Source organism: Tenrec ecaudatus, chromosome 9, assembly GCF_050624435.1.
Source record: "Tenrec ecaudatus isolate mTenEca1 chromosome 9, mTenEca1.hap1, whole genome shotgun sequence".
Taxonomy (NCBI): Eukaryota; Metazoa; Chordata; class Mammalia; order Afrosoricida; family Tenrecidae; genus Tenrec; species Tenrec ecaudatus.
The window spans coordinates 144,432,971-144,577,149 of record NC_134538.1 but is presented as its reverse complement, the minus strand read 5'-3'; the positions used below and the strand labels follow the sequence as shown (position 1 = coordinate 144,577,149).

Here is a 144,179-nt window from a genome sequence, read left to right as displayed (position 1 = left end):
TAACCCAGAGAAAGAGAAAGATTATTCCTCTGAAGCGAAAACTAGACACATACAAGAGAAATTTAAGTCTAGATATTAAAATGAATTATAGAAGTAGAAGAGGGCAGGGACAATATTTGGAGTGAAGAGTTACAAAGAAAATTTCTTAGCAAGATTAGCAACTGATATCAAACCACTGTCATCGAGTCAATTCCAGCTCACAATAGCCCTGTAGGCAGAGTCGAACTGCCCTTTCGCGTTTCTGAGACTAAATCGTTACAGGCACTGAAACTTGCCTCTTACCCCCTGTGAGCAGCTGACCAGTTTGAATCACAGAACTGATGGTAAGTAGCTCAATATGTAATCCAATATTCCACCAGCTCTTTAACAGTGGATAGAGTGCTCTTTGATGAGTCCTGGGGGCACTGGGAATAAGCACTGCACTGTTAACCACAAGTCAGCAGTTCAAACCCAGAAACCACTCCAAAGAAACAAGATGAGGTCCTCTGCCCTCATAAAGATTTATAGTCTCACCAGGTCTCAAACAACAAAGGTGGGGTGATGGTGAGAATCACATCACTGTGAATGAGGGGGGAGTGCATGATGGAGAACCAATGCCCATCTGTAGACAGCTGGACATCCCTTCCAGAGGGGTAGTGGGGAGGAGATGAGTCACTCAAGGTTCAGTGTAGCAACAGTGAAACTAAAAACCTTCCTCTAGTTCCTGAACGCTTCCTCCCCTCCCAATTATCATGACCCCAATTCTACCTTGCGGACCTGATTATACCAGAGGATGTACAGCGGTGCAGTAGGGATCTGGAAACACAGGGAATCTAGGACAGACGAACCCCTCAACACCAGCGGTGGGAGTGGTGACACCAGGAGGGAAGGGGGTGTAGAAAGGGAGAACCGATCTCGGAGATCTATGTGTAACCTTCTCCCTAGGAGATGGGCAAGGGGGAGGCGGGTGAGGGGAGATGCCAGGGAGTGTAAGATAAGATATAATAATTATTTATAAACTATCAAGGTACCAGGGGGGAGCGGGAAGGGAGGGGGAGGGGAAAAAAAAGGAAACCGAGCTGATTCCAGGAACCCAAGTGGAAGGTGAATTATGAGAATGACAAGTGCAACGAATGTATAAGGGTGCTTTGCTCAATTGATGTATGCATAGATTGTGATAAGAGCTTTATGGGCCCCAATAAAAAGATTTAACAAAAAAACTTTTAAAAAAAAAGATTTATAGTCTCGAAATCCCTAAATAGGGTTGCAATGTGGAGGAATGGACTCAATCACAATTGATTATATATATTTGTTTGGGATACACATCCTTAGCATTGTTTTGCTGTGTTCAATTTTGCAATTGATGTTCACTTCATTTTCTCATAAGTTAATTGTTGCAAATCATTTGTGCTGGTTGTTGTTAGGTTCCTTCAAGTTAATTCCAACTCATACTGAGCCTGTGTACAGCAGGACAGCAACTATCCAGCCAGCTTCAGCCTACAGTCGTTCGTTATGTTTAAACCAGTTGCTGCAACCCCTGTATCAGTCAATCTCTTGGATGGGCTTACTTGTTCTTTTCGAGGACGGGTCCCCTGGATAGCATGGCCAACGTACTCCCATCCTCACTGCTAAAGAACATAATGGCTGTATTTCTTCCAAGACAAATTTGTTTGTCTGTTTGCTGTCTTTCATGTCAGGATTTGTTTCATTAAGATAAAGGAGAAAGGCTTAACTGTGCAGGTCTCATATTTGAGAGATGAAAATTCTCAGTGCAAAGCAAAATTTCTCTCCTACCCCAGTAGAGTTTGAAAGTGGCCATTCAATTTTCTTGTTATCAAGAATTTAAAAGTGGCCAAAGAATACATTTGTATTAATTGTTAATAAATTTTCAGAAGTAAAACAATGATGTCCAACTATAAAGACAATGTTGAATTTCTGTTATCCCTAATATTTAAAGTTATAAAGCCAATCTCCATGGGGGGTGATCGTTGATCTAGCAGTTTTGGAGATCTATTTGTACTTAGAGAAGCATTTTGAAGCTCAGTCTGCGATAATAGCTGACAATGGGCAATCATGTCATTCCACTCTAATTTTTAACAATCTGTTTTTCAGATGACTTTCCTTACATTCCACTTCATCTTTGTTGGTTAACAATGGGCGGAGAAAAGCAGACCTTTCTCAACACAGATTCTTCCATGTTTTGCACAATCTAAATTTCTAGTCACCGAAGAACTTAATAGCCTGCCTCTGGTTGCAGAGATAACCCTCAAGCTATAAATCAATGCACCCGTTTCTGTTACACTGCAGGGAAGCCAGACAGACTGGGACAATTTAACACCAAGAGAGGTGTGAATTCCCTTTATTTATCTTAATAAAGTGTTAACTTCCACTATTGAAATGCAGACAATTTTATTGGCAACCAAAAATGCTCAGCCACACTTATGGAAACTTAATTAAATCACCTTTCCTTCCTTAGTGTCTTTCATATGCCCTGCTATTTGCTATATAAACAACAGGTTCCTGAGGAGTAATGAAAATAATCTACATATATATATTTCTGAATGTAAAGAAACCTTACTATGCTGCCAAACATTTAACAATAATAACACTAAATTTGTTGTTCATGTAATAAAACTGTGAACTTTATTGCAGACTTAAATATTGGCATATATCAGTAAATGATATTGGTTGTTAAGCGTGCTGAATAAAGAGTAAGGATTTCTGAGTTCAAATTTTGTAGCTACCTTTTGCTATTTAACACTAATCCTGGGCTAGTTTGAGAACCACTCTGCGACTCTGTTGTTGTTAGGTACAGTGTTAGTCTGGGTACTTTAGAGAAACAAATCCACAGAAACACATGTATAAGAGAGAGTTTTATATAAAGGTTAAGTGCACATCAAGAAAACATCCCAGCCCAGTGCTGCCCAAGGCCGCAAATCCAACATTAACCCATATGTCCGACATCAATCCACAAAGTCCTCCTCCATCTCACAAACATACGCAAGGATGCCGACTGCAGGAGGAAACCCGAATCAGTGAACATGTAAGTATTTCAGTGTTGGCAGGGGTCTCCACACGGCTGTTACAGCACCCAGGGCTGCATCAGGGTAGTGCCATGCGGCTTCTCCTTGGGGATGTCCTGCAGGAAGTGAGCCTTGCCAGCTGAAGCAGGGAACTGGCTAAGGCAGCTGCACCCTGGTCCGACCATCAGAAAGCAAGAGACCCGAGACCTGGAAAGGTGAGGCTCACCAAGCCATTTATCCCTCTGTCCTTCAATTAACCCCACATGTGCTTATTGGCCAGGTTGGCACAATAAACTAACTACCTCAGGTGCCACCCAGTTGGCTCCCACTCCTGGTGACCCTAGGCACAGCAAGCAGCATGACTCAGTCTAGTTGTCTGTGAAATGGACGTCAACCCCCCATCTAACAGTTTATGTGATTGCGGTGGCTTATGTGCTGGTACTGCTGGAAGTTATGCCACTTCTATTTCAGATACCAGAGAGGTCACTGGGGGTGAACGGGCTTCTGCAGAACTTCCAGACTAAGAACAGACGAGGAAAGGGGGATTGATAGTCCACTTTAAAGGGGATTAGCCACTAAATGCCTTATGACTAGCAGTAGAACATTGTCTGATACGATGCCAGGTGAGCCCCTCCGTTTGGAAGACACTCCAAATAAGACTGAGGCAGAGCTGCCTTCTCCAAGTGGAGTGGATCTTAATGACATGAATGGTGCAGAGCATTCCAGATTTTCATTTGCGGATGACACATGACTCAAAAGGAGAAGAAAAAGCTGCAAACATGCATTAAAAACCAGGATGTGGGATGTATGAAATATGAATCTAGGAAAATTGGAACTTGTCAAAAATTAAATGTTACATCAGCTATTGATATGACAGGCATGCCTGAGCTAAAATGGACCGGTATTGGCCATTCTAATATGGTTTACGGTGCCAGTAATGACAAATTCAAGGGCAATGGTAACACAGCCATGGTCACAAAGAACATTAAGATCTATCTTGAAATACAGCACTGTCTATGAAAGGATAATATGTGTACACATACAAGGAAGTGCAAATAACACAACTATTATTCAAATATATGCACCAATCACTGAAGCCAGATTCTAACAACTCGATGAATTTTTATATTCATCAAACATATTAAGGTTCATTTATAATTACAAGTGATTGTAGTGTGAAAGCTGGAAAGAAGAAATAGTAGTTGAAAAGCATGGCCTTAGTGATAGGAACAGCACAAGAAATGTCATGATAAAATTTTGCAAGGCCAATGAACTCTTCACGGAAAATACCTTATACTTGTGTTTCATTGACTATGCAAAGGCGTTTCTCTGTGTGGACCATAACAAACTATGGACAACCTTGACAAGAATGGAAATCCCAAAACACTTCATTGTGCTCATATGGAAACGGCACATGGATCAAGAAGCAGCTGTGCAAGCAAACCAAAGGAAGGCTGCATGGTTTAAAATCAAGAAAGGTGTGCATCAGAGTTGTATCCTCGCATCATACTCTGTCAATTTATATTTTGAGCAAACAATTCTAAAACCTTGACTATGCCTGATCTGATGCCACCACACCGCGGCAAAACACTCAGGGTGTGCACCAAAACAGCAAAGGGAGAAGAGCAAGAAAGTCCCAAGGGAACACCAAAATTAGACTTTTGGCCCAGGGCATGGCACTCCATCAGACTCAATGGAGAACAGTCCTAAAGGTCAACAAACAGACCTTGAACTATTTACAGGCATTTCTCTCTTTTTTTGTCCCATTGGTTTGTTGTTGTCGTTTTGTTTTGTTGCTTTTTTTTCTCTGTCATGATTGGTGCATATTATTATCTCAGCAGATTTATCAAGATAAGATAGGCAGGATAAATAATCTGGAGGAGAAACAATGGGACCGAGGATTCCAGGGGGTACTTGGAAGAGGGGGAGTTTGGGGAAAGGAAGTGGGTGTTAACAAACCCAAGGACAAAGGAACAACAAATGAGCCAAAGTCGATGGCAAGGACTTGATCACTGGCAATGAAACCGAGAGGAATTATGGAATGAAGGCTGAGCATGATAGTAGGACAAGAGGAAAATAAAAAGAAATAGGGGAAAGAACTAGGAGGCAAAGGGCATTTATAGAGGTCTAATTACAGGCATGTAATTACATATGTAATACGTGTAAATACATTTATATATGATGATGGGGAAATAGATATATGTGCATATATTTATAGGTTTAGTGTTAATGTAGCAGTTGGACACTGGGCCTCCACTCAAGTATTCCCTCAATGCAAGAACACTTTTTTCTATTAAACTGGCATTCCATGATGTTCACCTTCCCCGACATGATCGCTGAAGACAAAGCAGATGTGTAAGCAAATGTGGTGAAGAAAGCTGATGGTCCCGGCTATCAAAAGGTACAGCATCTTGGGTCTTAAAGGCTTGAAGGTAAACAAGCAGTCATCTAGCTCAGAAGCAACAAAGCCCACTTGGAAGAAGCATACCTGCTTTTGTGATCACGAGGTGTCAATGGGATCAGGTATCAGGCACCCAAGAACAAAAAAAATCAGCTCCTTGTGAATGAAGGGAAGTGTGCAGTGGGGACCCAAAACCAAAACCCATCTAGGCAACTGGACATCCCCTTACAGAAGAGTCGCGTAGAAGAGATGAGCCAGTAAGGGTGCAGTATAGCAACGATGAAACACATAACTTTCCTCTAGTTCTTTAATGCTTCCTCCCCTCCCCCACCCCCCACTATCACGATTCCAATTCTACCTCACAAAACTGGCTAGACCAGAGGATGTACACTGGTACAGATCGGAACTGGAAACACAGGGAATCCCTGGAAACACAAGGAAACACTGGTACAGATCGGAACTGGAAACACAGGGATCGGAACTGGAAACACTGGAAACACAAGACAGATGAAACCCTCAGGACCAGTGGTGAGAGTGGTGATACCGGGAGGGTGGAGCGAAGGTGGGAAAAAAGAAGGAACCAATTACAAAGATCTACATATAACCTCCTCCCTTGGGGACAGACAACAGAAAAGTGGGTGAAGGGAGACATCCGACTGTGTAAGACATTACAAAATAATAATAATTTACAAATTGTCAAGCGTTCATGAGGCGAGAGCAGGGTGGGAATGAGGAGCTGGTACCAAGGGCTCAAGTAGAAAGCAAATGTTCTGAGAATGATGATGGCAACAAACGCACAAATGTGCTAGACAAAATGGATGGATGAATTGTGGTCAGAGTTGTATGAGCCCCCAATAAAGTGGTTTTTAAAAGAAAGAAAGAAACTGGACTATATGGAGGAAAATGTGGCATCAGAATTAGAGGGAGAGTCGTCAACAACGTGCATTCTGCAGATGGCACAACCTTGCTTGCTAAAAAGTGAGAAAGACTTGAGGCCTTACTGATCTATTTGAATGGATTGCACATAATGCATTAGAGGGGGAAAAACACTTTGCAATGGACTCGTTTACAAAGTCATGATAAAAGGAGAAACGATTGGACTTGTCAGGGACTTAATTCTATTTGTATCTGTGATTAATGTCCACGGAAGCAGCCATCAATAAATCCCACATATGGCAACAGGTGAATCTGCTTCAAAAGACTTCTTTAAAGTGTTTAAAAGCAATCTTGCCTCAAACAATGGCATTTTCAATCTCCTTAGAGGCATATCAAAGTAAATGGAAAATGAATAAGGAAGACCAGGAAAAAACGGATGCATTGGAATGAGGTTTGGGCAAAGAAGAAAGGGAAGAATGGGAAAAGCATACTGGCACCTGGGCAGAACCATCTCCAGATGATCCAAAACACAGCCAGGAGTGTAGTTTAAGGTGAGCACATGGGAGAGCTGCAGTGAGGTTGGGTAAAGGTGGAACAATTGAGAGAAAACATGGCAGTTCAATCTAAACACATATAAAGGTCTATGGTAGGGATTTTTAATATCCTAAGTCCTATAAAGTCCTAAAAAGGAATGAGAACTTTTTGCCTGTTACTTTTTATAAACAGACAACACTGCAGAGTTTAAACACTCGTGATGGTAACAATTGCTTCTTCTTTCTCCTTGGCATAGCCTCTGACAGATTCCTCAAGCTCCGTGCTCCAGGCCTTCTTCCTGCATCTGTCTTACTCCTTGGAGAAGTCCTCTTCTGCGTTGTCTGCACTTCCCAAACTCTCGAGCATCTCATCTTGCTCTCTCTCCTCCTTCATGATTCTCTTTTGTCTTTCACTCCCTAAACTAGAAAAGTCCCATTTTCTCTACATGCCATATTTTTACACAAATAGCACGCAACTTCTACATTTGTCAACCACTTCCTCCCCACAGGAGGTACTTTTGTAAACAACACTTTGTCAACTTTTTCACCCAGTTTGCTGTAAAAGAGAATAATAATAATAATAGCATAGAATGTTTACAAAAATACCTCCAGAATACTGGGGAGAACAGTTGGCAAACAAACTAAAAGTATGTCTATTTGCATTTTAAAATATGCTATACAGTGTGGGGGGAGCTAGATACCAAGGTCTCAAATAGAAAGTAAATATTTAGAAAATGGTCATGGCAACATATGTACAAATATGATTGACGTTTGGATTGCTATAAGAGCTGTAAGAGCCCCCAATAAAATAATCTTTAAATATATATGTGTGTGTATATGTGTATATATGTATTATACATGCATGTGTGTACGGTAGTCTATATGGATACAAGAAGACTTCTTCAAGTTCTTGGTATGTGGGTGAGGGGATAGAGGAAGGAAGTAGAACTCTCTAAGGAATTTTCCCATGAATTTTCCCATGCAAATTTTGAAGCCCTTTTATACATATCTTAACTATGCTCTCAAGTGGAACTACACATAAACTCTCTCATTCTACCCATGGATCTTCATTTCTTTTTCGCTGGCTGCCACAATTATTTTCTTAGCCCTGTCTCTTGATGTAATCATCCACAGCTTGAATTTCTGTTTCCACTCAAGTTGTTCAGAGACCAATTTCTGGTAAAGGAAGGCAGGAGCACCTAGGAGAGCAAAAAGAAAAGCTTTGAGAGAGTCACTGTCACGTGTGGTCAGAGGTAAGGTGCAGCAAAGAACCTAAGCCCTGTTGCGGCTGACGTCATTCCAATTCATGGCAACCCCATGGCTGTCAGAATCAGATTTTGCTCCTCTTCATAGCATTTTTCTTGGCTGATTCATTAGCAGATCACCGGGCCTTTCTTCTGAGGTGCCTCAATGTAAACTCAACGTAAACTCAAACCTCCAACCTTTCTATTGGCACCATCCAGAGTTGGGAGGCTAAGGGAGAAATCCAGACCATTTGTTTTTAACTGTTTGTATATGAGTAATATTATCAAGGTAAATTCTTCCTTGAGAACTCTCATGGCCATCAGGTTGATTCTAACCCATAACTACCCTCTAGGACAGAGTAGAACTCTCTCTATGGATTTCTGAGATGGAAATCCCTAGACAATCTCATCTTTCTCCTGAGGAGTGACTGGTGGTTTGGAACTACTGATCATGCAGTTAGCAGCCCCATGCGTAACACACTCAACCAACAGGAATCCTTGACAAGTCACTGTATTTGTGTGTGTGCGTGTGGTGGTTGCTGATGCTGTTGTTGTCATTTTTAGTCACCATGGAGTTGCTTCTCACTCATGGGGACCTTATGGACAACAGAAGGAAACGTGGACAGGTCCTATGCCATCTGCACAATCTTTGCTATGTTTGAGATAATTGCTGCAATCACCAAGTCATTCCATCTCACCAAGGATCTTCCTCTTTTTCTTCGAGCCTCCACTTCCCCAAACATGATATCTATATCCCTCTTGGTAGTAAGGCCTCTGATGTGATGAAGTCTTGATACCCTTGCTTCTAAGGATGGGCTTATGTACTTCTTCCAAGACAGATGTGTTCGTCCTTCTGTCAGACCATGGTCTATTCAATATTCTTCCCCAACACCAGAATGCAAATGTGTCAATCATTCTTCAGTCTACCGGCTTCATTGTTCAGATTTCACTTGTATGGGAAGTGATTGTAAACACCATGGCTTATAGCAGGTGCACCTTAGTCCTCAAAGCGACATCTTTTCTCTTTAACACTTTAGAGAAGTCTGTTGCAGCAGATTTGGCCAACGAAATACATCATTTGCTTTGTGACCGTTTCCATGGGTGTTGATTGTGGATGCAAATAAAATGGATTCTTGACAACTTCAATAGTTTCTCTCTTTATCATGATGTTCGGTGTTGATCCAGTTGTGAGGACGTTTTCATTTACATCGCCTTGCAAATCATCCTGGAAGTCCTTGGTTGTTGGATGTGGATCTATGTAAAATGATATCCTTGACAACTCCAGTATTATCTTCTATTTTTTCATGATGTTGCTCAATGTTCCAGGGGTGAGGATTTGGGGTGTCTTTAGGTTGAAGTGTCATCCATACTGGAGGCGACAAACTTTCCATTGTCCTTAGTAAACCCTTCAAGACCTCTTCACTTTCAACAAGCAAGGTTGTGTTATCTGCATTTCACAAATAAACGAGTCTTCCTCCAATCTGGATAACATATTCTTCTTCATATACTCTATTGTCTTAAATGATTTACTTAGTCTACAAATTGAGTAAACTTGGGGGTACTATATAACCCTGATGTAGACCATTGCCAATCCCAAACCACACAGTCTCTCCTTGTTCTGTTCTAATGACTGCTGCCTCTTGGTGAATATACAGGTTCCACGTGAGCACAATTAAGCTTTCTGTAATTCTCATTCTTCACAATGTTATGAATAATTTGTTATTATCTACACAGTGCAATGCCTTTACACAGTCAATAAAATACATATAATCATCCTGATATACTCTGCTTTCTGCCAAGATCCAGCTGATATTAGCCATTGTTATAACTATATATATTGCCCTTGTAAGTATTAAAATAAGGGATTATTGTGTGCATATTATTTCATTAAACATCATAGAAATATTTATCATTTATATTTAATGTCATCAAGCAAGTAACTAAGGAACACCAACCTAGTTGCTGTGGAGTCTATTCTGACCACTGGATCCTTGTGGACTGCAGAGTAGAATTGAGGAACACGAGTGCTTCGCTGCTGTGATCTTTCAGAGCAGATTTTCAGGCTCTCCCCAGGTGGATTTGAACCACTATCCTTTTTGTTTGTGTTTGTACCCGTGTACTTAGCCTTTTGTGCCACCTAGAGACTCTCTGATGAAAGAACAGGTCAATAAAAGTATACCTACAAACTTGAGAAATGGGGGTGGGTGGGGTGGTACCTATATGTGCCCACTGATCAGGCAAGTAATTAATTGACAAGCTAAATTTTATTTGTCTTTCTTTATTCATTCCTTCATTTTGCACAGAGAAGACTTGATGGCAGCCTTCGCACCCGCACAAGCATTTCCTGGAATATGTGCTAAGAAAAGAACCCAAAGTCAAACAAACATGAGCAGCCTTGCATTTGCCTTCCTGGGCTGGAGACTACAAAGGCACCTTCTCATGTTAAACTTTTAACTTCCACCACCTGATCTGCTATGATGGCCTAGGAGTCTCTCGACCAATGTTTTCCACCTGCTGAATGAAAAGCCGACCAGCAGCGCTTTGCCAGCCTTGCTTTCTCACTGCGTTCTCGTCTTCTCATTTAAGTACTTTAGAGAAAAATGTTTCCATCCTCACCTGTCCTCGTCACTTTTCTTTTGTTAATCATTTTATTAGGGGCTTGTACAACTCTTATCACAATCCATCCATTCACTGTGTCAAGCACATTTATACATTTGTTGCCATCATCATCCTCAAAACATTTGCTTTCTATTTGAGCCTTTGTTATTAGCTCCTCATTTTCCCCTCCCTCCCTGTTCCTCCTTCCCTCATGGACCCTTGAAAATTTATAAATTATTATTATTTTGTCATGTCTTACACAGCTCGATGTCTCCCTTCACCCATGTTTCTGTTGTCTATCCCCCAGGGAGGAGGTTATATGTAGATCCTTGTAATGGGTTCCCGCTTTCTACCCCACCGTCCCTCCACCTTCCATGTATCACCACTCTCACCACTGGTCCTGAGGGGATCATCAGTCTTGGATTCCCTGTGTTTCCAGTTCCTATCTGTACCAGTGTGCATCCTCTGGTCTAGCTGGATTTGTAAAGTAGAATTGGGATCATGATAGTGGGGGAAGGAAGCCTTTAAGAACTAGAGGAAAGTTATATGTTTCATCATTGCTAAACTGAACACTGACTAGCTCATATTCCCACCCACTACCCTTCTGTAAGGGGGTGTCCAGTTGCCTACAGATGGGTTTTGGGTCCCCAGTCCACACTCCCCTTCATTCACAATATATGATTTTTTTTTGTTCTTTGATGCCTGATACCTGATCCCATCAACACCTCGTGATCACACAAGCTGGTATGCTTCTTCCATGTGGGCTTTGTTGCTTCTGAGCTAGATGGCTGCTTGTTTACCTTCAAGCCTTTAAGACCCCAGATGCTATATCTTTTGATAGCTAGGCGCCATCATCTTTCTTCACCACATTTGCTTATGCACCCGCTTTGTCTTCAGAGATTGTTTGGAAAGGTGAGCATCATGGAATGACAGTTTAATAGATTAAAGTGTTCTTGAATTGAGGGAGCACTTGAGTGGAGGCCCAATGTCCATCTGCTACCTTAATACTAAATCTATACATATATGTACACAGATTTCCCCATCCTCATATATAAATACATTTACATATGTATATGCCTGTATTTAGGCCTCTAGAAATGCCCTGTGTCTCCTAACTCTTTCCTCTATTTCCTTTGACTTCCCTCTTGTTCCACTATCATACTCAGCTTTCATTTGCGTTTCAGTAATTCCTCTCAGTTACATTACCCTTGATCACACCCTACCAGGCCTCCTACACCCTCCTCATCACCGATTTGGATCACTTGTTGCTCCCTTGTTCCTGGGTTGTTAACACCACTTCCTTTCTCTCCCCTCGCCCTCCCCCACCCCCCCCCCCCCCGACTCCCATGTTCTCCTGGAACAGGAACCCTAGTCCCTGTTGTTTTCTCCTCCAAATTGTTTATCCAGCGTTTTTCACCTTTACAAAATAATGGTTGGTCACTTGTTTTTATATTAGCCACGAGGGGGCGCTGCAGGATCAGTGGTGGAATCATTTCCCCCCCTCCCCCCACCTCCGCAGGTGGCCCAGGTTCAGCCTAGGAGCTTCAGCTGTGCACTAGCGGTTTGTCCTCAGAAGGCTGCAGGCTGTGATGCAGTGGTCAGCTGCAAACTGGAAGGTGAGTGGTTTGAACCCACTCTGCAGGAGGGTGTGATAGGCGGCTTTGGTAAAGATTCTTCTCAAGCACTGCCATGGGGTGAATTTGGACTCACAGCAACCTTGTAGGACAGAGTAGATCAACCCCTGTGGGTTTCCAAGACTAACTCTTTACCAGAATAGAAAGCCTCATCTTTCTTCTGAAGTTAACTGCTGACCTTGTGGTTAACAGCCCAACACGTAACCCTACACCACCATCCTTGAATAGCCAAGGTTGTAGGAATATCCCTATAAGGGCCTAGGAGGTCTGGGGGAGTCAGGATCAATTAAAGTCCACACAACATGGGCCTGAACATTTTTTGCAGGAGAAACTGGATGAAGATCATTTTTTTAATTATTTATTTTTACGAATTTCACTGACAAATCCCGTATCACCATCTCGATAGTTCAATCACATTCATAAGCGTGGCAATCTACTTCTATAAATCAGCCTATGCAAACTCTCGATGACAATGTGGCACCCACAACCCATCCTGAGGATGGCTACACAAGGTGTCCCACTTTGTTCCTTTGTGGGTTGGATCGCCACGTCTTGGGGCTGGGTGGGGGTGGGAGTAAATGCGGTCAAGGGCTTGTAAAGCTTTTTACTGTATGATCCTGAATGCCCAAACAGAGACCACAAGAGCTATAGAATGAATGAATCCATTCTGAATATTACAATTTCTCAATGTAAAGTGCTCTTCTGTGTCTGCTAATTTCTCCCTAGGAGTGGCTGGTGGTTTTGAACCACTCATCATGCTGTCCAGTGTGTAAGTACTCTCTTTCTTCTATACCCAATTCAGGTAGCTTAACATCGTTTCTAATGTTTCATTGTGCTAACGATTATCTTTACTCCGTAGATTCATATGCCACTATTAATTGTTTTCATGAACTTTAAGTCGCCTATGAAACTTCTCTACCACAATTACGGATGATGGAATCAGGATGTTCACAAAACCTGCTGTCTTTTCTCCCTCTATCAGCCAACAGCTGATATTCATATTTTTCAATATTTTACAAACTGCTTGGTAACCACCCTATCCAGAAGTGTTAAAATTCTTATTTTTACATTTAAAAGTTTTAGAATAAACCACATCCTCTTCATTCATTTCTAGATTGGTTGGAATGCATCCTCCAGCAGTTTTTTCCTAGAATGTTTATGGGAAATACAGCTAGTTTTCAGATTATGAACATCTGATTTACAAACCAAACACACACACACACACACACATTTTATTAAAATTCAAGGTACGTGCAATGGTTTTTAATAACAAATGGACTCACAGTCCCAAATAACTTGCTACTCCATGGGGTCAAGGTGGCATCAGGAAGCCTTCCTTAATTATCCCACACCCTTGACCTTGATGTTCAGAAAAATAGTTAATATTTTTCATTGACTGGGAGCAACCACTTTGTTCTGACAAATTAGCTGATGCTATGTTGGTACATGTGATCTCTCCCAGCCTGCTCTTTTGCACTGGCTCAATGCACTTCACATTCTTTATTAATCTGCATTTAGGCCTGAGATGCCTCATCTCATCAAACATACAAATTTGACTTCCAGTTCTCATTTTCCTTGGCACTTACAATGCCAACACTGAGCACACTGGGCACAGAGCAGGACGGCTGCTGTTCTCATTCAGCCTTTATCCTTCGTCCATGTCAATGTACAGAGCACATACTTTATTCTTGTTCTACTTCTAGTTCTTTTACATCGATGGAAGGTTCCTGTACTAGTTCTGATATTTCTGTAACATCTTAGCACACTTGGGAGAATGTTAATTATATTCATTTTAAAACCATGTCCCCCTCCCTCCCCACTCTTACTATCTGGAGATTAATTTCTTGTCTGAACTGGGTTTGCTGACATTTAATAAACAATTCTCCCCATAACGTTGGTGATCCCATCTTAGTTCCCCACATTTTTGTTTGATGTTGTTAATGGTCTGACTGTGGGTAATGTTCTGGTATCCGAATGGGGCTCGGGAGATTGCGGCAGCAAAATGCTAGTGGATTGCCCCAGGGATTGCTCTCTGAAAATGTCTGGCGTTGGTGATTCAGGTACTGACCCTCATCACTCTACTCTGAGGCAAATGCAGCTGCTGCCCACGAAAGAAAAGGACTTGGTCCAGCAGTTCTGCATGCATCCACCTCATCATTAATTCCCGGGGCCTGCCCGACCCATTGTAGATGATGGCTTGGAGCATGATACATTCTTTGATACCATTCCACGTCTACCACAAACTCCTCTTCTCTGTGTCTTTTGGACTGTGGTTTAGATCAATCCTTTACTCTGCTTTCTGTGGGTAATGAAGTCTACAACATATCTGGTTAGTTCTACTTTTCTAGCACCACTTTGAATGTCTTCTTTTGTTTGTCAGTTTGTCCTGCTGTGGTGTCTTGGTGTGTTGCTGGGATCTGTACCACAGGCATTTCAAAAACTGTCAGGGACACTCAAGTAGGGGAGGTTTCAGCAAAGCTTCCAAACTATGACAGACTGGGCAGGTGGACCTGGAGATCTATGTCTATATGCCTATATCTGAAAATGGACCAGAGAGCATTTTCTGAATAGCGGTGGAGATTTTGCTTGAAAACGAGTCCCACCACTTGGGAAGGCACTGAAAATGAGACTTGGAAAGAGCCACCTGAGCAATGTAGACAGAGTCATGCTTTCACAATCTCCATGTGCTGATGTGTCACGACGGAGTATTTGAAGATAGTGCTGCGAGCATTCGTTAATAATAGGAATGTGAAATGTACAAAGTGTGAAAATTGGATAGATGAATGGAGAGAGACAATAAAGAGAATAAGCATTCCTTGGGGGAAGGTTGGGGAAGGTGAGGAGAGGATGAGGGAGAGGTGATATCAAGGAGTTCAAGAGGGAAGAAGATGTTTTGAAGCTGGGTTGGGTAGCAATCGGACAATGCCACATGATGTGATTAAGATGTGGTATGATGGTATGATGTCTGGGTTGGCTTCTAATAAAAATGGTTTGGGAAAACAATGAATCAGAATGCATAAGAGAAATAACCTAGGTATTAGTGAGGTGAAATGAAATAGCATTCGCTATGTTGAATCAAACAAACATTGCTGTTCTTGTTAGGTGCCATCAAGTCGGTCTGACTCAGTGATCCTACACACAACAGCACAAAACCCTGCCTGGGACTGCACCCTCCTCACCATCGTCCTTACGTTTGCACCCATTGCTGCAGGCACTGGGTCAGTCCATCTGTCCAGGGCCTTGCCTCTTTCTTGCATAACTAAGTAGGATGTCCTTCTCTGGGATTGGTCGCTCTTGATAACATGTCCAAGCTATGTGTCACTAAGTCTCACTATATTTGCCTCTAAGAAGCACTTGTCTGGACTTCTTCCAAGACAGATCTATTTGTTCTCTTTCCAGAGAGGAAGAAATGGAATATTTGTATCAACTTCTGCAACTGAAGTTGATCAAACATGCAATCAAGATGCAATGTAACTATAAGTGATCAAAATGCAAAAGTTGAGAATGAAGGTGGGGGAGATCCATAGCTGGAAAATATAGCCTTAATGATCGAACAGAATTTTGCAAGTAATAGATTTCATACTGACCTGCTAATCACAAGTTTAATGGTTCAAATCCACTAGTTTCTAACTGACAAATCGACTGTTCATACTTAGCCAGCAGTTCCTCTGAAGACCCAGTGATCTGTTTCATTAAAAGTACAGCCAAGGAAACACTGTGTGTCAGTTCTCCTCTGTAACACGTGAAGTTGCTATGAGTCAAAATGTTCTTGCTAGCACCGAACACCAAAGCAGACATTGACTTACTGAGGTTGTGAAATGCATGGAAATGAAGGAGACTTTTGGGGAAAAAAGACAAGTGAGTTTACGTTCAGGTTGAAAACAGGTATAATTAAGGAAGAAGATGGGTCTGTCTACTCCTGTAAGGATTTAAAGTCTTAGAAAACCAACGGGGGCTGTTTTCTCAGTCTTACAGAGGTGCTGTAAGGAGGCATCAAATGAATGGCAGGACTTGGTTCTGGGAAGGAAACTCTGTACACACAGGATGGACCACACAAGATTTAAGCAGACATTTAATTCAATATCCTCCTTCAGAACAAGGCCCAGAGCCGTGGGATAGATCGTTCATTGCTCATGTGAAAATTCAAGTTGAAGCTGAAGAAAGTAAAACAAGTCCACAAGAGCAAAAATACAGCCTGAGTTCATCCCACCGGAACTTCCGGACCATCTCATGAATACATCTGAATCATTGACACTCCTGACTGAAGACCAGATGAGTTCTGGAATGACATAAAGGATGTTTTACATGGAAAGAGCAAAAGATCACTAGAAATATAGAAAGGAAAGAAAAGATCAAAATGGATGTCAGCTAAGACTCTCAAACTGATCCATGAGCATTGATTAGCTGGGCAGGGGGCCGGTGGGGGGGGGGGGAGCAAATGGCGTAAAATGATGAAATAGAAGATTGGAACCTCTTTCCAAGGGTGACTTATAGATACAAAGTAATGAAATGAAGTGTGCAAAGTTTCATTAATTAGAAATTCAGAAGGGAATAGTAAGATTTACACTTGTCAAATTGAAACAACTCAGGGGTGGGGGGGGGTTGGAAATCCAATCCTCAAGTTGCAACATTAAAGGATTCTCGAGAGCACTCCTGGGGGGAGCACTCCCTGGAGGCATAGGATGCCACTCACAGAGCTGTTAACCACAACATCTGGACCCATCAGTTGCTGCCAGGGAGAAAGACTTGGTTGTCTGCACCTGTAAAGACTTAAAGCCTCTGCCTGTCACCAAACCACATCTTGTGGGGAGTTCTCTGCTACACAATTAAGGTGGGATGTATCCTTTAGAAGATGTAACCTTCCAGAGAGTGTGACTTAGGTCACTATCCTTGTTTTCCTTGGGGGTATGGTCTGCTGAAAGAAAAAAACCATACCTCCATCAAAGCCATTCCCTTGTGCCTCTCAGACAGAGAGAAATCCTAGGACCCTTGGGGAAAAAATAGAACATTCCAGATCTCTGTTAAAGTGACAGATACCGATCCTAAAGGCAGCAGAGACTGAGGTATGGAGCCTAGGGGATAGATTCAAGGAGCTGGGCTCAGACCAGAACCAAAGGCAAGGAATCTGTGAAAAGGAACAGAGGTTTGAAGGGAGGGAGAGACCAAGAGGCCGTGTGGCTGGGAGGCTGCGGAGAAGAAAGAGACAGAACTGCTGGCAGAGGAGAGGTGCTTCTGTGGATCAATGGCTGCGTGCTTACAGTTTTCTGATCCCGATTGTGGTCACCTGTGAACTCCCCTGACAAACCCAATAAACCCCCTTAATTGTGAATCGTGTCTGTGGGTGCAGTGTGGCCTTTGCAGTGAACTCCCCAGCCCTGCAAAGATGTGCAGTGGTGTGGGAGGAACGGCAGGTCAGAATGGGTAAAGGAGGTTGGAGGGTGAGCCCTGACTCATGGCCATAGGGAAGCCAGAGGAGCTCCCATAGGACCGAGGCCATTTCCCATATAGATTTAGGGCTGAAGAAGCTCCTCACGGCCAGCAGAGTAGGGATAAGGGATGTTCTGATTCATTTACACATCAAAACAGGATGATTCATGGTACAGGGAACTGAAGAGTGTAGGGAGATTTTTTTTTTCTTAACTATCTAGTTCAACAGGGAGACTTTTCCATTTAAATGCCATTTGAGGTGGTTTTGTGGACTTTCATCATTTAGCAGTGTCCGTGAGTTTCCCCTAGGAGGTGCAGGCAGGACGGCAAAGGCAGCGCATTCATGAACCCACACGGAAATGGGCAGCTTTGCATTCTAGCTGAAATCTCCAATGCATTTTTGTTTGTTTTTTTGTGCTTGCCTTCATATTTTAAAATGGATGATATGTTAAGGGTAACCCTAATAACCTTATATTTGGCATTATCTGAATGTATTCAAATTATGTACTTATCACTGGAATATGTTTAACTCTTCTCTCAAGGTAAATGAGGATCCACAAAGACCTCACTGTCCTCAAGTCAATGCTGACTCCTAGTGACACTCCCTTCCCATGAGTTTCCGAGACTAATTCTGAAAAGAGTAGAAATCACAGTCTTTCTTCTAAGGAGCTGGTCATGGTTTCAAACCACCAACCATTTGGATTACAGGCTGACGTGTAACCCACTCCACCACCAAGGCTCCTGCAGAGAGTTGACGGTGATCCTAGATAGGGTTTCCAAAGTTGTCAATCTTTGGGGGCAAAGAAAGCCCTATCTTTCTCTCACAAAGAGGCCAAAGGGTTTGAACTGCCACCAGAGCTCCTTAGAAACATGATCATCATTAGCTGTGATTGTGCTTAGTCATTAGCTGTGATTGTGCTTAGTCATTAGCTGTGACTCAATGGTTTACAATTTGATTTGGGGGAAAGCTGGCCATTGTGTCACCTCTAGAGATCACCACATATAAATTTCAGAGTGTTGTAAGATTTCATCTTTTGGTAAGATTTCATCTTTTTGTAAATAGTTCATGACTTGGGCTTGTATCGGCTTGGGAATTTAGTGTTATGCTAAACTGGGAAATAGAGGGCTCTATTTACCAATGGGCACCTGAGAAATCCAAGTTAGATGAGCAATCTATCACCATCCTGCGAGTGTCCTTGGTCACAGTGACATCTTGGTCACTGTTTCTACCCCAGCACTTAAAAAAAAAAGTTTGAATGAGGTTGGCTTTGCCTGAAGGCACTCCTTGTCAGGACTTATTTTGTTTTATAATTCGGGAATTCCCTAAAGCTCCAATCTCTCCCACCTTATTCTGGGAAAGCAATAGCTACAACCTTGTCTTCACAAAGGAGATCCATTTCCAGAGGATGTGTCAGGCATTTTCTCTTGGCGGCTCCAGACCCACATCCCATTGTTCCTGACTTGCCCCTGTCCAGAAGAGGCTGACTTGTATAAATCATAAGGCAGGTCCTCTGGCTATTGGTTGGCATTGGCCATGGTAGAAGACCTGAAGGAATATGTCTCCATGGGCTGCCCTCACTTGGGTGGAGTGTATTCTTACACTAAAGACCTGAGTCCTTTCAAGTCTGTATGACTCTTTTCCTGGGATCCATGCACTGTTCCATCCCTTTCCTATTGGTCCACAGACTTCCTAAATCAGATCAAAGGATGACCCTGAGCCTCACAAAGGAAAGATCAGTGCCACTTGAAGAAAACAGAACAGCTGGTGGTTAGCAGCTGAGTGCTTAACTACTGCACCACCAGGCTCACAGTAATTTTAAAACACTCATGGCCATCAAGTTGATTCTGATTCCTAGTGACCCCGGTTGCATAGATGCTGCTGACTGCAAGGTCAGTAGTTCTAGGCCACCAGCCTTTCCTAAGGAGAAAGAGGAGGCTTTCAGGCTTTCTACTCCCATAAACAATTACAGTTTCAGAAACCCACGGGGGCAGAACTCCTTGGTCATATCGGGTGAGTAGAAGTAGCTTTCATGTGGGGTTCAAATAGTGGAGCCAAGGTCAGTTTAGGGCTCATGGGCAGGAAGAACCTATATTAGTTATATTATTGCAAGTGAAAGAAGGTCTAGTGGAATCATCATAAGCAAAATTTAATTCATTTGTATAACTAAAAAAATCTAAGGGGAGATGATCAGATCAGGCCAAATGAGGAGGTCAAACACCACCATGGGGACATTTATGTGTATCTACAAATAGGTTCTAGGTCCCCCACCCATCTGCACCTTCACTGTTTCTTAGCTCTGTTGTTAATTTCATTCTCAGCCAGCTGGAGGAGGCTCCCAGCAGGTCTGAATTTAGACCTAAACAAGATATTTTTATGCCTAGCAAGCCCAATAGAAATAGAACTTCTGCCTTCCAGCCATGACAGCAAAAAAAATATCTGTAGGCTCATTAATGGGAAAAGCTTGTGTTGTGTGATTCTCCCCAAACATCAGTGTGACTGGTGCCCTAACTTTACTAACTGCCCTGGGTTATATCCAGGCATTGCCTATGATCCTATTAATGGTGGGGGCCAGAGGGACAGTAAGATTGCCAACCACAGCAACATTTACTCAATCCATCAATGAATAGCTAGCGAACGCTTACTCCGGGAGGACACTGTGTTATGTGATAGTGTTTGCTTTAATGAAGCTTACTTTCTGGTCAGGAAGGCAGACAATAGAAAGAAAAAAACTAGCAATATATGGTGGCCTTGTAACAAGTGCTTTAAATAAATACAAGAAAGAAGCAGAAGGGTTGCTTAGCAAAGGCTTGCTACCAAGATGCCTTTGCAGCAGAGAGTGAGTTAGGTGGGTATCTGAATTACCTCTGGAAGCATCTTTAGGCAGTTTCAAGAACAAATGCAGAGTTAGGACCATTTAGCAAAAAGAATGAGGGGCACGCTGGAATTTATGGAAGGGAGCAAGGAAGAGACCTGATACATTTCTTCATAAGTATGATGGGAAATGATTGAAAGATTTCCTATCTGTGTGTATTGGTGGGATGGAGATGTATTATCTGGTTATACTTTAAATGGGTTTCTCTTGTTCCTCGGAGAAGAATTAGACATTAAGATGCTCTGAATATAACTTGGGAAAGCATTTCAGAATGTTGTTGGTTTGGTCCCAGTGAGTGAGAGTTGATTTGAAGGAGACGGTGAGAAGTGCCTGGGTTGAGGGCAGGCCAGGGTCCGCAGGCAGTGAAAGTAGGACTTGCTTCCACATTGCTATGAAGTGTTAGACAAATGAAGGAAGTTTTCTAACTGCAAGCTCAGTGGCTCGAACTTACCAGCTAGCCCATGAAAGCAAGATGCCACTGTCTTCTTCCATGAAGATTTAGTCTCAGAGACCCAAAAAGAGCAGGTCTATTTGTCCTAAAGGATCATTATCAGTCAGAATCAACTAGATTACAGGAAGTTTGGTTTGCTTTTTGGTTGACTGATTGGTTGGTTTTAAGGTTAGCCTGAACAATTACATGACAGAGGCCCATTGATTGATAATGGGAGAAATCAAGGAAGAGCAAGCTGTTGGGTTCATAAAATCTCTCTTTCTCTTTTGGACCTGTTACAATTTGAGAATTGACATAAAAAAGCATGAGTTAAGGAGCATTGCTTTGAAATCATAGAGCCCTTTACTCAACAAACGTATTGAACTGGGAGGCTATTGCTTCTTGCCATAACCTCCCTCTAGGTCTACACTCCTGAAGGAGACAGTTCAGTCTAACCAAGTGGTTCTCCACCTTCCTAATGCTGTGAGCCTTTAGTACAATTCCTCATGTTGTGGTGACACCTCAACCATAAAATTATTTTTGTTGCTAATCTATTACTGTAATTTTGCTGTTATGAATTGAATGACCCCTATAAAAGACTCAGTCGCCCCCCCAAGGGGTCGTGACCCACAGGTTGAGAACCGCTGCTCTAGCACTTCCTCCAAAGAAATCTGTGTTCTTCAATTTATACTATGTTAAAATAAATGTTGGCATCCTCGAGGAACTGAAATCATGTTCCTTTCATTTATTCATTGAGATTTGGGAAAAGGCGTCGGAAGGTGCAAAAGCATGGCTGTCAGGTGGAGCAGTGACGGGTTCTCTGTGAAGTTCGCCTAAAAGCCTTTGCTACCCTCAAAGAATGAACAGGTGCAGAGCCATGATGGGGCATTATCCTTAGTACAACTTTTCTGGCCTCTTTCTCACTAATGCAGATTTCATTTTCCTTAAATATCCTCAAAATAACCCCCCATGGCCATCCTGTGTCCTCTGAGAAAATATGTTAAAGCTACCCTTTTGGAGCCCCAAATAACAGTTGCCATAACTTTCTCAGGTAAATTACTGACCCAGCACATCCTCTTGGAAGACACCGTTCTGATTGGACGTTGCTCTTTGCATCATTCTAGTGAACCCAAGACTCATCCCTGGTTACAATTCATTACAGAAAACCATTTGTATGGGCTTTAATCTTGTTTAAAAGACTGATGGAGAGCTACACTCTCTGAGTTAGCTGATCTTCCTACAGTGCTTTTGAATCAGAAAGCTTCCTGGGGCTAAGACATTCCTGGGACCAAGACATTGAAAATATTTTATCGTAGGAGATCCCAACTTCAGGAGCTATTGCATTAATGGTGATTATATACTGTCTTCGGCCAGTTTCTGGACTGTAGACACAGTTTCTTCATTTATGGAAACTTCTTCATTCCTTTGGCTCATCTCTGAGATCTTGCAAATCTTCCTTGAAACATTTGATCCATCTAAAAACTATAGTCTGGTATGGGACAGCATTCCCATAAATGTTTTGCAAAGCTTCAATGATATTTGGGAATAGGGGTCATTTGAATTTTGAGAATACTTTATAAAACCTTAAACTCAAATTCCCTCCCTTGGGCCCCCTGGCCCACCCAGTATCCTTTTTTTAAGCCACCATAAGAAGACTATGGTAAGTGTACTACTGAGAGAAACGAGGACTCGTCCACAACTCTTCACTGATTGCGGATACAGGTTTAAATGCACTTTGTTGACAAAACTCATGGATGTCTGAACTGGAACCCAAGTATCAATATTTCTTTAATTAACTCTCCTATGCCAGACATCTTAGTAGAGACATAGTTGGAATTACATGTCCGTACTTTATGGGAAATATTAATTTTTAAATGTCTAGACCTAAAGACAGAAATTTTAAAACCATCAGCATGTAACTGGGGAATGGTTCACTAATGGAATATCAAAGTAGTATTGGATGGTGGATGGACAAGAAATTAAGTACAAATCACATAGGCTACTTCCCATACCACCACCACCCTTTATTCTCCTATCTAGTGTTATATTTTAATAAGTGTGTGAAGATTGTTAATGATGTGGGGTGGCTGATGCCTATGAACTTTCTGGTGCTCTCCTGGGAGAAGGATGATTTTTAATGCTCTTAACAGAAAACTGAAAGCTTAAAATTGATTAAGCAAAAGGAAATGTGCTGTTGCATTTAACTAAATCCAGAGAGATATATAGTTTTAGGTTTAGTTGATGCAAAATGTTAGTATAGTGTTAGGCAGGGCTGTCAAATCTAGTGACATTCATATATTTACCAAAAAAAAATGTTACATCAAGAAGTAATTTTATATCAGGAAGGTGTTCCAGCCCAGTGCAACTTAAGTCTGTGGTTCTGATGCTAACCAGAGCCCTCTTCAGATTCACATAGCTGCGGGCTAATGGCACAATAAGGTGAGGTGAAGCAGGAAGCAGGGATGCCACAGGCCAGTGGAAACAGAGTCTTCTAGACTCAAGGTCACTGAGAGCATGGCAGGGTTCTGACCCTGGGTTGATGGCCCACATGGGGCCACTCCTGGAGGCAGCCACAGAATTCATGCATGGAGGAAGGGAGAAAGAGAAAAAGAAAGAGAGAGAGAGAGAGAGAGAGAGAGAGAGAGAGAGAGAGAGAGAGAGAGAGAGAGAGATTGATTCCCAGCATCTCTCGCGTATCAAGGCCACCCCCCTAAGGAAGCACCATCAGGCTGTGACCTGGTTGATAGTTTGGACTCCACCCCTACACTTTTATCTGGGTACAAGTTGACATAAAATCTAACCACCACAAGCACAAACATCAAAGCCACAATGCTTGAGGGTATATTATTGTTGTTTTAAAATCGGACATTCTGTCCCTGTAACCACTGGACTAGTTTTATCTTAAGTGGTGTTCCTTTATTTCAGGGGCTGGCTTCCAGGAATAACTGGGCTACCTGTACCTTTATCTGCTACCAGGAACCAGGGGAATTCACTTCCCACCATGTTTCCAAAGAGAGAAAATGTTCTCTCACATGTCTCCTCAGCCAGGAAATATCTCCTCATGTCTCTGTAGCCCACTGGTCACGTGCTCTTTTCTGAACCAGTAACCATGGCCCAAAGGATAGGGCTTTTCTGACAAAGTAACAAATGATTTGATATAAATGATATCTTGCAGGACTAAGAAGAAAAGAGGAATTTCTCCTTTAAGGAAAAAAAAAACATGAGAGAGGATATTGACTCAGAATTAATATTCTAGTATTTGGAGGTGTTGCTATGAATAGAATTAGTGGATTCCTTGAAAAAGGTGGAAAACTCCTGAAGCCAAAGAAATAACCAGAAAATAAAGTCATGTCTATTGAGTCTATTCTGAGTCATAGTGACCCTATATGGCAGTGGAGAGATGCTCTTTTGGGTTTGTGAAGCTGTAAATATTTACAGGGGCAGAAAGCCCCATCTTTTCCCTGAGGGGTGATGGGGGTTTAAACTGCTGACCTGTGGTTAGCAGCCTCCCAAGTCAACCAGTATGCCATCAGGATTCTTTGAAAACTTTATTGGGCCTCATACAACTCTTAGCACAATCTATACATACTTCAATTGTGTAAAGCACATTTGTACATTCATTGCCCTCAAAATTCTCAAAACATTTGCTCTCCACTTAAGGCCCTGGCATCAGCTCATTTTCCCCTTCCCTCCCCTTTCCCCCCTCCCTCATGAGCCCTTGATAATTTATAAATTACTATTTTGTCATATCTTACCCTGTCCGACATCTCCCTTCACCCACATTTCTGTTGTCCATCCCCCAGGGAAAAGGTCACATGTAGATCCTTGGAATCAGTTCCACCTTTCCAACACACCCTCCCTCTCCCCTCCCAGTATCACCACTCACACTAGTGGTCCTGAAGGGATCATTGTCCTGGATTCCCTGTGTTTCCAGTTCCTATCTGTACCAGTGTACATCCTCTGGTCTAGCCAGATTTGCAAGGTAGAATTGGGATCATGATAGTTGGGGGAAGCCGGGGGAGAAAGCATTTAGGAACTAGAGGAAAGTTGTGTTTCATCGTTGCTACATTGCACCCTAACTGGCTCATCTCCTCCCTAAGACCCTTAGGTCTCCTCTCCGCACTCCCTCCCTCATTCACTATGATAAGATTTTTTGTTCTGAGGATGCCTGATATCTGATCCCTTTGACACCTTGTGATTGCACAGGCTGGTATGCTTCTTCCATGTGGGCTTTGTAGCTTACTTTTAATGCTTAAGCATTCGTGATAACCCTAAGGGTATCCAGTCTCTATTGTCCCTCTCCTTTCAGATACTTAAGAGCCCTGGTAGTGCAATGGTTAACGGTTGGACTGTGACCCGCATGGTTGTCAGTTTGGAACCACCAGCAGCTCTGAGAGAGAAAGGCTGGGCTTTCTACTCCTGAAAACAGTGACAGTTTCAGACACCCACAGAGGGTCACTATGAATCAGTATTGACTTGATGGCAGTGATGTTTTTTTCTTCAGTTTAATAAAATCATAGATTACTAAGCAGACATACTTCTAGACTGGACCCATCTAAACTATGTTAATAAGAAAATAAGTTGGAATTGCAAGTATTTATTTGTTTATATTTATCTAGCTGTTCTATTCATATGGACATTCCAGACCCTGATGCCAAGCTCTGGGTTGAGTGTACCCTATCTTGAAGGTGTTTTTTTTTAAAAAAAAACAAATGATTATATGGTAATCATTTTTATTATGCTCTAAACATATAAAAGATATCCTGGAGCCATTTTGTTGTTTTTTGTTTTCTAAATTATTGAGGACTAGATAACAAGTAGGGACAACCCAAATGCTATTGTCTTTTTCCATTAATACAGTAGCTATAATCCTATTATCTTACAATAAATGGTCTTTAATGAGTAAGCTGTAAGAGAATGATAAGCTAACATCTAGCAATAGAAAGTCTTGTTGCTATTACACACAGCTGCAATAGAAATAAAATGCCTTCAGTTTTCATCAAGGGAATTCTATAATATCAACTATCCCATTAACCATGAAAAGGTATAAACATAATGAGTAGATGCAAATTCTATATAAACTAACAGAGGAAAGTTCTGAAAAAGTTACAAATACCTTTTAGAACTTAAAATGCATTTTGAACTCAATGCAAATGGTCCCAAATTATTCTAAATAACTATAATAGACTTAAAAACATGCAAACTCTTGTTCATTTTTCATATTATTCCAAATTATACATTACAAAGTTCCTAGAAATGTGTATATATTTTTGATCACTCACAAGAACAGAGGGAGGGGGAAAGATGAAGGAGTCAAATTTATAAATTGCCACCTTTGGGAGCTGGAATATCTTTTTTTTTTCTCAAAGCAAACAACTATGAGCACATTTATTTTTAAAGTCTAAGATTATATAGAATATGTAACCCATATGTGGGCCTTGTTGCAGGATTGTTCAGGACCTAAACTCATGATTTAAAACATGCAGATGAGAAGGCCTTCTGCTGAACTTCTGGCATAAACTTCTATGGAACTAGAAGATTAATCAACCTACCCTCCAAATCTGTTCACCTGCACAGATCATTTCCCTAACCTTCGTTCTTCTGTGCATGCCACCCCAGTTATACCCATTATCACCCTGAGCACAAAGCAAACCTCTCCTTGGTTTCTCACGCATTTCACTCAGCTTGAAGCATTTCACAAACTTCTTGTTGGGTGCTAGCAAGTCGATCGTAACTCATAACAACTCCATGTTCCACAGAGGAGAACTGCCTATGGGGTTTCCTTGGCTGTGAATTTTAGGGAAGTGGATGCCTAGCAGTTTCTCTGCAGGAGTTCCTGAGTGTTCTTAAACAGTCTACTTTTTCAATTAGCAGCTAAGGACTTAAACATTATATCCTCGGGACAAAGATATTAAAATCAAACCCACTGTCCTCAGGTCAATCACAACTTATAATGTCCCTATGTAAAGTTTTCAAGACTGTACATCCTTATGTTTTCAAGACTGTGTAAATTATTAGGGAATGACAGTCTTATCTTTCTCCCTTGGGATGGCTGGTGAGTTTGAACTATTAACCTTTTGGTTAGTAATCCAATGGCCTAACCCACCACCACGGCTCCATTGTGGGATCAATCTCACTGCCACTGAGTGGATATTGACTCATAACCTACAGGACAGGCTAGAACTGCTCCTGTGAGATTCAGAGACTGTAATTCTTTATGGGAGTAGAAAGCAGGCAGAGTGGCTGGTGCTTTCAAACTGCTTACCTTGAGTACAGACCATGTAGCCACTATGCCACCAGGGCTCAAGAAGATTGCAAGTAGGAATAGTGTAATTAATATGCAAATAATGCAAAGAAAATGGATTTGAAGAACTGGATTTTCTGCTAATTCAACTGAAAATTTCAACATAAAACTCATTGCCATTAACTCAATTCTGACTCACATCATAGGACAGAACAGACCTGCCCTTGTAGATTTCCAAGGCTGTAGTTCTGCAGGGGAGCAGAAAAGGTTCATCTTTCTCCCTTAGAATATCTGGTGGGTGCCAACTTTTGACTTTGTAGTCAGCAGCCCCACCATGCCACCAAGGCTTCTTAGGAAAAAATAGTAATCAAAGCATAATATGAAATTGTTGGACTTTCAGGAAGATGGAGACTGAGTACTGCCAGGTAACAGGAGGAGCATTATAAAGATAAGTAGACCCAGATCCATGAGGTTTTGAGGAGCTGGGGCTTTGTTTGGGATTACCACAGTGGAGGCCAGCTAGGGTTTGGCCTTAGCCCCACCACTGTCTCAGCTGGAGCTGGGATCATTTGGAGGGGGCTTAATCTCAACACAGCCACAGCGTGCCAAGTCCTCAGGGCAGGGTTTAAATCCCTTCAGCCCCACAGTCAAGGATCAAGGCTCAGCTATATTGTTACTTTTGTTTCCCTCTCTTTTCTCTGTCCCCCAACAGTCTCAGCACAGTTTGTTTGGGGTTTTTTTTTCCTTCTTATTTTTTATTTTTCTCTCTCCTTTTCTCTCACACACTTTTGGCCTCCAGACCACACCCCTTAGCCAAGGGCATTATGCCTGCCCTCCACCCAGCTGGGAGAGCTGCACACTCTGCAGTGTAACCCGAGGCTTGGAAAGCCGGCCCAACCTCAACCAGTGGATATCCCACCCACCTTCTTTGGGAGGAATTTCTGCCCACCCACCCTATGCAGTGCTTAACACGTGGCCATCTGCAGTGCTTAGCATGGAAATCCTGCCCACCATCTACGGGGGGAAATCCTGCCTGTGTAGCTGGGGGAGCTCCTACCCGTCCTCTGTGGTCCCACATGACAGAGGGATCTTCCTCCTGCCTGCCATAGTGCCTCAGAGAGCCTAAGGTAGCTCGAAAAACACTCACCAATGCTCCATACTGCTGCGGGAACCTCTGCCCAACCTCCACAGTGATCTACCTTTCCAGGGAAATTACATCCACCATTTGCTGTGCTCTACACCAAAGTGGGCAACCCACCAGCCTTCTATGGCACTCCCATTGAAGCAGGCACCCCACAACCCTCTGCGGTGCCCCAAGCTGCTGTGAGCCACACCATCACAGCTTCTTGTGAGATCACCCAATACTGCACCATCTTTGCGGGTACAAAACCATCCAACCAGTGTCCCCTGAGAGGACCATCCAACTTTCCCTCCAAATAACAGAATACTGATTGACTAGGATATGAGTGAAGCCATAAGAGGGTAAAGTAGAAGGCAAATTCTATAGGCAGTTAGAAGAAGTATTCCTACAAGTCTTCCAGAGAAAGTCAGTGTTCTTCGACTCCCAGGAAAACAGTACGTGGCTCCTTTAAAACAACACAACACAAACAGCAATCAGACCCCAAAACTTCAACAACAAAAAAACACCAGGAGAAACAAAAGGCAATGGAAGATGATGTCCCGGACCTAATGACATACATAGAAAAAGAAAACATATATTTGCCAAAGAAAGAAAATTTCAAAATGCTACTTGGAACATAGAGAAAGAAGACATTGATCCGCCACAGAAAGAAATCATGAGGGCAACTAGGGAAAAACAAGCAAGACCATATAAAGGTTCCCAAATAAGAATATGCTCAGGCCTCTCAGCACACACTATGAGGAAGAGGAGAGAGTGGAGTAATATATCCCAAAAATTGAAGGAAAATAATGCAAACCCAAGAATACTCAATCCAGTCAAATTATCTATTAAGATAGATGGAGAAGTAAGAGTCTTCCCAGACAAAGAAAAACTCAAAGAGTACATTAAAAGAAACCCAGCCCTACAAAAGGTCTTTGGCAACCCCGTATGGGCAGAAGAATAGCACTCACCCAGCACAAATAAGAGACTGCCACATAGAACAACCCCATCCAGATGGTAACAATGAGGAAACGGCCCCCAAGGTAGCATTTGCTCACGGGTGGAAAGAAGTCAAGAATGAAACACACACACACACACACACACACACACCACACCACACCACACCACACCACACTGAAAAGAAAGGAAGTAGGAAAAGACCCAACACAACAGGTATAAGATGAAATCACGGAGTCCACAGATGGAGGTAATACCCCTGAATATCAATGGACTGAACTCAGGCATTAAAAGATGTTCCTTGTCCCCACTCTTATTTAACATCATACAGGAGGGTTTAGCTAACAGCATACAGCAAAGAAAAGACATCAAAGGTATTCACCTGAGGAAGGAAGAGGTGAAACTATCGTTAGTCACAGATGATATGATTTTATATATGGAAAAGCCCCAAAGCTTCACAAAGGGAGTTCTGGAAGCAATAGAGGAATATGGCAGAGTGGCAGGATACAAGATCAACAAACAAGTCCATCCGACTGCTATACACATTGGATAAGACAAAAGAAGAGGACATCACAAAGATGGTACCATTTACAATACCCAAGCACACATTTAAATATCTAAGGATATACCTGACTAAAAGAACAAAATATTTATGGGGAAAACCACTAAAAACTATTACAAGAAACCAAGAGTGACCTCAACAAATGGAAGAATAACCCATGCTCATGGATTGGAAGACTCAATATAGTAAAGATGTCAGTTTTCCCCAAGGCAATATAAAAAGTTAATGCAATCCCAATACAATTACCTTCATCCTTCTTCAAAGAATTGGAAAAACTGATTACCAACTTCATATGGAGAGAGAAGAAGCCCAGAATTAGCAGAGAACTCCTCAAGAAGAAGGACAGACTGGGAGGGCATGCTTTACCTCAGTTTAGCACATATTATACAGCCATAGTGGTCAAAACCACCAAGGAGATACTCAGACCAATGGAAAAGAACTGAAACCCCAGAAATAAAATCATCAGCATGCAGACAACTGATCTTTGATAAGGGCCCAAAAATATCAAATGGGAAGTAGATTCCCTCTTCAACAGTGGTGCTGGAAAAAAAGGATATCTATCTGCATAAAAATGAAGGAAGACCTTACCTCACTCCATGCACAAGGATAAACTCAACGTGGATCACAGACCTCAAGGTAAAACCCCAAACTATTAGGGCCATCAGTGAGGGAATTGGGGCAAACCAGAGAACTTTGGTGTAGGGAAAACATAGGCTATCAGAAAAAGGGACGGACACAAATACAGATGAGTTACAAACTGACAAGTGAGATATACTGTAGATAAAATAACTATGTGCATAGAGAGGATTCACGAAGATAGTAATAAGAAAGCCCACAGACTGGGGATACATCTTTATCAATGACACATCAGAAAAACGTCTTATTACTAAAATCTATAATACTCGGCTAGATTCCAAAAAGAAAAAAAACCCAACTAATTGCCCACTGAGGAGATGGGCAAAGTACCTGAACAGATGTTTCACAGGGAAGAAATCTAAAAGGCCAATAAACATATGAGAAAATGTTCCCGATCATTATCTATAAGAGAAATGAAAATTAAAACAACAATAAGATTCCACACTACACCTTCAAAGATAGCCCAATTCAAAAAATCAGAAAGTAACAAGTGTTGGAAGGGCAGTGGTAAGACAGGACCTTTCATCCACTGCTGGTGAACCTTTAGGTATATATAGCCACTATGGAAATCGATTTGGTGATATCTAAAACAGATGGAAATTGAGCTACCATATGACCCAGCAATCTCTCTAATGGGCATATACCCAGAAGAGGCAAGAAACAAACCACAACCAGACATCTGTGCTCCAGTGTTCATGGTGGTACAGTTCACAATTGTAAGGAGTTGGAAACAACCCAAATTTCCATCGACAGATGAGTGGGTTAAGACACTGTGGTACATGCATGCAATGGAGAACTATGCATTCCTAAAAAGCAGTGATGAACCCATGAAGCACATTTCCACATGGGAATAACTAGAGGAAATCATGCTAAGCGAAGTAAGTCAGGCACAAAAGGACAAGTACAACATGAGTCCGTTGAGGTAAGCTGGGAAAAAATGCAAAAGGGACATAGGGAAAAAGCTACTATATACAACATTCCTGGGGTGAGGTCCAGGTAGTATGGCAGGGGAAAGACCAAATCCAGGGGTACATATGGTAGACAACTAAAAAGGAGGAGGGAAAAAGAAAAAAAAGACATGGATATTAAGGGAACAGGGCACTAACCTCCCCAAGGGGAGAGTATTGTTTATATCTCCACAGGGAAAGGGGACCGGACTTCAACCTGGTGCTCCAATACATGAATACCACATACCAGCATGAAGCAGGGAACCAATAGAGAGGTCTGCTGGGCTGATCCCAATCCCAAATAGGTTGATAGCTCCCCGCTCCCTGCAGAAGAATTTACTTCAAAGGACAGCCCTGAAGCTACAGCTCAAGTAGAGAGACATGTCTGATCAGAGTACACAGGAGCAAATAAAGGGAGGAAGAGAGAGTGGAGCACATCTTTGCCCACCAAGCTTCGAGGATGATATCCCTGCTCAAAGCAGCCAATACACAGAAAGGACCATATGGCCGGCCCCACTATGAGACACGACATCCTTCATTGACCCATAGTCCTACAGGGGGCAACACTGGAGACACAGTGCGGAAATTGCACCCAATCTGACTCCACCACACGGAGGCAAAACACTAAGGGCGTGTGACAAAAGAGCAAGGGAAGCAGAGCAAGTAACTCCCTAGGGAATACCAAAAGTAGATTTTGGGCTCAGGGCGTGGCACCCATCAGATTCCAACAGAAAATATTCCTAAAGGTCAACAAATAGACCTTGAACTATTTATAGGCTTTTCTCTTGTCATTGTTTGCTGTTGTTGTTTTGTTTTCATTTGTTACTTTGTTTTGCTCTGTCTTGTTTTGTGTGCAAATTATTATCTCTGAAGGTCTATCGAGATAAGATAGGTGGGGTAAACAACCTGGAGGAGAAAATAATAAGATGGACCATTAGGGGGGACATGGGAGAGGGGGAGTTGGGAGAAAGGAAGTGGGTGTTAACAAACCCAGGGACAAGGGAAAAACAAATTATCCAAAATCCATGGTGAGGAGGGTGTAGGAGGCCTGGTAGGGCTTGATCAAGGGCAATGTCGCTAAGAGGAATTACTGAAACCCAAATGAAGGCTGAGCATGATAGTGGGGCAAGAGGAAAGTAAAAGGAAATAGAGGAAGGCACTAGGAGGCAAAGGGGATGTATAGAGGTCTAAATACAGGCTTGTATATATGTAAACATATTTATATGATGACAGGGAAATAGATCTATGTGCATATATTTATAGGTTTAGCATTAAGGTAGCAGATGGACATTGGGTTTTACTCAAGTACTTATCTCAATGCAAGAGCACTTTGTTCTATTAAACTGGCATTCCATGATGCTCACCTTCCCGACATGATCGCTGAAGACAAAGTGGTGTATAAGCAAATATGATGATGAAAGCTGATGGTGCTCGGCTATCAAACGATATAGCGTCTGGGGTCTTAAAAGTTTGAAGATAAACACGCTGCCATCTAGCTGAGAAGTAACAAAGCTCACATGGAAGAGGCACACCAGCCTGTGTGATCACGAGGTTTCAGTGGGATCAGGTATCAGGCATCAGAGAACAAAAAATCATCTCCCTGTGAATGAGGGGGAGTGTGGAGTGGGGACCCAAAGCCCATCTGTAGGCAACTAGACATCCCCTAACAGAAGGGTCGTGGGGAGGAGACGAGTCAGTCAGGGTGCAGTATAGCAGTGATGAAATATACAACTTTACTCTAGTTCTTTAATGCCACCCCCCACTATCATGATCCCAATTCTACCTTACAAATCCAGCTAGATCAGAGGATGTACACTGGTACAGATAAGAACTTGAACACAGGTAATCCAGGACAGATAAACACCTCAGGGCCAATAATAAGAGTTGTGATACCAGGAGAGTAAGGGAAAGGTGGGGTAAATGGGGGAACCGATTACAAGGATTTACATATAACCTCCTCTCTAGGGGGTGGACAACAGAAAAGTGGGTGAAAGGAGACGTTGACCAGTGTAAGACAGGAAAAAATAATAATAATTTATAAATTATCAAGGGTTTGTGAGGAAGGGGAGGCAGGGAGGGAGGGGAAAATGAGGAGCTGATACTAAGGGCTCAAGTAGAAAGAAAATCTTTGGAGAATGATGATGGCAACAAATGTACAAATATGCTTGACACAATGGATGTACGTACATATGGATGGATGGATTGTGATGAGTTGTACAAGCCCCCAGTAAAATGACTTAACAAAGAAAAAAAAGTGTTAATGAGAGGAAAACAAAAAATCAGAAATTATTGATTCATTTTCTTGGTTTTGGTTGTTTACTTATAATAACTATGTACTAAATCCTTATATTTAATTATAAAATGTTCCCTTATCTTTTGGTGCTTGTTTATTAGTTAATAGCATACTTTAACTTGCCTTACAATTTAACACTTTTACATTGCTAGTTTTATATCAAAGTACATTGCAATATCCTTTCAAAAATTGTAACTAGAGCAGTAATTGTTAGGCTTTGAGGCGCTTTTCTAGTCTGCTTCAAGAGGCATAGAAAAAGAGTAATGGAATGTTTTGGCATTAATAAGACTACAATGCCTTACCCAGTTGATTCAATCTCTTTGTTCACTTTCTTATTATCTTAAATTGTACTGTATATCCATGCTCAATTTTCCTGATTTGTGGAACAAGCTAATTGCTAATGCGTGGGCAGGTAGGATAGGCCCCGAAGCTGGATGGATCCCCAACTCTACCCCTAACTGGGAGATTGTGAAGAAGAAACAAGATTGGGAATTATTGGATATGTTGGAAGGATTGGGGTCCTAGAGAAATGGAGACAGACCAACCACCACAATTTTTTTAAAGCAGTCATGTCTGCATTTGTTAAGCTTCATTGCATAAGCATACTGTAGAATTTGGGCATTTATAGAAGAAAAATGGAAGGGCGAGCATTTAAACAGGCTCAGGAGATAAAGGTTAAGAGAAAAACTAGGAATATGTGCTTGCAAAATGAAAATGCTCTCTAAAATGGGTACATTTGAAAAGGATTCCATAACAGTAGAAAAGACATAATCTTTGTTATTTGGCAGGCGTTACAGAAAGTATAAGGGGTTATACAGAAATTATAAGTTAAAGAGAAAGTATAAGGGGTTTTGGAGCGTGGGGATAAAGATTGGAAGGTAGAGGGAGGAAAAGGAAAACAATTTTCAGCGGTTAGAAACCATCAACCTCTGTGTTCTCCAGAGACAGGGCTTTCTACTCCATCAAGGGTTGCAGACACAGAAACTCACAGGGGGAAGTTCTACCTTCTCCTGTAGGGTCTCTATAACATGGCACAGCCTCAGTGGCAGTTTGTTCTTTTCATTCTGCAAATATTCAGCACCTACAATGAGCTAACTGAGCCCTGACTACACAGGCCAAGTAAACCTTCTCAGGCTAGTGGAAGATGCGTTCAAATGCTCTTGGAAGGAACCACCCGAGAGGGAGAATTGAAAATCTGTTGAATGGATATATATGTATATGTATATATGTGTGTGTGTGTGTATATATATATATATGGGAGGGGGTATATATATATATATATGGGAGGGGGTAAGAGATTAGACTTTACTTAGCATGGCTAACACAGCAAATGCACAGCTACCAGGGACACATTGAACGTTTGCAAATGGATGGTGTAATTGAATGCTAGGGGTGAGGGAGGATAAAAAGAATGGGGTAACCCTGAATGCTTCCTACTGAGGGAATAAACATAACTGTTAAAACTCAGCATAACTGTCTCTTCCATAAACGTGTACCACTATCAGATATTTGGGTTTATTAGTCTTGGAAATGGTCTTTTTTCCCTTTGTTTCATTTTCTTATTATGATTTGACACTGAAGTAAAGCGGTAGGAAGCATAAATCAGACATTCGCAGTGATGTCACAATTAAGAACCTTATCAATTACACAGTACTATCACAGCCCTATATAGACCCATGAAAAGGTTAATCAATTCCATTTGAAAACAGTATTTCTCTGGGATGGAATTATACCAGCGTCTTAAAGCTGTTATGAAAGTCGTCATATAAAAGTGTTATTAACATTGTAAAACCTGGGGATGAAAGCGGTACTTTGGGGGTGGGGCGAGAACTGAAGGATGGATAAACGAACAGTCTCCTCCAAGGGCGCTTCCGGTCTCAAGGGTCGAACCCCGCCGGGGTTCGGGGAAGCTTTTCATCGGTTCTGGGAGTTAGGAATGGCACAGGAAATCCCGGTCCGCCGAGAAGCACCTCCCTCCCGAGCCGGGCGGGATGACAGAGGCGGGGCGAGGCAAGAATACTGGGCGCTCGCGACCAGACTGGGCGGGGCCTGCCGCGGCGGTCGGAGGACGCATGCGTGGGAGCCGGGCCGCCAGCGTGCGTGTGACGTCACGCGCGCGCCAACCTAAACGCTTCCGGGTTTCTAAGCGCGGGAATTCGCGTGCAAGGGGCTTCGGAGTTGCTTGCATGGATGTTCAGGTGAGCTGAGCTTAGATTACAGAGAAATTCATTTAGTTCAGACAAAAAGTACACGGAGTCGGTGTAGGAACCCTCCTCACGAGGCTTTATCGTGAGCTTGCTGTGTACGTTAGCTTCTTGTTTGGTATTTTAGGAGGCGCTGACGTGAGCACGCCCTTTGTCGTCACGGGAGATGTGCACATATCACTTGAAATCTTCACCACCTAGAGAGGTTGAAGAAATAAGGTTGGAGTGCGTCGTACGAGCTACATCAGCTTGTTCGTTATTTCTTTTAGTCAGAGGAGTGACGGGAGTCTCTAGTGACAAGCTTCTGGTGCCGAACCCGGGGACACACTATAACAGCTGCCCAGCGAATTGAAAAAAACGAAAAGCACCGTTCAAATTCTCCCCAGCCAGCTTTCGTTTTCACATTTTGGAGCACGGTGGTAAAGCCATGTTCTAGTGACATTTTTCTGACATCTTCAAACTTGATTGTAGTTCTTTTTTTAAAAATAAAAACATTTTATTAGGGGCTCATACAACTCTTATCACAAACTTGATTGTAGTTCTAATGTAAATATTAAAGCTATATAGAAAAGGGTTGCTTTCGACGTCTTGGGAGCATTCCCGTATCAATCCATGTAAATATAAAATTATTCACAACCCTCCCCAACACGGTGATAGTTTACTTATAGGACAGCCAAAGAAAGTTGCTTTGTGTAAATGACCATATATTGATGGAAACACTGGTCTTTGTGTCTTAAGCAGCAAGTGCCCCGCTCCTGTAATTGAAACTCATCCGGATCACACAGTGAAGCAGAAGTGCTATGCCCCTTGAATTAATAAAGGAAGTCAACGGGGTACCAGATATCCAGCTGCTAAGTAAACTGCAAAAAGTAGATTTCCGATCCCTACAATCTGGTTGTGATTATAGCAAGAAGTATATCCAGGTAAGCATGTCCATGATTCTTACTTTTGTTTTTTTTAACTTTTAAGATGAATGATACTCTTTATGATGAATTTGATTTTATCTTGTTAAAGTGGGGACTGTTTTGGGAATGGCTTTGCTTGCATCATAACATTTGGGGCTGAAGCTGTTGATGTAGTATGAATCATTCAGCATTCAGTTAGCAAACATAGGTGAGATCTCCTCCCTCACCAACAATTGTGAATTGGTCAAGGTTTCCAGAGCAAATCGGTTTCCATTTCACAGTTCATACACATTGTTTCATGTCATGTCATGGATTGCTAGCACCACAGTGAAACATCCCTTATCCCCCCTTCCTCCTGGTGTTTCCTTTTCCTCTTTTCCTAACCCTTTTGAACTCTGACCATAGGCAAATGCTGCCCTTTTGACCTCAAGTGGTTGATTATTCCAAAGTGTGCATGTCTCACTAGTGTTTTTGTTCCCCTTATGTTGTTGTTAGCTGCTGTAAAGTGGGTTCTGAATCATAGCAGCCCTGTGTGCAATAGAATGAAACACGGCCTGGTACCATGCCCTCCTCACAATCGTTAATGTTTGAGCTTTGTTGCAACCATTACGTCAGTCTCACTCATTGAGGCTTCGTGTTTTTTGCTGACCCTCTGCCGACATGGTGTCCTTTACAGGAACTGGTTCCCTTTATACACTTGTGTACTGTTTGGTGCTCTGTAAGGTTTTCAGAACCTATTATCTCCGAAGAGGACTGCCTATTCCTTCTGTGTAGTCTGTAAACTCTGCTGACACCCATTGACTTGGGGGATCCTAGGGAGAGACCAGTTCCTGGAAAAGTCACTGCTTGGCAAAGTAAAGGATCCGCAACAAAGAAGGACCCTTGACCAGATGAATGGCCACAGTGGGATCAAAACAATTGTGAGGATGGCTCAGGACAAGGAAGTATTTCCTTCTCTTGTGTACGTAGGGTTTTGAATTTTGCGCTGCGTTTTTCTCTTACTCTATCTAGGACCTCCTAATGTGATCCATTTGAGAGCAGTTGGTTTTGGTAGCTAGGCACCATCTGGTTCTTCTGCTCTCAGAGTCTTGGAGACTGGTGTTTGCATGGTCCCTTAGTCCATTGGACTAATTGCCCATAAATTGAATTTGTATGTGTTACACTGAAATAAGTGTTTGAAGTATTCATCAGAGATGAATTAATGTAGTCCCTGAACACAAAGTGATCACGTTCTTGAAGGGTTCGACAGATTGCTTCAGCTCTAATTCTAATTGATACAGGCAGTATTAACACTGTGATATGTGAACATTTAGGAAAGAACTCAGTTCTCAAAGGTCAGGAAAGTTGAGCAGCAACTTAAACTAAGAAGGGATTGTATCTTCCTTTTGAGTAAGAGTAGGCCTTTTAAACATATTATTGGTAAGTTACCTGTAAACTGTTGGGCCCTTCCCAGAATTTAAGCAAGAGGAAGACATGATTCACACCAAAATCAAAATTGGTCTGCCTCCTGGATGACGAGTATTGATGAGGGCAAGGCTAGAGGAAGCATACACAGTTTCGAGTCAGTTGCAATGAACTGCATGAAAGTTGATGCTAGTCTGAACTGGTAACAGCATGATGGGAAGGAAACATTAAAGCTAATAATGTAATAGTGATAATAGTCCAAACTAACACATATTGAACTCTTTCCATGTGTGAAGTCGTATTTTAAGTGCTTGGACTGTTAACCCCAAGGTTGGTGGTTCAAACCTACCAGCCACTGTAGGGGAGGAATACTAGGCTGTCTGTTCCTATAAAGATTTACAAAGTCTTGAAAACCCTCTATAGGGTTGCTCTGAGGTGAATCTTTACAGAGGATGAGGATATGGAGTAAGGCTAAGAGATTACGAACTCTCATAGCTAAGTAGTAGAGCTGGGGTTCGAATCTAGATGACCTGTTCCAGAGGTAAGAAGATAAAGTGAGAATCAACACGTCTTGGAGAACAATTAGGTATGAAGAGCAAAGACACTATCAGGCTTCTAATTAAAAAAAAGGAGCTGATACCAAGAGCACAAGTAGAAAGAAAATGCTTTGAAAATGAAGATGGCAACATATGCACAAATGTGATTGGTACAATTGGTGTATGGATTGGTATAAGAGCCCTCAATAAAAGGATTTTTTTAAAACAAATAAATAAAATGAAGTGGTCAGACAATTTCCATGGATCTAATTCCTGGTCATCTTGAAGAAGACAGTAAGCGATGCCCATTCAGGGAGAAATAGAAGGACTCAGTATTAGACAATGCCATGAGCTATGATAAAAATTGGCTAGCAAAGTGCTGTAGTTTTCCACCAGATGATTAGGGTCAGGCTCATTGTGGGGTTGGCTTCCCTCTGACCCCTATCCTAGGGTTCGTTGATAGAGGAATTCTGATCTACACTTATAAACTTCCAAGTTTCTGTTGTAGGCAAGAGGCTTTGAGGCAAAGGGGCTTGGGGGCTGTGATCAGAACAAGGAGGAAAGATTCTCTGACAAGGAGAAAGGGCTGGAAAAGAGATTCCCCATTCCTAGCCTTTTAGAGAATTTTCTGAGCCCAAGGCCTCAGCTTAGGCCACCTGGAAGGGAATTTTAAGGGCAGACCTTCCAGCTGACATGCTTGAGGGGTGTTTGGTGCTATTCAAATGAGCCTTGGTGGCATAGTAGTTATGTGTTGGGCTGTGATCTGAAAAGGTCAGCAGTTTGAAACCACAAACAGTTCCTTGGGAGAATGGGTGCTGTGCTATTGTGAACAGTTACAGTCTGGGAAACCCACAGGAAGGTCGTTATGAGTCAGCATTGACTTAATGGCTGTGAGTTTGGTTTTGAGTTTTGGTAGTATTCGAATGATAATATCCAATGGGCAAATGAATTTAGGAGTCTGGATTTCAAAAGGTCTATTCCTCCAGGAGATTTGGGCTAAATGATAGAGTGTTATTGAAAGAAGTTCTATGAATAGACAGTGACATGGCTTAGGAAGAAGTAGAGGAAATTGGGAAAGAATAGGGCTTTGAGTACCTGGATTAAAGTTTGAAGGCATGACTAATGCCAACTCATAGATTGCCATCTGCTAGGCACTTTCGTGTGTGTGTGTGTGTGTGTGTGTGTGTGTGTGTGTGTGTGTAAAATCCTCAGAAGAACCCTATAAAGCCAAACCACGTTCTTTGCTGTCAAGTCAATTGTGACTTACTGTGACCTTCGAGGACAGACTAGAACTGCCCCATAGCGTTTCTGAGGCTGACGTTGCAGTTAGCGGGTCTATCTACACCTCCAGGGGTTCTTGACCTTATCTGTCAGCACTGTTTATGTTGCGGAAAAAATATTTGCAAAGAATAAGTCATTGGTCTTGAAAAATTCTATCAAGTGATGTCTGGCATCATTTCTACCATGAATACTCTATGTTCCAACCAACTCTTCTTTGTTTCCAACTTTCACATTCAAATCACCAATAATTACTAATGAACCTTGATTATATGTTGCATCAATTTTAATACAAGTTGGTAGAAATCTTCAGTTTTTTTCATCTTTGGTTATAGTGGTGAATGTGTAAATATGATTTGGTACCAAAGACCTCTTTAAAGTGTTACACAGCAAGGATTTCACTTTGAGGACTCAACCCATGGTCTTTTCAGTCACTGTGCATGCACACAAAAACTAAGCAGTGAATAAAGAAAAAGAATTGATGCTATTGAATTATGGTTGAATATGCCATGGACTGCCAGAGGAGTGAACAAATTTGTTTTGGGAGACGTAGAGCCAGAATACTCCTTATAAGGAAGGATTCTAAGACTTTATTTCATGTAGTTTAAGTCCTCTGATCAGGGGAGACAAGGCCTTGGAAGAGAACATCTTGTTTTGGTACAGCAGAGGATCATCAAAAACCAGGAGGACCCGTAACAACATCAATTGACACAGTGGCTACAACAATGGACTCAAACACAGCACTACTTGTGAGGATGTGCTTCCTCCATGTGGGCTTGTTTCTTCTCTGCTAGATGGCTGCTTGTTTAACGTCATGCCTTTAAGACCAGATGCTATATCTTATAACAGCCGGTCAGCCTCAGCTTTCTTTACCACTTTACTTACGTACCCATTTTGTCTTCAGCGATTGTGCCGAGAGGGTGAGCATCACAGAATGTCAGGTTGTTAGAACAAAGTGTTCTTGCATTGAGGGAGGACTTGAACAGAGGCCCAAAGTCCCTCCACTTCCTTAATGTTGTACCTTATAAATATATGTACACAGGCTAATACCTCTATTTTTATGAATTAATGTAATTGTATTTATGTAATTGTATTTATGAATTAATTGTAATTGTAATTACATATGTACTTATTTATACCTCTATCCATAGCTTTGCTTCCTATTTCTTTCCTCTGTTTCCGTTTACCTTCTTCCTGCCCCACCATCATGCTCACCCTTCTGCCTTTTAGTAATTCCTCTCAGCTAGATTGCTGTTGCTCCAACACCACCAGGATCTCTATGTCCTCCTCCTTATTGATTTTAATTCCCTAGTTGTTCCCTTGTCTATGGCGTTGTTTGCTCACCACTCCCTTCTCACTGCCTCCTCCCCACAAGTCCCTCCAGAACTGTTGGCTCTGTTGCTTTCTCCTCAGGCTTGCTTCCTGTGCCTATCTTATATAGGTAGGCAAACCAACAATAACAGAGACAAAACAAAAGATTGAATAAAAAGAAGGGGGGAACTGATCGCAATGATCAACACAAAACCCTGCCCCGGGGGTTGAGCAACAGAAACCATGGGTGAAGGGAGACAGGGTTGGTGTAAGATATGAAAATAACAATAATTTATAATTAATCAAGGTGTCATGAGGTGGGAGGGAGGGAAAAAAGAGGAGCTGATACCAAGGCCTGAAATAGAAAGTAAATGTTTAGAAAATAATGATGGCAACATACGTACAAATGTGCTTGATTCAATTGGTGTATGGATTGTTATAAGAGCTGTAAGAGCCCCCAGTAAAGTGATCTTTTAATAACAAATAAATAAATTAATTATTGTGAGGATGACTTAGGGCTGGGCACTGTTTCATTATATTGTTCCTTGGGTCATCATGAACAACAATAACATATTAGTGTAACATTTTCTTTTTGCTTTTTATTAGGACAGTAGACCCTTGAACTCTGTGGGGCTTGAGGTGCCTTCCTCACATACTAGTGTAATTTACAGTTGGCCCAGGAGCACCAGGGATTTTTTTTCCCTGTTACTATGACAGTAAGCCCAAGTGTTGCCAAGAATGCTCACCAGAGATGATTCGTGCCACATGGTGTTTTAAACTCTACTTGTAACATTTGAGCTCACCATCATGGCATAGGAGACAGACAGTCCATGGATAGGTGGTACTGTGTTTATTATAGTAAACTTTTTTACTATAAGTGAGCATGGTTCATATCCAGTAGGATTAAAACTAAGCAATATCTTTTAGTCATGTCTCATTCACAATTCTTATTTTAAATATTAACTAAATATATTCTTTCTGTTCCTTTACATAATGAATCATCTTTTAAAAATTTTTGAACTCTTACATATACTTACATACCGTCTTAGTTACCTAGTGCTGCTGTAACAGAAATACCACAACTAGATGGACTGAACCAACATAAATTTGCTTTCTTACAGATTAGGAAACTAGAAGTGTGGATTTCAGCGCTAGCTCCAGGTGATGCAACTTAGCTAGGGAAACACCCTTTCTCAGGTGACAGCCCCACATCCCTCCTGGGGAATGATTACTTCATCACCTAACTGCCAAAGTGGTGGCTATCATGGGTCAACCTAACTGACACAAATTCTGGGGGACACCATTCAATCTATGACAGGTGCTCTATTTTAACAAAAGATCTGTCTTATTTATGTTTCTCTATTAATGCATTTTAATTTTGAAGGTTGATCTAGAATTTATAATGGTAACTTTTTAAGTAGGCTACTGTTCATTCTAATGCTTACTTGCTTTTTATTATTTGATGAAAGTAATTTCTATAAAGTGAAACAATATTTTTATGATTCTTACTTTTAGTGTGCCATTCAACAAGTTTTGACATATGTCAAACATGCAGGGATTCTGGTGGCATAGTAGTTACAAGTTGGGCTGCTGATCACAAGGTCAGCAGTTTGAAACCCCACAGGAGAAAGGTGGGGTTTTCTACTCCCATAAAGAGATACAGCCTCAGAAAACCACAGGGGCAGTTCAAGCCTGTCCTGTAGGCTTGCTATGAGTCAGCATCGACTGAAAGGCAGTGAGTTTGTTTTTTTATGAACATGTGCACCAGCAACTATAATCAAACTATAGAATAGCCCTAGACTAGTGGTTCTCAACCTTCCTAAATGCTGTGACCCTTTCATGTGGTGGTGAACCCCCAACCATAAAATAATTTTTGTTGCTACTTCATGACTGTAATTTTGCTACTGTTATGAATTGGGCCACCCCTGTGAAAGGGCCGTTTGACCCCCCGCCCCAAAGGGAGTCACAACCCACAGGTTGAGAACCGCTGCCCTAGACTTAGACTGTTCCACTCCCCTTAAATTCCTAGTGGCAGGCAGTGACTTAATCCTTTTGTACCCATACTTTAGGTATTCAAGAAAGCTGTGCTAATGATTACGTCATACAGTATACAGCATTCTAAGCATGGCTCTCTGCCTAAACTGAGTGCACTTGAGGTCACTTTAGGCTGCTGTGTTCCTTCATGGAGCATTCCTGTTTGTTTGTGACTTCAGTGCCGGGGAGGATGTAACAGCACGCTCATCCCTTCACCAGTGTTGGGATAATTGTCTTTCTTGCCAGTTATGTGATGATAAGCAAGATATAACACTCATGTATAGGCTTTTATGTGAACAAATATTTTCATTTCAGTGGGGGGAAATGTTATTTGGCCACTATTTCTTAAATAGCAGTTCATAATGCAGCTCCAAGTTTGGCCTGGCTGATTTCAGTAGCTTAAGCTGGCAAAAAGACAAGCCGCACAAATGGATTTAGGTAGCCTTTTTTTAATAGTGCAGGAGGCAACATGAGCTTCATGCTTGCCTGCCTCCTAGTTGCTTCCCCAAGGCCCTTGGGAATGGGCCCAAGTGGATACAGGCCACAAAAAGATTAGTGTTACAGCTGAGGCACATTCAGCTTAGCTAACCACCGATATCTGTCCATCCTGGTTATTTGGTGTAGCTATAACAAATCTGTCAAGGGATGGCTTTTACAAACAGAAGTTCTTTTCACAGTTTGGACACTCGGTGGGGATCCAGTGGGGCATCTTCTCAATTTGTTCTGCTAGGTTTGGGACTTGGCTTGGTGTAGAACTAATGAAATTATGTATATCAATTCTTGCCACTTCCCCATCCCCTCTTTCTTTCTCTGGCTTGGTTCTGGCAGTTTTTTTCCATGCTACTCCATCAGTATTCTAAATAATCTGACCCCCAGCCTTGCTCCATCTGTGCTGGGCAGTGCTTAACCAGGCGGTGGTCAGTAGGATACAAGTGGCAGTATTGATATCAGCTGTGGGCCTCCCCCCAGGAATTCTGGATGCCCATTAACCACCAGGCTCTGCCTCGAAATGCCACCAGGTGACATTCCCCTCCGATTTCTGCTCTGCTCTTTCCTGTCTTGCCCCAAAGGGATAATCCAGATAATCTGCGCAGACTTTACCTTGGCCTGCAAGCAGGAAATCTGGTAAATTCTGTTACTACTTATAACTCTGGCTTGTGTGTACAGGCTGACCTGAATGCCTTCAGTGCTGAGATCGTGACATTGATTAAAGGCAGGGGCAGAATTCATTACTGTTTCTGAACGAAACAACTCCCATAGGAGCTAAATCTGAGGAATGATCTATTCTACATTTTTTTAAATAACTCCCTGAATGTTTTTTTATAACTATTGCATGCAAAGCATTGCTTCTGTGTTTCATTTCTGCCTTTCACAAAGGAATACAGTTCTGATGACATGCGAGGGGCCCCTAGTAACAGACTAACACTGTTGGAGACCTCTTTAGGAAGGACGTGGTCAGTCAGGCAACATAGGTTGACTGCATTTCTATTGTGCTCCTTAATGCTGGTCAGACTTAGCCCCACTCCCTCTAATCTCACCCCCCATGTCAGTCCTGGTTATTTAAGCCAGTCCTGGTTTTCGGTGAACTATGCCTTAGACTGCTACTACAAGGTCTGCAGTTTGAACCCACCAGCTGCTCTGTGGGAGAAAGATGAGGCTTTCTGTCCTCCTAAGAAAGCCCAGCACAGTTCAACTCTGCCCTTTAGTGTTGCTAGGAGTTGGAATTGACTTGGTGGGTTTTGGGGCCACTGTCCGACCCTGGCTTTTCCAGCTTGTTCAGTTTACAAGGTGTGAAGGACCTTGGGAGGAAGTCTACATACAGGGAGCAGGAGGCAGACCGGTCTGCTTGCTGCCTCAGCCCGGGAATGGCGGGCTCACTTTCAAAGCAGCCTTTGTGAGAGCAGCACCAGGACTCTTCCTTTGGGAAGAGAGGAAGGACCCTGGAGTAATTCCAGAAGACAGCAATGGACCCAGGGGTGGAGAGTTCCACCCCTAGGTTTTGGGGTTCCTTCCTCAAGTGGCAGGGTCCTCCCCCTAAGCACCTTGAGTTTTTGTTCTACCTCCACCGGCAGAAAATCAGTGTCACCTTTCAGTGTTATGTTTCCCACTCTTCTCTTGCTCACACCTGTCTTCCACTGGGATCAAGTGCAACAGGTATGGCGGCATTTACTTCAGGTTGAACTTGATTAAAGCAGGAATTGAATTTGTTGTGGCTCTCTTGAATATCTTCCTGTCTTCAACATTGAGTTGATCTTCGTGGTTCCGTGTGCCCTCCGTTTGGTGATGGTGGCGGTGGCGGCGGTGGTTGTGGCTGAAAGCCTTCGGTCTCGTGTAGGACAGGGAGGACTGAAGTAGATGGATTTGTTCCTGGAGGAGTGCAGGCTTTCTCTAGGTCTTCTTGTGGTGCTTCGAGTTAATCTAGCCAGTCCTTGAGTTGGGTTTGGAGTTAGGTAGGGCTGTGGCACAGTAACAAAGCATTCGACTGTTAACCAAAAGTTGGAATATTAATGTGGGACCTATGTACTCTAGGACCTATTTATAGGCTTTCTAAATAAATTAGTGTTCTATGTGAAAGTTTTCAGAGCTCCCAATAATATATTCACTCATGTAAAAATTATCCAGATTAAACCTTTCATTTTATGTGAGACTGATTAAATGGCCTTTTCAAAGCTGACAGCAGGTTAGTTGCAGAAGTAAATCCAAAATGTACTCGTGTTTTAGTCTGTCTCTTTACCTATTATGTCCAAATTTAGATGATCATATTTTACTTGTTCAAGTTTCTTACTAGATTTTCATTTCCGTGTAGGGACAAACTCTTTAGTAGATGACAACATTACACATTAAAGTGAGACTAGGAAAAGTTGATCTAGTTCACCTTCATCTGTGATAGTTCTTAACTAATAGGATTGTTTGAGAAATTAAGTTATGAGTCTAAATTAAAATATCTTTAGGCTGATTTTTTTTTAGAAAAACGAATTCAGTACTATCTAAGTCAGTACTATTTCATCTTAAAAATTGCTGAATACAGTCCTTTTCCTTGAACTAGGAAACTGAATTGCCTGAAAGTAGTCTAAATTTTCCTATTATCTTGGCATCTTAACAGACTCTTTTGGCTTTTCTATGTAACTCTTTTTCTCTCATTTCAGGGAAAACTTTCACTTATCTCTCCTTTAACTTATCGGGAAAATGGAACAGCTATTTTGAGAATTGGACTGCAAGGTACATACGAGCAACTGTATTTCTGCCTAGCTTTTTGCCTGTGATTTATAAATGACAACTCATGTAAATGAGGGGCATCAAGAATTCGTAGATAATGAAATTAGAAATATATTCCTTTCCTCATGTATACATGTTCATACATATTTAATAAACAACATACTAGTACTCTTTATAGACTTAAAATAGTATCTATTAAATATGTATGTATATGTATGTGTGAGTATATATAAGGGGACTGAGCCCTGGTGTTACTATCAGTGAGAATTGAACTGGTGATTCAGACCACCAGCTGCTCCTCAGAGAAAGATGAGGCTATCTGTGCCCATAAAGATTTGCAGCCAATGGCGTTATGTAGGTTGCTATGATGTAAAGACAACTCCCTGGATTGGCAAAATAATAGCGACAGTAAGCTCCAATTTATCGCCAATTATGAAGATGGTGTAGGACTGGGCAGTGTTTTTTGTTCTGTTGTATGTAGTTTCGAGAGTTAGAACCAACTGAACAGCACCTACTGACAGAAACAAAACTCTAGGTCAGTGGTTCTCAACCTGTGGGTCGTGACCTTTGCACAGGAGTCACCGGATTCATAACAGTAGCAAAATGACAGTTATGAAGTAGCAACGAAAATAATGTTATGGTGGGGGGGGGGTCACCACAACATGAGGAACTCCATAAAAGGGGGACATGAGGAAGGTTGAGAACCATTGCTGTAGGTGCTAGGGGCACAGCAATAACTGAAGTGAAGTCCTTTCTTACATGGAGCTTCCATCTTGGGGAACAAAGAAATTATATAAGTAATTACATAAAATGACTGGGCAGAAATAAGTATGACAATTAGTAAAGGAAGCCAAGGCAATAGAGAGTAAACCGGTTCTCATCAAGTTGACTCCGACTCAGATCACCTCCTGTGTTGCAGAATAGAAGTGCATTCCCTGGGTTTTCAGTGTTGGGGTCTTCGGGTGGTAGATTGCCTGCCCTTTCTTTCTAGATAGCTCTGAGTGGATTCGAGCTGCCAGGTTCTCAGTTGGTAGTGCCACCTAGGGTGTTGGTCGGGAGTAAAGGTATTACAGATAATTCGTTCTCTGAGTAGATCCGAGTGTAACTGCATTTACCCTGGTGACGCTATTAGGGAAGCGCTGGACGCTGACCAGAGGTAGGTGATTCACAGCACCAGCCTTTCTGAAGGAGAAAGGCGAGGCTGTGTGCTCTCGGGATGTTCAGCCTCGGGGCCCCATCTAGGGGCTCTCTGAGTTAGAGTCTACTTACTGGTAGTGGTTGTAGGTATTTTCAGGTCAAACATCGAGTTACTCAGAGAGAGGATCTTTGTTTTCTTTATTACAGTTTGTTTGAAAGTTTTCAAAGCACATTTGTTTTCTATTTAATAATTCATATGAGGGGGCTTCAGAAAGCTTGTGATCAAGTTGATTGAGAGATAATACACTTTTTCAACCATTTTTCTGAAGCCCTGTCGTACACAACACTTGGCCGTGTGACATGGATTGCAGGCCTCGCATTGTAACCAGTCTGCCTAATTCCTTCCTGTGCTTTCTGTTTCCATTCTTCATCCTTTTCTGTCTCTTGCTGTATTTTAAGCCTTGTTCATTGACAGATGCTACCATATTAGTCTCCTGTGGTTGAATTGCTACTTGCATAACTGTGCATCTTTATAGAAACCAATCTTTTTCTTGCCAAGTGGCTTGTGGTTTTGAACCTCTGGCCTTACTGTTTGCACCCCAATGCTTAACCTCCTGCACCACTGTGTTAGGTTGGATTTTCTAGCGACACTTGTGTGTGTTTAGGGAAGAACTTTATATCAAGAAATAATCTACATCAAGAAGGCATCCCACCCTGTATCAACTTAAGTCCATGGATCTGATGGCAGCTGGATTCCTCTTCCGTCTCACAGCTGCAGGCTGATGGTGCCGAAAGGTGAAGAAGGATGCAGGAAGATGACAGGTCACTGGGTACAGAGTCCTGTGGGCAGTCCATGTAGGGCTGCTCCTGGAGACAGGCAGAGTCCCAGAGAGCAGGAAGGTAAAGGGCTGGGGAATGTTTCTCTTATAAAAGGGCTACACTTCTCCGGCGGCATCCTCAAGCTAAGCTCAAAGGTTGGACTTCGCCCCCGCCACACACACGCACAAGTGTAAATTGACATAAAATATAATTCCCACAACCACTGGTATAAATCCCTATTTAATCTATTGTTTCTTTAAAAAGGTCTTATAGCTTTCATTGTATTGATTTGTATATACTTTTAAGAAGCCTTGGTGGAGTAGTGGTTACAAGTTGGGCAAGGATGCGCACATCCAGCATTTAGAAAGCAGCTGCAGGGCCGCTGGAGGATGTCTGGTCTTCCTACTCTGGACAGTTACAGTGTTGGAAACCACAGGGGTGCTGTGAGACCGCATTGCTCCGGGGCAGTGGGGTTTTGTTTGGGCTTGCTAATTCATTCCACAGTGTTTTGTGCTCGTTGTTTCAAGGGCTAATACTTGTTTCATTTCTAATTCCCAGTTGTTTGTTGCTAGAACATAGAAATACAATTGAATTTTATGTGTTGAACTTGTGTCCTATGTCGTTGCTAAATTTTCTTATTGGTTCTTGCACTTTTCATAAATTACTTAAAATTTCTGCACGGACCACACCACCATCTATGGCCGTTTGCTTCACTTTTTCCGATTTCTAAGTCTTTCATCTCTTCATCTTTAATAACTACATGCGATAGAACCTGAATTACTGTGTTGAATCTTACTTTGCATGACTGCCATTTGAGGGATGCATGTGATCATTGCGTAATCATTTGTAGTTTTTGTTTTGTAAATTTAGATTTTTAAACTGACTTTATATTTCCTTGTAATAGTGGACGTGCTTTAGTGCTGGATTCTAGATTTCAAATTATATTTTTTCTATTGGTGATTGTTAGTGCAGGTTCTTTGTCATCTAATGTTGTCATGAAGACTTTATAGGGACAAATGATGTCCTTTTCTCGTGTCATCTTAGTAAAGAACCAGTGTCATGTTACAGACCCAGCTATCTGTAAGTGTAACAACAAAAATGACTGGAGGAATCAGGAGTGAAGCATATAGGGTAACTGTAAATTACAAAAATGAGAGTTTCATAAAAATGAATTACTTTAGGGGTGTTCTTTTATGTACTTCTAAATTGGATTTATTTTTTGATAAACATAGAAAAATAAACAGTAGGTGATGATCATTATGTGACATGAGAAATTTGTGTAATACTCTTGTTGAAAGTTGTTGCCCACAGGGAAGCCAGGGCGAATGATCCCCTCAGGCCCAGTGGTGCGAGGGCGATCCTGGGAGGACACAGGGAGGGTGGGTTAGAAGGGAAACAATTTCAAGGATCTGCATGTGACCTCCTCCCTGGGGGACAGACAACAGAAAAGTGGGGGAAGGGAGACGTGGGACAGAGCAGGATATGACAAAATAATAATTTATAAATTATCAAGGGTTCTTGAGGGAGGGGAAAAAATGAGGACCTGATGCCAGGGGCTTGGGTAGAGGGCAAAAGTTTTGAGAATGATGAGGGCAATGAATGCACAAATGTGCTTTACACAATTGATGTATGTATGGATTTTGATAGGAGTTGTATGAGCCCCTAATAAAATGATTTTTAAAAAAAGAGGAGCTGATACCAAGGGCTCAAGTAGGAAGCAAATGTTTTGAGAATGATGATGGCAACAAATGTACAAATATGCTTGATACATGGATGTATATATAGATTGTGATAAGAGTTGTACGAGCCCCCAATAAAATGATTTTTAAAAAAGAGGAGCTGATACCAAGGGCTCAAATGGAATGGAATGATGGCAACATGTGTACAAATATGCTTGATACAATTGATGTTTGATTGTTATAAGAGCTATAAGAGCCCCCAATAAAATGATTTAAAAAAAAAAAAGAAAGTTGTTACCATGTTGGTCTGTACCATTTTGGTCTGAATGGTTAGCAGTCTGTACATTATTTTGACAATGCTTTAAAGTATTATAGTAAGTGAAAAGTGAATGGTAAATGTTTTGTGATCTTTCCTTATAGTTAAATTTTAAAGAAGCTATCGTTTTATAATACAGATGTCGGCAAACGTGTGTATTAACTCACTGCGTACTAAAAAGTGCTTGTTTTCTCTGCTTTCCTTTCTAGAAGAAGAACATTCAAGTTCAGAGATCAGCACCATCATTGTGCTGTTTTTTGGAAAGCTAGCAAAGGATTGTGCAGACGTTTTGTATAAAGGGGTAAAATATTAATTATTGTTTATGAAGTCGATTTAGAGTTCTGTTGATGACGATGATTCCCTATACACTTGTAGGGATGTTAAAGTGGTCATTATAAAGCAATATTGTTAAAATTACATCAGTTTTAAGAGGTCATGAAAATGGAATCATTAGTATAAAAAGGAATCTCCTTTTGTTTTGCTTCATTTTTGATACTCTATAGAAGTTCTTACCACCGTGTCATAGAATATGAGCGTCCTCTTGGATCGTACATCTCTGTAGCCGAACTGTCCACTCTGACTTTTTGTTAGCATGTACGTGTCCTGAATGCCTGCTGTCCAGCTTGGTATCTACTCATCCTGGGTCCCAGCAGAGTAGTAAGTTCGGTATGAGGGTGCTAACCACAGGCTAGCAGTGTGAAGCTACCAGCCTTCCTGTTCCTAGAAAGATTTATAGCCTCGGGAACCTGCTGAGGCAGTTCTACTCTGCTGTGTGGAGGGGGTGTGTGCGTGTGTGTGCGTGGGTCTTCATACTTTCAGAGTAGCTAGTGTCTCAGAGCAACGGATTTTCAATTGTATTTCATTTTCATTTAAACCAAGTCCATAGTGTACTGAGCATTCCATCTCTAGGTGTTAGCCAATTTGGTGTATGACCGTGAAGATTCTTTCTGTGTGTGCATTAAGGTACTTTTTTTAAAAGACTCATATGGCACCTTTGGCATTAACTGGAGATCCTGCAGATGGTTGCAACAGTAGATTTTGTAGTAACTAATATTAACATATTTTTCATATTTTGTTGAGTCAGCAGAAATTCTCCAAGTAAGTTATTGAAAGTTAGATCTTCAAAACCAATGCTGCTGCAGAAACATTAGCTATTTGGCTTCACTTCCTTTTGATTTATGTGTGTATCCAACAAGTAAATGACATAAAGAAAACAAAAATCTGCTTTTCGCAAAATCACACAGTCAAATGAGATTGTTCTGTGTTTCTCGTTCCATGTGCACTCATTGGGCCTGGGTAAACATTTATTAAGAACTGACATTTTCCTAGACTCGGGGCTAGGCTCTGGAGAAACCAGAATGAGCAAGACACAGTGCTTGGCCTTACGGAGCTTGCCATCTCTAGTCTAGTGGGAAATTACGTAATAGGGGAACTGTAATGGAGTTATAATAGCAGCATCAATAAACTGTGAATCTGCCCGGAGTATTTCGGAAGTATAACACACTGTAGACAACTGTGTTTTTCAGTTCTAAAAGTTATTATGGAAAATTTCAACCATATGTAGAAACCCTGAGAAATGTAGAATAGATCTCCATAGATCTGGTTTTTACATTTATCAATATAGACTGGTCTCCGTGAGTCACCTCTGATTCCTGTCAGTCCCACGTATGTCAGACTAGCACTCTGCTCTGTAGGGTTTACCTTGGCTGAGTTTGGAGAAGTAGATCACCAGACCTTTCTTCCAGGTAGATTTCAACTTCCAATTTTTTGGTAGCTGCTAAGCATGTTAACTACTTCCCAGGGATCCCTATCAGTATTTAAGTTATCCACATATAGGCTTGTTTATATTATTATTTTTTTATATCTGTTTCATCATTTACTTGCCTTCCTGCCACCAATGATTTGGAGTCAAATGCTGGGAATTATATGGTTTAAAAATATGGAAAGTTTACTATGTGAAAGATTCTTCAATTATACATCCATGTATATGGGTCTACATATTCATAAATCCCACAGTGCTGTTTATACTATCTAATATTGATACCATTTTTTTAAATATGTGAAATAGCTAGTGGATTCAAAGGAGCCCTGGTTGTATAGTGGGTAATTGGTTAGCTACTAACCCAAAGGTTGGGGATCCGAACCCATCAGCTGCCCTGTGGGAGAAAGAGGTGGCATCCAGCAGTCTCCTTCCACAAAAATTTACAGCATTGGAAACTCTGTGGCACAGTTCCACTGTCTTCCCAGGTGACTAGAGGCAAAATTGCAGAGATGCTGTATGTCAGAATCCACTCAATAACAGTGGTTTTAGTATAGCATGTGCGAAATGTTCATTTGACGTTCTGAAATACATTATGTGGGAAATTGAAACCAGCCACTTTGAGGAGAAAAAGTCAGATTGGTATATCCTAAAATATATTTACTTCCCTAAAGATACATGTTTTCTAAAGCATTAATTTTGTTTCTTAAATTACATTAAAGAAACCTGGCAGATTGCTGATGGAGTAAGAAATGCAAATTATAGTGAAATGTTTACTTAAAAGTTAAATTACAAGGGCTCAAGTAGAAAAAATGTTTTGAAAATAATAATTTGTACATTGAACATGTGTGCAAATGTGCTTGATACAATTGATGTATGGGTTATTATAAGAGCTGTGCGGGCCCCCAATAAGATGATCTTTAAACAACAAAAAAAGTTAAATTGCAGAATCTCTTCTGTTGTTCTTGCTTGTTGTGTTCACATAATCACAGGCACAAGGATGGTGCAGTGATGTATTGAACCTCGTTTTCTCAGATCAGATATTTATAGTTCTCAAAGTCTTTTAGCAAATCAAGCTTGAACCCTGTCACAGACCTTTTACATTTCTTCTCTCAGTTTACCCACTTCTAAAGGTCAATAGAAACCCAAATCTGTTGGCCATGGAGGCAATTTCAACTTGTAGCGACCCTCTAGGACAGAGTAGAACTACTCGAAGGTTTCCCCAGACGATGGCTCTTTGTGGAAGGAGGTAGCCTCTTCTCCCTAAAGAGTGGCTGGTGGGCGCAGACTGCGGACTTTTCGTTTAGCAGCTAAGCATGTTAACACTGTGCCTGCCAGGGCTCCGGACAAACAGTGCTCTGAAGAAACAAAGGTGGTGGAAGAGAGAGCGCACGTGAGAATGAAAAGAGGAGGGAGGCTAACATGGTAAAGACAGACTGAAGGGATGACATGGAACAGTGAGTGGAACTGATCAAGTGACCTTTTAGATGCTGGAGTAAGAGTAGCAAAAAGCAGCAAGCTACAGGCACAGCTAGGGGACCAGCGTGCCTAACTCCTGCGGAGATGACACTAGCCGGGGGATGGTTGTGGCAAGTAGGGGTGAGAACAGTCTGCTTTTTGGATTCTCCAAATGAGAGTCTCCTCTGTGCATTTGCTAGCTGGAGAGCCCTTGTAGCCCACTGTTGGATGCTGACCCCAGGTCAGCTCAGTGCTTCAAGACTGCCTGATGTAGGTTGGAATGGACTTGATGGCAGTGGGTTTTATAAGTTTATATAAATGTGTACATCTTTTCTTTTAATCATTCTTCAAGATATCTGTGAATGAGAAGAACTACTTTTGAAGAGTAGAACTTTGATTATATATTAGTATATCACTGAATTAATTATAAAGTAATTAACTATGGACCTCATTGTACATAAATATGAGGGATTTTCCAGAATTTATGTGGAAAATGCATAATACAGAAAAGTATATGCATGAATGTCAATTTTGAGAGCTATCAAATTATTAGTTGGGCTGTTAACTGCAAGGTCAACAGTTCAAAATCACTAGCTGCTTCAAGCAAGAAAGAAGAGGCTTTCTACTCCGGTCAGAAGTTCCAGTCTCAGACACTCAGAAGCAGTCTGGCCTGTTGTCTGGGGCCACGAGGAGTCAGAGCCCCGTGAGGGCAGGGGGTTGTGAGACTGACAGTGGCTGAGCAGGATCTGCTCCGAGACACTGAGAGGAGAAACAACAGCATGGAACGAGCCCCGAGTAGAGTAACGTGAATTCTGTTATAGTTGAAGCAAGAACAAACAAACGTCACACAGATGGTGTAGCCCAGGTGAAAAAAGAGTGATTAATGTCTCATGAAATGCTTGTGGGCCAAGGCCCCAAAGAAATCAGCAGTTTACAAACGGCTTGGCTAAGGTTCATTTGAAGAAAAAGAAAATCAAGCAGTATGGAAGGGTGTGATCTGAAAAGTAAAGGGCACCCTCTGAATCTTTCCTCCCAGCCCCGTTTTCACATGAAATACTGCTGTTTTCTGTTGTTGTTTAATGTCCTTCCAGCTTATGTCTGTGTATGTGTTCGTTATGTACATGTGTGTAGGCTCTATAGGACACAGTGCATAGGCATGTGTAGGTTTATATGTGTACTCTGTGTATACGCAAAGTATATAGTATGTGTAGATGTCATATTCTGGGGGTTTTCTCCCACATGACCTCATACTAGCTGTCAGTTTTTGTAAGGTACTTTAATTTCACTTGTGAAATATATTTTTAACATATTAGAGGAAAGGTTTAAAAATAAATACATACTATTGAATACTATAAATTTATTTGCTTATAGTTTAGATTTTCATCTCCAGCTTTCTTTTAAGATTTTCATATTTATTGGAAACGAGAAATAGTATAAAAGGTTTTTAAGAAATAATTAGCCAGACATGTACAAAACATGTGCTCACGTTAGGTACTAGCATTTCACCTGGCATATGAAAGACATTTTTCTGCTATTGAAATAAATTTTAAATAGGTACTCATTAAAACACAATAGAGTTCTACCAGCTAATTAGTACTTGTTGGATAATGAGGATCTTAATGATAAGGCAGTGTTGTCTCTTTTAAAAATATAATAGAAAACTGAGGACACAATTTATTTTAAATTCTTTCTGGGTTTAAAATCCACCAATTTTGATCATTTAAAGCTTTTATTAGGCTCTTTCTTTTAAAGTTTCTATAGCATCAGGTTTAAAGATTGTAACCCAAAGGGATAGCATTTTACTTAAATTGAACCATTTAGACATTGCAGTATAACAAACAAACATCTTTCTTCATGGTCACCTGTGTACTTATCATTAGCTCAGTATTTGAGCATACTGGTAAAAAGGATTTTAAGACACTAAGGTGAATTATAACAAAATTTTTATTGTACTCTGTTAGTCTGATATATTTTACATGTAAACATGCTCCAGTTGAACCTCCCACTATTGGAGGAATTTTATCATTTTCATCTTTCATTTAAACTGCTTTAACATTTATTGTGTAAATATAAAATATGAGTATTCTTCCAAAGACTTTAGAAATTAAAATATTATATTTGTCATAAAACTCAAAATTACATTTCTTTGTATATTTTCCCCACTTTGATTAACTGTGAACGAGTAGAATAGAGCAGAGCTTGGATTTTAGATGTTGGAAGCTCTAGAATATTATCTTGGCCTATAACTAATTAGCTATGTTGGGCCGTAGACCTTTCATTTATCTTCTCTGATCCTTTTTTTCTTATCTGAAAACATGAAAGTATTACTTGATCTCTAAGGTACTACTCAGTTCTGAAATACTAAGTTTCAGTAAACTAAATTTTGTAGCAATTTATAGTTCATTGACAATTTCATGAAAATTATGAAAGAGAGCATTCCAGAGCAGTTAATTATGCTCATATGAAACTATACATACATCACCAGGCAGTCAGTCCAGCAGAATGAGGGGAACTGCATGGTTTAAAATCAGGAAAAATGTGCATCAGTGTTACATCTTTCACCAGGCTTGCTCAATCTGTATAAGGCACAAATAATCCAAGAAACTGGACTATTTGAAGAACAAGGCATCAGGATATAGGACGACTCATTAGCAATCTGAGGTATGGAGAAAGTAACTTAGTCGAATGACTAAACCTTGCTTGCTGAAAGTGAAGAGAGCGTAAACCACTTACTAATGTCAAAGACTACTTACTGCCTTCAGAGTGGGTAAACCTCAATCTAAAGAAAACAAAGATCCTCACAATTGAACCAAGAAGCAACATCATGATAAACAGAGAAAAGACTGACGTTGTCAAGGGTCTCATTTTACTGAAATCAACAGTGTTCATGGGAGGAACCGTCAAAAACCGTATATATTGTACGCATCTGCCAAGAAAGGCCTCTTTAAAGTGTTAAAAAACACCAAAAAAACAGAATCTCATTTGGAGGACTGAGGTTTCCCTTACACAACCCATGGGTTCTCAACGGGTTCATTTGCATGTGAAAGCTGGACAATGAGTAAGGACCACTGCAGAGGAATTGACACATTTGGATTACGGTGTTGGTGGACAATATTGAATGTACATCATGGACTGCCAGACAAATGAGCTGATCTGTGTTGGAAGCAGTACAATCAGAATGCTTTATAGATGAAGATGGCTAGACTTTGTTTCACATACTTTGGACATATTATCAGGAGAGTCTGTCCTTGGAGAAATACAGCATGCTGAGTAAAGTCGATGGCCAGTTAAAAGACAAACCAATCCTTAAACACCTTTAAAGAGATGGATTGGCACAATGGCTCAGACGCAACCATTGCTGTGACGGCCCAGGACCAGGCAGTCTTTCATTCCTGTTGTACATAAGGTTGTTATAAATTGAAACTGAGTCCATGGCCTCTAACAACAGCCCTGACATTGACCTAAGAAACTTGTTCATTTAGTTGTCTTCTTACTTGTTGAATTCATTTTCTGGGTTCTCTGCCAAGAACTGTCAGATCCACTGCTGCATCTTCAACTCTCCAGGAGTCAGAAGAAAACAGATTAGGCAGGAAAGTCACAAAGTGTAGGCCTCGTGAAGGAGGCTGGACATGGGCTCATGTAGTGACTTACCCGTAGAAGAATTTACATTTGTTCGGTTAACATTCCATTCAAATAGATTTATGTCCATGGTTTTATATGATCCACTTGATGCAGATTACCCTTCAAATACATTTATTTTATAATAATTAAGACACATTTTCTGTCAATCATTAGGCCATATCCTGAATGTACAGGTTTCATCCTGTAGCTTCTCATTTTTAACAGTATTTTGAAATATGATAGCATCGTAAATACAGTCAGATAGGTCAGTTGTTCATGATTCTGTGCCCCTTCTGGTTATTGAGTACAGCAATGTGAGGAATTTTGATAGGCGGTATTAAAAGCTAAGAAATCAATGTACTTGTCTTATGACTTACCTTTGGTTTTTCTGGTATTTGACTTATTTCAGCAGAGATTGTGATCTTTATTATGAAATATTAACATCTAGAAGCGGTGTTTGTTAATATGCCATAAGTTATATATATCTGGTTTTGTACTTTTACATTTTAAGTCAATTGCTGGTATTTTTAACGAGCATGTTTTTATGTCAGGAAGATCTGCATTTAATTCATTTGTTTCAGCTGAGATTCCTTTGCAGTAGAATTTTGTTGAACAGCAAATTGCAAAATGAAAATGGCTCCCTCTTGGTAGGGCACTACTACAGGGTGGTACTGACAAAATATGGAAATGGCCCATTTACTGATATTTGAGCATTCAAGTTACTTGAAAGATTTTGCCTGTATAACTTCTTGCACACGAGTTGATAAAGCCTTATCAATTTCGGTAGTAGGTGTTCTTCCCAGACTGCTCCTGTAATGCTTTCATTCATGAGCAACTTGAGATAAACACCTACTCTGGTACGTCGAATGAATACACTCTCAGCACTGAACCATGTGATTCCTTTTCCTGTGTGAACAGTTTCGGCTGCTTGTGTGCTCTTTTACATGAGCTTAAAAATTAGAACTGTGCATATTAAATCTCATTGTCAAGTTACTAGTGATTGGCTATACAAACTTATGCTGCCTGTATTTCTTTATCCTCCATGTATTTGAAGTACTGTACATACTCGTGTATAAGCCAAGTTTTTCAGCACATATTTAATGCAGTTTTTGTGGTAAAATTAGGTGCCTCGGCTGATATTCGGCTCGGTTTGTACTTGAGTATATATGGTAGTTTCAATGCCAGTTTAATTTATAAGTTCATGTGAAAATATCTTAAAGAATAATTTCCCTCATGTTTAAATCTTTATTTCAATTATCATCATTATGAATTTATTTAATGGGTATCTGTTGATTACTGACTGCACCAAAGCATCTGCCCATCCCTCTTACAGGGTACACAGGGATGGTCTGCCATAGACCTCACTACGTGGTAGCATTTGTAAACGAGACTTCTAACCATGTGGGGGCCAGATATGTGCAAATGGGGATGCTCTTTCTCTGTAGCGACCTGAGATTGAGTGGCAGTATAGGAGCCCTGGTGGTGTCGTGATTACATGTTGGGCTGCAATCTGCAAGTTGGGCCTTTCTACTCCGGCGAAGAGTTACATGACAGTCTCAGAAACTCACTGGGGCAGTTCTACTCTGGCCTAGAGAATCGCTATGACTCAGTGGCAGAGATTTTGTTTTGGTTTGAGTGACAGTATATGTATTTTTGGATATAAAAGTGTAGTTGGGGTGAGGTCCTGGAGCGCCTTTAATGCAATTTGCATATGTACCTGTGGATCCAAATCTAGCGGTCTAGCATGTCTAGAAAGCATTGCATTTTGTGGGGAGTATTGGGGTGGGGGGTGAGGTAGTGATTTATTCCAGAAGCCATCGAACAATGTTTATTCCTTCTAAGCGGTTTAAAACGTGTTAGTGACATGTGAGATCTTCTGTGAGAAGAAAACATTTCTCCCATCTAATTGTGAAGACTTATGGTTATTTGCTGTCCCAACACTGACACGGTTATGTTTATGTTTGCAGACTCTCCTGATTGGAGACGGGGGAATCTTAGAATTGGGCATGCTTAAATAAGTTAAGGCCAGATAATTTAGAAAGGTAATAAAGATGCTTCCTTTGATTCACCCATGTCAAATCCTGTCTATACAAATCAGAATAAGCATGACCGACCCCTGCTTATTGGTTCTGAATTGAGAATTCTGGGAGTGGACACCAGGCCCTGGCTTCTGCAAAGCATAAAATGGTGATATAGAAGACTTCCGTGTGATAGACAATTCAGGGTCCTTAGAATTAGAAGAGTGAGATAATTTGTGTGTGTGTGTCAGCAAGAGAAAACGTTTTGCACTTTTAAGCTTCTTTACCCGGAAAATAAGAAAAAAGAGGTATAACTAAAGAATGAGGGGGAAAAACTCTACCTTAGACTCAGTTTAGACATGGAGTCACTACCACATGGAGAACTGTGTCCTGTTACTTTAAAAATCTTTGTTAAAAGGCATGTTTTATTCCATTAATACATAATGGGAATTTCTCAAGTTTCTCATCCCACGCATGTATGTGCACATGCATTAGTTTTAGTTCAGTGTGAAACCTTTGCATTAGTGGCATTTCCTTCTCAGCGTGGAGGCTTACTTTCTCATTTCAGTTACATTCTTCATCCTGTTGGGTCACATGCCATCTCTCCATTGTGCGTGTTCATATTAAATTATTTGCATAAATTGGGATTTTTTAATTGCACCATTTGTTTACATTGATTGATTTGTGAAGCTTCACAATTCTAAATGAGTTCAACCTTCCACGTGATTTTGTGTTTCCCTGGTCCTTGCGTTGGTACAAGAACCCAGCTATCATCCTTACCTGCAGAGTGGGTGATAGTCTGTGTGTGACATGCCGAGCACAGCAAATGAGGTTAGGCTTATCCATTGTCCTTTTATTGAAGCAAGTTTTATTTTAAAATAATAATGCAACTAATGGTTTTATATGGCTTACTCTGAATTGTAGATGTTTGGTGTTTGATTAAAATTTAATTTTTTGCCTCTGTAGGACACCATTGCAGTGGCTAGATTTATTTTCTCTGCATCTGCAAACAGAGATGGTGAAAACTGCTTTGTTCTGAAAGCTTTTGAAAGCTTCAAATCGACTGTATATGTAAGTGGGCAATATTTAGTCTCAAACCATACTTTGGTTTTCATGAACTAATGTGATGGCATAGATAAAGGATTTCTCTGCTCGGAGGGAAAAAAAGAAAGAAATAGTATTGGTACAGAGACCCTACCAATTCTGGCTGAATTAGCTTATTTTAATATTTTCCTGTGAAATAGAAGCCTTTAGTAAACAAAAAATATTAAAATGTGAAGTTGATTTTTCTCCACATATCTATAAAGGCTATGTTTTCATCTCTCCAATTCTTTCTTGAAGAATTATGCACTTTCCAATTTATACCATATTGAACGGTGGTTTTGGCCTTTTTAAGGGACTCATATTGTGTTTATTTATTTTGTAGAATCAAGCAACTTTAAAACATTTTTTTGTACAGTGTCATAGACACTTCTTCCTCATATCATACAGTTCAGTAGTTCAGTCATATCAAGAAGAGTTATATAATCATTACCACAATTAATTTTAGAACATTTTCTCATATTACTGTAATTATTTTTAACTGTGGCAAAAATATGCACAACAAAACATTCTCCAATGGACTGAGTAATATTTACTAAATATGTTTAAAAAAGAGAAACTTTTTTTTTTGCTTCATGTTTAGATTGATGCCACAGAATAAAGGGATAAACTGCAAGTCATGCTGGACCTTATCCTATTGTTTGTAATTATATCCTTGGCATTTTTTGATAGAATACTGAAGTCTATCTTAAAGTGATATTTAAGATAAATCTGATTTCCTCTTATTCACTGTGAAAATGATCATCCTCTTCTCACTCCCATCATAACCCCCCCACCACCTCTTCCCACACATGCACACACGATCACCACCACCTCCACCCACACATGCACACACGGTCAGGGTAGAGGGAGACCAGTCATGGGCTTGCAGGACCACAACTGCTTCCTTTTTGTACTATGGACTAGTGCACTGTATAAGCTAGGACTAGCCCTATGCTGGACATTGCAATTAATGAACTAGAACTATAGACTTGTTGGTATTAGACTGATCATTACTACAATTTTGTTTTCCTTGTTCTTTTTGAAAAAGTCTACAATTCTCTGCAAAAAGAGAAAATTATTTATCAACTCTAATTTTCTCATTTTATTTGGACTGATACTAGTTTGTTTTATAGTCAATTCTGAGAACATTGAAATACTTCAAATTTAGTCTTCAAGAATATCAAGTTTGAGCATACACCTTTCCATTTGCCCCTAAAGCTTTAATATTTTTAGTGTCTGTAGCTTAGAAACATTTGTTTATGTCACTCTTAATTTGTAAAGCAGAACATTAAGCCATTTTAATAAATTTCAATCTTAAGCAGGTAAATTTGTAGTTACCACAACTGAAAGCCTTTAATCATAATGGAGTGTTTATATAAAACTGAGTCTTTCTTTTTTCTCTCAGGTTTATGTTAAGTCTATGAGAAATTTTTTGGCAGAATCAATGTCTTTGGTAAGATTACATTTATTTTTTAATATTTAAAATGAATACACAAACATATATACACTGTGCGTATGTAAACACATCAAAAGGTATCGCTACTTGGATTTCAGTTTATACATGCAAACATGGGAAGGCACATCTCTGCGATCAGTGAATAGCTGGAGATAAGTTCTCTCTATAATATGACTCTCTTAGTCATGTGAAGATGTCTTCAAAAAATATCCAGGACCGAATGGCATTTGGTTCTTTTTGTTCATAGGGTCACTGTGAATTGGAACTGACTCAACAGTACTTAACAACAGCATAGTGGATTGTGAAATAGTCTAAGTATAATGAGAAAACATGATCTCTGCTTTTTGATGTCTGGTACTGTTACATGGACACTCTATATTTATTTAAGAATTAATACCTGGTTATTCTGTTTGGAATGTCTAATAATATTTTATATAAAATACGTACCAAGGAAAAAAGAAACTTAAAAAATGTTTTGTTTTAAACTGAAGGCAAGTTCATATCTTTTATTTTTCATCAGTTTATTTAAACAGATTTTTATTTGCTGAATTGCGATTTGATAGACCTCATTACTTTAAGTAAAAGCATTTATTAGCAATTCACTGTGTTCACTTTTTAATAATTTTACCATTATAAATTTTTTTCACAGCAATAGGAAGTTTCCATGTGTACACGTGGGCTACTTTGAATTGCGTGAAACTATAAAGAAAGTAATATGTTGAAGCATTTGGTGTTCAGTGCCAGCAGCTTTCACTTTCTATTCACCAGTGACTAGGGGGAACACAGATGTTAAATTCTGAATAATAATATAATTAAACATTTATGTAGGAAAACCATACCAGAGAATGCATTGATGTACTTTAAAAACACAACAACAAAACATTGTCAATATTTCCATGAATTAGTACTTTCTCAAAATTATTTATCAGCTACAAACATATAATGCATCCATGAACCTGTTACAGTAAATCTTGAACATAACAAAATGCTTTTTTTGTCTCACAAAGATCAGATATTCTAAACTAGTACAATCTCAGGGATGCATTTATTGGACTTTATTTTTTCAATTGTAAAATGCCCATTGTGTAGTTTCACATTTCCCATTAGGCAGGGATCGTATGTCAGGAAAAACTAATTTTTCATGTTGAGATTCTGGTGTTTTGCTTGGCATGGGTGCGGAGAGTTACTACATGAGGTTGATGTATTCCTAAACATTTAGCATTAAGTAGTAAGCCTGTTTTTGGAGTAGAGTTGTTTTCAGAAATTAGGAAACACAGCCTTTGTTCTGCAGTGAGGACAAACGAAAGCAAGCTGTGGGCAATCAACTGAGCTTGTGTCCCTCCGAGACTGAAACACACTGGAGTAGTGGAGTTGCTGGCACTTTGATCTGATCTCAGGGCCAGTGTCAGTTATCCCCTCTCTCCTCCCATCACAAATCAGAAAAGGTGTGCGCCAGGCCTGAGTCTTTCCTTTACCATACTCACTCCAGGTTGGGAAGAAGACATGTCTGCAACCTGTGAAAATTGTTGGAAATTTAATTGTATAGCTTTCTACTTTTTTAATTGAAGGTTCAATATAACCTGCATTATAGGTCAATTCTGCTTTTGTGGCTGGTAAACAAGTTACTCCATTTTTCAAACATTTTTAAGGGAATCAAGTGTCAAAAAGTGGGTTTTGATAGTAAGTTTTACAGTGTTTCTCTTTTCAGGCCTTTGTTTCTTGACCTGTAAAAGGATAACATCATTATATGTATATGTTCATTTAACACATTTAATTGTAACACGATTCTAAGGTGTAAGTATTCAATATCCATGGGTTCACTATCTTGTCTTTCTCTAGGTTCCAGCAACAAAATATACATACACACCCCTGAATCAACTTAAGGATGGCACAGTTGTCAATGTGTATGGCATTGTGAAGTTCTTTAAGCCCCCGTATCTAAGCAAAGGAACTGGTAGGTATTAAAATGGTGGATTTTTCTTTTAACGTTATTGTGAATCAGGTGAAGGTTTCCTGGGCATGTCAGTTTCACATTCAATAATGCAGACACGTTTTGCATCATTGATTGCAATCCCCACTTTGGAACAGCACTTACTCCATTTCCTCCCTGTGTTTCCTATTTTCCTTCTTTCCTAAGCCTTCAGATTTGCCCCTGGGTAAATGCTGCATTTGATTTCAAATGTGTGATTATTCTGAGGTGTGTACCTGCTTGGTGTAATTTCCCCCTTACCATCTGTCTACTATTTGACCCCAAAATTGAGCCACAGAAGTGAATTCAGATTTGAAGGGTGACTAAAGTCCTTAGTCTCAGGAATTCCATGTGCCTGCTTTCTGTTTTGTTTTATTTTGTTTTCTGAGTGTGGGTGTTGTTCCATATTGTTCTGCCACCACTCAATCCAGCCATGTAATGTAGGTAGTGACACTGGGCACCATCTCTTCTTCACCAATCATGGAGACTGATGTCTACATGAGTTTATTGCACTCATTGTTACCAAGTGTCTTTCCATTTTCTTCACTTTTTCCTCTGGACAGAGAGACCAGTCGCTGTACTGCAGATGACTGCTCATGAGTTTTGTTTCATGAACACCACCCTCACTGTGCTACAAGTCTTAATTGGAAGCTAAATTCTGTTTTATAATTGCCATAAAACAATGATGTGTTTGTCATTTTTTGTTTACAAAATACACATCTATTGTTATGTCTTGGTATTTTATACTTTTACCTTGATTTTGTGTATATACACACTTAAAGCTTATTTATTCTTAAAGGCAAATTTTAAAAGTACAGGCCATTGATTATTATAAGATAATAAAAACGGTTTAACAGATAAGCACGCCAAAGCATGCATCCAAAAATACCACAAACTTCAGTTTACTGAATAAAATGAGCAAACAACAAACTTTCATCTTTGTTTAATTCAGCTAAATTTAGAAAGTCCTTATTATTACATCTCATCTAATTTAAAATACACTTGCTTGCAAGATGTACCATTATCTTATTTTTCATTAAGAAATGAAAAACTTTCAGTAAAGCTTGTTTCTGTGTCAGTAGTAAGACTTTCTGAAGTGGTATGAAAGTGGATGGATTCATGTTCCTGATGAGCTCTATTTGTGTACTGCGTGCCTCAAGAGCTGTGATTCATCCTGGGCACACAGATGTTCCCATTGAGTGTGGATTATAAAATCACTTATACAGGTGTATGTACAAAGATACATATGCATTTCATTTGCTAGAGGTGTACTCATTATTGGAGTAGAGAGGGGAAAGAAAGCCTCGTGTTTAAGTGGACAAAATATTCCGTTTCATATGTAGCTTATTCATGCCACTGAAACCGTTGTAGTTGATTCGTTAGCATATATGAGGTTAAGTCAAGAACTATGGCCACAAACTATAAAAATATTTATTTTTAAAATATCCAAATGTGAAGTATTGCTTCCTGACGTACTACCCAGCTAGGTCTGTACTTGTCTGAAAACGGTGTTTCAAGTCTAACCTTCCCTGAGAAATCCGTGTTCTTTGGTTTACACCATGTCAGAACCACAGCTTTGGCATCCTCGGGGGGGCTCAAGCCAGGTTCCTTTTCAATGTTCCTTGATTTGGGGGAACAAAAAAGAAGTCTCAAGGGGAACGACAAGAGTTGTAGGACGGACAGAGTAAGATTTCCCAATGAAGTTTTCCTATGACAGCTCTTGCTCCACCCTCCCAGAAGGAGCAGATTCATTATTGTCACAGGAGAAACATGTCAGTACATCTTTCCTGGCTTTTCTTCAAGCTTCCTGATTAGCCTTCTTGATCATCCTGAGTCCTTTGAGAAAAAAAAATCTATCCAGCTTGCCCCATGGGAATCCCACAAGATGGTCACCATCATCTTCGGGGTTGACCTTTCCCCTTGACTTGAGCTGGCCACGCAGTTTCCTTCAAAAGTCACTAGTTTATTGGACTTCTTCTGTTATCCACTGTCTGTCGTTTTGCACTGATCACAGAGCCGTGCTGAAGCCTCTTTGGTTTGGAATGAGCCCGTGCATGTAAGAGCTGCAACCCTGGCAGTGTCACTCTTTGCATGGGTCTTGTACACATTTTTCAAGCGGACCATGAATGTGACAGTATAGAAAAAAGTGATAGTCATTCTGTAAACAGTGATAACTAGCTATTAATTTTAAGTTGTTATTAGAGAATCTAATCATGTTTTCCTCTGATAACAGAACTAAGTCATGCATAGAAATGGAAAACTATGGGAAGGTGTAAAACTTCCTGTATGTGCATATATCTCCTGTCTCGATCAGATATGTTCGGTGGGATCCTGACTGAGTAAGGAATTCATGACTAGTAATGATACATCTGTTATTGCACAGATAACATTTCTATTTCTTTTGAGATACCAAATTAAAATGAACATCATCAATTTTATCTGAACATAGTTATTGAAACTCTAAAATACGTCTGAAGACGTAGCAAGGTGTCTTTGCTACTAGCAAGACTTCACGTTTTAAATCTATGCACCTCACAGCCTCAGTCACACTCACTTCGAATCCGTTGCTAGCCACTTTTTATTTCCGTTGAAAGAACACATCCTTCGAGGGGAGGAAGTGCTGCAGAAGAGCCCAGTAGCCTGAATCCTGTGTTCAGAGACTGCTCCTTTCATTAGTATTACCCCAGGGTGGTATCAAAATAGACACACAGGGGCGATTCACAGCTGTGACTTCTTCATATGGCACAAAGCAGCATCTATTTACAAACACAGCACACCGAAATCTAAATAACATCCAGGTGTACATAACTGATTGTGTGGATGGAAATTACCCTTTTGTAACTCAAGTCGGGTGGAGGGAAGAATTTATCTGTTAGATATGTACTGCCAGCTGGAATTTTTCATTAGATTTTATTTGGTGTAGTAGAGGCAAATTTTTGCAATTTAGAATTTTTATTCTTTGACTAAAACATGTTTTGTAGACTTTCCTTTCATCCTAAGTAATAATGGCTTCATGTGATGTGTATCACACTGCTATTTTGTTTTGTTTCCAAAATGCCTTTTTCAGCAAATGCTTTGTTTCTCAAGTTCAATATTCATTCTTCTGGGAACTGCAGCTTTTAATCTTTTAGAAATCTACAAGCCTTCTTGTTAAAAGGACAGTTTTCTATTCAGTTGTGATAACATTCATCATAAACTGAAAAAGAACTATTCAAAAATTGTGGAAATAACACGTCAAAAGATCATTGTATCATCAAAACTTCTTTTGATAATACTCATAGACTATCTATGATAGTGTCTCTTTCATTCAGGAAGACGATATCTTTGACTCCTCTGTAGAAGTTTTGGGATTTTGTAGAAGGGGTTTTCTCTGGAAGTTTCACACTCACTTGATTGAAGAGCGAGCCATCCAGAGTTAGATATCCCATCTTGTGCTGCTGACACAGATTGCTGTGCATATTTTCCTAGGTCATACATGTAGTGAGTTTCATTTTAGATGTGTTTCATATTTTAAGAATGACCGACTCATTTTTACTCAAGATATTTTTCCTCAGGGTTCCCATTGGCAAGTCTTGCTAAAAAAAAAAAAAATCAGCATAGACATCACAGAGGCGATCCGTCCCCTGTTAGTAATGTGTGGTTTATGCTTACTTGAGTGCCATCATCACGCCCGCTCCGCTCACGGAGAGAAAAGGGAGCCTTGTTAATGCTGATGCCCGTGGTAGTTGGGCCCAGAGGAAGGAAGAACACTGCCAGTTATTGTATCTTCATCGTTTATAGTTCACTTCTCATTTTGCTCTTTCTCTAACTTTAAGGCTTTTTTTTTTGAGTCTCTGAACTCTTGAAATCTCTCTACCTGGTAAAGCGGCACATGACCGTTGACTCTCTGTCCCAGAAATGTTTTAGAATGTGTTAGAATATGACACCATGGTGTTTCAACAGTTACCAGCCAACTGAAATACATACAACAGCTGGGAGGACAACAGGTATGATAGAAGAAAAGGTAAAACCCTTCACCTTTAGCGTTTATGAGGCACGCTGGTGGCATACTGGTTATGCATTGGGCTGCAACCGTAAGGTCGGTAATTTGAAATGACCAGGCACTCTGAGCAAGACAGATGAGGCTTTCTACTCCTGTAAAGAGTTACAATATTGGTAACCGACAGGGATAGTTCTGCCTTATCCTATAGAGTCGCTATGAGTCAGAATTGACCGTGACAGTGGATTTGAGTTTTGAACACTTTTATGAATTGAGAGAAAAAAAATCACTAAATCTCAAACAGGAAAATATGAAAAAAAAAGTGTTATTGATTTTCCTGATGTGGGAAGTAGGGAGGAGGGAGTCAAGTATAGAATTAGAGAGAGCTCTTTTTTAAAAAAATCATTTTATTGGGGGCTTGTAGAACTCTTATCACAATACACACACATCCATTTTGTCAAGTACTTTTGTACATTTTTTTCCTTCACCATTCTCAAAACATTTGCTTTCTACTTGAGCACCTGGTATTCGCTACTCATTTTCCCCCCTCCCTCTTCGCTCCTACCTCCCCATGAACCCTTGACAATTTATAAATTATTATTTTGTCATGTCTTATACCCTCCGACATCTCCCTTCACCCACTTCTCCACTGTCCATTTTTCCCTCACCTTCCATCCACCCTCCCGGTATCACGACTCTCACCACTGGTCCTGAGAGTTTCATCTGTCCTGGATTCCTTGTGTTTCCAGTTCCTAGCTGTACCAGTGTACATCCTTCTGTCCAGCTGGATTTGTAAGGTAGAATAGGGACCATGATAGTGGTGGGGAGATAGCATTTGAGAACTAGAGGAAAGTTGTATGCACTGCACCCTGACTAGCTTGTTACCTCTCTGTGCCCCTTCTGCAAGGGGATGTCCAATTTCCCACAAATGGGTCCTGGGTCCCCACTCTGCACTCCTCCTCATTCACAATGGTATAATTTTTTTTGGTCTTTGATGCCTGATACCTGATCCCTTCAATGCCTCGTGATCTCACAGGCTGGTGTGCTTCTTCCATGTGTGCGTTGCTGTTGCTCACTTAGATGGGCGCTTGTTTATCTTCAAGCCTTTAAGACCCCAGACTCTATATCTTTTGGTAGCCGGGCACCATCAGCTTTCTTCACCACATTTGCTTATGCACCCATTGTATTCAGCGATCGTGCCAGGAAGGTGAGCATCACAGACTGCTGAATTGTTAGAAAAAAGTGCTCTTGTGTTGAGGAAGTAATTGAGTCCCAAGGGCCCACTGTCCATCTGTTTCCTTAATACTAAACCTATAAATATATGCACATAGATCTATTTCACCATCGTCGTATATAAATATATTCGCATCCTAGTTCTTTCCTCTATTTCTTTTTACTTTTCTCTTGTCCCACTATCATGTTCGGCCTTCATTTGTGTTTCAGGAATTCCTCTCAGTTACATCGTCCTTGATCCAGCCCTGCCAGACCTCCTACACCCTCCTTGCCACTGATTTTGGATCACTTGTTTCCTTGTCCCTGGGTTTATTAACACTCACTTCCTCCTCCCTTCCCCTCTCCCATGTCCCCCCATAACTGTCATCCCATTGTTCTCTCTTCCAACTTATTTATCCCGCCTATCCCTTCCAGATAGACATGCAGTGACAACAATATACACCAACACAAGACCAAGCACAACGAAGCAACTATAGAAAATAAAACAGTAGCTACAACAATAACAACAGAAGGCAGTAACAAAAAGGCAACAGCAGTAAACCCTATAAATAGTTCAAGGTCTATCTGTTGTCTTTTATGAGTGCTTTCCTGTTGAGTCTGATGGGGTGCCATGCCCTGGCCCCACATCTATCCCTGGGGACTTTGTTGCTCTGCTGCTGCATGCCCCCAGTGTCTGACTTCAGCATAGTGGACTCGGGCGTGCACAGTTCCTGCCATGTGTCTCTAGTGTTGTCCTCTGTGGTGCTATGGGTCAGCGAGGAATGTTGTGTTTCGTGGTGGGGCCGGCCCTGTGATTGTCTCTGTGCATCGGCTGCTCTGAGCAGAAATATTGTCTTCAGGGCTTGGTGGGCCAGGATGTGCTTCACTCCTTTATTCCCTTCCCTCTTGTTGGCTCCTGTGTGCTCTGATCAGACAAGTCCCTCTCCTTGAGCTGTAGCTTCAGTGCTGTCCTCTGAAGTGAATTCTTCTGAGGGTGGGATACTGCTGTCCACTTAGTTGGTAATGGGGCCGGCCCCTCGGGCCTGTAGAGAGAGCTTTTGGAAATGAAGCTGGTTCTCAAAGATTTTGGTAACTTGAAAATAATTTCATGACACAAAACAGTCCTAGAATCCATTTAACCTGAGAAGTGATGTAACAAAGCAGTCATTCCACTGACAGCCGTTTAAGACATTTTCTGTAATTACTCTGAACAAGTAATCTTTTAAAATGGATGATCCACTATATGACAGTTTTATCGTGAAAACAAAATTGCCGATTGCATATACAACCAAGACCATCTGAACAAGTCTGTTTACCACAGATAGAAACCATGAATTAAATGCAGGATTTTTATTTTAGTCTAGAATGTAAACAAATATATGCCACAAAAGTATCTTGGTTCTTTATTAATGATCCCTGAAAAAGACTGATATCAACGCACAAAATTATGCACCAGTGTATCACTGACATTTTGTCATTTAAAATTATCCGTAATTCAACCTCTGCAGTTGGCTTTTGAAACTGAAAAGTTCATGTTTTCCAGATAAAAGTCTGGTGACTTTTGTTTCCGTTTCCAAAGTCTGGGATATTGGTCTCTCCTTTCTCATCTATCAAATTCTAATTTCTCCTTGACAGTTTTGCTCAAATGCTCTGTCTCTTAGACACTTTTCCCCTGTTGGCCTTCATCTCTTTTTTCTCACTCCAACGCTCGATGCTTGTTCCCTAGTTGCAGGATGTAACTGCCTTTTTCATAGCAAGTTGATGGCAGTTAGGTCTTTATTACTCATAAATGCTCTTCAGGCCTGTGATTTTATCACCGTGGACATCTGAGACCTGCACAGTGCTTCAGAAGGCTAGTGATCTTTCAGAATGAATACATTTTTAAATGAAGTCTTTTTTGGTTTGTTTTAAATGAATAATCTCCTGCATGCTTCAAGAAAGGAAGAGAAAATGATACTGATTTTTATGGCTCACTGAAACCCAGGAATAAACTTAGGTAGCCCAGAGGTAGTACACTGAATTAGCAAGCTGAGAATTTGCTAGTCATAGAAATCATCCTGAGAGGTGCAGGGTCCTGGAGAAAGCCCGATGGAGGCATCCAGCATCAATGCAGTCACTGCTGCTGAGGAGAAACAGCAGGCAGACGGTGTGGCCAGTCTCCGTTTTGCCTTATTACTCGTGTTTGTTTTTTCAGGAGTAGAAAATCTCCAACTCTGTCTAAAGAGAGGAGAAGCAAAACTGAGTAAGAACTTGGTAGTCGTTTGGCAGTACAATTGTAGAGAAGAAGAGACAGGCATAAAGAACATCATTATGTTACTGTGTGGTCTGGTCATTTTTTAAAACAAGTGAATTTTGAGAAGGAAGAAAAATGGGTGTGTTTGAATGATAAGATAAGTGAAACGTGCTCTTGGATTTACCTGCCCTCTAAAGCTAGTGTAAGGAGCCCTGGTGGTGCACAAGGTTAAGTGTTGGACTGTTAAGCAGGAGGGTGGTAAGTCACTCCCCAGGAGAAAGACCTGAGGCTCTGACTCTCTGTGGATTCCAGTCCGGACACATGGCGAGGCAGGTCAGCGTGTCACCTGGCTCTCTGGGATTCAGCCTTCACTTGGCGACACCCAACAACAGCGACAACATCAGGGTAGTGTGCAATTAGTTTAAGTTTGCAAAATTATTGCGGTTTTTTTAACAGCATTGACAAGTGCTAAGATTTAGGGTAAGTAAAAAAAAAGCATATTAAAATCATAGACACCTTTAATATCAAAATGTGAAACGATTGTTTCTTGACATATCCTCTATCTAGGTCTGTACTCTTCTGAAGGTTGTGTTTCTTTTTTAAAAAAATTTTATTAAACGATTATTTTATTGGGGGCTCTTACAGCTTGTATAACAATCCACACATCTATCGTATCAAACACATTTGTGCAAGTATTGCCATTATAATTTTCTAAACATTTACTTTCTATTTGAGCCCTTGATATCAGCTCCTCTTTTTTTTATCCTTACCCCCCCCCTCGTGACCACTTGATAAATTATAAATTATTATTATTTTAATATTTATACCTGCTGTCTCCCTTCCCCCATGGCTTCTGTTATTCATCACCAGGGTGGGGCCTAGGGGATGGGGATTGCAATCAGTTCCCCACCTTCCTTCTACCCTCCTGGGATTGCTACTTCCATTCCTCCAAACAACAACAAAAAAATTTTGGCACACTGCCATCCAATCAATTCTGACTCATGATAACCCTATAGGGCAGGGCAGAGCTACAGTTCCAAGATGGTGTGCAGGATTCGAAAGCCCTGCCCTTTTTCTTGAGGTGGGCCTGGTAGGTTAGAACTGCAAACCTTTCTAATCACAGCCCGGTGTGTAACCACTACACGACCAGGGCTCTCTCTTTACCCTTTGGGAGTCTGCAAAACAGTTATCATACGCTTCTAAGCTTGGATTCATCTCTGAGGTCTTCCTGGTTTTCCTTCAAACTTGATCCATTTAACCAATATTCAAGGAGCAGCATTCCTGTGAACTTGTTACAAAGCTTCAAAGACTTGGGTAGATGTCCACCTGAGTTTCATTAACAATTTGGTATTAACCTTGACTTCTACTACATCATTTTTTCCTATGGCACAAGAATTCTCCATTTTTACAAGGCCCCTTGTTGAGACTAATTGTCTTACTGACAAAGTTTTTCTTCAGCCATCCACTGGTCTCAGAGAGACGTTTAAATATGCTTTGTAATAAGCCCAGGCAGGTATGAGCTGGGATTCTCGTCGTAACATTTTTGACTTACCTTCAGAGCTAATGCAAGCAAAAGAAGCTCTGTTGATTATACTATTAATTGTCCTTTTCCACAATAGATTTGATCTGTGGATGATGTAACCACAACTTTTAAACTATAAAAGATTCTAATGAGTCATAAAGAAAGCATCTCTCACTTAGGGATTAATTTCACTTCCATTTAAAACATCTCTAGGTCGTAATTTTTTTAAGGTGTCAAGAACAAAAAGTTTAAAACATAACAAAAGTTCACTGGATTTTGAATCTAAGTAGCAACCTTCCTCTACAGTCTTTAATTAGAATCAGAAATAAGAATGGCTTTTATCTTTGGGTAGTGAAATGTGTAAGAAACTAAGTCCTGAAATCTGTTGTTTCTATGTGATCATTCTATGTACTACTTGAAAATATTCAATATATGTTTTGAAAATCATTTAAATCATTTGCTTTTCTCTTTTAAAGAATATTTCTAATGGGATTTATAAGACTACAAAGTAGCAAGTGAGAGTTTTGAAACAGATATTACCCTTCTGTTTTGTGAAAGGTTCTTTCTGGTAGTCTTTATGGGCATGACCATCTAAATAACAATAAAATACTATTAAGCACGTCCTTTGTTTGTAGTGGTTACAAGCTGGCCTGCAGTCTGCAAGGTCAAGGGTCAGGACTTTTGCTACTCCCCTAAACAATTGCAATGTGGGAAGCAGGCAGTTCTACCCTGTTCTTTAGGGTCCCTGTGAGTCGACCTTGACTCGGTGGCAGGGAGTGTGGTTTGGTCTGCCTGCTGTTAGTTCCAGCCATTGAGTTCACAGCCCCACGCAGGCCCCCAGGCCTCCACAGGCACTGCTGACTGTAGTGACCACAGTGTGAATCTTGACTCCTACTCAGGAGGCCCACTCTCACGAGTCTTTTTAGAACTGTTCAGACTTTGATCAGTCACCTTAATTGAGGTGTTTTCTTAGGGTAGAAACCTCGGTGGTAAGCATACCAGTAACTTCCCCTTTCAAATACTTGCCATCAGTGGAACCCAATAATACAGGGAGTCCCTGACTTAGGACAGGATTCTACTCCTGTGACTCTGTGTCAGTTCTGATGTAAGTTTAATGCCTCACTTAAAAAAAAATTTATTACTGTTTTCTTTTATTATCAGTGTCTTAAATTCAGTCTTCATTGGAGAGTTGGCATTAGAATGGTAATGTTAGTATTTATGTAATGTACGCATGTATGCACTGTTTCGTATGGCACGTATTATTAGCGATGGCCGAAATGAAAAGGTACGTGGAAGTGTGGTTCATGATAACTTTAATAGGTGACATCAGGAACTTCCTGGGCAATGTAACTTAATAATATGTTTTACTACATTTAAGAAGCCATCACCTACTTTCAGGTCATGGCAACATGTGTCTTACTCTCTACATAGGGGTCACCAGTTGGTCCCAATCCAGCCTTTTCCCACTGATTTACAGAGCCACCACCCGAAGGATGCATCGGGTCTCTGAGTGCCCACTCCCACTCCCTGCCCTAATTACTCGAGCATGTCACACGTTGTGCTCTTTTGTAGCACAAGCCCTTCTCCTTCCAGGGTTGTGTGACCTGATCCCTGACACTTGTGCTCGCTTTCAGATGTTGACTTTCCGAGATTGGGGTGGGGTGGGGGGGGGGTACGGTATTCAGATTAGGATAAAATTCAATTTATACATTCGTATGGGAGACTTGATATCTCTGCACCATTTAGTTTTTAAAATCCACCTTCATGGGATTTATCACTACTTATTTAGGTTACCTTCAATTTATCTCCAATTTATTTATAACTTTGTGTGCAGAAATCTTGCACATACTTGATTATATTTTTTCCTCTTTGAGCCTTACAGATATAAATCTCCTAAAATGTCTAATTTCTCCAACTCAGTAACTTTATACTCTTGCAACCTCCATGTAAGTATTTAGATTTCCGCTGTAGAGAACGTGGCAGAGAAACTTAAAAGGCCAGGATCCCAGAGTAACCCCTTAGCAGCTGTTCCCTGTGGGCCCAACCATTGTTTTTCTAACAATGCGTTGCTCTTGGTTTAGGTGCTTTGCTCAATTCTCTGCTAGAGGAAGAGTCCAGGCATCCTCAGACTTCTACTTTCTCATATTTTTGTCTAGCTTGAACAGAAAAATGGATCTTAGAATCTTTTGACAAGACCATTTGCATGTACTTCTCCCAGACAGTCTGGGGAGCAGGCCCAACATATTTGAATTTCATGCGTAGCTGTCAAATTATAATCCTGTTAACAAACAAACACACAGTTTAGTGCTGTGGAGTCGGTGCCGACTCACAGTGACACCTTTTGTGTTTCCGAGACTAAGTAACTGCTGACCTTTCAGGTCACAGTCCAAAACTTTGAGTAGTCAACCATATAGGTGTACTGTCCATGAGTGCCCACCCTCTACATGCGCCTCCAGAATCTTTGTGAACGCTACAGTATGATGAGTTCTGACTTGTAGCATAACATTTATGTCCTCTTCTCTCTCTCAGGGGGAATTTTACTCCCTCTTAGGAGCATCATAAAGGGAGTGCTCTTTCTTATGTATCCTACAGTAAGGTTTCTTGTAAACAAAGTACAATTGTAGCATACGTTGCTACCATAATTTACTTTCATAGCTCTTACTTTATTTCTGTAATAAACTTAGAGAAGTGGTGCAGAAAGGTAGATTTCTTTAAAAGCAGCAGTGTGGTAGCAATTTTCAAAGGGGGGTTTGTGGATGAGGTGATTAATGCACACGTGTGTCTTTGATTAAAGGCCTCGCTGAGATGAACGTGCAGCTTTCCTAAAGCGCCAAGGCAATTTGCACTGAATCATACTGAGTAAATTAGGTGAATTACTCAAGATCGAAGAATAGAGAGCTCAATGTTTCATTTATTATCTCTTCCAGATTCGTATCAAGTGTTGAACTAGCACCGCAGTGTTAAAGGTGTTACAGTAAATAGTTCAGCTATGAAGTATGATTAAAGCAGTAGTCAGTGCTCTGTCAACCATTAGATATTCATTTCTGAAGACTCTAGGCTAGTTACATAAAGTAAGAATACGGATTTGAGTTTTCATATTACCATCCCAGGCCCCTAGAGTCCTTGCTGACACTGGTGGCAGGAAGACTATTGAATTACCTTTAACTGTGTAACTGTTGTTAAAATATGAAATTGTTGGTTCTCTGAACCCTTTTAAGTTTGTTTGTTCTTTCCTTCATTCAGAAATAAGTGAAGGATAGGCATGGGGCCTCTTATGTTTACTGTGGTGTTAGTCATGGTTGAGGGATTGTTGTGTCGATTTTTTTCTTGGTAGATTTCGTTTAACATGTCACTTCTTTGGAATATTCCCCCTCCCCCGCCCCCATGTAGCAGTTTCCCTTATTAGTGCTTGTTAAAATGAGTAGGTTCTTTTCCACTCATGTTACAAATAAAATTCTGGTTGAGAGAACCCAAAAGCCATTTAATACATCACATTGATTGCTATAAACCTTTGTTGTTCTTGGGAGCAGATTATGGCACAGTTCTTTTTCAAACCACTTATTGTTTTACACTATTTGTTTCTATTTTATATTCTTTCATAGTGTGCTTACTTTATAACTTCTAAATGGTATTTTAGTTTGAAACTCCTCATTATTTTGTAGATAACCAAAGGAGATTCTGAGGACAAACTAACATATACTTATACCATTCAGGAGAGATGGCAGTTAGATGATATTCTGAGGAATGCTGCGGCTCTCAGTCCATTTAAGTGTGCAGCTCGGTAACTGAGTATAATTGAAATACTAAGCTTAATATGCTAGCAAAAACACTTCAGATCAAAGGCGGCATTACATGTATTTCTTAATGCCAAGTGTGCATTTTTCCAGGTGAAGAAAGTGTCTCATTATGTGACCTGTGTTTAACTATGTATACAGGTAAGGTACATACTTATATATTAGCATGTGTGTGACTCATTTTCCTAGATACTGTGTCACTAGTTGCTCCTTGCTTACAGTGGTCAATGTTTCAGGAATGCTATTCTAATTACGGTTGGCAATTTGAACAGAAGATAACGCCAAGGAAAACAATTCATGCTTTTAGCGGCAGTTCTGAGAGCTCCAGAAGCATAGAAATAGAGCAACAGGCCTGGAAACGGATGTACAGGAGGAGGCTTTTGTCGTTTTTATTGTATCTTTGGAGTGTTTCGTTCTGCAAACAATTTATGGTCTCTTCCCTCAGTCCCTGGCCCAGGTGTTTATAGCATATCGCTTAGTTACTTGAATAAAGTGAAAACAGTTTCATTCATTGATTTGTCGTCTTGAGCTTTGGGGTGAATGCATTCAAAATACTTGTTGGAAGTATTAACACAAAATATAATGGACGTGGATTTCCTTTGACATTTGAGTTTACTGTGTGAGTTATTATCAGGAAAAGGTGTTCCCAAACAGTGTGCGTTGATTACAGTGCGCAGCTTTGTGAACAATTGACGTGAGGAGATTGTCTCTTTACTTTCTTTACACAATTTCCTTTATAATAAAATCCCAGCTCCCCTCTCACTTACCTTCCCTCCCCAGAGGGGTTGATAACTTTGGTGTTACAAGAGAAAAGAGAAACCCAGCTCCTCAGACGGCAAACTCGCCGCTTTTGAATACATTCCAACTCTTAGCAACTCGAGTATAACTTCCCCTCGGTGTTTCTGAGACTTTAAATCTTTACACGAATAGGTAGCCTCATGTTTCTACTGCTGAGAAGCTAGTGAATTCGAACAGCTGACCTTGTAGTTAGTAGTATAATAACCCACTGTGCCATGAGAGCTCAGTTGAAAGTAAATTGTGTCTTGTTAGGTTGCTGCTCTGGTTTGGTTCTGACAAAAGAACAAACCACTTCCCCGCCCCGCCCCATGCCATCCCCACGGTTATGTTGGCGCTAATTGTTGCAACCACTGTATCAGTCCAGCTCCTTGAGTGTCTTGCACTTATTTACTAATCCTCTTTTTAAAAAAAAAAAACTTTATTGGGGGCTTATACAATTCTTATCACAATCCATGCATACATTCATTGTGTCAAGCACATGTGTACATTTGTTGCCCTAATTATTCTCAAAACATTTGCTTTCTACTTGAGCCCTTGGTATCAGCTCCTCATTTTCCCCTCCCTATAACCCCTCCTTTCATGAACCCTTGATAATTTGTAAATTGTTTTTATTTTGTCATGTCTTACACTTATATCTCCCTTCACCCACTTTTCTGTTGTTCGTCCCCCAGGGAGGGGGTTATATGTAGATCCTTGTAATTGGTTCACCCTTCTACCCCACCTTCCTTCCACCCTTGGTTATTGCCACTCACACCACTGGTCTTGAAGGGATCATCTGTCCTGGATTCCCTGTGTTTCCAGTTCCTATCTGTACCAGTGTACATCCTCTGGTCTTGCCAGATTTGTAAGGTAGAATTGGGATCATGATAGTTGGGGGGAGGAAGCATTTAAGAACTAGAGGAAAGTTGTATGTTTCATCGTTGCTACATTGCACCCTGACTGGCTCGTCTCCTCCCCGAGACTTTTCTGTAAGGGGATGTCCAGTTGCCTACAGATGGGCTTTGGGTCCCCACTTCACACTCCCCCTCATTCACAATATATGATTTTTTGTTCTTTGATTCCTGCTGCCTGATCGCTTTGTCACCTTGTGATCACAGAGGCTGGTGTGCTTCTTCCACGTGGGCTTTGTTGCTTCTGAGCTAGATGGCTGCTTGTTAACCTTCAAGCCTTTAAGACCCCAGATGCTATATCTTTTGATAACCGGGCACCATCACCTTTCTTCGCCACATTTTCTTATGCACCAACTTTGTCTTCGGCGACCATGTTAGGAAGGTGATCATCATGGAATACCAGTTTAATAGAACAAAGTGTTCTTGCATTAAGGGAGTACTTGAGTAGAAACCCAATGTCCATCTGCTTCCTTAATACTAAGCCTATAAATATATGTGCATAGATCTGTTTCCCTGTTATCATATATAAACATATTTACATATGTACATGCCTGTATTTAGACATCTATAAATGCCTTTTGTCTCCTAGTTCTTTCCTCTATTTCCTTTTACTCTCCTCTTGTCCCACACTCATGCTCAGCCTTCATTTGGGTTTCAGTAATTCTCCTAGGTTACATTGCCCTTGATAAGCCCTACCAGGCCTCTTACACCCTTCTCATCACTGATTTTGGATCACTTGTTCCTTTGTCCCTGGGTTTGTTAACACCACTTCCTTTCCCCCACCTCCCTTTCTCCCATGCCCTCCTGGTTCCATTGTTTTCTCCTCCAGATTGTTTATCCAGCCTATCTTATTTAAAGATAGACCTGCAGAGATAATAATATGCACAAAAACAAGACAGAGCATAACAAAGCAAGAAAAGAAAACAAAAAACCAATGACACACAAAAAAAGAGAAAGCCTGTAAATAGTTCAAAGTCTGTTTGTTGGTCTTTAGGAGTTAGAGTCTGATGGGGCACCAAGCCCTGGCCCCCCCCAAAGTCCATTTTTGGTATTCCCTGCGGACTTCCTTGCTCTGTTCTCCTTGCTGTTCTGTTGCACGCCCTTAGTGTTTTGCCTCAGTGTGGTGGGGTCAGGTCGTGTGCAATTCCCATACTGTGTCTCCAGTGTTGTCCCCTGTAGGGCTATGGGTCAGTGAGGGATGTTGTGTCTCATAGTGGGGCAGGCCATATGGTCCTTTCTGTGCATTGGCTGCTCTGAGCAGGGATATCATCCTTTAGGTTTGGTTGGCCAGGATGTGCTCCACTCTCTTCCCCCCACCCCCTTCATTTGCTCCTGTGTGCTCTGACCCTCTTATTTACTAATCATGATGTCCTTTTTCAGGGTCTGATATCTCCTGATGACATGTTCAATGTTTTACCATCCTTGCTTCTAAAGAAGACCATTCTGGTGTACTTCTTCCAAGACAAATTTGTTTGTTCTTCTGAAAGAATACTTTCAATATTCTCTGCCAGCACTGCAATTCAAATGCATTGATTCCTCTTCTGTCTTCCTTTTTCACCGTCCAATTTCACGATTGTGAGCAATGGGAAATTGCATGTCTTGTGTTGGCCTTACCGTAGCTCAAAGGGGCTTCCTTTCTCCTCAGCACTTTAAAGGCATTTTGTGCAACACGTTTGCCCAATTACGGATGTTGTTTGATTTCTTAACTGCTACTTCCATGAATGTTGGGGTTCTAAGCAAAATGAAATTCTATCTGTTCTCTGTCATGATAGTGTCTATTAGTCCAGTTGTGAGAGTTTTGTTTTCTTTCCATTGAATTGCACCTGGTACTGAAGGCTGCAGTCTGTGTTCTTCATTAGCAATTAGTTGAAATCCTCCTTGCTTTCTGTAAACAAGGTTGTGTCATCTGCATATTTCAGGTTGTTAATGCTTCTGTTGTTTGTTTTATTGCATTTTTGGAAGTACCAGCAAAGAAAAAGGAGAGAAAGACCTGAATCTTATGAATACTTCACCGGTTGCCAGTATGTGGAGTGGTAGAGATACGAGAACTGTGGAAGAGAATGTGTCAAGACAACGGGAACTTTAATCTTGAATAGCCGTTTCCCACCATATAAGTGTTAAGTTTTATAGGACAAGGTTTCAAAGAGTTCGTGTAAAAATGCAATTGAAAGATACTGGCATTTTCCCCAAAATTTAAAAAAGTCCCTTTGTGTGGTACAAGGAGCGCCAGTGGTTCAGTGGGCTGGGGTGCAGGCTGCTAGCAAAGCCAGCAGTTCAGAATCACCAGCCCGCTGGGGGTAAATATGTGGATTTCTTCTCTGGTAAGGAGTTAGATTATAAATTATATAATCCAAAGCTGAATGAGGGAATAGGATCAGAGCTAAAATTGTCTGATTCTGATGTGCAGAAAGCTTTGGATGACAGTGGTAGCCTGTCAGGGGAAACCAGTCCCTAACACACCATTTCAGGTCCAGTAGGCACAATTGTACAGTGATAATAAGTAAAGGTCATAGTAAAATTATAGAGAGCATGAGAGATAGAAGGAAGTATTGAAATAAATGGAGTCAGACACAAGTCATGGTAGCATGCTCACCTCAGCCCTGCTTGGTGGTCCACGTGGAGGGAGAGAGAGAGTTTTATGCTAGCCCAGGCTTTTTATATTCTCCGGGGACATGCAAGCCCCCTAATTACAGGTGAGGACAAACATCACAGGAAGGGCTTGTGCTATAGGTAATGAGAGGGGGTGGTCTAGGGACATACATGCAATAGGGAGAGGAGGGATTGGGGGCATACATGTGACAAGATGGTCGGATCCTAGATTTAGGATGATAACTTTGAATGTCACAGAGCCAGTTTGGCCTGTTTCCTGGCTCAACTGATGGAGAGACCATTATTGGTAGGGTATGAACACTTGGTCGCAGGCCTCAGGGAGAAAAAGTTTATTGTCCCCCACAGCAGGGAGCAAGGCCTACCCTGTAGTCTGGTGACTAACTGCCCTAGGGAGGATGTCTGTAAGCATCTGACCTCCCCCCACAGTAGCCCAAAATACGTTTGCGAGATCTACACAGGAAATAAGCCTACTGTGATTTCCCCCTAGCCATAACTGAGGGATGGGAACACCAAGCAGAGCATTGGAGAGATGACAGTAGTAGATTGAAATGACTAACCTGACTTGAACAGTTAAAACCTTGTCACTTGATCATCTGCCCTCTGATATACTTTTAGCTTCATCTGGTTTTCAATATTTTCTGTGGTTTATTATTTTGTTATATTGCGGTTTATTTCTAATGCACTTTGTCATTATGGGTAGCCTTCTAGAATCTTCGTTACGTGCTTTTCTAGTTTTCAGTTATATGACACCCAGCATTGATGAGCCTATGGAGACAACAGAAAGAATAAGGGTGCCCGGGGATACAGCGGGGGGTGGGGTGGGGAAGGGGCGGGAGCTGGTATCAATTGGTTCAAAACTGAAGAAAGTACTTTGAAACTGAGGTAGAAATTGTACAATACTGTTTGATGTGATTGAACTATGCGATGCTATGATGGCTGGATTAGCTCCTAATAAAATCGTTTGGGGCAGGGCCAAAAGAAGCACAGAGCCAGTTTTCAGTTGACAGGCTCTGGGAGTTGGAATTGACTCCATGGCAGGGACTTTGCTTTTTAGGAGTAATAACAGTGCTATGTTACTAAAGAATACAATGTGAGGTGAATGACACTGATATTTTTTTACATCTCTGTAGTGTCTGGAGCAATAGATGGCGGCAAGCTCTCTCGTCAGCTCTTAAGCCACCACGGCAAGTTGTATAGGTTGACGTATATAAAGTATACAGACATCTGGCTCACACAGATATTTAATTGGAATAGGAGAAATTGCTTCCATAGTCTTTTCAGATGATTAAGTATATTTTGTATAATCTTTGATACAGCACCGAAATCCAGCAAGCCCATTGCCATCAAGTCTGTTCTGGCTCCTAGTAACTCAGAGGACACAGTTGTGGGGTTCCCAAGGTTGTAAATCACAGTTAAGGTTCATTGTGCCAACCTGGCCGATTAACACGCGTGGGGTTAATAGAAGGGCAGAGGGGTAAATGGCTTGGTGAGCCTCGCCTTCTTAGTTCTTGGGTCTCTTGCTCTCTGATGGTCGGACCAGGATGCAGCTGCCTTAGCCAGTTCCCTGCTTCACCTAGCAAGGCTCACTTCCTGTGCGAGACGTCCCTGAGGAGAAGTCACATGGACCTAACTTGATGCCTGGGTGGTGGTGAAGACTCATGGAGACCCCTGCCAATGCTGAGATACTTACACTGCCACTGCATTCAAAGACTTTCTGCCCACCGGCCTGTGATCCTCCTGCATTCCGCGTCATTGTGTGTGTGTGTGTGTTGTGAGTTTGAGGAGGACTTTGTAAATCATTGTTGGGCATATGGGCTAAGTCAGACTTTTGGACTGGATTGGGTTGGGATGCTTTCTGAATGTATACTTACCCTATATATAAAACTTGTATACATATATGAGTTTCTGTGGACTTGTTTCTCTAGTTTACCTAGATTAACACATTATAGTACAAGGAGTGGGGTCCAAACCCAACTTTCCTGGAATCTCTGGTGGATTTGAACTGCTGGCCTTTGCTTAGCAACTGAAATAGGGCTCCTAACACCGCATGTGTGAGTTTCTGAAAGGTTGGCTGCAGTAATAAATCTGAAACGTGAACAATGCACTAGTACATACTGTATTGAATTAAAGTCCTTAGATCCATCTTGCACTTTGAGTAATTTTCCTCTGGAAAAACACTGATTTTCCTGAGTTATACAGGTCATTTAAATGCTGACACATTTTATCATGCACTACAAAAAATAACATTAGCAAAAATTCACATCTGTTAATGTCACTCAGCGCTCTCAAGAGAAAAGCCTAAGTGGTGGGAAGCTGTCGGGCTGTCATGGCACACAGAGGGTTTCCAAAGCTTGAAAGCTTGGATTTGACCTCTGCCCCTCCAAAACTTGCTGCTAGTTTTCTCTGAACTATTAATTCAGTTTCCTTGGAAAAGGCCCTGCGGTCAGGGATGGGGTAATGTGAGATACTCAGATGCTGTGCCTGGTGGCAGACGGCTGATCTTGGCAGTATTTGTTCTGTGTGTGCACGTGTATTGGCCCATTTTTTACTCCCATCCTTGCTTTCAGGGGCTCTAGCCTTCGTGAAAGCCACCGTAGAGCATCTTGTGCTCTGTTCCTTCACCCTTTTCTCTCCTGTCCTCCTGAAATAGATCTCTCCCTCCTCCTCTTTCTGTTTGTTCTTTTCCGCCTCCATACCATAGGTGCCCTGGGATCCCGGGCAGATGTGCAGAGGATGCTAGTCGTTAAAGGAATTGTTTGCATAGTAACCCAAGTATCATTATAAAGGTCTTTACCGGTTTAAATGTTATATCTTAGTGTAGAAACCTTTTGTAGATAATGAGCAAGAGTTTGCATTTTTTTTCATTTGAGCTTTTTGCTATGGCATAGTTTTCTTTGAATTTTTATTTGTATTTCACATATACTGTAAAATCCTACATTTTTATTATCCATTTTTATGGGATCTCTGTGCAGTATAGCAGTTCCTGGGTGAAACCAACAGTGGCGTACAAGCTGTTAACCGAAATAGTCGTTCAAATCCATCCAGAGTTTCCTTGGAAGAAAGGCGTAGAGATCTGCCTTTCTCAATGGTCCTCATCTTCAAGACCCCTGGAGCCCAGTTCTGCACCGCAGCACGCAGACTTGCTGTGGATTGACATGGACTCTATAGCACCACATTTGGTTTTCTGATGGCATATCAGAATGGCGGCAAATGTCTCTTGTACTTGAGACATGTTGTCAAGCAGGACCTGTCCCTAGCGAAGGCCATCATGCTTGGCAAACCGGAAGGTCAGCAATGAAAGACGTTCCTCAAGGAGATGAATTGGCACGGTTGCTACGACACTGGGCTGAAGCATGGGAGCTATTGTGAGGTTGGGGTAAGACCAGCCGCCTTGTTTTTTGTCTGCAGGGTTGCTAAACGTTGGAGCTGACTCACATAGCAGGAACAATTTTTGTTTGGTTGGTTCTAAGCCTCAAGCAAGTATCAGCCTCTCAGGCGAAACACGTTCTGTAGGATATTTATGAAAGGAATCCTAGTGGCACAGTGTTAGACACCTGGTTGATAACTGAACAGTTGTCAGAGGATATTTATAATGTTTTTCTCACCTTTCTAAATTTTGAGAGGGACATTTGCAAAATAACTTAGCAGTGTATATTTTAAGAGCCAAGGAGATGACTATGTTTTGATCCTCTTGGAAGAGTTAATTGAAGGAAGAATCAAGGTGCTTCTTTTGAATTCAACATAATCATATTTTATCAAATGCTTTGAAATGCTAAATCAGGTAATCCTAACTTCAAAATATTTTTGTGTCTTCCAGATTATTGCTCAGTGGTAACAATTGTGGACCAGACAAATATAAAATTAACTTGCATGCTTTTTAGTGGAAATTATGAAGCCCTTCCAATAATTTATAAAAATGGAGATATCGTTCGCTTCCACAGGCTAAAGGTATAATTCATACTGTCTAAAATTTGTATTTTGAAGAGAGCTCTTTGTTCATAAAATCTTGTTAGCACTAATTATATGGTTGCTTTGTTAGAACATGACATCAAATGTTTCAGGAGGGTTCAGAAAAAAAATGTAACTAGTAGACTAAATAATTTATAGTGGGAAACCTAGTAATTTGACCAAACTGCCTGTCAAACCTCAACCCAAAATTAAACTCACAGCCATCAAGTCAATTCCAACTCATCAGACAGAGTAGGCCTGTTTAAAGGACTCCCAAGACTGTGCTCCTATACAGAGGGAGCCGCGGTGTGTTTATCCCATAGCGTGGCTGCTCACCTCTGAACTGCCGCTCCCTCAGGACGGGGTAGCAGCCAACATTTCCCTCACTGGGCCACCAGCGCTCCTCCTAAGAAAATATTAATTGTTATGATTCAGGCTTCATTTTTCTACTTCCTTCCAAGTATAGATTGATGCTTTAAAATATTTTCCAGATTAAGCTTGAATAAAAAAATCCTAAGGATGACCAAATGTAGAAGAATGGAGATCACCATCTTTCCTCTTTGATCTATTAGTTCAAGCAATGTGAAAATATTGAGACATACTCGATTTTGACCTGACCTAAAATCTAAAACTTGCTATAAGGAATGTAAGAATGCACCTTTACTAACTAGTTAACGTTTGGCTCTGGTATTGCTTTACTTCGCTTTTTGTTGTTGTTGTTCAGGAATAGAAAAACAACATGAGGGCCATCTGGCCTCCTCTGGCTCCCATGCTGATTGCCACAGGCAGAGGTTAGCTATGAGGTCACCTTCCTTCCATCAGTCACCACCCCCCAGCACTCTCTACGTTTCAGCTGGGTTCTATAATTCCTTGCAATTGCCACACATAACTTACAGATGATGCTCACAATTATGGGGTTTATTAGGGAAGTAAAACCAGCAAACCCAGCTCCTCCAATTAAATGCCTTGAAACACCCCACTCCATAAGCCAGCCGCTTGCCCAAAAGCACTCAGCTCTACTTGCTCTGTGGGCTGAGAAGTCCACTTCGCTGGCTGCTGGTTCTGCTGGTTCTTGTCCTCTCGTGTCACAGCTGTCTCCTGGATCAAGTAGGTTCCGTGTGCAGGAAGCTCTGGGTCCAAAAGACATGCTCTCCTGACTTCTCTCTCTCTGCTGATGAGATTTGCCCCCTTCTTGCTTCTGAAATGGCCCATATTATACCTGGCAGGATGGTAATCACAATTAACCCTGTTAATCACTCACAGCAGAACCATATGCAAGAGTATCTTTCTCCACCTTCTTAACTAGTCCGTCAGGAATACAAAGCTTGCTTGCTGGGTGTAACAAAGACGAGGGCAAATTCACCGCAACTTTTATTAAACTTGATGGAAATCACTGCCTATGACAGCTTTTAAACATGTTGATACTTTCCAGCCCTTAAAGTAAACATTTCTCTCTCGTTTTGTCTTCTTGTTTACATGAAGACTTGTGTTCTCTTTGCTGCCCTTTTTATCCATGATGCTTCTGATGACGTGTGCCCCTCGTGGGCTATGTGCTGCTCTGCAAGCCAATGGCACGAGAGTTCCAGAAAGTTCCAGAGGGGCATTGCTCCTCTTACCTGTTCGTCCTGTTTCCTCTGAGCAGAAGGACAGCCGGACAACCATGGAAAGATGAAAAGAGAAAGAGAACTAATGATCTCATTGCAGCTTACCCAAACTTTCAAAAGTTGCCTACTTTCTTTCACGCTGACATTTTCTATTGGAGTCATATTCATACAATATACATTGCCATCCTTATATATTTTATTACTGTTCTTGTTTAATTGAAATTAAATATTCGTGCAAAAATTGTACTCATTCAGCTTGCTGATCATATTCCTTGTAATTGCTGGATCGTATTCCATTGTGTCAGTGCACCAGAATTTATTTATTGTATTGCTGTTGGGCATGTGGCAGTTTCTAGTCTGTTGTTACAAAGTGGCATCCAACAAGCTGTGACTTGTAATGACCCTGTGCAATGCAAGCAGAACAAAACCGTTTCTGGTCTTGGATCTCTCAAGTTATGTTCTGTTTGAGTCCGTCCTTGTGTCACTCTGTCAGTCCATCTCTTTGAAAGTCCTCCTCTGTTTTGGGTGATTCTTCACGAAGCATAGTCTCTTTCTCCAGGAACTAGTCTTTCCTGATAGCATGCATAAAATATGCCAGACGAAGTCTTATCATGTCTGAGCATCTTGCTGTGTTCTTCCAATACCTCATTCATCTTCTGGAGGTCCATGAAATATTTCGTTTTATTCACCAACACCCTAACTCACAGATATCAATTCTTCTTTGGCCTTCCTTGTTTATTTTTTCAGCCTCAGCTTGCACATGAGACAATAGAAAATACTGTGGCTTCGATCAGGTGCCTCTTCCTCCTCAAAGTGACATCTTTGCTATTTAACGTTTTTTCACTGCTGCCATCTGCATTGATTGTGGATTAAAAGAAAATGAAAAATTCTTGGCAACTTCAATTATTTCTCTGCATGTTTCTTATTGATCCAGTGTGAAGATTTTTCCTTTTTGTATGTTGATGTCTAATCCATATTGAACATTCTGATTTGATCTTTATCAGTAATTGCTTCAAGTTCTCTTCACTTTCAGCAAGCAATTTCTTACCTGCAGGTGACGCATTGCTAATGAGCCTTCCTGCAGTCCTGAAACAGTCTTCTTCATATGGCCCAGTGTCTCAGATTATTTTGCTCAGTTTAAGATTGAATAACTGTTGTAAAAGGTCACCACCCTGACATACCGTTCCTGAATCTAAAACACACCATATTTACTTGTTTAATTTCAAAGGCATCCTCTGCATCTATGTCCATTTCCCACCTGAGCACAATGAAGTGTTTTTGAACTATGGAACCCACTCTATGATTTGTTATGATCCACACAGTCGGATACATTTGTATAGTCAGTAAAACACAGGTAAACAATTGTTTGTATTTTCTGCTTTTAACCAAGATCCATCTAACATCAGCCACGAGATTTGCCCTTCGGAATGATCTGGTTTGAATTTCAGGCGGTTTCTGGTTGCAGTGCAGTCAATTATGTATGGCTCTGCCAGCCTTCGTTATTCTCTGTGACTCCCCCAAATGACTTCTTCCTAATGGGGCTGGATAAGAAGTGTAGGCGTGTACTGATTGTATTATATCACTCAGCTGTGAGATACTGCCATTCTGCTGGGTATAAAGTAAACCTCTCAGAAGCAGGGGATAGGAGAATGGAGAGCATCTTTTGGATTCTGCATCTGGTATGCCTCTCTGCCTGACCTCTAAGGGAGCCCAGATGGCGTAGTGGTTATGCATCAGGTAGCTAACTGTAAGGCCAACAGTTAGAAACCACCAACTACCTCAAGGGAGACAGATGGGGCTTTCTACTCCCATAAAGATTATACCTTACAGTGATAAGTGAAATGTGAAAATTAGGGTTGATAAGATCAATGAATCTTATCAATGAATACACGACCTAGCTTGTTTAAAAAAATAATGAGAAGTGTAGTATTTTTCTGTGTACTTGTTCCAATAACATTTTATAATGTCATATGCTAAGTCAGCGGTTCTCAACCTGTGGGTCACGACCCCTTATGTTCAATTTGTAACAGTGAAAAATATATCTTGCTTATCAGGTATTTACAACTCACAATTTAGCAAAATTACAGTTAAGAAGTAGCAAGGAAAATAATTTTGTGGTTGGGGGTCACCAGAACATGAGGAACTGTATTACAGGGTCGCGGCATTAGGAAGATTGAGAACCACTGTGCTAAGTGAAAGACGTACTCTTTTAATCTTTTGGAAAATTTTTTCTTGCATTTTATTCCGTTCTTGGGTTTGGCATCAGTAAACTGCTTTGCTTTTGGGGTGTTTCCCACTGCTTTCCTTAGATCCAGGTGTATAAGAATGAGGCGCAGGGCATCACCAGCTCCGGCTTTGCATCCTTGACGTTTGAGGGGACTTTGGGTGCTCCTATTATACCTCGTACTTCAAGCAAGTATTTCAACTTCACCACCGAGGACCACAAGATGGTCGAAGCCTTACGTGTTTGGGCATCTAATCACCTCCCACCTTCTTCATCGCTACTGCAATTGTGCGATGTGCAACCAATGCAGTATTTTGACTTGACTTGTCAGCTTTTGGGGAAAGCAGAAGTGGATGGAACATCGTTTCTTCTGAAGGTAGGTAGAGATATATGTTGAACTTGCAAGTTGAAAGCATCAACTATGCATCTGCAAAGAGATAATACTTTAGGATTTGAATAAATAAGTGTGCTTTATTTTAAGGACTTAATATTTAGCTTACAATTTTCGTGAGCCTGGGCAAACCTACAGCTCTAATTTTGCACTTTTTCCACCACTCTCCTTCTGGAAGAGTGTGAGTTCAGTAGTATAAGGATAGGGTGGCTTATGCTTTGCCTGTTTGTGTTTTTCCTCATTTGATGCTAAGGAAAGACGCCCACTGCTGCTGCGTAGTGTTGACATTCCGAGGGCTTCCTCCTGCCTCCCTCGGGGAGCCCTGCCCGCCTTCACATTCAATCTCTTCTTGTTCTTTTTATGTTTTTAAATCAGCAGGATAAAGAAGGTAAAGTAAGACCTGCCTTGTTTTTTTATTCCAACCCCACTTTAGCTCATCAGTTGCTTCTGGAAGAGACAGTTGTCAGGTATCACCCTCTTTTGCCCATGCTAGGAGGATGCATTTGAGCAAACACTGCTTTTAATCCTGCTCCCTGAGACGCTGGAGGCACAGGGCAAGAAAGAAGAGTGGTAGTCTCTTTACCTCTTGCCCTTCTTAAATAACAATGGGATCTTCGAAGAAAAGATGGAATGTTGAAGTTGGAAACATCACATTTCTATGTAATGCATAATATAAAATAACTTAAGTAAATCAAGTATGAAAAAATGGGAGCTAAAGCAATATAAAATCATCCACAGTTAAAAAGACTTTGAAAAAAAGAGGACCTGATGCAAGGGGCTTAAGTGGAGAGCAAATGCCTTGAGAATGATTAGGGCAGGGAATGTGTGGATGTGCTTTATACAATTGATGTATGTATATGTATGGATTGTGGTAAGAGTTGTTGGAGTCCCTAATAAAATGTAAAAGAAGAAAAGAGAAAAAAAATGATTAGGGCAAAGACTGTACAGATGTGCTTTATACAATTGATGTATGTATATGTATGAACTGTGAAAAGAATTGTATCAGCCCCAATAAATTGTTAAAAAAAATAAATAAATGCAAAAAAGCTACATCAAAAAAAAGACTTTGAGCTTCCAATGAACATGCTCTGCCCAGTGCGATGTACCGAATAAATGAACATGCGCGCCTGCAGCGAGCGCACTGGAGAATGACAGTGAGAAGGCCCCTCTTGAGCAGCAGCATGTATTTTCTTATATAAATTTCGTTGGGAAATTCTTTAATTTTGAGTTCACATCTACCACTTTTACTGGACGTGAATGCATGCACTTTCTCTCAAAAGCTACACAACATATACCTTCATCCCTGTCTTACAGGTAACCTTCTCAGATCAGTGAAATCTGTTCTCATGTCACTGTTACTTTAAATATAAAATGTTGAAATGAATGTAAAAATTAAACTAGGAGAGCTTCTTAAAGGGTAGTGAGGGAGTGGGTGAAGGGTAAGCTATTGAGGGGCTTTGATTAATAGTTTAAGCTGTTGAATACAAAATCAATGATCTGAAATGTAAACACCCACCTCATTTACAATGAAAATGTATTACATAATTGCTGCAGATAATTTGCATATAATTAATTACCTGTATATTACAGTCGCACACTTTTTTATTTTTTATTTATTTATTTTTTAAATTTTAACAATTTATTGGGGCTCATACAATTCTTATCACAGTTCATACATATACATACATCAATTGTATAAAGCACATCTGTACAGTCTTTGCCCTAATCATTTTTTCTCCTCTTTTCTTTTTTTACATTTTATTAGGGACCCATACAACTCTTATCACCATCCATACATATACATACATCAATTGTATAAAGCACATCCATACATTCCCTGCCCCAATCATTCTCAAGGCATTTGCTCTCCACTTAAGCCCCTTACATCAGGTACTTTTTTTATTTTTTAGCAACAGTAGTTTTTAAAAATGACCCTTAAACTTTTTTCTGTCCCCATGCGGCAGGTATGGGATGGCACCCGGACACCATTTCCATCTTGGAGGGTCTTAATCCGTGACCTTCTTCTAGAAGGGGATCTAAGTCACCTCCGGCGCCTCCACAATCTGGTGGTCGACATTTTGGTCTATGACAACCATGTCCGAGTGGCAAAATCTCTGAAGGTGATAATGAGTAGCAAGTATATTTACTATTTCTTACCAATGTGAGGATTAATTGAATTGCATGATATTCATAGTCTGGAAATCTACTTCAAAGAGGTTTTTCTCTATTCTCTACCCTATAAAATGTGTGTATTAAAAGATAATTTAATTCTTAATGGATTGAACAACTTGAGTTAAAGAACAATTCCTGAATGTCTTAATTCATGCACAGTTTTACAGACATAAAAATAGTAAACATTTTCTCATATACATTGTCTTAAAACAACAAAGGTTATAGAAATAGTGTAAATGTATACGTTAAGCTCTGCTAGTTGGTTTGATAGAGTTTGACCACTGACTGTTCTCAGGAGTGTTAAGAAATTGTTACACCATCTCTGATGTTTATTTTAAATTGGGTGTGTTTATGAAGTGTGTAGTTTATAGAATTTGCTCACTGTTTTTGAGAGATTTTTACATGAAAGCTTGTTGTTTAGATATACTATTTTTTCCTAGTAATAGCTGAAAGCTTAGTGAGTATTTTCTTCTTCATGAGTTGTATCTTTTATTTGTAAGTATACTTTCTAGAAAGTAGTGGCACCATAAATTAATAATAATAATGAGTACCATTTTTTTAAGAATTTCATATTTATGCGGCACTATTCTGTGCAATACAGAGCCCTGGTGGGGCTAAGGGTTAGACGTTTAGCTATCCAAACCCACTGTGGTAGAAAATGAGGCTTCCTGCTCCCATAAAGATATATTGTCTGGGAAACACCATCCACGAGGACGTGAATTGGAAAGGAGCCCTGGTCACGTAGTGAGTGGGTTGGTTACACGTTGAGCTGCCAACTCCAAGGTCCGCAGCTTGAAACCACTAGGCACTCTGGGAGAAAGACAAGGCTTTTGACTCTCGGGGACAGTTTGACCCAGGATTGCTAGGGCTTGGAGCGGACGCAGTGTCAGTGAGCATTCGAGCTGCTCTTGGGGAGAAGGACTTCTCCCTTAAGGACTTGCAGCCTTACAAACCGAGAGAGGCGGTTCTGCTCGTGATGCGAATCCACTCCATTGCAGAGGGTTTTGTTGCTCTGTAGGAGTTGGAGTCACTGCTGTGGTGGAGTTGATTTGGGGAGGTATTTTCTGCAACAAGTGCTATCATTGTCCCCACTTTTCAAGTGAGAAAGCAGAGACACTTAGAAAAATAAGCAAATTGCCAAGATTGTATAGCTAGTAAAACGAGGGCAGTGTTTGAATCTACAGTTTGTTTTTAGGGCGAGACCTCTTTCGCACTAAAAGGAATAGTTTTCTCTATTGAAATGTCTCGTCTCTCTGACTGTGTGAGGAAGTTAGGAGGGCGCAGCAGTGGTTCACCGAAACTTTTTACATGTGAATTGTTCTGCCCATCTTCCCTTTGTTGCTGCCTCTGAGAAGGACGGGTTCCCAGTGCTCATTGTGCTACAAAGAAGGCCATGCAATTTAAATCAATAAGTTAGGCTAAAGCCAGAGCCAAGAAGTAGTCCCAGCCCCCTGCTGTCCGTTATAACACACACTCGTTCATAGACTGATGTGTCAAAGAAAGTCGATTATGGAAAACATATCCTGATGCTTTTCCTCCTAAAATGCTGTATCAATGTTGATTTGTTCATTTTTAAACTAAGACTGATACAGTTCATGCTGGTTTTTTTCCAGTTAGAGATCTTACCTGAATTTACATATTAGATTCACCTCAGTTACACGACCTTCACACTGACTTCCACAGTTCATTGCTTTCTTTTGTCCATGGTGTCCCCATAGCCTTTTCTATTCCTGCTCTGTTCCCACGTTCCCTGTCCATGTTCTGCCGAGCCTCAAGCGCAGTGCTTTGTACAGAATAGGGGAGTCGGTTATCTCTGCCGCAGAAGGATCAGTAAGTCCTGTGCACTTTCCCTGGTGTTTCGGCTCTCTGGTAGGCCCTTTGTGTCCTGTCCACTAGAGGGTGAAATGCACACACATAAATAAAATGTGTGGTCTTTGATTCTCCAGAAATAGCATCCATCATGGCATTACCAGGGGGCTTCAAAAGTTCATGGGAGATGGAATGAAAAGCTAATGAAAAATTGTCAGGAACTTCTTGAAGCCCTTACCTCTGTCTGCAATACAGTGTAAAAATGACAAGGATTTTAATTTTTAAATATGTAAGCAAGTATAGCTTTAACTCTTACTTAATGTCTGATGACATCACATATATTTGTTTTCAGAGTCAGATGTCACTGTTGGAAATGAAAGTTCATCAGTACTGTAGGCAATTGCTTAAAAGTGCATTTTGTACCAAACTATGTGGTGCTAGTTCAACAGAATTTTGTATTGTATCAGATCTGGGGGGAAAAGTAGGGGAGTTATGCCAATTATAAAGTTGAATACAATGTATGTCATTGAAACCTTTTATGCCTAAATCACCCTTAACATTTTCTTATCCAGCTTTAAAAATAGCATGCTATTTACTAAATATTTTACATAGCCACATATACAGACATACTTCAAACCTTTTGTCAATACTCAAAAGCCATGCTTTAAAGTACCCGGTGTTATCCTGACACAATTAAAATAATTATGGGAGACACATGGTCATATTATGTTTGGGATGTCACTGGCCCAAAAGCTGTAGTTTGATTTACTACTCTGAAACATACACAGGAAGTTACAAATAGCGAACCACGGAAGGTGGTCTTGTTAGTGTCTATGGAGTACTTTTGAGTATTTCCTAAAGGGATAGTGGTTTCTTAATTGTTAGATTTGGTTTTTATTTATATGCTTTTTGGGACATGTGTGTGTGTGTACTGAAACCATATTTAAAGTTGTTTATGGTTATCACTCCCTCATTCCCTCCTTGGAATCTGATGACTGCCAACAAGTAGTGTCTGTTATTCTGATTTATTTTTGTTATGTATTGAGCCACATTTGAAGGGAAAAAATGCAATGCTGCCTCCAGAAGGAAGTTCTAGAAATAACAATTTGTTGTCTTTTCTCTGCAGTTGCTTTAAAGAAATAAATCCTGCCTTGACTTCTAATTTTATTTTGAAATGCAGTCATCTAAATTTAACATTTCCAAATGTTTTTGCTATATTTATTTCATATATATATATATATATATATATTTGCTTTACAAAGCAGATCAGTTTTTCACTTTAGCTATTGGGACTTGATTGTTTCATCTCATCGACTGCAGTCCCCACAATGAAACCTGCCTTACCCCACTTCCTTCCTGAGTGTTGGTTCCATCTCTTCTTCCTTTCTCACCCTCTGAACGGTGTCCTTGGGTAACTGCTCCTCTGGGTATTTTAATAGAGGTGGATATAAGAAATCTTCTCTGTTTCTCAGCCTCTCTTTATCCCAGGTGTGGGCATGTACACCCATGTTTACTATGCTGTTAGTTGTTTTTTTCATACACCCAAAAAGTGTGTGTAGTATATTTGTCACTCAGTAATTTCCCTTTCCCTCTGACGTTTTAATGATTATCCACCTTGATGCATGTGTCTTTGAATTAACATCATTTTAATTATTTTTATTTACACATACTATTTGAAAAGGAAAGCCTCCTTAATTCTTCAGCATTTACTTAATTGTTTTTATATGACTATTAAAAGCAACTTCCAAATTCCATAAAAGAGCCTGGGATTTTGAGCCAATTAAATGTAAAGATTAATTCTGGGGATATTATTTTTGTATAATATTACATATTTAAATATAAAATAAATTATTTTTAATGTAGTTACTGTCTTCAACTTGGGGGCTTCTCTCAGTCTTTGCTGATTATATAATTATACTGTATGCATATACTAAGTGTATTTTTTAAAGAAATCTCTAATAAGCATATAAAAAGTCAGAGAAAAATAAGTAGAAATGGGAATTTTCGTTACTTTAATCCATGACCCTGCTTTGTAAATTGTGAGGAAAATGAGGTTTGTCCTCGCCTCCTTGCTTCTTGGGTCTTCCTCCTGTGCTGGCCTCTCCCTGGCTGTTCAGATGTGATGTCCTGAGTGCAAGGTCACAGCACGTGCAGAATGCTCTCCCCTCTGTGCACAGCTCCATCATTGCAGGAAGATAATACCTTGGGGGATTAAGGACTAGTATCTAGGAGTGAGACTCTTACTCCCCCATGTGTCTCCTCTACTAGGTCTAGAAGGTAATAAAAAATATAATTTAAGAGAAACGACAAAAAGCAGAAGTAGAAGGTTGCTTTATGCCATTGTCTCCCCTCTTCTTTTCTCTAGCACACAGCCTCCCACTGTTACCCTGTCCTGAGTCCTAGCGAAGGGAGGGAGCGATGCTGCCGCAGTCATCCAGCCCCCAGCAGTTGTTTATGCCAGTAACGTTCCTAACTGGTGACGCATTGATCAGGGTTTCTCCCTATAAATACATTCTCAACATGTGACTTAGCCTACCTGGCTCCTTTTGGGTAAATAGCGACTCTTTAAAATAACATTCCACATTTTCCTCATTGGAAGAGTTTTACAGTAGAAGAAAGTCTCTATAATGTTGGTTTTTTTTTTGTAGGACTTTTGGCAAATCATCACAGGTTGGCTATAGAATATTTGTACTGTGTGACGAAAATAGAATGATTACAGAATCTAGTCAGTGAAATCAGGTCATGTAGGCTGATCAAGTCAGGCTGACGGAGTAAATCTTTCATTGGTTTCCCTGTGGTGCTGCAGACACACGCGCTTCCCTTCATGAGGGTTTTCCTCGCATCGGTGGTGTGGGATAGACAGGTGCTTGTTACTTTGAAGTACATCTAGTACATGAAACAAACCCATTTCCAGTGTGCCCCTACTGAGGGTGTTTAGGGATTATACTTACCTAAACCTTAAATTAGTTCAAATGAGTGAAACCTTAAGCAAATAGAGGGTGTAAGTCCTATGTAGGTGACTGTTTATAAGCCATTTATCTTTGCTAAACTGCAATATTTCTTTTTCACATTTTATAATGTCACAAATGGAACTAAGTCTTACAGTGGAAAAGATTTAGATAAAACCAAAAAACTAAACTCCGTGCCATTGAAGTCCATTGCTGGCGAGCTTATAGGACAGGGTAGAAGTGCCTCTGTACATTTCCAAGAACAAATAACATACTGGACTCGAACCACTGACCTGGCAGTTAGCAGCTCACTGCGTAACCCACTTTGACTCCAGGGAACTTGGACAGGGAGGGATTTTGTGTTCATGGGCTGATACTCAGTTTTTGAACATTGGTGTGATGTACTCTGTAGTCTTTGTTCTTTATAATGCGTCCATGTGCCTGCCTAACAGTTGTGAAATATTTTTAATTTCAGGAAATAATGTTTTTTCCCCCATTTTAAAGATAATTATCTCTCTTTAGATTGGAAGCTACCTTAGGATTTATAGCCTTCATACCAAACTTCAATCAGTGAATTCAGAGACTCAGTCAACATTATTAGCCCTGGAGTTTCACCTCCATGGAGGTACCAGCTATGGTCGGGGAATCAGAGTCTTGCCGGAAAGTAACTCGGATGTGGAGCAACTGAAAAAGTAAGCAGGTTGTCTACCAGTGGAGAGAATGTCAATGGGGTATTTATGATGCTGTGTGATTCAAGACTGTAGTGTTCCTCTTGGGAGGTTGTGGGGGTGATGGGGTGTGTGATAGTTCTTTGTACTTGATCCTTATACCTTTCAGGGTTGTTATCTCTAATTTTTAATAGATGGTCCAGATCAAACAGAAACTAAGTAATTTTTGGTTCTGATAGTAAGTAGCAGAGCCAAGTCAATGCTTCACAAGGTAGGTGATACTGCCTAGTGGGAGAGTGATAGATTTTAATACTGAGTAGTTTGGTTTTTTGGGTTGTTTTCTTTTTCCCCTGAGAAGGAGGTGGTAGGTCAAATAAGTTTCGGTCTAAGTTATCCAGGAAACGTGTTTTGAAAACTGGATACATATGTAGAATTCCCAAAATACTTCTTCCTTATTCCCATAACAGTCTCCAAATTTCCCAAAGTGCCTGCTTCAGAATACACAGGTAACAAATGTTTTAGAGTATCACATTTTTCAGATTTTCTGATATATCCAGCAAGTCAAATCATCTTCCAAACCCTGCTGTATATACAGTCTTGTTTCTGAAGTTTTCCTAGCGGGAAATGTGTGCAGAAACGTTTTCACCAGTAAAAAATAAATCTTATGTATCTGTAAAGGAATATAGAAAATATATTATTGACTAAATTAAAAAAAAGGAGCCAAAGTGGCTCAGTAGGTCAAGCATTAGACTGCTAAACACAAGTTTGGCAGTTCAGACCTACCAGCTGCTCCACAAGAGACAGATGAGGCCATCTGTTCCTGTTAAGATGTAGAAGGGGCACCCAAATAAATAAATAATGTGTGTTTTTTTTCTTCAAAGCTATATATTTAATTTTTTTACAAAACAGCCTTATCACCTTCAAAGTACTCTCCATTATACTTAATACATTTGTCAAATCTGAGATTCCATTCTTGGAAACATTTTTCAAACTCATCTGTTTGGATGGTGACAACGCCTCCCTTGTTTTTTCTTCACCTCTGCTATGTCATCAAATCACTGTTCTTTCATGTCCCTCTGCATTCACAGAAACAAAAAAGAAGTCTCACAGAGCAAGATCAGGGGAGTTAGGTGCATGGGCAAGAGAGGCAGGCTGTTTTGGTTTATTTTTTTGCTAAAAACTGGGGCGCAGAGATGGCTGCTTGAGCAGGTCAGTTGTCGTGGTGGCAAAGCCAGTCCCCGTCTACCACAAAGCAGGCCTTTGTGTTGCACACTGTTAGGCAATCTTTTCGGAGCTTCTAAAGAGAAAGCTTGACCAACACTGTGACCTGGCGGAGTGAAATGTGAGTGCACAACAAATCAACATTTTCATCCATTTGGGAAGTTGACAGATGTCCACAACAAGGTGTGTCATCAATTGACATTTCACTGTTTTTGAAATGAGAAAACCTCGTACACTTGAGTTTTTCCCATAGCGCTTTCCTTCTAAGCAATGTTCAATCACAACAGTTTCTGCAGCATTTTCCAAAACAGGCAACAAAATTTCATAGTCACATGCTGTTCTCATACAAAAACAACAACAACAAAAAACGAGGTTCAAGCGAAACTTCTCTTAGGAAAAAATTTACTGTGACCAGAGAGAACCTTCCCAGGCGATGCCACTGGGTGCACTAACTCAGAGTGAGCTGCTGGATGCTTGCCTAGTGGGAAAAAACATGTACTACGAAACTCCACTCCACCCAGCGCAATTCCAGTTTGGGGGTTTCCCCTTGCTTAGTCTCTGAAGCCTCTGAGAGCTGCTCTACTCTACCCTGTCCGATTACTGTGAGTCAGTGGAAATGGGGTGGATTTTTCTTTACCGATGGTTGTGTTAATTGAAGTGAATTATTGTTTCAATATACTGAGAATATAATTTTTGCACCAACTTAAATAATCTTTCATTTAAACACTCATCAATTTCACTGATTCACATCTCACATTTGCATATGTAGCAGAACACTACTTCCTTGACTCTGTAGTGAGATTGCTCTGACTGGATGCCATCCATTAACAATCTTCAGCTTGCTCTTGTTGAAAGCTTGTATCTTTCCACTGCCTATTGTGGTGTAGTTGACCGTGGTCTACTGCTAACTGAAGCTGTAGTTCCAACCCACCGAGCAGCTTCCAACGACAAATACCTGGAAGCCTGCTTCTATACGGAGGGGCTGCAGGCTAGAATATCCAGTTAGACGGTTCTACTCTAGAATATCCAGTGAGACAGTTCTACTCTATCGCATGAACTTCTTATGAGTCCAGATCAACTCGACCCAACAATGAATCCATTCACTAGTTTCTTGCTAGACTCAATGTTGTGAAAGTTATAGACCTTGAAAGAAATGAAGAGGACAGGCACCAAAATTGTGTACACAATCCCAGTGAGTCTTTTTGTTCTGTGGGTGGAAGTAAACTACATTAACTTTGTGTTGCGGATCATTTAAAACTGTATTCTTTTACTTCTAGGACTTTAGAATCTGTAGATTTGACGGCCGTTCAACGAACCGATGGTGTCGGTGTATCCCAGTGTGAGGACAGCATTCAAACCATGTCAAGTAAGAACAGTTTAAGCTGGTGTTATCAACACTGGCATAATCCTCTTATTATTATTATTTTAATAGCCTGTGTCGAACTTCGGTGTATTCCCAGTAAAGTCCCCCGTAGCTTTCCACACCGGTCTGGCTTATCCATAGTTCTCTTTGTTACCCTCACTCCTACACTCCACCCTGTGTCTCCCTGACTGCCTCCCTTTTGCGTTGACCTTCGTCTTGCTGCATCGATGGCCGCTACTTTACCCTTGCTTCTCCCTTGCCCTGTAACCATCGAGGAAACTGGGGGAAACTTTTTCTGCCCTTTTGACAATAGGGGTCACATACACAGATTATCCTTTTGTGATGCAGGAGTGTCACCCAGTCGACTGAAACCAAACCCAGCTCTTCTTCTTTGTATGTTTGCGTAAGTGACATGGAGGCCAGAGCTGACTTCTGCCCCTTATTGCCATGAGGCAAGAGTCGGCCGTGCCTCCAGCTTCCTTTTCTTGTTCTGACGCCAGCCGTTCCTCAGACACTCTACTTTCCTGTTGGGTTAGATGGCTCATTGCAGTGGCCCCACAGGACTCCAAGGCCCAACTCAAACTGATGGGGTTCACTGGGGAAGTTAACAGGGTGTGGCAAGCAGGATCAGGAAACAGTAAGGAAATGGTCACTGGCCCATAGCAGAGCCTTGTCTCGGTCAGCAGCCACATTTCTTTCTGGTCCTCAGGCTCTGCCTCTGTTAGCTTCTGCCTCTGTTAGCCAGAAAGCTCACCTGCTGCTCTGCTTCACAGTATCGTTCTCCCTCCTGCTTCTCTGCTCTGTCTCATGGGCTCCTTTCCACCACTTCTATCTCCACCTGGCTCCTTTGCTCTGCCCTATTGTCTCTGTACTGAAGCCTCTGCTGCTTGTGCTCTTGACCTCCATCCCTCAGACAGATCTCTAGCACGCTCCATGGGGGGTTCTTCTTCCGATAGTCCAACGACTCCCAGTGTGTTCCTGCTTCTGCGATGGTAGATGGTTTTTATTCAGGAGAAGAACATACGCCCAAGGAAACAAACGATGGTAACTTGGTTCACACCTTCTACTAAGGTAGATGCTTAATCCTCCTTAATTCTGTCCATTAATGTAGCGAGAACTCCATCCAAAAGAGCATTATAACCACAGGCATGGGAGCTAGAATTTATAATACATCACAGAGTTTCTGGGATTTTCATTGGAATAGAATTGAATCTGCTGGTCAGCTTGGGGGAGAATTGATTCTTTAGCAATGGTCAGGGTTCCAGTTTATGAAGATGGCATATTTCACCATTTATTGATATTTTTCTTTAACTTACCTCAGCAGTGTTTTATAGTTTTCACTGCCACACTGAATTTTTTTAAAGATCATTTTACTGGGGACTCTTACAACTCTTTTTTTTTTTTTATAAGATTTTATTAGGGACTCATACAACTCTTATCACAATCCATACACATATATATATCAATTGTATAAAGCACATCTGTACATTCTTTGCCCTAATCATTTTCAAAGCATTTGCTCTCCACTTAAGCCCTTTGCATCAAGTCCTCTCTTTGCCCCTCCCTCCCCTCTTCCTCCTCCCTCATGAGCCCTTGGTAATTTCACACTGAATTTTTAATACAGTTAGAAATTATACGTGTAATGCTTTTTCCCTTTTCCTTCCCGTAGGCTCTGGGTCCGTATCACTCTATGAGGTAGAAAGATGTCAGCAGCTGTCTGCTACAAGTAAGGCCGCCTCGAACGTGGAACATGACCATGTTCTTACCGTCGTCAGCAAGTCCATCCCTGTCTAATCAGGAGACCAACACATGCCCCGAGTTTGCGTTTATTCCTCTTCCTTGTCCATTACTGGCATAAATTGGAACTCCTAAAAATATGATAAACATAAAATTTAGTCTTTACACGAAATATATGTTTTAAGTAACTCAGAGATTGTAAAAGGTACCATAGTTTTTAGTAGATAGTGCAATGGGCTTAGTTTTAGGTTGTGGATGTAAAATATTTTCTATTACATTAATTTTATTCAATTTACCCTGTACATGAAGCGTAATATCAGGGTAAGAAACTCCTTACTATGGGTTCCAAAGCTGTAATTTAATGTTGGCAGTGAAGGATCTTTCTCAGATGCTTTCCATCTTTTGGCCTGTAGTACACAAGGTTAACAGTTCAAAAGCGCCTGCCACTCTTTGGGAGAAAGACCTGGATTTCCACTCCCATGCACAGTTTCAGTCTCAGAAATTCAGGGGCACTTCTGCCCTGTTTTATGGAGTTGCTATGAATCAGGATTGACTTGCTTGCAGTGTTATTTCAGCTATGATAAAATGTTTTTAGATGATGTGTCAAACATGAGTTAGTAATACATTGTTGTTTAAACATGAAAGGAAACATAGATAGATAATAAAGGGAATCAAGAAGGAAGCTTAGCGACCCTGTTGGCAGAGTGGGTTGAGCACCAGGTTACTAAGCCACAAGATCCGTGGTTCAAGCCTACCAGCTGCTCCTTGGAAGAAAGATGTTGTCTTTTTAAAGGTTTACAACCTGAGCAGTCCTCTCCAGGGTCACTGTGAGTCAGAAGAAAAGAGAGCCGTGGCTCGCTGCTCTTGGAAAGAGGACAGCCTTGGGAACCCAGTGCAGCAGTTCTACTCTGTCCTCTAGGGTTGCTGTGGGTCGGAATCACCTTGAGAGTGGTGGGACTTTTTTTCTCGATGGATGTAAGTCAGTATTGATTGCATCGATAAAAACAAGCTTGTTTGTGTCAACAGAATTGGAATTTCCAGTATGTACTTGTTTTAAAGATTGATACAGATAAGATAAACACAAATAAGTTTGTGTTTGTGACTATATCTACACACATATATATTTATATATATACACAAGATGAATCCGTGTCTGTATGCTGACATAAACGTGTGTGTGTGTGTATTCTGGCAATAGCCAGTAAGGATTGTTGAAACAATGGCTTCCTAGTATAGCGAACACACCCAGGACACAGATCGTCATTTCTGAATAGCACAGTCCCTAAATCAAGCCTGAAATCAAACTCTGAGAAGAAGCCGAGTTCAGAGTTGGGACCAGGGATTTACTGGGTGAATATGGAAAGGAAGGAAGTACTCAATTAATGAAGGAACATGTTAGATCATACCAGTTTGGAAGGAGTCCCACTTGCCAAATCTGGGACAATTTGAGCATCAAAATTAATAATAATGGATCAAAATTCATGGTGTAAAGTAGGAATCCATTCACCCTTAATAAGAAAATTAATAATTTACAAATAATAGATACATGATGCTGAATGCTCTTCTTTCTAATGGAATAACAGCTAATTGTTGAAAAGGAATAATGAAATTAAGAGTAGTCATTATTTTGCAAACATAATAGTACTCTCTGATTCAATTGAGAATCATCAGTGGGTCCTGACTTAGTGGGAGAACTCGTGAGGAAAAACGGGATATGGACATTGTTCCAACCGCCTGCTGACTGGCTCCTGGGAAGGGAAAGTACGTGTTCAGTGTGAAGCCTGGTGGATTCCAGCAGCATCAGCTCTTCAGAGTGACCATCACCAGTGACCTGTGCTGCTTGAAGGCATGCCCTGTGCTGGACACCGTCATTTACGTAGCACTCCTGTCAGGCATCACAGGACCAGATTTTGAGGAAGAGCAGACACACTCAAATTAAGGTTCACAACACAAAGCAAATGGCCTTGCCTCCTCAGTTGTGCCACTCTCATGAACGGTAAGAACAGAGGAGCTGTTCCACAGTAAAGGAGTCCAAAGACACACATGGCGTTAGTGTCTCTGGGGGCTCTTCTAAATGCACTGTGTCACCTGGGATCGGATCTTGGAGCTGAAAATCAAGTGGTAAATAAAAACATTTTGGGGGCAGTGAGAGAAATCAGAACAGTATCTGTTGAATAAATGGTTGTATTCCATCAGTGTTAAAGTTCTAATGTTTAAAATTGCATTCAGTTGGGACAGTGAGTTTTCTTGCTTTTGTGAAATGCACACAGAAGTTTTTAGGGAAAAGAGGCATGTTGTCTGGAAATTCTTGAGGGATTCCGTCATCGTGTGTACGTACATAAGCACAGGAATTGAGATGAAGACGGGTCAGATGTATCAAAATCTGAACAACTGGCCAGTCTCGGTAAAGGGCCTACAGGAGGCCATTGTAACATTCCTGGGTATTTTTCTTTAAGGTTGAAAATATAGTACAATACAGGATACAGTGTCTTAGCATGAGTTTCCAGCAGTTACGACTTCCACTTGTTTTGCAATAAGCTGACCCAGTCGCCAGGCTGTGGTCTTTTATTTTAAAAAGAGAAAGAAAATTGCTGTGGACTCTTAGCTATTCACTCTTTTAACAGAAAATGTATCCAGCAAGGGTTGTAGCTGGGTGAGAGCTAGTTATAGAAAGGAATCGTCCCGATCACTTAAGATTCATAAGGTGTAGGCAGGAGTTTCATTTTCTGAAACAGGAAGGTGCTAAACGGAATAGCTAGCATGCTGAGTAAGGATTCTTGCTCTGCGTTTGTGTCATTAAGACATTTTGTACTTGGCCCAGTAAAAGCTGACCAGAATTTTCCCAAGCCTTTTCAAAAGTAGCTGAAAAGGAACTACTTTCCAAAAGAAGCTCCCCATTACACTTATTTACCAGGCAGCTGTCCCTATGCTATTGTCTGGTTTATTTCCCATTGTGACTAATCTTCCTCTGTCCCATTCACCACTACGATGACAATGAATTTGAACATTTATTTCCCTCCTACTGGGAAAGCACCGGCTACTTGCCCGACACTACTTGCGAGTGAATATTGTAGTGACACAACCCTGGCCTTCTAGTTAATGCACTTTAAGTGAATTAAATTCTATTGAATACCTTTGGTTCGTATGTTTGCAAATTCCTCTGACTATATGAAAACTCTCCACAGTCCTCACAGATCATCAGTACCTGGAGAAAACCCCACTGTGCGCCGTTTTGAAACAAAAGGCCCCTCAGCAGTATCGTATCCGAGCGAAACTGAGGTCGTACAAGCCTCAGAGACTCTTCCAGGCGGTGAAACTCTTTTGTCCTCAATGCCACGCACTGTAAGTCTTTCCTGTAATAGAGCAACCGTACTTATTCGTGTGTGTGTGTGTGTGTGTGTGTGTGGTGTTGAGTTGATTCAGACACATAGCCATCCTATTTGATTGAGGAGAACTGCCCCTGAGCTTCCTGGGCTATCATCGTGTGGGAGCTCATCTCTAGGTGTTTTCTTCTGTGGGACCCACTGCTGGGTTCAAACAACAGGCTTGGTTAGCTGCCGAATGCTCACCCGTTGCCTCATCTGCACTCCTCATGTACATGCCAGCCCTTAAAGGACTTAAAGTCAGTTCTGGAAATGGAGACATGGTGGGTTTTGTGTATTATGGCTCATAAGAATGATAAAATGTCTTAATGGGAAATGTGCATTCTGAGAGAGTAGATCGTTTGATTTATCTTAGAAATGCTAAGTGAAAAGGAGTATTACATTCACATCTGAAATTCATCCTAGTGGCTGATGCATGCAAATGAAAAAGGGGAAATGTGGAAGTATTTGAGAAAACGCTCTTCTATCACACAAACAAAAAATCTTCTCAGCTGTAAGCCTTTATAGCAAAATTCCCCAGATAGAAGGAGTTGTGTCCTGGGAAGTTTCTAACCAGGTGGTACCGGAAGGCCTGGTTGGCAATCTTTCTCTGTGGCTTAACTGCCATCGTGTAAGTTTCATCCCACGGCTCACTGGAAACAGAATTTCTCAGCACCTTCAAGGTACTCATTCCAAACAGCAATTGCTATATAAAGTACAGGTAAAAGTGTGTAGAATTTCTTCCAAACATAGGCACTTTTGTTTTAGAAAAGTAATTGAAGTACATTTCCAATAACCACATATATGAGGGAGTACCCCCAAAACTAGAATTGCCTGGGTGGGGTGGAGCTTTCGTAGTACACATTTTCCCCACGAGACAAGCATCCAGCAACTCACTCAGAATTGATGCACTCAGTGGCATCGCCTAGGAAGGTTCTCTCTGGTCACAGTGAATTTTTTCATAAAAGCAGTTGTCTTCAAGCCTCATTTTTTGTGATAGACAATTTAAGAGAACAGCATGCAGCTGTAAAATTTGTTTCCTGCTTGGGGCAAAAATGCTGCAGAAACTGTTGTGATGTTGAACACAGTTTACAAGGACTGTGCTATGGGAAAAACTCAAGTGTATGAGTGGGGTTTTCTCATTTCAAAAACGATGAAACATCGATTGATGACAAACATCATCTGGACATCTGTCAACTTACCAAACGGATGAAAATGTCAGCTCGTAGGGCACTGGAGGTCATTCAGCCAGGTCAGGCTGTTCATCAAACTTTCTATTCAGAGATTCTGAAAAGATTGCATAGCAGTGTGTGACAAAAAGGCCTGATTGTGGCAGCGGGGCACTGGTTTTGCCACCATGAAAATTCACCTGCTCACGCAGCCTTCTCAGTGTGTCAGCTTTCGGCATAAAACAACTTGCGTCTCCTGTCCCATGCACTCTAGTCCCCTGACCTCGCTCCATACAGCTTCTTTTTGTTTCTGTGCATGAAGAGCGATGTGAGAGGACAGTGATTTGATGATGTAGAAGAGGTGAAGAAAAAATGAGGGAGGAGCTGGCAGCCATTATCCAGATGCGTTTGAAAATGTTTCCAAGAATGGAATCGCAGATAGAACAAATGTATTTAGTGTAATGGAGAAAGAATGCTTTGAAAGTGATAAGGTTGTTTTTATAAAAAACTTTAAATACATAGCTGTGAAAAAATTCTGTTTTTTGGGGTTCCCCCTCATATTCCAAATATGATTCACTATGGAACTAAATGTACAAATTAATATATTTTTGCGTATATATGTTATGTGTGCATGCCTGTTTGTATATATATCTGTATATGCTAATAGATTGTTCTCCAAAGTGTAAATGATACATTGTTACATTTTGATAATCAAATTTCATTTAATAAAATATGAAAGGCCTGTTTTTTACTTCCATTTGAAATGTTAGTTAGAATTAAAATATACCATTCTTGAGTTATTATCCAAGTTTTGCTTGTTGAATTGTCTGTGATCATTTCATTAAAGCAAATAAATATTTCATTTCTGAGGGGTGAAGGAATGTTTTAAGGTTACACAATGGTGACAGAAACAGGACAAAGATGTAGGCCTCTTTTGATCTAGATAATACTGAATCTGGATACCAGGCTTGCTGTGTCATACTTTATACACGGGACTTTTAAATAAAAGTATTACTTCATATTAAAGGGAGTTGTAATGAATATTGATTTGTAAACTAAGTGCCTTGTGGATTTGAGATTACTGCCGCAGTGTTGTGCATACATTTAACTGGAAGCCACAGAAATGTAATGCTGATGTAGATATACTTGTTCACAAAATATAATCTTTTTTTTCTATTGGGAAATAATTATTTAACCTATGAATTGAACATTTTCATAACTAACCAAAAAAAATGGCTGGCTGTCGAATGTTGCTAGATGATTTGTTCGATCGAATTCTTTAGTTACCATGGGTGTTTTCTATTATTGTCGATACTCTTAGGCAAGAAGTTCCACACGACACTGATTTGGACATAATTTTGCAAGAGAGCACAACTAAAACCCCAGAGACCAAACTGCAAAATACATCATTATATGATTCCCACACGTGGACCATCGAAGAGCAAGGAGAACGAAAAGTGGCCATTCATTTTGTGAAAAATGACGGTATCCTCCTACCTTCAAATGAGTGCCTCATTTTGATAGAAGGTAAGACTTTTTTATTAGAATATTATTGTATTTGACTACAATACTGTATTTTCATAAGCTTTCAGTATTTGCAAAATATACTTTATAGGCAGCCTGATTGCATTCCAAGTCAAAATAGTTTTAGATTTCGTAGAAAGGAATATATTGTACTTCTATCAAAAATTCTTTTAAAAATTGCATTATCTTTTCATTTCACTTTTCCACAAACTTTTTTGAAAAGCTCGTGTGTGTGTGTGTGTGTGTGTGTGTGTGTGTGTGTGTGTGTGTGTAACAGAGATCTGGCATGCATGTAATCCTGTCAGAATCACAATAATGGTAAATTGAGTACTAATAAAGAGGCCGTTTTGCTTGTGCAAAGTTGCTCTTAACTTGGCCTCTGGATGTCACTGTTGTTTCATTAAAAGCAGAATAAAAGCCTCCGCTGCTGGTATCTAAATCAAAGCAGAGATGTGGAAACAAGTAAAGATGACAAGTTTTAAGAGCCTTTGCTTATTTTTGCATTTGCTTCCCATTTTTGTCTAAGATTTATCCAGTGTATATTCTATATGCATTTTATTTGACTTTTATACCAAATTGTGAACTTTCATTATTTGTATTTTGTTTTCTTCCCTCAAAGCCATTCAGGAAAAAAGTGATAAAGCTGCCATTTAAATTAGATAAACATTTGACTTCAGTTTATAAACATACCAAGATGTGCTTATTGAAATGAAGTCTGGCCTTTTTATCGCTGCCATACTTCTATTTCTAAAAGTAATCACTCTCTCAGTTTAGAAAGCAGTGTCTTCATGAGGGCACATGCATGTGAGCACTGGTATCGTTTTGAAGAACGCAGCTCATTTTTAATGCGGTTCCACTGTACCAGAAGCTACTCTCATTAGTCTTAATTCACTTAATCCTCCCACATCCCCATGCGCTACTTTTCATCGGTAAGCAAGTTGAGGCAGAGAGAGATTAAATATTGTGCCCAGTGGAGGTAATCAGTGGTCGTCTGACTTACCTCCTCCTGTGTGACATAGCAAGTGATTCGGGATGCTGTTACTCCTCTTCATGGAGAGGAAATGTTGCCGTTAGCTAAAATTTGTCCAGTAGCTGTCTAATAAAGCTTATCCCTGTGGACGTCTGTTTTAGCCTCATCTGCGCTTACCTGTTTCTCTTCCCGCAACGGTAGATATTAGCATAATTTGAAGCATGGCTGCTTTGTGGGTGGAATTTCGTTTCTTAGTCCATTGGCAACATTTTTACTTTTACCATGAGATGGATGTAAATGGGAAAAGTCAGAGACCCCCAAATGGAGTGAGACTATTTGTGTTTCCTAAAATGAAAACTTTGTCCTGTTATGTTCTCCGAGAAGAGCTGCCCTAACACCAACTAAGAGGATGCCAGGTTTGCCGTAGGGCTCTGCCCTGCTGTCCTGCCTTTTAGAGAGCTCTTGTATTAAAGTCAAGCTGCCCTGAAGGAAGCTTAAATAAAGAAAATCCTCCTTAGCACCAATGCTTGTCTTTAATTGCCACTCATCCCATAAGCTTCGATCCAGCCTATTATTCTTTGTTCCCATCCTCCCCTCCAGCCATAGCAATCCGAGACAGTGCCCTCGTCCCTGGTGGCTTCTCTGCGCCCTTTTGTCATGCCATTGCTCTCGTCTCCGGAACATTTCCTCCACTGTTTCACCTAAAGAAAACCCATTAATTACCTTTATTCATCAATTCAATTCGTACTGAATAATTAGTAAACATATACGTGTGTAATCACTTTTTGAATTCATAAAGCAGATTTCAGTGAATGTTACTCTGTGCTGTTATTACACACTGTATATACTTCCAACAGAGCACTCTCTTCTTCTACACAAGGTCTATTTGTCTTTTTACAGTTTGTGTACTTATTAGACTCTGAGCTTCCGAAGGATAGGGTTATGTTTATTCTAGCCTCTGTACCTTCAATTCATAATACAGTACATCTGTAATAAAACCCAGATTTATAGCACTTTAACTTACATCAACGGTTAATGGAAGTCGATAGAAGTATATGTAGACCCCCTGTTGGTGTAGTGGTCACTTGGCTGCTATCCGCATGGTCCGCAGTATGGAACCACCAGCAGCGACTCAGGAGCAAGACTGGCCTTTAGACTCGTGTGACAGTTGCTGTGTTAGAAACCCACAGGGGTCGCCAGGAGTCAACATTGAAGCAATGGAAATGAGTTTTGGAAGTTTAAAAGTTACATTCTAATGTAAATTTTTTACATTTTATCATATTTCTGAATACCATAAGCTGAGCTAGAGGTTCACTGATGAGAATGCTTAGTCCATTTACCGTAATTAAGGATATAGTAAATTTGCATCGCCCACTTTACTATTTCCTTTCTACATATCTTTCTGTTCCAGTTCTCCTTCTCTGTTACTTTTTAGGTGTTAAGTAGATGTTTTACTAGTATAGCATTTTAATTTCCCTCACGTTTTATCTGGTCTTGTTTAAAGTTATTTTCTTAGTCATTGTCCTGTGAATGATAACTAATTTCTTATGAGTAATCTCACTCAAGTTAGTGTATAATATCTTTGCTCTGATAAACCTTAATTCCTTTGTGCTATTGTCATTCTGGTTACTTCTTTATTTAAGTCCATCCACACAGCTTCCTAATCTGCTTTTTATACTTTTCTTTCAAATTAAAATGGTGAGAATCTTATCATTCTTTGACTATCCACTTTCTCCGTATTTGTTATTAGAAGTAAAATGTTGCTGGCATAAAAGGGAAATCTTTATCAACTCAAGAACATTGTTAGAATTTCACAAGATTTCTATTTTCCTGAAGTCTAGATAGTTTGTTTTTTTTTCTTTGCAGTGTTAAAGTCAATCCATTTAATCAGTGTGCACAATCCTAAATTTGCAAAGGATTCTTTTTTGAAATCTCTGTATTCATGGCGTTCACGGCTTTTTCCGGGAAACCTTTTGGGCTTTTACTGTTGCTCATGTATAACTTAAGAGGCACGCCGTGTTGCTTGCGTCTGTGCTGCTGCAAGGATGAGTTTGTTGTCTTTTAACAGGAGGTGTGCTCAGTGAAATCTGCAAACTCTCCAGCAAGTTTCATAGTGTCATTCCTGTGCGATCGGGCAAGGACGACCTGGAACTCCTTGACCTCTCAGCACCATTTCTTATACAAAGGCAAACACGACATTTTGGGTATGTTATAAAACACTAGGAATTTTTGGAATTAAAAACTGTGGACAATTTTTTGTTATTCTACTAGTTGGTATATGTTTAGTATCTACTGACTGAATGCCACTGTGTAGCAGTGAATTACTTGATATCGCTCTTCTGTCCTTAGTCTTTGTAACCCCACCAAATGGCAGGTAGAGTCATGCAGATGAAGTATATGGCAATCTACTGAGGGATTGGTCAGTTTACCATCTCACTGGGTTCAAAGTGAGCCATCTTAGAAACAGGAATGGGGGACTCTCACTGCCACCAAGAATGACTTGGCACAAATGGAGCTTGTCTTTTGGACGCCAAGTTCAAGTGCCTTAACCTCCTCCATCAAGGAGACAGAGCTTATAAAAATGTAGGAGCCCGTAGGTCAGCTTGGAGCATTGTTGTTTGAAAGACTGAACGTGCTGAGGAAAAACAGCAGATGGCTTGAGAATACAGAGAGAAAACGGAGTCCGATGCTAAGGCTGTCTGCAATGGTGTACTGTCTCTTTCTGGAAAAGTTCTTGATTCCCAATGCCTCACAGGCAGAGAGAAAGTCTTCTAGAAAATGAAGAGGTTACTCCCTGGATCAGTCTGGATTGACAGGAGAAACAAATTCAGAGACACTTCTGTAGAAGAAAGAGTTGTGTATAAAAGAGCAATTGTATATTGAGAAAACATCCCAGCCCAGTCCAGATCAAGTCCATAAGTCCAAATTAACCCGTGTGTCTGATACCAATCTATGAATTCCTCTTCAGAATCACCCAACACATGGAATGATGCTGAATACAGGAAGATCACAGACCAGTGGGTGCCAAGTCTCGTGGATCCAGTGGCAATGGAAACATCTCAGCGCTGGCAGGGGTCTCCATGTGGCTCTTGTAGCTCCAGGGCTCTAGCGTAGCTCCATGTGTCTTGTCAGCAGGAATGTCTCACAGGGAGGGAACTATTTATCTCCTTAGTACCTCCAAGTGAGGTCATCAAGCCTGACTGACAGGCTAAACTCCACCCCTCACTCTTAATAGTCTCAAATTGACAACAGATTATGTAACTACTACACTACTTTTACTTGGCTGAGGGTGCTGCTGGTCATGACAAGAAAAGAATTGTGGATCAGTCACAACAAGCATACCAAGAAACCTTTGAAATCAGCAAAGAGGAAATGCAACCAACACATCTTATCAGATTGGATCTGGCCCTTAACTTCTCTGTGTTCTATGAGATTCTGAACTCCCCGGAGAAAGCATGCTTTCGATAAACTTGCTACATTAAGTGAAGAGCCATACACACTCATAATGAAGTTACTGAGACAGCTCGACGTTGTGGACATCAGATACCCAATGAGATGGAGCTGAAGCAGAAGGAGGGGTAAATTAACCAGCCTTCAGCTTTGGTCTTCCTTATTCTAAAACTTCCACAGTGGACCATTTGTCATCCATTCTGGCCCACAGATAGTCTTTTGTTTACATTTTAGGACAGGTTTCTGTTACTTCTGTTTTAATTTCTGTATTTCCCATGCGGTTTTAATGTTTACTATGAGGGAAGTAGAGCCAATTAACCTGCTTTCATCTAAAGATGGCCATTATGGGGATGTGAAATTTTTATACAAGTTATAAGGGTTTGGCCTAGTACTTTTGGTACATTGGGGCTTCACTAGGGCCAGAGTTAAAACTGCTTCCATGTCTAAGCAAAGTAAAGTTCCTGTATATGGGTTTGGGGGATAAAAGGGATCATTGGTTCCAGTCACAGATGTAGTCATTGTGGTACGTTAAGGTTTGGAGCACTTCACAAGGCTGTGGAAGACACTCTCAATCTGCACACCTCTGCCTGCTGCTGCACAAGTGTTCCTTGAGACAAAGTCGTGGCCCAGTTTCCACTGGAGAGGGCCAGAAAATGGTGCACACACCGTTATTTGAACCCTAACCTGCTGTTTGCTGTCATTGTTTTTGCTACACTCATTTGTATTTAAATATTTTAGGCAACCTAAGAACACATGTACAAGTAAAGATGTAGTGAAAGAGTTGCTTGGTATCCATTACATCATGTGTATCTGGTGTAGCAGTAAAACAACCCATGTATTTAATAACTGTTTTTAGGGGGTTTTTTTTGCTTTTGTGATTGAGAGAAAAATATGACACTTGCCTAACATGCATGTGCTGTAAAAATAGTTAACAAGGAAATAACTTGAGATGACAGCTCGCTTTATTTAATGCCTCATGAAATTGTCATTAACAATCGAAGTATAATTATTAAGAACGTGTATTAAGCTGATATAAGTGGAATGAAAGTTTTATCAATGGGTGAATTAAAAGCTCACTGCCATCGGTTCACTTCCAACTCATAGTGGCCATATAATTAAACTCAATGCCAATTTTGACACATGCAACCCCATAGGACAGAATAGAACCAAAAGTCTCATCTTTCTCTTGTGGAGTGGCTGATGTTTTTGAGCTGCTGACATGGTTAGCATCCAGCATGTTAAATGACCATATGAAGGAGCAGACAGCCTCGGCTCCCCTACCCACCTGCTGTGACTGGTGGATTGAAAGCACCCACCACACTCCCCAGGAACCCTCAGTGTAGTGTTTATTGATTGGTATTTAATACGTATGCCCTCTAATTCCGTGCTTCACTCACGTCAAGTTCCACGACAGTCAGTTTCCAGACACTCTCTCCCTTTTACTCACCTCCACCACTGTACCCCTGCTGCCCCTATACGTGCATCAGTCCTGCATTTCACATACCAAAAAGTGGAAAAGCATATGACACAACTTCAAGAGGGTGGCCTTCACTGACATGACACCTCGGAGACGCCCCCTAATGTGAACAAACGGAATCCTGCTTTCGTTTTGCTTGAGGGTTTTTTGTGTTTTACTTTGTCATTGCTGTTGGTCCCTTTATTTTGTCATTGCTTTGTATTTCTGTATAAAGACTCAAGGGTGGGTAAATCTATAGAGACAGTTAATGGATTGTAGTGTATGGGGCATCGAAGGGGAAGTAGGGGGAGTAACGGGGAGTCAACAGCTGAGTACAAGAAAGGAGAGAATGACCTTTGTTCTACAGTTGGTTGTGGTGGTGATTGTGCGCCTCTTCTTGATGTGTTTGAATTGTATGATGTGTCAACTATTACTCAATAACATAGTTTACAAAATAGATTACTTTTAATAAATTCTTGGTTTTTTTCCCTTTTATTAATTATAGATGTAAACAGTGTTCCAGTTTGAGACCAATACAGTGTTTAAATTCCTTGGCTGATAAAACATCATGGATTCCTTCTTCTGTAGCAGAAGGTAAGCAAAATATTATATCCTACAATTTTAACTGAAAAGGGGCTTCAAAAAATTTCATGAAAATTTCCCCTACCTTAGAATTCCAGTTTTGCACAAACTCCTTGGAGTCCTTTCATATTCATGAGTATAGTAAGCCCAAGAAAAGGATGAGCTAGAGCTAAACTTACCTGAATTAAAATCATCCGCAGTGATTGTAATAAAACTAGAGCAAATGTTTAAAATGCAAGCAAATTTACTTTTAAACATGTGCCAGTCTTGTCGATCATAACCCTTTGGTTCATATCCAATCATTTGTTTTAGCATTAGTCATACCTACAGATCCTTAAAAATCTGAATGCAGGAAGATCACAGGCCAGTGGGTGCAAAGTCTTGTGGATCCAGTGGCAGTATAAGCACCTCAGCTGACAGGGGTCTCCACGTTCTCCTCCAGTTGCCAGGTCACAGGGTCTATCAGAGTAGTGCCATGTGCCTTTGTCAGTAGACTGTCTTTCAGAGGAATCTTAGAGAGAGTGTTTTTCCGCCTCCGTGGAGGAAATACAGGAATTCCCAGAATCCTCGGGGGAAGGCCATGCCCACACAGAGGCCTCATTGGCTATGACCTGCTTGACAGACTAGACTCCACCCCTTCACTCTGAATCCTCAAACTGACACCAGATTATGTAACCACCACACATGGTTTGATCTTTCTCTCCTTCCCTAGTACTAGGTATCGTACCTCTCCAATATGTGTACGTTATGACCTTTACGCTCGACGATGGAACAGGAGTTCTGGAGGCTTATCTTATGGATTCTGTAAGTGTCAGGGTGGAGATTATCAGTTGACAATAAGATACTATCTCTTAAACATTCATACCTTGGTACTGGTTGGTAAGCGTTGGGCTGTTAACCACAAGGTTGGCTATTCAAACCCCGCAGCCCCTCCATGAGAGTAAATTGAAGCTCTTGGAGCTTCCAAATATTTGTAGCCCCTGGAAATCCTTTTATAGGCCTGCTCGGAGCCAGAATCGTCACTGTTGCAGCAGGTTTTAGTTGTTCACACCCAGATTGTAGCAAAGAGTCCTCGTAGCGCATTGAGTTCAGCGTTAGGCTCTAATCACATGTTTTGCAAGTTCATTGGTTCAGATCCACTACGTAGATGATCCGTGGGGAAAGATGATCCTGTAAAGATTTATAGTTTGGGGAACACAAAGGAGCATTTCTGTCTTTGAGGAGCTCTAAGAGTCAGAATGGACTTGATGGCAGTGAGTTTGGGCTTGGTTTATATTATTCCTGAAAGGATTTCAACTTAAACCGAACCAAACCAGCCTCACTGCCATCATGTCAATTCTAGCACCCCTATAGGACAGAGTAGAGCTATAGGACACAGCACCCCTATAGGACAGAGTAGAGCTGCCCCTGTCGAGTTATCAAGATGATAACTCTTTCTGGGATTAGAAAGCCCCATCTTTCTCCCAAGGAGCAGCTTGTGGTTTTGAACCACTGACATAGTGGTTAGCAGCCCACTGCGTCACCAGGGCTCCTACGGTACTTAAAAGAGTAATTAAGTAAGATTGCATCTCTCTCTTCTGGTTTGACATTTTAAATCTTAAAATTAAATATTTACAACTTGAAGAATAGATATTTAAGAAGAGTCAACGTCCATGCCAGGCAGAAGTTCTGTTCCAGGGACCAGCAGGGAGAGGCATGGCCTTAACACATAAACATTGTGTATAGCATTTCTTTTTTCTTTTCAATTATATTTCATATTAGAGGGAAGTGTTTGTTTTAATAGGGAGGCCCCTTCCTAGAGTGCTGCGTTAATAGTTAGTCTACAAGACTCCCCTCTGACACATTAGCCCAGACAAGAGCATCTTTTAGTGCTCAGGGAATGTGGCCTACAAGAGATGCTCACCAAGCCTTGGGGTCCAGAGTTTGCATTAGTCGTCGTTGAATTGCCCAGAGGCCTGATCTCAGCCTCCATTGCTTCGGGGGTCAGGCTGAATCACAGTGTTAGGCTCTCAGGTGTAACCAAAGTCTCTGGGAAAGACTTAGGACACAAGACAAAGACCAGACCTCTTTGGGGCAGTGTTGGCAGTGTTCCTGACTCCATCTTCTCAATATGGTTAAGACAAGAGTGTTACTCCTGCCTCTCCAACTATTTATCCAATTATTAAATAAATATTCAGTGAACAAACTACTGTGTTCCAGGTGCTACTGTACATCATGGGGATACAGCAATGAGCAAAGCAAGCAAAATTTCTTCTGTGCTGAAGCTCTTAATCTAATAGAGTATATAAAATATTAAATAAATGCATACTGTACATTATGTTCTTTAAAATTATTACTTTTTTACAAGCATAGAGACTTGTCAAGCTCACTGGTTTTTATTGTTATTTTTATCATTAAGCCAGAGAAATTTAATTTTAATTTACCTCAATGCTACTTGTAGTTAAACTAGTAAATCGTAATTCATAATTATCTCACCGCTCTAAGTTTATGAATTTTATAATCTTGATAGAGTAAAATAATTAGAGTATAGTAATTAGAGAATATTGAAATGCTATTTAAATTATAACATTAAAGTAACATTATTTCCATTTTCTCTCTCTGTCATTTGCATAATTTTATTGTTATAGGACAAATTCTTCCAGATTCCAGCATCAGAAATCCTAATCAATGATGACCATCAAAGAAATATGGATCTGATCATGGATATGTTATGTCCTCCAGGAATAAAAATTGGTATGTTATGGTACTTTAATTCTCTTGTGTTTTCCTTACATAGCACTAGCATATATGAAAGCATTGTCAGAAAGTGCTGTATGTGCTCATGTATAAGACAAGTTTTTCCAGCACATTTTTATTGCAGTTTTGTGGTAAAATTAGGTGCCTTGACTGATATTTGGGCAGGCTTATACTCGAGTATATATGGTACATAGAAAAATGGAATTAAAAGATAATGGCATTTTTTCCACAAATATTTTTAAGCCCTCTCATATCTAATCTTTAGACTTTTAAAAATATGAATATTTAAAGGGAAAGATGAATGAATTGCTAAATAGAGATAACTGTATACGTATTTAAATATTGAGAAGTATAACAGCAAGCAGTTTATATCACAAGTTCACTGAACACTTTGTTTATGCATATAGATGTTTTCATTGAATAACTTCAGTGCTGACTCATAGCAACTGTATAGTTTATAGAAACTGGCAAGCAACATTTTCTATAAACTCCATTTAGCCAATTTAATTCAATGATGAATTTCCTTTCATATTAACAATTTTCAAATTTTGCATGTTTTTATTTACTAATTATTTTAGTCTGCTTTAGTTTTCTGTATAATGTAAGCAGTTGACTTGTCAACCATATAGGCCTACTCCTTGCTTTTTGTCTTGGTTCAGTTCCAAAAACCTGGTCGTTATACAAAATTGACCTTGTCCAAGAGTGGAGGCCATTGCCCTGTCTTTAGTGCAGGTGTTCCCACCGCTAGCACTCACCCCTCATTTCCGATACTCAGGGCGCATTCCCACCACCAGAGAGCCTGCCACCTCCTGATGCCCACCATTACCTGGCCCGGCTCCAGGCCTCCCCGTGGACCCTAGCACCTCTTCTCTGCACCTCCCACTGGGCTAGCCCAGCAGTGCCTCTAGCAGGCAGCTCCAGGCCTGCAGACAGGGGAGACCTAACCACCCAGGCCCAGGACGCTGTCGAGCTGGCAAAGCTACCTCTTAGAAAGAGTTGTCCAAGCCCCCAACAGCTCCTGGGACCTGGCCGCCCCTTCCTCCTGTGCCAACTGCCTGGCCTCGCTCCTCCACCTAACCCTACTCCGGATGGCAGCCTGGGTGCTGCTCTTCTGCTCATGAGCCTCGCCTTCTTCCTCGTCCCTTCCCTTCTTCCTTTGGCTCCTTGTTAATGTGAAAAAGAGTGGAAGAGTAGATATTATTACTATTATCACAAATGCAAAATATCGGTAAAGGAGATAGTTAATAAGCAAGAAGTAGGTATGTCTGCAGGTGAAATTATACTAGTTATATGTACTTTTATAAATTTCCTCTGAGGTCAGTATTTATTTCTATTTAACTTGAAATTACAGATCTAAATTATAATAAAATGAGTTGAATCTTTAAACAACTTTTCATCATTAAAGAATTTCAGCAGTTCAGATTTAGTGAATGTTGGTTTAACCTTTACAGGTTATGTGTGTTTATTCTGTATAATCTGTACAGGTTCTGTACATTCTATTAGGCGTTATTCTGTCTCTTGGTCAATTTTTATAGTAATAAAAAAGTGGGAGCTTTTGTTTATAGCAAAGCTTACAGTGTGCACCTTTATTTGTTGTCCGTTTTAATTTTGTTGGCTGTTTTGCTGAGAGAAAAAAAATACTAGTGAGTAAAATACTAGTGAGTAAAATACGTGAGGTAATTATTTTTTTAACATTTTACAAGGGCTCATACGGCTCTTGTAACAATCCACACATCATTTGTATTAAGCATATTTGTACATATGTTGCCATCATTATTTTCTAAACATTTATTTTCTCGTGAGCCCTTGATGTCAGCTCTTCTTCCTCCTCGTTTCCCCCCACCTTCATTGCCCCTTGATAAATTATACATTGTTATTTTCATATCTTACACCAGCTACTGTCTCCCATCCCCCACAGTTTCTGTTGTTCATTTCTCCCTTGCTGGGGAGGAGTGTGGTTATGTGTCGATCATTGAGATTGGTTCCTCCTTCCTTCCCTCCTCACCCCACCTTCTCCCTACCGTCCTGGTATCGCTATTCCCATTCCTGTTCCCGGATTCCGTGTGTCGTGAGCTCTGATGTCTTACCTGTATCTGTGTACATGCTGCCATCTAGTCCAGTGAGAAGAGCAGTATCCAAAGAGATAATGGGGGGTGAGGAAGCCTCAAGGAACCAGAGACATATTGTGTGTTTCATCGGTGCTTGACTCATCCCTTCCCTGAGACCCCCTCTGTTTGTCTGTTCTGGCTCTTCTGATGCTTGTTATCCAGTCCCAGTGAAACCTCACGATTTCACAGGCTGGTGTGCTTCTTCCTTGTTGCTTGTTTAACTTCCAGCTTTTAAGGCCCCAGACGTAATATATATATTTTTAAATCATTTTATTGGGGCTCGTACAATTCTTATCACAATCCATCCATCCATCCATTGTGTCAAGCACATTTGTACATCTGTTGCCATCATCATTCTCAAAACATTTGCCTTCTACTTGAGCCCTTAATATCAGCTACTCATTTTCCCCCTCCCTCCTCACCCCCCTCCCTCATGAACCATTCATAGTTCATAAATTATTATTATTTTGTCATATGTTACACTCAGACGTCGTAATTTTTGAAAGCAGGTCACCATCAGCTTTCCTCACCACATTTGCTTACACACCCATTTTGTCTTCTGCAATTGTGCTGGGAGGGTGAGCATCGCAGAATGCCGGATTATTAGAACAAAGTGTTCTTGCATTGAGGGAGGGCATGATCAGAGACCCGACGTTCATCCACAACCTCAATGTATTGCCATATAAATATATGTACATGGACCAATAACCTCTATTTTTATGAATTAATGTATTGACAATATGTACACACCTATGCTTATACCTATATCCGTATCTTTGCTTCTAGATCTTTCGGCCTCTCAGTAGTTCCTCTCAGCTAGATTGATGCTGCGCCACACCCCCAGAATCTCTACATCCTTGTTGTTGATTTTAATTCCCTAGTAGTTCCCTATCTATGGAGTTGTTTGCACACCGCTCCCTTCCCCAGTGGGGTGATTTTTAAAATTTAATTTCCTATTGCTGAACATTTTTATTTATTTTAAGGTTTTCAGTATTATGAAGGTTTCTTTTTAATTCCCTTTATTTTGAAATCAAAACATCCTTTTGAATATAAAATATATACTTTGGCCTCCTAGTGGAATTTTAATGCAAGCGTTCAGATTATTACTTTTCAAGGACATTATGTATTTTTATAGCCCACCAGCAGTGTAAGAGAGCTAGTTGGTATCACTCTTGCTACTATTAAAGACTTCAGTGGATGCCTCTCAGACCACCAGAACTTGCAACATGAGCAGCTCTTCTAGAAGTTAGAGTAGATTGACTAGGGTCGTAACCAAAGCTCAGAGATGAGACCCACTTCCATTGTTCCCTGAGCTCAGAACCTTGTGCCTGGCAGCATTTCATCCGAATAAGTTTAAGGGCTTGACCTCATTTGAAATTCTTTTTCAATTTCTGTCCAGTTAATTAGAGAAAGACCAGGGATAGTCAATAGTCAGTGATGTTTAATTGTTAACAAAGGACTAAGAGTTGAGCATCAGATAACCTAAGACCTTTGCTGCTGAATAGTTTGAAAACTCCAGATTTAAGCTCTTAGCTATTGACGAGGGGAAAAACTCACATTGAATGTTTTGAATCCAGTGTTTGTGCATTCAGAAGTGGATTGATGTTGCATTTCCTAAGGGTGTTTTACTGTGCAGCCGCGATTGAATCCATTTTCATTTTTCTAGCTAAGTTGTGAGCTTGGATACAGATATCCGAGGCACGTGTTTCATCTCAGTTAAATAACCTTTCTTTGTGCTTTATAGATGCGTATCCATGGCTGGAATGCCTCATCAAGTCATATAATGTCACAAATGGAGAAGAAAAGAAAGTTTGCTATCAGATTTTTGATACAATGGTTGCCGAAGATGTGATCTGATATTGTCACCAGACTCTGCATACTGTAAGATATTGTTATTTTAGGAAACATGACTATAGTCTATTTGATTGTTATAAAACACAAGACTTACCTTTATAATTGACTTTTGAAATACCATCTACCTTTCCACTTTGACAATGATGGTGTTACCTTAGCCCCCGCCTGTTTCTATGTTCAGCACACCCAGCCTGCGGGGGTCTCTGTGAGGACTGTGCGTTCGTTTACACTCTGTACTCCTTTTGCCATGCAAATGTTCGTTCACTAAAATCTTGCTCATTAAAAATTGGTTTTCAAAATGAGTTTTCTGTCCTTCAGCCAGTGCCCCTTTGCTGTCCCCTCACCCGACTGTGGGCTTCATGTCCTGCCGGCACGTTCATTTCTGCCATGTTGTAGATTTTACCAGGGCCAGGCCAGTAGAAAATGCCCGTACTTTAAATCTCTTAGCTTTTACCTGAGTGCAAAGTAAATAGCCACTGGTTGTGTGGTTTTGCTTCACTTTACTCTGGTTTGTTTTGTGCAGAGAAATCTGTTTAAATAAGCACTCTTTACAGCAGTGGTCCTTAAATGAGCTACAGTAAACTGAAGTGAGTGATTCACGTCAAGTGACAGCGGTGGAACTGCTTGTTTGGGTGCCCCGATGGGCCATTTGAGGATTGCCTTCTTCTCTCTGCTCTGTTAGCACGTAGTCCCTACCACCCAAAGTGCTCAGGTGTAGCAGGTTCGTGACACAAATCGTGCTACCTTTTTACTCTAAATGCCTTATATAAAACATCCCCATCATAGGCTTAATAGACAAATGAATTGATAATTCAGTATAATAATTTACTTGTTACCAGTGTTTTTCAAGACTCATCACGACTATTCACCTTTTTGTAAACATTTCATTATATTTGTGTACTGTGGTTGTGTGTGTGTGTGTGTGTGTGTGTGTGTGTGCGTGCGTGTAGAGAGAGAGAAGAGAGAGATGAAGGTCTACTAGTTCAATATTAGGAATAAAGAAGTGCATATGTCTCAGTCATTTGATTTTTTTCTGACCCAGGTTGAACATAGATGCTCTGGGAGGCCGAGAATCTGGGCAGGTTTATGTGTGCAGCCCTGTGTGCTAAGCCCTTCACAACAGACCCTTTTCCTGATCAGGAAGTGGAGGCTTGGACAGCCGCCTTGACTCAATCACACCCTAGACCTGTTCTTGGCTCGTGCATCTCTGCCAGAGCCTACACTCTCTGCCTCTCATGGAGCTGCCTGAAAACGAGCCCTGCCGCAAGCCCCTGGGCTAGCATTGAGAGCCAGTTAGACTGCAGGCCGGGGGGTCTGCTGTCTAGCAGGTTAGAAGCCGAGGTGCACCAGGCCCCAGGCACCTGAGGTAACTCCAAGCCGACAAAGGAGAGCCCCTAGCGTCTTCATGAAGATATATAGTTTTTCTTTTTTAATAAATCCCCCCAGATTGTCTTCAGTTGTTTTGGTTTCCGTCCCCGTCAGGTGTGCACCCCACACTCAGCCTTCACCGTGGTGGTGCTGTTGGGTAAGCGACCGACTGCCGCACAGTTGACGGTTAAAACCCATCAGCTCCTCCGAAAGAGAAAGAGGAGGCCGTCTTCTCAGGAAGCCTACATAGGGTTGCTGTGGGTCAGAGAGGAGTCATGGGCCATCGGTTTGGACCTGTGAGTCGTGAGCAGAGGAGAGTGCAAAACAAGGTGGCAGTTCCTGTGCCCCTCGTTCCTGTGTTTGGCCGCCTGATACCTACGGTAGCTCGGCTGTACCACTGTAGACGCTCCTGTTTCTGAGACCTTAAGCTCAGAGGCTGATGTGCTGGATCATTCCGATCAAAGCGCCCATCATTAGCTGCTACCTGCTGGTGTCTGGCCATGTTTTCTGCTAGTTGGTTTATCCCCCTGCAGCTACAGTCTCCAAACAAATGCAGAAAGCTGTGTTGAGTGCAGGAAGATGAAATTAATAGTATCAAGGTAGAGAAATGTTTCTGGCTTTCTGACAGGACATGGGTCTCCCAGGCTGGAGACGCAGGCGGTGTGGGAAAGGGAGTGAGCAGGGCTGCCCCCGGCACCTGCAGAGCCAACCCAATGGTTCTGCTCATAGCAAACATGGGCCAACTGCTGACACGAAGTTTCCATGGAACTCTGAGACCTATGGTCATGCCATCTCTCCCAGTTTTGCAGCAGGTTAGCCATTATGTCTTATTTTCCCATAAACTCTTTTATTCTTTGGATGTTGTTTTCTGTGTTTTTCCCTGTGTTTTCGTAGACTTATTCTAGATCCAGTTCTGCCAATGCAGGTGATATGGGCATTTCTCTTAACCACTTCTGTTAGCACTGAAAATCCTGACAGATTTGTTCTTTTCAGATTTAAAATTATTAAAAGTTAAGGAAGTTAGACTATGTGCACCCTTCTCTCTCTATGGTTTCAAAAGTGATGGTTGTTTTAGATCATTGTTCCCCAAAGTCAGCAGCAATACTATCCGTGTGTGTGTGTGTGTGCATGCGTGTGTATATGCATGTGTGTGTGTGTGTGTTGGGGGAAGGGGGGCACTGCTGCAAAATCAGATACCTACTCTTTATGCTGGATTGATTATAAGCTATTTTACAAAACATTTTAATTGACAGGGAGTGTGTGTGTGTTTCAGGGAGGGAAGCTGTGGTGGTGTAGTGGGTACGCATTGGGCTGCTAACTACAGGGTCAGCGGTTTGAAACCACCAGCCTCTCCACAGGAGAAAGATGGGGCTTTCAACTCGTAGAAGTTATCATCAGAAACTCTAGGGACAGATCATGCTGTTCTGTGGTGTCTCTAAGAATCAGAATTGACAATGGTTCTAACCTACCCTGCAGGGTCACTATGAGTCTGTATTTTTTTGGTTTTGGAGTGTGCTGGGTATTTTTTTCTGAAAAGGGAACTGGGTTTTGGAGGCTTTAGGATAAAGTGTGTGTGTGTGTGTGTGTGTGTGTGTGTGTGTGTGTACACACACGTACTGGGGCTCTTAAGTACTGCCCTGCACTGTTAAGTATGTGGAAGAGAATACATGTCTTGGGAAATCTGAGGCAGCCCATGACTATTACCTACATGTGACCCTGGAGAAGGCACTGTCCCAGGTTTGCTCTGTGACCATGGTCAGTTACAGTGCTTGCTTTGAAGGAACTATGCAAGCCAAGATGCACTGCACTGTACCCTCTCGTTGTGCCTCTGGCCTGGCTGCCCGCGGCACTGCTGCGAGTAAGGGCAAATGGACAGATGATGGGCTCAAGGAAACTCTGTGTGTGTGTGTGTGTGTGTGTGTGTGTGTGTGTGTGTGTGTGTGTGTGTGTTAGGAAACGGTCTCCGCACCACTGGCTGCGCTGAGCTCCTTGCAGACACAGGAGCAGACTGTCCCCTGAACTGCCCACTCACCAGCTCGCGCTGGCGCAGTTTCCTTGCAGGAGGCAAACAGAAATTGGCCGCTCCGTGCGACTCCACCTGGCCATTCTCTGGACCTTGCCATGCTTTCCTTGGAGTAGGAAAGGATGTGACATTCTTCTGATTATGTTCAGTGTTCTTTTAAATGTCAACTTTCTTAGATTTCATTAAGTTGTGTTTTTAACCCACCTTTTTTATTTTTAATAAAAGTGATGTGGTAAGATTTTTGAAGCCGCAGAGAACATCCAGCATTGAGCTATCTCGCTCTTTCCTTAACCAGCTTGATAACTGAGTTTCCTGACATTTTCCCTGAGAGCATGTGCCTTTCATAACATCGTACTAAAAAATTTTTAAGTTCTGCACCTTTCGTCACTTTATATAACACATTTGTTTTTTGTTTTTCGTGTTAAAAGAGGTAAAGGGAGAAGGTCCTTGTTTCTAGGTGGTGTGTATTTCTGATTATTTCACTATTTCTGCAGTGGTTTTTTTCTGTGCTTGGATGTTCTGTTCCTTGGTGAGCCCATTTTAAATTTATTTGCATAGAAGAATGCATCCATGTTTTGTTGAATTTATTCCTTTTTTTTTAATTCCTTTAGTCTATACGGGGATTGGGAGGGTGCTTTGAAAATTCCAGTACCTTTTAATTCCAAACATTTTTCAATCCACTTCATAAATTTTCTGGGTGTCATTTCCCCTTTAAATAAATCTGGAGACACTGGGACCTGATGTCACCTTATCTCCTGGAGGCTTTCAAGGGATCAGATTCTTGGAGGCTTGCCCAGATGTCTAGAAGTCTGGAGGTGAATGTACAGATGAAGACTGCCTGCATCGCTGTCTTGAGATAGTCCATCATGCTGGGAAGCAGTCATGGGGAAGTGTATCATGTTAATGTATGTATGAGAACAGAACGTCTGTCTGTGAGGCCTTGCGCTCTGGGATGTGGACTGTCAGAAGGGAAGCCTACGGGGATGCACACTGAAGTCCTGAAGCATCACTGTGAGTAAATAAAGTGTCTTCCTGTGCTGGCCCCTCAGGCTGTCTGCATGGCATCAGCCATCATAGGAAAAGGGCCCTCGTTAGCTAGTACAATATGGGCATGCATCGCCTCCCGAGTAGGAATTAACCTGTGCGCTCAGGCACCCCAGGCTGTGTCTTCTGTCGGGAAGCAGGAAGCGCATCAGTAGTGCTGGGCATTCATTTTCCCTGCACTATTGTGATGTGAGCTGTTAGGAAATTCAAGCTGGGTTAGGCCTTCAAAGTGATTCTCATCTTACAGGGAGATAAGTCTCTCTCCCTTTCAGGACACAATGGTGGGTTGAGAAGTGTTAGGTGTCCGTTACAGTGAGGGTTAAGGACCAGGCACCAGTATATGGCTGAGCTCTCCCTCAGCTGCGCCACTGCCCGAGTGGCCAGAGATTCTTCTACTTTTAGATCAGTAATGCCTCCGTGCCTCATTTTCCCCCTCAGTGAAATCTAGGTTTTGTGTGTGTGTGTGTGTGTCTGTGTCTGTGTGTGTGTTTGCCCTTACTCTCTGCCTCGGGTTTGCTTTGCAGGGTATACTAGCGGCATTCGCCAGAACACCTTGTCTACAACCTCCAAATAAAGAGATTTATCACTTGTGGGAAAAGTTTCTTGTATTTGATCAGATTAGTCAACAATATCTTAAAAGACTCGTTGCACATCTTTGTTAAAAACCTTAACCTTCCTGTTGTGGCTTAATAAAATACCTCAGCAAATAATGCTGCAGATTCTAAGCAGGTGCCTTTTTGTGTACAACCCTGAGGCTGTGGCATGGGCCTCCCTTTTTTTTTTTCTGTACCTTCAGAATGACTTTTCCCTTCTTTGAAATATGAACTCCTATTAAAAAGAAAGAAATATGAACTCCAACAGATAAAGCAACTTAGAACACGTTGTCTCCATACAGCACATATAACTAACTGCTCAGCAGACTGTAGTCCTCCATCAGAGGGCAAAATCCTCTTAGAATTGAAAATATCCAGTCAGATTTAGCTACCTACAAATTGACGTTTCTGTCATAACAGGATGTTCACTTAGTAATACAACTAAATTATTGTAGCTCTATAGAAATATAATATTAAAATAATTACCCTGTGGCATCAGGTGAAAATTTAGCATGCAGTAGGTAAGTCTGATTGGATAGACAATGGTTTCCTTTGGTTGGAAAGACAATCCTAGGTGCTTATGCCCTCCTGGCCAAAGTTCTAGAGTAATGCGCTTTGATTTTAGAAAAGATAAATATTTCCACATAGCGATTAAAACTTAAGTGGAGGTTTAAGATAAAAAATGCAAAGTACAATGTAGGTATTTCAAAGTCAGCTCATCGCACTTACACTCAGAAGTTACACATCCTTTTTCTGCGTCCCAAAGGATTTGACATAGCTAAGAATGAAAGATGGGACAAAGACACCGTTAGGGGAGGGTAAGAAAGCAAGAGCCGGACATGGGGGCCATTAAAACCCTAACCTTGGAGATCCTCAGGTTCTGAGCAAAGCTGAGTGCACTTCAACGTGAAAACACACAGGTTGCAAGCTTTTGTTTCATAAAAGCTGCATCATATTAGAAATACAAACCTTTTTCATCTATAAGTAATAGCTTTTTTTGGTGAAGCACAGAGAGCAACATAGTTTGTGCAGATATTTTTAAATAGCCCCCAATAGGAGGAGATAACTGAAGAAGAAGTAGACAGACCAGTCCTTTTCCATCGGCTCTACCAGTCGGCCATTTGAGGCACTTTGGTGTTCATCTTGGTGATTTTTTTTTCTGATTTATTAGTGCTTCCCCAAACTTTGGAAATACACAAATACTTGACTCCACAATACATTTTAAGTCAAATATTTCATTCTAATATTAAAATAGAAGCTTCAAAATGTTCATGGGAAAATTCCGTTCTACTTGCATTCTATTTTTCCATGAAATTTGAAGTCCCCTTCTGTATATGCCCTTTTTAATACAGATGTCACTGAGGAAATCTTACTACTGGTCCAGCCTGGCAGCCTTGCAGGGTAGCACAGTCTTCCACAGAAGGATTTTTCAAGCTTTCATAAATTTGGAGTGGTTTCCTGGACCCAGAAATCTGCAATTAAAAATAAAACTTGGGTGATTTTGATGTAGCTGGAACAAGCATTTTGTGGATTTGAAGGTCGGTAGGCCTCCATAAAGATTTCCCCAGCTTAAAACCTAAAGCACTATTTTATAAACGATTTAAAGCATTGGGTCTATATCTGGTTGCCTCAAATGTGTGTCAGCGTTCGAGTTGAAGCGCTTGGATCCAGAGAGTGGCTTTCACCCTGGCCGCAGCTACCTAAAGAGATAAAGGCAGAAGAATCACATCCTTGGCCCCGGATCCCACCTCTGGCTGCACTTCTCATTAGCTGTTTGACCTCAGACAAGTCTCTCACCTTTCTTTGAAAGCTGGACAGGATAGCGGTGGCTGTCAATTTTTGCATGGAGCAGCCAGTCTCATCTTCCCATGGAGGGGCGGGTAGATGTGAACTGCTGACCTTGCAGTCGGCAGTCCCTGTTTACCGGGACTCCTCAGAGTGCACTCAACTCTAATCACGTCCGTTCTGATCCATAGCAGGCGAAATGAGAAAACGAAGTGCTCCGGATCTAGTGCCTGGGTTGTTTCCATAATGGATCCGAGAGTACTCCCAGTCTCTGATGCAAGACACTCATCATGCTCCTTGTTCCTCTCAGAACGATTTAAGTGTAGTTTATCTCTCTTCTGCTTCCTTAACAAGCCCTGCTGCAACCGAAGGCAATGGCGACAGCTGGGGTCTTTCCAGACCCCATCTAGTGACACACATTGCATGACCCGCTGACCAAAGAACCCCCGGGGGTGTTTTTCAAGGATGATTATATAGTTTCAAGCCCTATTTTCTCTATATTTTACTGAGAAAAAATACAAAGAAAGTAAGAGAATAAATAAAGCACTAGGTCTAGGCTATCGGAACTCTTTATTATCTTAAGGGGAGCAGAGAATCTGAAGACTAAGAATGAAAAAAAATCTGGCTAGAACACTAAAAGCAAAGGATCGATTTGGTGGGTGTTTTGCAGTGTAGTCGCTGTCTAAAGTCTCCTCTTCGTTTCTTCATTTGATTCACTTAGAACTGACACACAACAGAGCCATGGATTTTCCCACTGTCGTTACCTTTCAACGACAAAACAAACTCGCTGCCCTTGAGTTGATGCCCATTTGAAGGCGGCCCTTAGTTGTCTTCCAGAGCATCCACAGACATTGTTTTTCTTAGTGTTTTGTAGGCTCCAATACTGGAATTAGTTTATATTACTCAATGTACCTGTCTCTCTGTTATAACAGATGTAAATAAAGCATAATGATGTAATACACTGCCATTGTTGAGTCCCTACGGTCTTAGTTAAATCGAAATGCAAATCAAAGTGTTTTTATGCTGAAAATTTGGGTGAGATCTTTTCATGCTTTTTTTATGGTTCCACGGACCATAACTGACACCTATTTGAAAACAGTGAGCTTCCAATATTGAATTTGCAAAATTACTTTCTACCTTGAGACCACGGAAGGGCTTACGACACATCAGTAAGTTAGCTCCCTCCGGAAATAAGATTAGGTTCTTGTAGATAGGACACATACTTAGGAACTTAGACTGAACTAAAACTTGGTTTCAAATATTCCTCAGTCTGTAGCATTGCACTTGGTTTTGATAAGACAGCGATAAAGCCAACCTCTACACTGGCCAATAATACCACGTGAACGCCCTCTTCACTGAAGAGGTTAAACCATGGGGCACGGATGAAACACCTTCCCTTGGAACTTGGGGCAGCCAGTGGTGGTCTCATGGTGTGACTTCTCCAGCTCTGCCTCTGGAAAATTAACCACTCCCTCATGCTGGCCTGAGTCAAGTTCTCTACCAAACAACACCTAGTGAGCAGTTGACGCCTGCTTGGGAGAGCTTCAGTTCTTTGCATACAACACAAACTGACCGGAGACAAGCAGCACTGTGTGCTGTTAGAAGGAGCCCTGCTGGTGCAATGGTTTTAAGCACTTGGTTCTAATCCATCCTCAGCTCCGTGGGAGACAGATGGGGCATCCTGCTTCTGTAAAGGTCACAGCCTTGAATATTCTATGGTGTAGTTCTCTGCCCTGTAGAGTCACTGTGAATCACAAGGTTCTGCGGTTAGCAAGTCTTTCTGCAGGACATGTTCTTGGAAGCTGAGAACTAGCTGTGTGGAGTTAGTTGCATACCAACATGCGAGGCCTGCACTTCACCATTCCAGGGGCTTATTCTACAATAGTGGAGGCCGAACTGGACAATGCAACTGCTCACCCCAAAAACTTGAGTCCCAGCCCCAGCCTTCACCCTACCTCACTTGAGCTTGAGCAAGTGACTTCTTTGGATTCTCACCTAAAAACAGACCGTTGTTTCCAACTTTTCACCATCCACATTTCTACTTGTTCATGAGATTTTACTTAATGTCCTGAGAATGTGTTTTCATTATAATTTGTTAAAAACATAGCTAACAATAAATGCTTTGTGTCTGCCTGATATAATTTGTGCTATGAATTTGCCTAGTTCACCTAATCTTAAGCAAACAGGAATTGATACAGATTTTCATAGCTAAATATCCAACTTTTTAAACTGTTGGAAGCATTGAAAGTGGCTTAAGAACCCCACATTCTATCCATTGCACCTCAAAAGCCCACCAGTAGTTTAGAGACGTAGATTATGTCAATGAAACTAATATCTCTGACTCCTTCCAGTCCTGAGGTTTCTATGATTTTATGATTCTGAGTTTCAGTTCTGCCCTGTAACATCGTCTATATTAAAAGGTTCAATTTTATGAGTATTCTCAAGGGGAAAAGTGATGATAAAAAGACAACACTATCTGTAGTATGAGGTTTCAGTCACCTGTTCAGGACAAACCCTCAGCTTAAATGAAAAGTACAAAGAAACCAACGAATATTAGCAGCGTCCAGAACCTTGACTAAACTTGCCCTTTCTTGCTCTTCCTTTCCTGGTTGGGATCCTCTTTGCCCAAAATGATACTTCTTCTTTAACAGAAGCTTTCCACATCCATCTTGGTTTCGGTTGTCCATGTCCAAGGTCATTTCAATAGGAAAATGAATTGCTTTAGCTCCTTCAACGGAATGGAGCTAATTTAAATGGTTTCTATTGTTTTGTTTTCACTGTTAACTTGAATCTTTAGCAAGTAGAGCTCATTTTCTAACAACCCCGAATGTAACCATTAATATTCTTTAAGTTTCTGACAGTTCATTTAGGATATAGGTGATATTTTTTAATGGAAAATTACAGGCCTGAAGAAATAAATAACGTACCCTTGAATAAGCCTTCAAAATTTCTAAAGCACTTAACATCTGCAGGGTTGATATTATTAATCTGCCCCACATTCCCTATGTCCTGTTTCCCCACCCAGGAACAACTGAGAGTTGGGAGACAGGCTACCATTTAAAAGAGTTTTCCTAGTTCATTCTTAAAACAGTCACTCGACGCTCTTCCCCCAGAAGCCCCAAACTGACCAGTAATCACTATAAATTGTGTTATTATCTAAAATAGTCTTGAAATGAGGTCTCATTCCACAAATAGTTACTGAGCAAGCCTCATTATGTGGAAAGAACTATGGAAGTTACAGTGATCAGGCATGCCAAATTCCTTTCCTAGGAATAATTGGTAAATAGACACTTCAAATCGAAAGTACAAAGGATGATGGGAGAGTGGAAATTTTGGATGGAGACCAACAGCCTACAATACTCGATATACAATCGGCCTTTGTAAAGTACCTTTAAAGCTGTGCAGCACAAGAAATTGTACGTTGAAAGTCATCAATAATGACGATGGCATGCGTCACATATTTAATCTATATTGGAGTCCCTCCCACGCCTACGGCCATCAAGTCCACTGCAACTCATAGCAACCCTACATTGTCGTTGTCAGCCACCCTTGAGTTGGTCCCAATTGGTAGTGACCCTATGAAGAACATGAAACAACTGGTCCTGTGCCGCCCTCCCAATTATTCTTACGGTTGAGCCCTTTGTTGTAGTCACTGTGTTAATCCATCTCATCTAGGGCTTTCCCCTCTTCCCCTTTCCCTGTACCAAATGTGGTGCCCTCTTCCGTCAGCCCTGTAGGTGGTTCCAGGTATTTGCACTTGGCGACTAACCTAAAGGTTGGCAGTTCAGATTCAATTAGTGATACCTTAGAAGAATGGCTTCATGACGTGTTTTCCTTAAGACAGCAGCCAAGAAAAACCCTATAGAGTAGTTCTCTATAGGTGCCCAGGGTTGTCCTGAGTCAAGGTTGATTTAATAGGAATGGGCTTGGTTTGGGTTTATGTGCCTGATAATTCTTTAACAGCTTCCTATTACATTTAGTCCTTGTTGTACCTCTAGGAGGTGTAAGCATATTGTTCCGTGTAAATCAATTTCCCAGGTTTCCCCTTAGTAAATTACAGAGCTGTTTTGCTAGTTCCACATCCCTTGCCTTAATCCTCTACGCTGTGCTGCCTTAATCTTTATGATTTCACTGTCATCTTTCAGAGCAAGGAGTTTGAACTTGTGCTCACTTCTGTCACTAGTTTTCAATGGATGGCAAGGCTATGAAATAGTTTTGATTTTAAAAAATATAGAATGCTGAGTATGTAAACAAGGCATTAAAAATTAAATGTCAGTATGAATATTCCTGTTTTAATTACCTTTTTCAATCCTCTGTGAAGGATAAAATAGTACATCTTTATAGTTCTAATGCTGGCAAACATTTGTTTATAAAAAGGGCAACGGATGAGACTTTCACTACTCTGAAAGTGCATACAAAATTCAAATTGAATGTGAGAAAATAGGTAGAATAAAACAAAATCATAATATAGACCAGGCGTATGGAGGGTCTATAGACTCTGATAGAGACCACTGGAACCCCTGCGTCTCTGGCCCTTAGATACTCCTCAAGCCCTGAACTGAATGTATCCCCATGGTTCAACACAAGACAAGCCCATAAGAACAGTGGCACCATGGAGGTACACACGTCTTAGACCAGTCAGCCACATGAGACCAAAGGGCATGAATCAAGCTCAGGAGGCTAGAGGCTGTTAGAAATAAGGAGGAAAGGAAACAGTAAACACAGGGAGGAACTGCGGAGAGTGCTGTTCCGTTGACGTTGCAATCAATGTCACGAAACAAAATCAGTATGAATTGTGGAATGGAAACCCAATTTGCTCAGTAAACCCTCACCTAGTTACAATAAAAAGCAAATATATATCTTTTAGACTCAGCAGTTATGGTAAATAAGAATAGTTAACCCAAATTTTAAGCAGACCTTGTAGCCCTGTTGGATAAGCATTGGACACATAACCTGAAGGTGAGTGGTTCAAACCCATTATCTGCTGCACAGGAGAAAGAGGAAGCCATCTGCTTCTATAGAGGCAGTGGATTTTAGAAATGATATATAGGATCTCTAGCAGTCAGAATCCATGCTGTGGTAGTAGTGTTTTTGTTTTGTTTGTCTTGTTTCATATTCACTAGAATTTTATAATGCTTGCCCATGACACTCATTTTCCACTTTTAAACTGTGATTACATACACATAATAAAGCTTACTATTTTAACCATTTTCAAATGTACCACTTAGTGGTATTCAGCACATTCACAATTTATGGAGCCGTGCCAACTACCTCCTTTCTGAACGTGTCAGCACACCAAAGGAAAGCCCGGTACCCCTCCATCAGTCTCTCCCCATCCCCTTATGAGTGTGGATGTGCTTGTTCTTGTAAATGCATCTCATGGAAACGGAGCCCTGCAGACTGAGCCCCTCTGTGGATGGCTCCTTCCACTTTGCATAATCTTTGCAGTGATCTTCCCTGCTGTACCCTATGTCAGTCAATGCTCCCTTCCTTTTTATGACTTGATATTCCATTGGGAACCACCAGACTGCATTCCATAGCAACCATATCACTTCCTATGTAAGCAATGTATGAGAGTTCTAATATCTCCCTATCTTCAGCAATACGTGTTTGATTTTCTCTCACTCTCTCTCACCCTTCCTTTCCTCCAAGCTTCGGTGCCCTTTATTACAGCCGTCTCAGTCGAAGTGAAGTGGTATCTCCTTTTGATTTTCATCTGCAGTTTGCAAACGTCTCCAGAATGCTGAGCATCTGCTCAGGTGCTTGTTGGCCATTTCTATTCTTTAGAGAAATGTCTATTCAAGTTCTACTGTCCATCTTGAAATTAGGCTGTTTGCCCTTTGCTGTTGAGTTGCAAGAGTTTCTTTAAATACCGTGAATACTATCACTAGACTTTCAAGCTCAACGATTTGGGCACATATCTGATAAAAGTCTAGTAATAAGTGATTTGAAAATACCAGTATTTTGTCTCATTCTGTGATTGTCTTTCGACTTTTTTTGATAGTATCCTTTGATGTGCAAAATGATTTCATTTTTACAAAACCCAAATTATTTATCCTTTTAAAAGTTCTCTTTCATCTGTCTTTTTTACCTTTCAATTTCTATCAACCAAAATGGTGATTAAATTCTTGACCATCCCCCACAAAAGTGCAACCCCCCACCAAAAATATGCAGCCTTCGAAAATCATGGTTTTGAGAGGTTTATTTTAGAAGGTAAGCGTAAACCTACATTTACTGTCAATGCAAAGGAAAAGTGGAGATTGCAGGCTGGCCCCATTTCAATGTGTGTTATTATGCATTTATTCAGTGAGCAAGTGTCATCCAGCCTTTACTTGCTCAGAGCGTTGTGATGAGAAGTGGGAATGCGGCCATGAACAAGAAGTCCCTTTCCTCCCAGAGCCGTCCACAGACTCCAAAGGCCAACAGTAATTCCCTAGAATCTTGTGTCTCTTAGGTTCTTTGTGCAAGCCTGTACTTTCCAGACCCTACAAGAGCCATCTATACGTTCATAGAGAACAAACACAATTTTGTCACATGCCATTTATTTTGTGCATGGATGACGGAATCTACCAGAATGAAAAATTTTTTTCTTTCTGTTTTTTTGCAACAATCTGTTTTACTATATCCTTTAGGATAGTCTCCCCGCCCCCCGCCCCCATCCTCCGCCCCTGCATGCTGTTATTCTCCAGGTGGAGAAAGGAAACTAAGAAAGAGAGCATACTGATTTCTGGTATTTCCATTTTGCAATTAAGAAAGACAATCTTTTTTAAAAAGTAACTCAGTGTACCCTAGCAATGATGCCTTTGCGATTAAGAATGCGTATGGAAAAAAGACTTAATTTAATCTTGACTCAGTCAAGTAGAATATCACGTACGACCTATCATTTTAATTATGCTAAAAATTTCCATTTAAACATGTCACAAAATAGTTTGAGCGTCCATTTATAATTATTACTTGAAAACCTTACTGCATTTTGTTTTTGGGGTTCTGCTGGCTTCCTGGAAGTAATGCATAATTCAAGAAGGCCACTGCTCACTTTAAGCAACTTCACATAAAATAAATCTGCATTTTTCATAAACTTCACATTAAACCAAATTAATTATGGAGACTGTTGTTGGTGATGCAGAGGGCAGGTTGTGTTGGGATTTTTGTGTGCGTTGAAGTGACTACGAAGAGCAGGCAGAGACCTTTTATGGTATTTATTTCACTTTCAAATTCAGCAGGACATGAATGATCAAATTTTCCTTTAATGGATATCAAAATTATGCTAAGGAGAAAAATAACATATGATTGAATCAATGAAATTCAAACTTCTAGTAGGCCACTTGAGACTCATCAAAGTGAGGCAATTCATATATGTCATTGTCTTCACTTTAAGGACTTTGGATTTGATGGGCAGACACTAAGGAGCCTCGGTGGTGCAATGGTGAACACGAGCTGCTAACCTCCCAACTGCACAGGAGAGTAGCGAACTGGTCATCTGCTTCCGTGAAGATCACAGCTTCGGGAAGCCTCTCGGACAGTTCTACTCTGTCCCATGGCACAGCTGTGCTTCCGCGTCAACTCCATGACATGCAATCGGCAGACAAGAATCCATTTGGAAAGACCATTTCTTAAATATTCAGGTTTTCTCTCAACTTCTCTGTGTGAGCAGATGTGAGTGGTATACTTTGGATTTGTGTTTTCTTCCAACACAAATTCGGTGGAAATCTTCTAAAAGATAAAGAGGATTCATGTGGGGCTTCTGAAAGCTGAAGAAATTTAGATGTATGTTACCAAGACGTGCTTTGGGCTTCAACAGCCTGACCCACTGCCTTTGAATGAGACACACAGCATTCTCCTCTCAAGTGTGAGGAGGAATGTCAGAATACGAACTCGTTCTAGTGTGTGCCCACAACCCAGACTTGCTGAGATTGCTATTCCTGTTGAGCCCAGAGAAACCCGAGTGAAGGGATGAGACGAAAAGTTCCCAGAATTAGTCTTGCATGAAATCCCAGCCAGATTGTCCTTGTTCTTTCCCTTGCTTATACTGGAATGACAAATAGGTAGCGAGGGGAAAGGTGTGTGTATTGGAAAGCCAATATTTGGCCTAAAATTGAACCCCAGTAATGATTTCTGATGAGGTGAGGTGATCCTCCAGATACTATAGATTCAGTCTCTCCATTGAGATCTTCATGGACAGAAATTGCCGAAGCGTGCACACGGTCTGTTTGTTCACACAGGTCACTTAGGGAGATCTTAGAGCCCTGGTGGCCTACAAGCCTCGAGGTCAGTAGTTCAAACCCATGGGCCACTCCAAAGGAGAAAGATGAGGCTTTCTTCTGTAAAGATTTACAGCCTCAGAAACCCAGTGGACAGTCCTACCCTATGAGTTCGAATCAGTTAGATGAGAGCAGGTTTGCTCTTTTATTCATTCTACATATATCTATTGAATATCAACTATGTCACGATGATAATTCCTAATCTATGACTATGAATATAAAAGACGTTTTAAACAACTCTTGTGAGAATGTGTAAGATTCTGCATGTGAATGAAAATATCCACTAGGCCAGAGCTGTTCTTATAAGTGGATTAAGTCCCGTGGACCTAGATACTTCCTTGGTTCTGGCATTAACTGATCTGCTGCAAACGACTCTATTACCCAGGATACATTTTGTCAAGCTCAGGTAGAAAAATAATAGTTGTCATTATTTGAAGCACCATTAACCATCTATCATCTCTTTTGAACTTTTATAAGAATTAGCGAGAATGGTTTTGGGAAAGTTTCTTGGCTTTTGTGAATTATCAGGATATTTACTGTTGGTAAAATTAGCATAAAATCTTTTTTCATAAAGATCAGCAAAAAGCTCATCTGAAGATTTTAGAAATCTCCATTTTTTGATCAAAGGCAGATAGACTTGGCCTTTACATTTCCTGCACAATTTAAATGGAAATAGTCTGAAGATTGCTTACAAGTTTGTCCTAAATACCAGATTCTTCTTGTCTCTTATGGTACAGCAAAGGAGGAAAGTGGGAAAAAAAAGTTATAGATGTTGTACCTTTTCATAGGAAAATAATAATTATGTTAAGAGGCTTGCTTTATTAAATACAGACTTTAATGGTATTTCAAATAAACTGAAGCAGAGAGGTTCCGATTTAGTTAGAGTTGTTTGCTAGCACTTCATTTACTCTTATATATGCATGTTTCTTATCTTGCATATTTGAAAAGACATCTCTCCAATCCCTTAATGTATTTATTTTGAAGCCCTAGTGGCTATGTGGTAATGTCAGGTTCTTCCATGACCCTTTCTCAGACATGAATGATTATTTTATTACAATGAATCAAATTAAGATTCAGTGTGAAAAATTATATTTGTATAATCTTGTCTAATCCTCCGTCAGTCTCCAGGTGTGAAATTTCTCTGATCTTTGTCCCTGAAGTATGTTTGTAACTGAAAGAAATTTTAGTAGACAAATCAATTTGAAACATGTATATTTGCTTTCTTGTGTTTATTGTAAAAGAGAGAACAATGTGTGCAGTACAAAGGAGTGACCTCCACTTTTCTTATTATCTCACAAGAGATACAATAGAGAAATTGATATTTTTGAATGTTTGGCATGTCAAATGATTTTGAAATGTCTCCGTGTCCAGCCTGTGTGGTCACAAGGTGTCCATGGGATCAGGTATCAGGCATCACAAGAGCCAAAACAAATAATCATATCGATGCAAATGAGGGGGGTCAAAGTGGAGACCCAAAGTCCATCTGTAGACAATTGGACATCCCCTCACAGAAGCATCCCAAGGAATGGATGAGTATGCCAGGGTGCAGTATAGCACCAATGAACACACAATTGTCCTCTCATTCTTTAATACTTCCTCCCCCCACTATCATGACCCCAGTTCTACCTTACAAATCCGGCTACACTCGAGCATGTACAGTGGTATAGATAAGCGCTCTCAACACAGAGAACCCAGGACAGATAAACCCATCTGGAGCAGTAATGGGAGTATTGATACCAGGACGGTAGGGGAAAAGTGGTAGGGAAAGGGGGAGAAAGGGAGATTTGATCACAACGATCAATGTATATAACACACACACCCCAGTCTGTGGTGGGGTGAACAACAGAAATATGGGTGAGGGAAGACAGTGGATGGTGCAAGGTATGAAAATAATAATAATTTATCAAGGGTTCACAAAGGTGGGAGGGTGGGAGAGGAGGGAAAAAGAGTTGATACCAAGTAGAAAGAATGCTTTGAACATGATGATGACAACATATGCATAAATGTGACTGATACAATTGATGTATGGATTGTTATAATAGCTGTAAGAGACCCAATAAAAGAAGAAGAAAAAGATATGTCTCCATGCAGTAAATAGCATGGGGTTGGCATATCTGACCTCTTATGGCTTCTCTATTGCCACAAGACAGGGGTAAGACATGCCTTCACCCATCATCCTTTACAGTACCCTGACACCAACTATTCCTCCCATGGCACTCTGCTTCTATACTGGATTTCGTAATCCATTGCTCAGCATACAGACTGAATAAGTATGGTGAGAGGATACAACCCTGACACTCACTTTTCCTGATTTTAAACCATGCAGTCAGTGTTCCTTTGTTCTGTTTCCACAACTGCCTCTTGATCCAGGCACAAATTCCACATTAGCATATGGAAGTGTTCTGGAATTCCTATTCTTAGGGCTCTCCATACCTTGTTATAATCCACACAGTTGAAAACCTGTCAATCGGGAATTATGGCTAGAAGAGCCATATTAATGGACTATATCTCACTTGGTCTTGTCAAAGCATTAGTAATATATAGTTTGTTCATTGTCTCTCAACATTGAGTATATGTAGTTGGTTAAGGAGATTTAAGAAAAAAGTGTAACTATCAGAGTTTTTTGTTTCTTTTAAATAAGTCTCACTCCACCACAAGGTTGACATTTGCTCCAAATATATTTGTAATTATCATGGACTATGCCCACTTTTCTACCAAGTCTTTTCTAGTATTAAGAAGTTAACAACTGTCTCCCATCAATGGATGGGTAAGTGTGATTTATGTGTAAGTAGAGAACAGAAATTGATTGGCCAGGATGGGCTAGAAGAGACTGCTAACTCACTTGACATTCATTTGCACCTTAGAGACTGTAGCTATGGAGTATTCCCCGCTCCAGACTCATATCGGGGTATATTGCTGACAGGTAGAGATTTCTCATTTTCCATTCATGCTCAGCGTGGCTCTGGTTTTTGCCCAGATGTTATACAAGCAAAAGTGCTGGGTCTGATTCCCAATCATGTCCTTAAAACTAAGCTGGTTATCTTCCATACTCATTCCTTTTTCCCTCAAGCTAGACCCTGAAATCAGAAGAGATCCAGTTTCAACCAAACAAATTAAGAAAACATTATAGAAGATAAACTACATATTTTCTTCTGTTTTGCTGGTATTTTCAAGGGAAATGATCCATTAACAAATCTTGCCAGGAATGCTTTTTTAGAAAGCTTTTATGAGTATGAGAAGAACTTTCTTATGCTGATCTTATCATTTTAGAAAATACATTCTTTGAAGTTGATAGAAAAACTTTTAGAATTAATTTCTTTGAAATTTTGTAATTTGACACATCGGTTAAATAGCACTAGATATGATAACACTGTGATATGAATTTTTAAATTATTATTCCTGAGACAATGTTTCAGGAGTATGCAGTAAAAGAATTATGAAATATGTGGCCAAACACAAATACTATCTCTTTCATACCAATACTCAACATTATAACTAACTGAGACTTATAGAAAGAACTCTTGTTATATTTAAGCTAAATGGAAAAATACATACTGATTCTAGAGCTACTTAAAATTCTTGTGGATATGGCCAATGCCTAATGCGACTTCAAATACAGGAAAATAAAATTCAAAACAATATATATTTGCAAAAAAATGGTGTTAGAAAATCGATGCATTGAAAAATGTTCTTATATACTAATGAGACTGGATAATATTTTGAAATTATAATTTGTATTTTTTCTCCCTACACTTTTGTCTTTTCTTTTTCCCTTATATCAAAAGTTAAGTAGGGTCCAGATTTGCCTTTAAGTTCACCAAGGATGTATTGGCTGGGCAAAAATCAAGATTATCTTGTGGTATGTTCTGGCATGATTGTCCAGTGATCGATACTGAGGAGAATTTAGAGTACATATGAGATGCATAATGGGGTCCGTAGGGTATGAGTAGAGGCAGAAGAAATAAGTTATAAGGACTCAGGAGATCTATGTAAAGCTAGTAAATGATGCATACATATATAGGCATATATCTACACACACACACACATATGCATGTACAGTTGTATATCTGTAACCCAATCCAAGCTTACAGCTACCAGGTCAGTTCTGACTCATATCAACCCTATAAAACACAGTAGACGTGCCTCTGTGGGCTCCTGAGAAGCAAAGAGCCTCCTCTGCCTTCAGTGCAGCTGCTGCCTGGTAGCTTCTAACTGCTGGCCTTGCTTTCCCAGCCCATCGTGTAACCCACTAGGCTACCAGAGCTCTTTATATATATACACATGTTGAGAGCGATATACATTAGTAGATACATAGACAGAAATGTATAGGATATAGATAAGGAAGAGAAAGAAAAAGAATCTGAGGCTCAAATATAAGGAATCTAGGGACCCTGTGTTTTGATTGAACCCTTGAAGATCAGGGCCCCGGAGTAGGATTTTTGAGTCCCATCGTGTTATAAGAACAAACAAGTCCAGCCAGAATACTCCTTAGAAACAAAGATGGTGAGACTTCATATCACATACTTTGTACATGTTACCAGGAGAGACCCTGGAGCAGGGACGTCATGCTTGGGAATGTAGAAGTGCAAGCAAAAAGGAGGAGGACTCTTGGTGAGATGGATGAATACAGTGGCTGCAGCAATGGACTCAAACATAACAACAATTTTACGGGGGTTGATGGGGGCTGGAACTGGCTCGCCAGCACCTATCACTAAACACAATAATTGATACCCCGAGATAGCAAACCAATATGGTGTTTAAAGACACTGATGACATGGAATTGGGATTAGCATGAGAAAATTATTCTTCCATGTTACCAATGAGTTCTGAAAATACCAAGCTTTATACTTCATCTGGAAGTCTATCTGACCAAATGTCCCACTGCAACATCAATTGGCACCTTGCCTTTCATTGCAAATTGTGAGAACCTGTATACTCCAAATGTAACCCAGGAAGATTGTAAGAACACTGCCCTCTCCCACAGCCTAGGTGTTCCATCCCTCTTTCCAAAGTCCAAAACAAACCCAATGTCAGTATGCCACTTACGTTCATTTGTGTCATGATTTGACATTTCTAATTAGCAATATATTCAACTAAAAATCATGACCTCATAATGAGGGTGTGAGTGCAGTTATTTTGAAATATTGTTCTTTTATCACACGCTGGCAAAAACATACATTGGAAAGTAAGGTGAATGCATCCCTTTCTTAAGAAAAGTGATTGAGATGACCCCAGAGAGTATATAGGCAGCCTAGTTCCTATAGCCAAGGAGACAGTTTTCCCTTGCATTTTACATAGACTTGTCTCACAACACAGCCACGGGAAATAAATGCTTCCTGGGGCACTGCCAGCAGGGTCATCCAAAGTTAGTTGGGAGAAGTAATGGGGAAAGTGAATACACTAACTTTTCTGGACATGCTAAGTAAAGCACACTCATCTGTCTCACTCCTCTGGCCCTTGTTCTCCGGGCACAAACACCATGAATGTTAAATTCAGCTGAACATTAAATTCAGAAGGACCCCTGGTGATTCAATGGCTCAAAGATTGGAGGTTCGAGTCTACTTAGTGGCTCTCCAGGAGAATGGCCAGATGATTTCCCTGTAAAGGTTACAACTGGTAGTTCCAGAAATATGCCACTGAGTAACACACACCACAGAGACCCCGCAGAAACCAGCACAGGAGAGCCAGGGAGAGGGAAAATCCACTCTTCCAGGCCACAGGAGGTGCATCATTAAGACAAGTAGACACAGCTCCATTAGGTTTTGAAGAGCTGTGGACTTTTGGATTACCACTGCAGAGGCCAGCTGGGACTTAGCCTTAGTCCTACCACAGTCTTGGCCAGCCCTGGGCTACTTGGCCAGCCCAATGACTTTACACTAACATAACCCCAGCTTGCTGCCGCCTTTGGGCAGAGTTTAAACTCTTCCAGCCCCACAGTCAGGCAATTGGGGGTTTCTTTTTTCTCTCTTTTCTCTTTCCCGCCACAGTCTCGGCGGGTTCAGTAGGGAAAAACAAGCAGTCACCTCTAACGGCATCCAAATAAGGATATGTTCAGACCAATCAGCAGACACTATGACGAAGAGGAGAATAACATATTCCAAACGTTGAAGGAAAAGAACGGAAACCCAAGTCAGGCTACTGTTTATTTTCTTCTCTGTTCAATTATAAAAGGTGCTCTGTGAGCCACTCAGCATCCTTCTCAAATCCTTCTCCTGGCCATGCCTCGGTGCTCTTGGAAGAATAAGTTCTTGACATATCTTGACAGACTTCCATGGCTTAGGGAATGCCCTCTGTTCCTGCTAGCCCTGTAACTTTCATCATCCACTCAAACTCAGTCCCTTCACATCAACTCCAAATCAAAGCAACCATGCAAGACAGGGTAGAATGGCCCCCTGAGGATTTTTGAGGCTATACTATTTATGGAAGTGGAAAACCTCATCCTTCTCCTGTAGAGCAGTTGGTAGATTTTAACTGCTGATGTTGTAGTTAGCAGTTGAACATGTAGCATCAACTCTCAGAAAGCCCCCATATCTCATCTCTGTGTTGATTTGTATCTGCTTCACAAAGAAATCAGAGCATTCAAATATGTATAATACACATGCTTTAAAGCACAGTTTGATGTTCAAGCAGATTTCCACATGCTATCTCCACACCCAGCACATGGACATAATAGCACTGCAATGTGTTTCATGATTTAAAATCATGAGATATTCTTTATTTCATTCTTATTAAAATATCACTTTATTGGGGGATCTTATAGCTTTTATAACAATCCATACATCAATTGTATCAAGCATATTTGTACATATGTTTTCATCATTAAGTTTTAGACATTTAAATTCTATTGAACCCTTGGTATCAGCTCCTCTCCCCATTCCACTCCTACCCTTGTGACCCATTGATAAATTATAAATTATTTTTATTTGCATATCTTACACAGACCTCTGTCTCCCGTCCGCCATGGTTTCTGTTGTCTGTCCGCCTGAAGGGAGTGTGTGTGGTTATGTGTCAATCATTGTGATCAGTTTCCCCTTCCTCTCCTCCTCCACCCACTTCCCTCTTCCTTTTCAGCAGGTCTTCTGAAGAATCTTTCTACTCGTTTACTCAGTGTAATGGGAGGTGACCTCCAGGGACTCACATAGCAGTTAATGTCAGATCTCTCATGGGGAGCAAGGCTTCTAATCAGAAAGTGAGCAGGACCCTCATTTGAATGAACCATGGGATGTTTCCCAGAACGTTCATGATCATCCAAGTAAAAAACCTGAGGTCACAAACACTCATATTGAGAAAGATGACCATGGGGAGACTGAGGAGAAATGTTTCAAGAAGGCACCTGCCTGAATATGAAGCTACGAAGAGAGAGGGTTTTCACCTCTGTTCAGAAACTCAGAACTCACCGCTGTCAAGTCAATTCTGACTCACGATGACCCTACAGGACAGAGTAGGACTGCCCCTCTCAGTTTCCAATACTAAATAGGAAGGTTCATCTTTCTCCTGTGGAGTGGCTGGTGGATTTGAACTGTTGACCTTGTGGTTAGGAGCCCCAGAGTGTAACTCACCAGGACTCCTTGTTGAAAACCAGAAGTTGTAAATTTGGTAACTTAATATCTATGATGTATGGACCTGGAGGGCAAGGAGGTGGAGAATGAGAAACCTTAGCAGTTTTGTTTTTTTTATGACTAAGAAAGCTGTTCTTCAGTTAGCATGTCCTGAGAAAAGTAACTTCTTCGTTTTCCCAGTGGGCAAATGACGATGCTGTACTATAGTGTCGCTTCCAGTCAGAACCAACTCAATGGTAGTGAGTTCAAGTTTCACTTTCTCGGGCCTTAAGGCCTAGCCTCAGGAGTTAGACAGAATTATTCCTATGGCGTGTTAGTCCTTAAAACAAGTCACACAACTGGTGTCACATAACTGGCCCAGACACGGGCAGGGAGTCCAAACTCACTTCTTGCTTGGAGGAATCCAGAGAACTTTCAGCTGTGCTTAATCCACCAGAACCCGAATTCAAATGAATTTTAATAGATCTGTAGGTTTACACTGTACTTACATTCTCATGGTTTTAGTAAATGTAATGTGGTTCTCCTTGTTGTTTTTTAAATTGAGCTAAGACATAAAACAACTGAAAGAAGAGGGCCATATTAAATTACACAGTTAAGTTGATAATTAAACTTAAGGAGAACAAACTTCAGGATAACTGAACTGTGGAATGATAGACTACCTGTATTAAATCCCAATAAAATGGTTTTGAATAAAAGAAAAACAGTTTGGAAGAGTGATTGATATAGCTTGCTTTCAGCAAATATCTCAGGGTTTTTTGATGTGTATATATGTGTGTGCATTTATATAATACAGATTTATACATATACATCTATATATTTGTGTGTGTGTGTTGTCCAGTGGTGCCATTAAGTCAGCTCCAACTCATGGTGACCCTGTGCACAACAGAAGGAAACTTTGCCTTGTCCTGCACCATCCTGACCATTGTTTTCATGTGTTGACCCATTGTTACAGCCCAGGGTCTGCTTATTTCTACTTAACAACACTTCTGGATTCATTGTCCAACGTCCACATTCTTCTTAGGTCATTGAAAAGATCATAGCTTGGGTCAGGCTCACCTTAGTCCTTAAAGTGATATCTTGGCTCTTTATTTAAAAAATCATTTTATTGGAGGCTTGTGTAGCTCTTATCACAATTCATATATACATTCATTGTGTCAAGCACATTTTTACACTTGTCGCCATCATCATTCTCAAAACATTTTCTTTCTATTTGAACTCTTGGTATTAGCTCA

At 40.8% G+C, this 144,179-nt stretch overlaps 1 protein-coding gene across 5 annotated transcripts; it reads left to right on the top strand.

The window, feature by feature from the left end:
• Positions 1-35,881: 35,881 nt before the first annotated feature.
• On the top strand, positions 35,882-136,067 carry POT1 (protection of telomeres 1). 5 transcript variants are annotated; one of them, XM_075558622.1, is made up of 21 exons: positions 35,882-35,975; positions 36,723-36,904; positions 46,596-46,668; positions 50,826-50,917; positions 60,439-60,543; positions 61,961-62,008; positions 63,851-63,965; positions 84,836-84,966; positions 88,880-89,170; positions 91,150-91,305; positions 96,637-96,806; positions 99,281-99,369; positions 101,036-101,092; positions 104,289-104,445; positions 106,956-107,161; positions 110,197-110,332; positions 113,540-113,628; positions 114,329-114,420; positions 116,244-116,349; positions 120,205-120,341; positions 134,506-136,067. In XM_075558622.1, exons 2-20 carry the CDS (start codon positions 36,782-36,784, stop codon positions 120,315-120,317), a joined length of 2,349 nt encoding a protein of 782 aa, XP_075414737.1. In that variant the 5' UTR covers positions 35,882-35,975; positions 36,723-36,781; the 3' UTR covers positions 120,318-120,341; positions 134,506-136,067. The 5 variants fall into 5 exon arrangements, with proteins under 5 accessions (XP_075414737.1, XP_075414736.1, XP_075414738.1 ...); XM_075558621.1 differs by lacking the exon at positions 134,506-136,067 and having other exon boundaries at positions 120,205-120,613; XM_075558623.1 differs by lacking the exons at positions 46,596-46,668; positions 50,826-50,917; positions 134,506-136,067 and having other exon boundaries at positions 120,205-120,613.
• Positions 136,068-144,179: the final 8,112 nt, after the last annotated feature.

What these genes read in the sequence shown, in the direction of transcription:
- POT1 (XM_075558622.1), top strand. Translation starts at nt 36,782, where the DNA reads ATGCCCCTTGAATTAATAAAGGAAGTCAACGGGGTACCAGATATCCAG. An exon ending in TTTGAGAATTGGACTGCAAG is followed by an intron (nt 46,669 to 50,825) that starts GTACATACGAGC and finishes TTTCCTTTCTAG; the next exon opens with AAGAAGAACATTCAAGTTCA. An exon ending in GCTTCAAATCGACTGTATAT is followed by an intron (nt 60,544 to 61,960) that starts GTAAGTGGGCAA and finishes TTTTTCTCTCAG; the next exon opens with GTTTATGTTAAGTCTATGAG.